The sequence below is a fragment of the Amblyomma mixtum genome, chromosome 5 (assembly GCF_055824585.1).
Source record: "Amblyomma mixtum isolate Tamu chromosome 5, ASM5582458v1, whole genome shotgun sequence".
Lineage (NCBI taxonomy): Eukaryota > Metazoa > Arthropoda > Arachnida > Ixodida > Ixodidae > Amblyomma > Amblyomma mixtum.
Genome location: NC_143016.1, coordinates 19933439 through 20076662, shown reverse-complemented (window position 1 = coordinate 20076662; position 143224 = coordinate 19933439). Strand labels below are relative to the sequence as shown.

The following is a 143224-nucleotide window of genomic DNA, read 5'->3' as shown; positions in this document are numbered from 1 at the left end:
CTCAAAGGTAAGAGCTAGCGCGACAACTCATCCCTGTAACGCATTTGCCGCAACCAGTAACTAGTTTACCTCCGAGAAATGGTCACTTTTTTCAAAGATATCTCACTGCATTACACACCTGATTTTTTTTTCTTCTCATAACAAAAACATCCTCGTTTGTAACCCCTGCGCCGGGCGTAATGAAAAAAGAAAAGAGCTAATGCATCTGCGCAGCTGAAATTCGCAGACAGTGATCGCGCGTGTCAGTGATCTGCATCGCAAGCTCGAAGAAAATATAAGCAGCCTCATGACGATCGACGCACTCCGAGTAAGAAATAAAGGAAGCTTGGCTTCATTCCGCGGCGGGCAATAGCGCCTTTCGCTCTCTAGAGCTGCCGCTTGCTCGATAACGCTCTCATCCCAAGCGGCATGCTTTTCAAATGCGTGGCAGTATAGTGAGGAAACTTACTTGTGATTCGTGTCCATCCTCGTCGTTACCGTGGCTTCAGGCGGGCTGTCACGTAAAACAGGCAATGCGAGCTCCGAATTTGGTTATGGTAGGTATGTGCAACTGATCACGCTTACGAAGTACTTTCCCCACAAAGTGTCTAGCCTCGTTGCCGTACCTTGCAAGCGACGTGGAAAGACGACGACCCGTAGCGTCTTTGTTCTTATCGGTCGCGTTACAATAAGTCGAACAATAAGCCTCCTTCGCCAACACGTGACAACCCCCTTAACAATTTGGCGCAGAAGTCTCGGGGTTCCACAGTAAAGTTTTGACGTGAGAATTCTCAGGCCTGCTTATTTTTTTTTTTTTTTAATGAAAACTGCCATCCAGGCTAAAGTGAACTGCTCGGCAAATTCGTCCGTGGCTGCCATTAAACCAGCGGGAAAACAAGAATCAGGTTGATGGGGAAAAACAAATTGCTCGCTTATCGCTATAAACTTCTTTTGACTTATTAGAGGGACGCATGATGGCCCAGTACTGCCGCAGGCCCTGTCACGATCCACTCGCTAAGACCTTCAACTTTTTTACGCGCAGAATTCTCGAACCTGTGCGCGCATGCATTTGCTTCGTGACTGCTGACCAATCGAGACAGCCGACGAGACGGTATCCAAGGTTCCAGAGCGCGTCAACATCGCATGATAAATGCTCTATGAGTATAACCCGGTATTCAGAGAAGGAACGTTGCGTTCTCGCAGACTTTTATATCCGAGAACATTAGTTTGCGCCGAAGTGTCCGGACGGGCTGCTCCTGACCGCACAGGAAACGCGCCAGGCATCGCAAAGTACCGTTGCGCAAGTCTTCAGCTGACGCAACTGTGGCTCACCCACGTTATCGTGGTTATAGCGGACGTTATAATAGCGAAGTGTGAATCTGCACGCTTATCTTCTCTACGGGTAAGCAGCAGTCTTGGAGGAAGCTGCGAAATGGGACACCACTGTGGCACCAGTGACGCAACGAGCATGCAAACTTTATATGCGGTTTGGAGGAAGTAACGGCTGAGCGGAAGGTATATGCACGCCGAGAAAAACAGCAGGAGGAGTGCCGAAAGCGTGATGCAGCACTGACGTCACAGGGGTTGCAGCGTTTGCAAAACATCTGCTAATTTCGAACCGCCATGCGCTTGCCTAATCTGTCTGCATCTCAAGCAGCGAAGCTGGTGAATCTGTGTGTATGCCAACCGCAAGACGACGGCGACGGCGGAATAGGCGGCATGCTGATGAAGCCCTGCTAAAAAAAATTAAAAAGATAACACTGCGGCGTCGCCGATCACAGCTCTGACAAAAATGTCTAAATCGCGGCGATATGCTGACTTCAAGTCTTCAGAATGCGCTGCAACCCCGAATAACTTTTATCCGTCTCCTCTCGACATAGCCATGCATTCGTATGCTGTGCCATAAATAGTCTTCTTCATTGCGCATGCGCAGTGCAGCTGGGCTCTGAAAGGATGGAACGGTATTCCAGTATCTCAGGCATGACTATCATGTGGGTATCTTATACTGGTCATACCAGTCTCAAAGTATAGAGGACTTATGTCAGAGCTGCAGTGCGGACAGCTTTCCGCAAGCTGTCTATCCCACCATATCAGCCATGGGTGACCCGAGGGGGCCTATGCCTCCCCTCGAGTCAATAAAGCAAATTACCTCGGAGCACTACCGAAAAAAAAAAAAATACTGACTGCGTGTCTGCATCGTTTACTTTGTAATGAATACTGGGTAAGTAGGGGAGTAATTACTCATTGGCATCCACCCAAGCGCAGCCATACGGCTACAAAGGAAAGCTATACAGCTTTCTCAGAAACTTCGTAGTTAAAGAAAAAATCGTCCTGGTCCGGGGTTCGAACCCGGAACCACCGCCACACCGGAGTAATGAGTAATTACTCCCTTATTACAAATCTACTCCACCTTGGGGGATTCCCCTAAACATTTGACCAACTGGGTAAGTAATTCGGCTGGTTTGGCTATAACACAACTCTTCCAACAAACAATGGCGGGGCTAGTTTGGATCTTCCGGACAAGCGCACCAAGAACGCTGAGATCGCAGCACTATAATAGCTCGAAACAACGAACACCACCTTATTTGGCATTGGTGGTCCGATTTACCACGGGAACTCTGAGGACTCCGGCGTACGCATGCTTCGCCTGTTGACGAATATGGATGATCCTGAACGCCACCAGGTCGGATGTTGTCTCTTGCGGTACGCGTTACTAAATCGGGTGCTACGAAATGAGAGTTAAAAGTCATGCACCTTTGGTTCCCGCAAGCCTTTGCCCAAGTTGCGTTTCAGGAATGAGGCGAAGTTGTTTGCGTGTCTGAGGAAACGCGTACCCGAATTGGAGACGCCCTGAGAGGTGCGCTGCTGCCGGCAGCTGAGAAAAACAGCTGCGACACAGCGGAAGGAAGAAGTAGGGAGCTCGAGAGCACGGCGACTCGGCTTTGCCGACAAACAAGCGAAACTGCAGACAAGAAAGGCAGCGATGCTGTAAGCGACTATCACATCGCCGTGAACCAGGTAGGAATGAAGCTGGAAGCATTGATCTGAAATTCAGTGACACTGGTGACGCCAGCGTCTGTAGCGTCCATCGCTCACGTTCTAAAGCACACGCGAAACCAAGCAGCCAATGAAGGCGACGAATTCTGGCATCAAGACTGCGTCCGTCCTGCGTCACTCCCGCACGGAGACCTCGCTCAGCGAAATCTCGCGGTACAATTCGCAGACATTCGGAAAAATATGAAATGAGCTCTGTCGAATAGCCTGAGAATGTCGCCGAGCATTTGTGTGAAGAAAGGCAGAGATGCAGGAAGGCCGCATGCAACCCGACCGCAGCGCGGCGAGGTGTTAGCAAGAAAGATCGTTCTTGTACACTGTACTGAGACACACTTCCGCCGATAATTCAGCGCTGTTCCGGAGACTTGGAGAGCAGCTCCGCAAACGCGAAACAATTTCTTCACATTTGTTGTGCGCAGCTCGAGCAAAGACACAGGCGTGCACCATCGACGAGCGATTCGAGGAAAAGTCGAAGCGCCAAGCTTCCGCAGCTTTCCGTCTGAGAGAGCGGGTTTCCGGGAGCACTCGCGCGGCGCCCGGTTACGCAAAGATAGTGACTGGAGAGAGAGAGAGATTGAAATCGAGCGCAACAACCGCTGTCCGTTTTTCTGAGCACTGCTTGAATGCAAGACGCCGCCGCCGCGCTGAGCGAAGCCCTCTTGTCGGGGCTAAACTGAGCACCGCGATATCGTCACCATAACCTAACCCCATCACTGCCATAACTTCACCATCGGAGCAAGGGAAAACGCGTGCTGCCCTCTGGATGACGCATCCCTGATGCGCACGCGCCGTGACGATTTGTTCAACTAGCCCGTTACGGCCTCAGCACCGACGTTGTCTGAAAGGTTGCATCTTGCCCATTGTGATTCCAATAACGACACGGCACAGCTCTCCAGCACGCAGAACCGAAAATGCGAAGCTCTTGCTACTCGAAAGTATTGAGGATTAAAGAACTAATGCGTTGATTTCTTTGTGTCACTGTGTGTTTTAAAAGCTTTATTGTTGTTCTGTTACCTGTTGTTGCTTTTCTTCTCTGTTTATCGGTGCTTTGGTGTCGTTCTCCTGTAACTGTGTTGTTAAGTGTTGTGCCTGCGCTCACTGTTAAAGATGCTGCCGTCGTCGCTGCTGTTATTGTCCAGAATGATTTAAACAGAACCGCTCGCGAGCAGCGTCAGCTTCCTTGACTTCGAGGAACGTCGTCTTAGCGCGCTCGGGCCTCGCGTCACCGGCCGTCGCTTCCTCCGGTTCCGCCGAACCAGCGGAGCACGCGTACACGACGCAGTCAGTCACAGCGCGGCGCAGAGACCAACTTGGACGAGCTGCGAACAGCGGACATTTCCCGGCCGAGGAAAGCGGCCCTGCCAGACCACCACGCACTAAGGAAATCCTCTTGCCATGCGCGACACAGCAGGTCGCGGTAGATTGCGTTCCCGGTTTGCTGCTAAGATTTGGCACCTGCCGCACTGTTCGCGACAGACGCACCGCTTCGTACACATCATGCACGGATTGATGACAATACATACTCTTTGAGAGCATGTATTGTTTTTTGTACATGCACTGCGCTTAACAGCAGAGTAAAATAACGGATTGATTGAAAGTCTTTTTTTTTTTTTTTAAAGAAGGCACAAGGTCAGTTTAAGGGGAAATGGGAAAAGAACCTTAGTCACACTTGAGGTCCGAGTCGGTGTATTGTCTATTTTGCTATTGCTGGACGAGATCAGAAGGGCTTTAGTAGGCACCCTTACACCGCCCTGATCAGGCCACTTTGGCTCCCATATGCAGCAAATGGGAGCTGTGTGTCGGTATCAGTGAGCAGCGCGGTGCGGCAATCTATAACCTGGAGTGACTGTAAGGCCATTCTCCCGGTTTCAAATGCAGCACATTGCCAGAGTAAATGGGTAATGTTCGCACGGCAATGGAGCCCGCAGTGTTGAGCACGTTACTGCGGTGACGTCGGGCCGTTGCCATATCGCCAGAGTATACCGGGTGTATGCGGAGTCAGCAAGTAAACGAATAAGAAGGAAAACAGGGTTTCATGGCATCTGTCACAGCTATACGCGGGCGAAGCTCCATTCACCGCACCGTACCGGCGTTGCCGAGAGGAGCTTGAAAACCTCAGGGACAAAAAAAAAAAACACAACTCTTAGTTTAGAAATTTTTAATAGACTGTTTCCGCGGGCCGAAAGCGTCCGCCTTTGGCCACTTCAGCAGCGAGTGTTTCCGTAGGCATGCGACGGCGCTAAGGTAGGGAGGGGGCGCAAACGCGTGACGCTGAGTGCGTCTGTCGGCCCACCGCTGCGAAGCGCCAGGAATCCGAAGAAGGGTAGGAACGTGACGACTTCCTCCAGGCTTTTCCGCACGCTGCGGTGCCAGCCAGCGTCCCTCTCCCTCCACCCTTTTCTGCGCCGTTGTCCGTCCCTGTTTCTCCTCTCGCGCTCCGCGCCGTGCGCGAAACAATGGGGCGAGAAGCGGGAAGTGGCCAGCCTGATACATGCGCGGCGTAAGCCTGTGTCCTTGCCGGAGAGTGGTGTTTCCTCAATAAACGCGCACGCCGGTTGCATGCCGAACAGACGGGGCTCCTCTCGCAGCTCGGCGATCCCTTCAAAGACGATACGACGGATGACAAATGTGTGAAGAGTTCCCCGGGCCATACACGGGTTACGGTTGTTCCCGGGATCGTCGAAGATCAGTGCGGTCGGCAACCATGACAAAACACACCTTTAGGGATACACGCGAGGAACGCTAAGTGCAACTGCAGCAAAAGTGCATTCCGAGCGATCACTCAAAGAAGTCGAACTATTTTACAGAGGCAGAATTCTTATTCTTGTTTTACTACTTCTTCCTCTACTTCGTACCTCGCCATGGATAGCCTGTCCCCCTACCTACAGGGCTATGGGTGAAAGGTTATAGTGCTAGACTTGGAAAGCGTTAAATAAATAGCAATCACTAGGGTGATCAAGGGATGAGGGGTTTGCTTGGCGTTTCAGAACCCTTACTTGTTCCCTGTGCACAATGAGCCCTGCAGCAAATGGTATGCCCACAACGCCATCGTCATCATCAGTGACGGCGGAGGACCCAAATACTATAGCTTAGAGCATAGCAAGAAAATAGCTCGGAATGGCAAAAAAGTGAGGATAGGTTCAAAGTTTTAAAAAAGTACGGACTAAATTATATGTCCAATTTAATTTACCAGCCAAGGTGGTAATCACCATTGCACCAATTCAAAGGGTATGCTGATAAGATCTATCAATCTATCTGGTCAGGTTTTTCATAAAAATTCAAACATAAATGGGAGTTTTTGTTCTGCACCAACCGTATAAAGTACAGTATCTGATCTCTCTCCGAATCATTCACCCGAGCCACAGAGAACTGCTTGTCGATGAGAGAGAAAGGCAGCAATCGACCTAGACTCAAATGAACAGGCACTCTGTACACGTGGTTTGAGCTAATCAAAGGCACCACATCTTACATTATCTGAGCTTTGCTTCATTTGATTACCGGGTATTTAATCGAGCATTTAAAGTTCACATAAAGGGAACACGAGCCGGTTAAATTTAACGCCGAAAATGTTTCCAGCTTGCTCCTGAAAAGTTTTCAAGCACGCAGTCGACATAAATCTATATGCATAAGAGCGATACGGTTTCTTTTCTAGCCATTACTTCACACGAATCCGCATTTCAAGAGCTGTAATCAAGCAGCTAGAACTTCACCTGTTTAATAATAAAGAGGGAACCACTCGTTTTCAAGACAGGAACCATCCCAGCGTGCAAAAGTGAATTCTACGATGTAACCAAAACAAGGACGGAAGCATAGCAACATCGAAGTTACCGACTGTGAAATGCGTGTCGGCAGACGGACGTCGGTCGATAGGTATGAGGTCGGGTTACGCAACTTTTGGGCATTGCCGAGTGTGCAGCAGTAGGCTAGGACACGCTGACCCACGTCGGTTTCTCTGCTTTTCCAGAAGAGAAATTCACTCTTGTGAATATACCAGGAGTACACGCCTAGCGTTGTGTCTTTGGCAAAGCAGTCGTCACACCTGAAGGTCTCTACGTCTGGGGAACTGATCACGGAGCCGGAGCAAATTTTAAGATCCATGTGTCTGAGCGTACGCAGTGCATACAGATTTTTTTTTTTTTTTTTTCAATTTGAAGCGTGTGAGGTTGGTTGTGTTTCTCTTGTTGTTCGGATAGACGCTTCCATTTGATGCAGAGACAAGGAGTGTTTAGTGTCTGCCAGGTTGTGCGTGAGGACATCTTTTAATGCGTGAGATATCTGAGGGGTCCTAGGAATAATGAAGAGCAAATGTTTTTCGAATCATGCCCGAATATGACAGTATATGGCACATGCATGCCGATGCGAGTCTATTCCAACTGCATGCATCGGATTTTACGACAACCAATAGGGAACCGAGAATGATTCGATGTGGTCGGTTGTTTCACGAGGGACTCTATTTTCTTGAAGCACACCACTTGGCTTACGGCAAATAAAATTCTGAATAAACGAATACAGAAACGATTCCCTGTTAAGTCAATACGCACGCGGTGTGTTAGAATCGGACGATTTCAGCTGATGTGAAGCAGACTTCGCAAGAAGACGAGACATCCACTACGATTGCATCTTAATTGCTATCCTGCGGATATTTCGCTCCTTGACGCGCTGCTTGCGATCGGATTAGCGTGGAAGCAGGTTACAACCAATGTATAAGGATTCCTGGCAGAATGCATCGTGGCACGAAATTCGTAGTCGAGAGGCGAAACAGCTTGGAAAGTTTTTTATGCATGAAGTCACTTTTGTAGCGCTGCAGACACAAACACAAGACGCGTGTGTGTGTCGGCTGGTCGTTACGTCCTGCAATCCGTCTGCTCTGCAAAGGTGTATTTGAAACTCATAACGCGGCACGTGCAGCTAGCTGTATCGTCCATGTTTTCCTCGTCCGTACAGGTCACGTGGCATGAGTCAGCAATCGCCAACGCCGCAAAAAAACGACGCTCGAAGACCCTCGGAGAGAAAAGCCACGAATGTGGAAGCACCGGTCGCTTTCGCAGAAGCACTCCATCTATCGCATATGCATGTATGCACGACTGCAACTAACCAGCAACGCCGCGCCGAGGAACGCGCGACGGCGTACCGCAAGACAGCGCCGCCGCGGACCCAAAGTGTCACACGTGAACGACCGCGCGAAACTGTGCGCGCGAGATTTTAACCGCCCTGAGTAGTTAAACGAGGGTAATTTCTTTTATTGTTCTTCTCTGGCGCGAGTTTCGCCTCGGCTCGTTTGAGTGACGCTAACGTTAACGCAGTAACACACCTTTCCTTTAGACAGGAAAGGACTTCCGCGTCGAGGCAATCCATATGCTGCCTTCGATTTAATGACGCATCGGCATTCCGAAACGCCAATTGCTAATACAGTAGTCGCGAGTGTCCTTTCTTTAGGAAAACGAATTCGGCCATCGATCTTCGTTGTAGCGTTCAAAGGTCAGAGTTGCATAGCTACTCGCTGTTGACATCTCTTAATTGGTTGAAGTATTGACTATCGCGGCTGGCTATCAACGCCCAAGTGAGCTGACAGAACTCGAAACTAACTTGCTCAATGACAACCACGAGGCTGTGCTACTTGGATTTCGCGAATCTTCGAAGAAAATAACAGAACGAGATGGGTTACCATACTCTCCAATGCTGAACAAAACAAAGAGAGGTCGCATAACAGCTTGGTCTTGCTCATCGGCAATTAATCCGCGCGAAACTTTAGGCCTGCCACGTGATCGCAAACCTAGGTGCACGTGCAAAAATGACCAACAAGGTTCGATCGGTATGCATGTCTTGAAGCTATGTCGTCGAAAAGAGCGCGCAAAATCATTCGTTTGACCGAAGAAGTGCGCGAACCGCCACTCACCTAGCATGAGGAACGGTGCAGCCATGTTGATGCCGATGAACTCGAGGCCCAGGTAGATGACCATACCGAAGCCGGCTATGACCGACACGGCGGCCGATACGCAGCCCAGGATTCCAAGCCAGGGCTTGCTGCGCACTGCGTCGCGCATCAGGCACGTGGTCACTGTGAATATGAGCATAATCACCACCGTGATGCTGAAGAACGGAGTGACTGTGGTCGTGTTCTTCTCCAGCTCGTCGGCCAGCGAACGTGACGTGAACCACGCCAGGCGGATGTGCTCGAACTCCAGCGATTCCATGAGTTCCAGGAAGGCGTACTCCCAGGCCTGCGAGCGCATGTTCGCCTTGCGCGAAGACGTGTCCAGGTAGTAGAACATGGCCATGGCTTGCGCCGACTTGATAAAGCCGTCCGCGTCGCGATCGATACCGCCCATCAGGGCACCGGTGAAGTAGATCTTCTGGCGCGCAAGGTCAATGCGCAGCGGGTACTCCAGCTTGAAGGTGCCGTTCTCGATCTGGTCGATGTACGGGTAGAAGTCCAGCAGCTCGTTCGGGTAGCAGAAGCGGCCGTCGCGGGCGCAGATCTGCTCGAACGTCCACACATCGTCGTCCCAGAGGACGGTCATGTTCTTGATGATCTGGTCCAGGAGCATGATCTCGTCCCAGACTCGCCGAGTCAGCAGGTTGCCGCCGTCGCGCGTTACCACTATGAGGCGACCGAACTTTTCGGGCTTCGTCTGGCGGCCGATGTCGAAGTTGAACGACGTGTTCTGCGGAAACAGCTCCTCGACGATGCGCCGCTCGTCGTGCGAGCGCCCGTTGACGGGGCTGAACAGGTACTCCGGATCGTCCACGTACACCATGCGCTGCATGCCCGTGGCCAGGCAGGCGGCCACCAGCAGGGGCACGATGACGAAGTAGCCCGGGTAGCGGGCTATGAACTCCCCCACCACCTGGAACAGCCACGAGACGGCCCGGTCCACGCAGTCCATCCGCATCTTGGCCGCTTCACTGTGCCGTCACACGCGCAACACCCAACCACCACCAACACACCGCACCGCACGACGCCGTCCGACGACGCACTGGGGGCCACTCGGGACTTGACTGAGGAAAAGCGGGACGTACTACGCTACGTCGCCGCTGCCACCGCTGCCGATCGCTCGCCTGTTGCGCTCTGCGGCCGTCGCGAAGGAGGAGGCCCCCCACCTCAGCGAGGAAGAGTGGCGGGGGGGAGAGGAGAGTTGAAAAACTTCCTTCGCCTTCCTCGGGGAGGAAGGAGGGCGGTCCCCTTTTCTCTTCGTTTCTTCCGCCGGCAGCCAGCAGCCAGGTGGCAAGGTCGGCGCCGCGCCGATTGGGTGTGCACAACGCAAGCACCGCCGCGGTCCTCCGCCCGGGTGCGTCACACCGGTCTCGCGCCAACGTGACGCTATCTGGACGCGTTGCTTCTTGTTGGATGACGCTCGCATGGTGCTGGGGGTGAGAAGCTGGAAAGTACGCTGGGTAGAGAAGTTACGTCACATTGTTGACCTTTCCGCTGCTGCTGCGTCTGGAACCGTTCTTCGTAAGGGTGGATGTTTGCGGAGCGACGCGAGAAATGTCCGAACTCATCCGGCCTTGCGATGCGGCCATCGTCGCTTCCTTGCCAGTAAGCGTGGGTCTTCGTCAGTGCAGCCTGGCTGGTGAGCTCGTCCAGCCTATGCCGAGGTCTCGTGTTCGACCCCTGAGATGCTGCGAATGAGCGGCGGGAAATGTGGCACCGCATGTTGAGAGACTGCGATCGCGACTGGCCGTCGTTCGTGCTCAGCCCCTGCTACGACTGGCAATCAATGCTGCGCAGAGTGCCGAGTAGTCCTTCGCTCGAGGCGCCTTTGTAGTTTGTGGCCAGTGCGTCGATGACCGCTGTTGCGGCACCAGACACCGCCATGTTCGGCGACATTCGTGCCGCGCGCGGCCGACGCTGTGTCATCGCGGGACGCGCGATCAATTCCATTTTGGCTTTGATCGCGGTGTTGCGTGATTTGCTTGAGAGGCGCTTGCGTCTAATATTTACATGCACGTCACGACTAGAGGAAAAAAAACGCTCGCAGTAATCCAATGTAAATAAGTGAGCAAAAGAAACTGGTGCAGAAGAACTTAAGCAGGAGTTGAGAAGACAGAACTTTTAGTGTGGGTTCACTAGTCTCACGATGTTTACTTCTTTTCATTCGTGTTTAGCTTTAGGTAGAGTTTCTGAAGTACTTTTTTTTTTTACTGCATGCACTGTTCACATGTACATGTAAGTAGGAGGATAACTCATCGATGTTATCGAGGCGAGCTTGCTGAAGAGAAAATTGAAGAAGAACGGGAAGCAGTTGGCGAAAAGCAAGAAGGCATTGATAGAGTGTTATTATTATTCTTGCTGTTTTTATTATTACCTATATAATTTTTATTTCATTTTATTTTATATTTTGACGTTTTGAGCGCCTCTCAGTCGCCGCCTGTGTCTTGGCCAATCCGTCGCAGTGGTTACGCGCCATTATCTTTTTGAGGACAACAACAAGTACAGGGGCTCCTGTGTACAGCTTCTGCAGGAATGCTTTTCAGCAGCAATTTAGCCCGACGTTTATCATGTGCACCCGCAAACTTTTAATCTACACACTTCCACCGAAATGACACAAGCAATTAGGAGGCGCGCATGTGTTTGTGTTATGTGGGGGCTGTACTTGAGCTCTTGAGCGCAGCTGTTGAAGCCGGCATACATGGTAAACATGCGACGAAACATTTTTTTACCTGAGCAATTTCCAAATTTCCCGGGTTCCTTTTTTGTCAAATTCTCTGTTTCATTGCTCAAAACTGCAGAAATGGCAAGAAGAATTATTTTACGCGCAATTCTTAAAAGGCATCTTCTGAGGATCGGTATCGATTGCTAGGGACCTCAACAGTACCATTAAGTATGCCGAGCACAGAAACGCATCATCCGAAACTTCCCGCCTTGTAGAATCTTTCTAGCGACGTGACGTCGTTTTAGGCTGCCTACGAAGTTCAAAATGAATCACTGGTGACGCATTTCTCCGGGGACAATTTCCACAACTGCAGAGCAGTGCAGCGGAGATAAAAAGATTCGACTCGTTTTCTTTCTCTCTTCGCAGTGGCGCCTATCGTTCATCGAAGATTCACGCACCGATGCCGGGCCATTTTGTTTTGCCCCCAAGGGCGGCTCGTTTTAGAAAACCCAAGTCTTTGGTAAATGAAACTGGATCATGTGCAATAGTGGTGATTGGAGAAGCCATACACACACACACCATCGCCTCGAATGTCGTATGCATCTCTATAGTTCCTGCTCATTTTTGTAGCTCTAGCTGAGCCTGCAACTTTGTTCTTCACTTCTTCCATCACTTTCTCATCGGTCTTAATAAGTGTTCCCTTACTCACTGAGAAAGAGAGTAGGAAGCATGCAAGTCAAAAGCTCCCCGTCACATCATTCACTAAACCCTTTGTGGAGTTCTGTTCAATACCGTTTCATAACCGAGGTGGAAGGGAAAGGGAACAATCCCCTCATTTTCTGTGCTGACACTTAGGCTGCGCAAAAACCGCGTAATCACATAGTTTGGGACTCCATTTTTTACCTTGCGCTTATAGCTTATGCCGTATCGGCCAGCATCGATACTTACTTAATTCTAACTCCAATTTCTACATGCGTGCTTCATTCTTGTCCTAACTGTCGTTATTCATGGACCCCTTTTCTTTGTTTTTCTTTTTTCTCACTTCGTTCTCAGCAGCAATCTGTGGCTCAGCCCTGTGATGTTTTCACTGCCGCCAGCAGCCATTTACATCAGTTCTCTCACTCAAGTTTACTTCACAGCGCTTTTCGTCGCCGTGTTTTTCAGTTGAATGCAACATACCCTTTGGCGAAAAATAAATACTGTTTTCTTTGAAAATAAAATTAAGGAAGCAAAAGTGGCGGCGAAAAAACTGTCGAAACGGAAGTCACATTCGTCAACAAGCGTGCAATACCGGTAATAACAGTGTGCGCAACTTTACCTCTTACCAGTGTTTGTCCAACTCGCGCTTCCATATGACGCATTTTCACCGCCATCAGTGTATACTGTCGAAGTATACAATGATGATAGCGTCGTTTCCGCACGCGGCACTGACACCAATGACGCGCGCCACAAACCGGCAGTGGTAAGATGCATTTCCCTCCCAGCGTTGTATACTAACGGATTAGAGGGGAAATACCTTCTCTGGCTGCTGCGTGCATAGATATCTCGCGATGCATCGATCGGGTTTGTTTACTCGTGACCTTCGGAGGGGGGAAATACCGGCACCGTTGCAAAAGCCACTGAACGAAACACCTGAAACGCGCCTTTCTCCTGCTTCGCGGTGTCAGGAAATGGAACAGGGTTGTCCCCAACTGTACGTGTTACTTGCTTGAAAAGCGCTCCAATAAACAGCGCAGAAAAAGGAGGACAGGGTTTAGAGGAACGCTCGCATACGAAAGGACTTGTGTGAGCACGTTTCTTCAAGCTCTCTTCTGTCTGGTGCGTGATTCATGGGGGTTTAATGTCCCAAAGCGACTCAGTTTATGAGGAACGCCGTAGTGAAGAGCTCCGAAAATTTCGACTACCTAGGGTTCTTTAACGTGCACTGATATCGCACAGTACACGGGCCTCTAGAATTTCTCCTCCATCGAAATGCGATCGCCGCGGCCGGGATCGAACCCGCGTCTTTCGGGTCAGCAGCCGAGCACCACAAGCAATCAGCCACCGTGGCAGCGCTAAATTTCTACTTTGTTTTTCGGAATGAATTCGGCACAGTTAATCGCAACGACGACAATGACGGCGGCGACGATATTGGTGATTATGACAAGCAAAGCAATCGTGATTACTGATAATTAAAAACACTATAAGGTGCCAGTTATTATTGCCAATGTTAACAATGTCAGTCAAACCAAACCAAGCAAATGCAGAGAACACCGCGACAGGTCAAGTGGTTTCACGTGATGGTAGAAACCACAAACCAACTTATTACGAAATGACGAAAATAAACCGATGCTATGAGCCTGCGCGCTCAAAACCATGCAATCCTTGCTGTCATTAACGAAGAAAACATAAAACTAAAGTCACGTGGCCAGAAACCCGCGTCTCACCCACTTTGGTTGTCTTCATCTCTTTCGCGCCGCAGAACCAGATACTTGCTGAAGTCATCAAATTCACGCGCAGCACATTTGTGTCGATGTGTCCATGTCGAGTCACTCGTCTGGTTCGGTTCCCGACACTCATGGAAGACGGCCGTACCAGCCCGTCTCGACTTTCACTCGAATTTGTTGCGTACTTCGAACAAGACTCTCCTTGCTAGGGTGCCTTGATGCATCGAGGCACCCTACTGTCGGCCGTGTGCAAGGGTCACCCCCCGGTTGTAACGACTTGCGGGACAACGGGAAGAAAGGGAGGAAAAAGTCGGAGGGGGAGGTTGAGAAAATAGTCTGCGGTGTCGGAGAAGGGGTTGTAAAGAGGAAAGTAAGGATTCAGGGAAGAAAAAAGAAAAAAACGCGTGTTTGTCATTCTTCACCCGCGACAGGGTGCACAGTGCGGGTGCACCACACCAGGCCGGTCCGTACCGAGAGGCGGGGACCGTAGGGTCATTGCTCGGTCAGCAAACCAGCTATCGCTCAATCTCTCTCTTTTTTCTCTCCTTTTCTGTTCCTCCGGTATGTCGCGTGAGCCCCCCCCCCCCCCCCCATGGCGACGTAGGAAAGAGTTCTTGCTTTTCGTACGCACTGTCCCAGCTCTGCTCCTGCCTTGGCAGCAAAAATGAAAACACGGTTTTGCCGGCCGCCATGACTTCTCGACGACCCCAGGAGCATGCTGAAGGGCAAGAATTAAGTGTCCGATGCGGCGTCATTTGACAATTGATTCATGCGCAGGAGCTCTCCGAACAAACTTCACGCGTAGCAATAGCGCACAGTCGAAAATGGAACGTCCATACCGTAAGCAGTAAGTTTTTGTTATTAAGCGCTCTTGCGTTGTTTTATTTTTTTTTTTTGCGCAAATTGTCTGTACGCACTAGCATAACATTTACTGCGCATAACTCCTCTGCGAGGATCTAGAAGAAATTCTGGTGACCGTCACGTGATCGTATTTCGCTTTTCACAGCTGGTTTCAGCCCTCCGTGTTCTTGACAGGTTTAGGCGACACGAGCAGAGCCCTTAGCGTTGTAAAAAATAAAAGGGCCTTACCCATACCGAAGATATACGCAGAACGCTAGCGAGAAGTAACATGACTTTATGCGCAAGACTTAAAGGGCAACTGAAGAGTTTTTAGAATTCGATGATTTTAGCCGAGCCGAATGCTTGAAACTTGCAGGTAAATCATGCCAAATCTTTTTGCCCTAAGATTTGAAATGGGGATGTAATCGCCGATTAAAGGGACATCGGTGTTCAGGCTTCTCTGCAGTGCACAGCGACAGGCAGAGGCCCCAGTGGTGACGTCACCTACGGCGGCGCTGTTTCCAGCGAAGAAGCGGTTGTTTCAAATATTAGAAAGAATGCCGTCGAAGGTGAAGCTCATGAAGCATTATTTGGCGGCATCGGAAGACGCATGGCAACATGTAGACGAAGGCAGTGGACATCTGAAATGTAGACAGTTATGACGTCGCGACGAGTTTCCCTGCACTTCTCCAACGCAGTGAGGAGAAGCCTGAAAATCGTCGTGGTTTTAATCGGTGATTGCGTCGCCATTTTAAATGCTAGTGCATAACTACTTTGCACGCATCACCAAGAAGCTTCATAGATTCGAATTCTCGAGTAGCCTCGAATTGCCAGAAAACCATTTCACCCTCCCTTTTCCGCTAAGGGCCTAACACAAAGGAAAGTTGTTCATTCTAAACCATCGAGCTGGCATGGCGGAGTGGCTAGCGTGCTCATCTCGCAATCCGGAGACCCTGGTTCGATTCCCCAACTCGACCAATTTCCTACTCGGTTTTAGTTATCTTTCTGGTCTGACTAGACAGGTTAATTAGGCTAATTAGTTAATTAACTAAACTCAATCCCACTTACTTGAAACATCACTATAACATCCCTTTAACTTGTTTCATGTGTACTATAGTCGGATACAACTTGAGAACGAGGTGGCGTTTCCCCTTCAGAGGACCCCCCTCCAGCCAGTGGCGTCGGCCAATTCTCATAACACTGCTAAGGTGACAATGCAGGGAGCGGTGCCACAATGGAGAGAGGGGTCTATCCCCGACTATGAACGGAGGGGACTATCGCCTTTTATCTACCACTCCCTGCATTGTCACACTAGCAGGGTCACAAGAATCGGCTGACGCCATTTTCTTGAAGGGGGGTCCTCTGACGGAAAAGCCGCTTCGTTCTTAAGTTTATCCGACTATAGCCAAAGTACAATTGGCCCCGTTTGAAATTCGCGCACTGTGACGTCACGACCATTTCGGCCAACTGAAAAGCGTGACATTTCTGTCGACAACTCCTGCTTACAACGATGAGGCATTAATACGCCTTAATACTGACACCCACCGACATCACAGACTGGATAGAATATATTCCCCACCCGAAACTAGCAAGAGAAGAACCAGTCACCCTCCGAAATATCCAAATCAACAGCCATGTCCACAGCACCTTCCTAGACAGAAACTCGCCCACCCCCTGCAGCTATGAATGCGCCTTCTGCAAACTACCAAACATCCTACCACATATGGCGTAGGGATGCATGGGATCGCATGGCACCACCAGCACCAAAGACCTAACCGAAGAGCAGTGGGAGGCCGAGCTGTCAAGCCCCAGCCTGGATGACCACCGTAGTCGGGTCGACCAGACTCGGGAGATGACGGCTTCCTGGACAAAGGAGGCTGCCCAGCTAGCTCAAAGACTTGCAGACTTGCAGAGTTCAGTGCAGCATCGTCCGTGTCTGTGCGTTCCATCATTGTCGTTGTTCCTTCTGTGCTGCAGTATGGACAATATACGATGAACGTGTACACGCTTTCTATGTGCCGAATGTGTTGAACGACTTACCAAATGACGTTCTCTCTCTAAGCAGCCGGAAACACGTGAAGTCTGTTATCTTAGATTTGTATGCTTGATTAAAAAAAAAATATTTCTCTCATTTCTCTCTCCCTTCTGACTTGACCCATGCTGCCGGGCACTGCCTTACAAGCCCCCTGTTGGCTAGGGCAGGCCCTATATGTACAGTCTTTGTCAAAAGTAACCAGGCTGCACGGGTTGCTTCTCATTCGTATAGTAGAGCCCTTATGCTTTCCTTAAAGATCAAAAAGTTATTTGACAGTGAGGACAGGGGTTCTCCTCACCGCACAGAGATTTAGAGCTCGAGGGCTGACATAATATCTTTAATATACAACTAGGAAGCAGACCGTGCAGCCTAGTTACTTTTGACAAAGACGGTACCATGACATTGCATCAATAAAGTATTTATTATTATTATTATTATTATTATTATTATTATTATTATTATTATTATTATTATTATTATTATTATTATTATTATTATTATTATTATTATTATTATTGCTATTATTATTAATTTGTCAACAAGCTCAGCAATCGACTTTACTAGACTTCTCGCCTGCTCTAAATAAAAGTTAATTTCTCTCTTCGACGTAGTATTAGTTTTCTCCCTACCGAAATCGAGACCATTCCAGTTATTTCTGGGAAAAATAATGATTTATTTATTTATTTATTTATTTATTTATTTATTTATTTATTTATTTATTGAAATGCTGTTCTTGTTGTAGTTTGTTTTTGTTTGTTTTTTCAAACTCATTTTGTTCATACCAAAGAGAGTTTTGACTTCCTTTGTCGCTACTTTATATGGGCCTAAGGAACGATTACTTTGGAGCTTTGAAGTTTTGGAGCCAGCTTAGGGAGTATTTTTGTACCGCTTTGGGCCTCTTACAGGGGTCCTTAATACTGTGCTTCTTTTATCGGAGGTATTCTGTGGTTTTGAACTTTTGTTTCAGTGCCTCATCCGGTACATTTGCTCCTGTTTAACATTTTGACAGTAACAACATGAGCAACACTGCGCAAAAAAATTACTTTATCATGTCGTGCACGCAAACAAGAAGACACAAAAGAAGCCAAATTTAATTTCACGGAACAAATTATCTGTAAAACGCAAACTAAACCCCCCACTACGCGCAAGTAGGCGAACATTGCTTCCTGGGCTTTAAACTAAATATTTTTGCATTCTCGCATTCAGTGGATTATCTTGGGACGGACACTAGAAAATAGTTTTCCTTCGAAGGGAAGAAAACATGCGTGGAGTGTTAGATTATACTTCAACGTTATCCTGTATCTAACATTTCCATTGCGCAAAATGATTAAAAGATAACGAAGCGTTGCTTGAAGTGTGCATGAACAATTCACAAAAATGCAAATTAAAATAAAGAACAAAGGTATCTCAAGAACAAAGGAATATAAGGGGTGACGTTGGCACGCAGACTTTCAGTTCCTTGAGCCATGTACTGGAGCATCAGCAATCAAATTTTGAATACCAATGAAATTCTCAGCCGAGACGCAGGCTGGGCACTGATAATTCTATATGCTAAACATCCAGCGCTAAGAAAGCTCAGTAAGTCATATGTGGGGGCCGTCGCGGGCTCTACCAAACGCACAGCGTAGTGCCGTGTTTGGCTCGATCTCTGTCCCTCTGCTGACGATTTTGTCCACATAGCGTTCGTTGTAACGTCTCCCGTATTTTACAATTCCTAGAAAGCCACTGAATTTTTAAACTTTGCGCGTCGATAGTGTGTGAATTAAGCAAACTACAGTTAACTCCACATTCTTTAGAACAAATGAAGAACGGAAAGAAATTTGAAGAAATAAATAATTAAACAAAGATGTTTGCAGTGTTTGACAATATGAAAATATATTTTTGCTCGTTCTTCTTAATATTACCAAAGCAAACGGGCTCCAGCTTTTTCAACGAAGGACATACCATTCACTCTTCTCTGCTGGCCTTGCAAGAGCCCATGCAGATTGAGTGGATGACTCCTCTCAAGAACCAGCCCTTGTCGCCCGTTATCGGCCGGCACTTTCTGCCTGCACACGTGGAACACGGCGTCTGCCTGTCTCCTAGGGATCGTCACTGTGGCCGGACACTCACATACGGTGCCCTTCAGCTGTGTCCTTCCGTCTCCATGAGAGGAAAATTCCGCTGACCCGTAGGTGGCCGGAAAGGTACCTCTGTGGTCCCCCATGTGAGGGGAACCACCCCAACATCCCCGGTCGTAAAGACAAGGGGGGCAGGGGAAGAAGCGACGGGGACAGCACCCAGTCAGGCTCAGTTATGCGTCCCCTGTTGTTCATGAAGACATAAGCAGTAAAAGTGCGGCACCGCACCAGGCGTTTGCAATGTGTGAGACGCCTCAAGACCCCCAGCAGTGTCTGGGAGATAACAAACCCCGCGCATCTGTCATTTGTAAATAAGCTCTCTCCTGATGGGGCCACAAGGGCAGGTGACGCATTCTTTTTGCGTGGTTTCGGCGTGTAAGCAGAACTAGGGCGACCGCTGACCTCAGCGTCCACGCGCGTCAGCCCTGGTATTTTTCTGGGCGCTGCTTCTAAACCAGTAATCAGCGCAGCGGTTTTTCGACTCGAGCTAGGCCATTTGGTTTTTCATACGGAGACGGCGGAGAGCCGTGCCGAATATAATGTGTCGTGAAGGTACCGATTCGGCCAGACACACAGTTTATCGCATGCAGAAAAGGCTACTGAACAAGACACGCACGGATTTCATTGTTGTTACCACCCCGAGAAAACCCGTGACCACGCCAAGATGAGTTTTATATAACCAAGATATAAGTTTTATATCTAGCCAACTTTTCCATGAGGCCATGAGCATGGGCGACTTAGAGCGTCAGCCCAGTTCTGAATTCCTGCAGGTAACTATTTGATTAAAGAACCGTTGTGACGAGTGCCTTATAGCCGAGGTACGGCTAGTAGCTCTCGAGTCGTGCACGTCCGTGTTTAAATGTTTGTTCTAATGTGGCCACAGGGGACATCTACAGCTGGCCGGCACCTCACATAAGAGGAATTTGTAATGTGTCGAATGGTTGGCTAGTGCAACAGGGCTTGTTCGAAGGTATTGCACTGCGATTGAACAGGCGACCATATAAGTATACACAGGGAAGAAAACACGGAGTCTGCGGTCCCACTCTCCTTCATTGGCGCAGAAAGCCATCATAAGGTTGCGGTTACTACGTTTGGAATCTATTAAGCGTCTATGTGCACCTGCAATCGTACAGCCAGTTGCCAAAGGAAACTGGGACAGAAAGAGAGAAAGTTTCTGTTGGGTCTGAAGATGGCAAATCTGAGTGCATGTACCACCTCCTGCCATCCCTTCTGCTTTCCCCTTCTGCTTTTAATCCCTTTACCTCTTCTTCCTACGAACCGGTATTCGAAGTCGTGAACTGTTCCTTCGTTTCATTTGTTCACCGGCTGCAATGGCTTAGTGTCTTCAGCGTTTGGCTGCTGATTCCCAGGTCGCGGACAAGATCCGGCCTCGGAGGCCAAATTTCGACTGAGACGTAATGTAAAAAGCACCGGTGTTCAATGCGATTTTAGCCGCCGCGGTGGCTCAGTGGCTATAGTGCTCGGCTGCTGGCCCGAAAGACGCGGGTTCGATCCCGGCCGCGGCGGCTGGAATTTCTTTGGAGGAGAAATTCTAGAGGCCCGTGTACTGTGCGATGTCAGTGCACGTTAAAGAACCCCAGGTGGTCGAAATTTCCGGAGCCCTCCACTACGGCGTCTCTCATAGCCTTAGTCGCTTTGGGACGTTAAACCCCATAAACCAAACCAAACCAATGCGATTTTAGCGCACGTGCGACTTCCAGACGGTCGTCAATAACACTGAGCCCTCTACTACAGCGTCCTTCACAGCAAACCTGCTGTTTCGGGACTTCAAGTCTCACATACCATACCTTAGCTTTTCCTTTCGTTGGCTGTCAAGATCTTTTCCAAATGTCATGACCTCGTTGGCTGCGGCAGACGACTACTTCTCCTCACGAATAAACATGACTCACGTTCTGGCTGTTGCATGCACGGCAGTGCGCATATAACGGCGCTTGTACTTTCTGCAACTGTTTTAATAAACTGAGAAACCGGCTTTTACTCTCCAGATGTGAAAGGCTGGCATAGTCCCACGCGCAGGATTGCAGTCGGACACTGCAACACATGGCGGTAAATCATACCGTGCAAGGTGAGTCATGGCACACCAGGTTCAAAGAAGGCGGCGGACGGCTGAAGAAATCTAGCAGCGATAGCCACAAAAGTTTTCTTGCATTACAGCGGCTCGTGATTAGTCAGGTCGTTTCTCGTTAGCGTCCACGATTGCGCAAGTCTGGAGCAACGGTCAAGTCATGTAATTCTCAGGTGAGAGAAGTCATCAGATTTTGGTTTTCGGTTCGCATACTCGTGAACCTAAGTACGTTGCGGGATTGGCTGGCTCTGGTCCTTGTCAGTCGCGATACCCAACAACCAGATTGGTTAATCGCGATAACTGGCCATTCACGATCTCGTAACTGGCCTCGTAACCGGCCATTAAATCTTGTAACTGGCCATTCACGAGGCCAGTCACGAAGCAGGAGTGCGCTGAATCTGTCTTCAAGATCACGCTTGCTGCATATGCTGTCGGACGTGCTCTCCCTCATGTTATGAGCAAGGTACGGCTTCTGTTTGCGCAGTGGTGTACGGAAGTATGGCGTGAGTGGGCACGCAACCAACAAGCACGAGTGAGATCTCGCAAGGCTCCACTGGAAGGTAAGCATGCAAGGCCACTCGCGATCACGCCACGACGCGTGTAGTTCCCTGACTCGCCACAGCCGCGCCGCCTGTCATTTGGTTCGCTCTCCACGCCTCTTCTGCGGGGCTCCTTGCGCGGCCGTGCTCTTTGTGACGCCTATGTCTGAGCATAAGCAGGGGACAGATGCTGTGGCGCACACGGCATATGCGACTCACGCCATATACCGGCCTCCATTTTTGCAGCAGACAGTTTTTCCCAGACTCCCGCATAGTTGTGAGATTCAGGTTTGTTACACCCCTGTTCTACGAAACCTGCGTCACGAGAAGCAGCAGCGACTTGCGCTAGCCCAGCAAGGACAGCGAACTGCGCATTGTCCGGCCGCTGTAGCTCACAATCCCGCCCGGAGAACAAAGGAGAGGCGGTGGCGGTATACTGCCACTTATGTATTATAAGCGCGTCGAGTCAGCCGCTTCGTAATACGAGGTTTCGCCGGCTCCGGTAAACGGTGTGAGTCACGAGACGGCCTGGTTGCTTAATTACTGCTTTGTTAAATAGAAGAGAAAGAAAGAAACTAAGGGAAAATGCATTCTAAACAAGCAACCTTTGCAAGTGCTGCAAGGAGTCATGACGCTCCCGTCGTATATGATATCTCTCGCTTTGGGAAGACCCTCATTGCAAGCAGCACTCGCGTCAAAATGGGGCTCAGCGACTAATCCAAAAGTGTCGTGTGCTTCGTCCAGTATATTTCGCTTCTTACACCTAGGACATAATTTGGTGATTCTACACCAAGTACGTGCACTGCGCCTCTCTGCTTTCAACCCGGCAGTGTGTTGTTTTCGCATCCTACGTTTGTTACCGGCGCATTATAAGCATTCATGGGTTCCAAAGCGCGGCAAGACGGAGACGAAAGGAAAAGAACGCACACGACAAGCGCTGCCCTCCTTCAATGCATTATAAGCATTGCCACAGTGAGATCCTCAATTCGTGAGACCTCAAGGCGTCTCTATTACGAGCCCAAGAGTTGTGCTTGCACATCTGCTGAGGTCCCTTTCTTTTTATTTATTGAGACTTGCGCCACAGCCATAACAAAAAGGATGCTTCTATTATGACAAGGCGAAATTTGGGCAAAACGTGGCTGGTATTTAGACACCGTCGAGCAAAAAAAAAAATCAAGGGATGGGGAGAGGGGGTGGGGAGGTATTTGATGTGTTAAAAGCGGCTTTAGGCCTTTCGTGATAGAACGCGACCACATTTTGCCTGCTGTGGTTGCATATTTTTACTTTGTAATATGGTTTTAGTATGACTTATTCATACTTCCTTTATGTAAAGAAGCACTCTGCGTGCTAAAATTTCAACAGACGCGTTATCGATGGGGAGGTGGGAGTCCCTCATATTGTGGACCAGCGCAAAACGGACAACGGACCAAGGAAAGAGAAGACGACACGGGCGCTGTCTAGCAAATGAAATTTTATTGAGAAACCACGTGAAATATATAAGGTACGAAACAAAAACAACAAACAAAAATCAGAACCATATCGAAGATTACCCAGCGGATGTACGACAGTTATCGAGGAAGGCTATCTCGTTTCTCTGCAACGCCACGGATGGTTTCGCAACACACGTACGTGTCAGTGTTCTTAGTCCTTGTTACTCTTGTTGCCCACTGCTGTTCACAAAGTTGTTTGTGCCTACGTTTAAGGTTCTGCGCCTGTAAGATACGCAGTCCTGATGGCCAAGGCAACTAAAGAACCGACTTTACGCACAATAAGCTTTGTGAATACGTTTTTTTTTTTTCGGGGCAATTCGAACGTGTAGCCACGCAACCGGTAATAAGATTTTGTTTTTATCTCAACCAGTGCCTTTCCCTTGAACGTTGACCTTTTGCTTGCTTTCAAATGCCACGAAATATCACAGCGCAGGCTTCCTGTGTTGCACCGCATTCGAAGGCCATGCTCAGGGTTATTTCTCTGAGATTGCTGACAAAGCGTCTTGCTTTCGGAAGTGTAATGTTAATGCCATAAGAATATATTTTCTCTTATACCATAAGAACTGAGGCGAAATGGCCTATCCCAGGACCGTCCCGCGTCATTGCACACGATGATAACGACATTAGCGCTGCTTAATTACGGTCACCGACTTGTAGCACTTGTGATTACACATACCCATCAAAGCGAGGAGTGCGAAAACCCGCAGGCAGTTTTAACTGTCAGAAAATAATGCGCTTTAATTTCATCTTTCTCTTTATACTTCCATGTTGCAACAGTTGGTTGCAACAGTTGCAACAGTGGCACTTCTAAGCCGTCCTGCGTGATTTGAATTATGCCGCGAACTGTTTCGCGCTCTCTTTGCTTGCTCTGAGTTATTCCTGACCGAGATGTAAAGAACTGCTCTCCTCTGTGGCGCTTCTGATGTTGACTGGCCTGCAGGTCCTTCAGCTGCCGTTGAAGATTTATGACGATAGCCAAATACACACGGGGGTATTTAAAAAAAGTACCAACATACAGCCAACGATTATCCCTCACATTAGAAGGAGAAACGAGAATTATTTTTTTTTTCTCTAAGCAGTCTTGCTGAAGACGCATAATTCTTTAAGGACCCTTCAACTTCGATACAGAGGTAAAAATAAACTTGATTTTTGAGTGGGGACAAAGTGTTTCCTTTAATATCACTCGCACGTGTACATGGCTCGTCTACGTGGTCCTACAATGACCATAAGCTCGAAAGCAGTAAAATTCAGAACATGCTTCGTTATCTGTTAAATACCTTGCGCTGGGGGCCGCTTCGAGTGACCTTGAAATATAAACCGCGGAGCTTTCAGTAGGAAACTCACGTTTTCAAGAGCATGTGAGGCGATTCTCGCGATATCCTGGAACGCTTGTCGTCGGTAGGACGTCTACCTCATGTCTCTTTGCTGGGTCATTACTTTTACTTTCATTACCTCGCACGATCCTCACTCCTTCACCCATTTTCCTTAACGTGCGCATAGTAGAAGGTCAAATCTGATCTGCTTGACCTACCTCCAGTTTTTCTCTCAATACATACCCCTCAATTATGCATCTGTCTTAGCACTTTTTTATGCTTGTTTCTTTGTATACTTTGCGTATACACGTTGCCCTTTTCTGATGTTTCACAAATATGCTTCCTTGCAGGGTGTCTAACCGGAACCTGAATTGAAATCGCAACTGGAACCGAACACGTATTTTCGGTCGCAGGGGGAAACGAACTGAACCCATATTTGTTCCCATCTTGGAACTTAACCCGGATCAGAAAGAATTGGAGGAACCGTTCCGAACCACTCATGGGCGCGGTTCAGCCCCACATGCGATGCAACACGACATGCATTGTTTTATTGCTTTAGCAGTGTAGTCCTAGTTCGCCGAAAATTCCTGAAGTTCCCTAGTTCGCCGAAGAGTTATGAGAAAAGGATATGAAAGTGAAAGATAGCGGGGAGGGGAGGAAAAGGCGACCGCCGATTTCCACTGGTCGGGTCAGGCCGGAGGTGCCTTCTACAGGAAGCTGATGCCGAAGTGGTGTGTTGCCTCCGCCGAGGGGCCTTAAGTCCAAACGCTCGGCATCGGCTCAACCACCTTATCCCTTTTTCCCGGACACGGCTGAGCCATGCACGGTTTCGGGTCCCTCAGCGGCGAGGTCCTGCGGATGCTCGGGAAACCGTGGTGTCGCAACTCACCATCATCTGCATGCTGCAGATGCCCCTGCGGGGCAGGTTTGTAGTGTTCCTACGGTTTATGTGTCATGCATGCTTACCATATTTACCCGATTCTAACGCGCCCTCGACTGTAACAAGCGCCCGTTTTCAAGCTAAATAAGTGCAATGACTTCGATTGTAACGCGCTCCAGATTTTCATGCTTGGACAAAGAATTTTCAAGCATTAGCTTTTCTTTCTCGTTCCTTCGCGCCCTCGTCGGTGTACGCAGTGCATACCTAGGCAGCGCGCCAAGATGCTGCTCTTCCTTGTCTTCCTCCCTTCCCTCACGGCGCGGTTGAGGTGTCCAACAAGAAGTGAGACAGCTACTCGCCATTTTCTGTCGTGAAAACCACATTTTTTTAAAACATCGTGCCGCGTTGATCTTTCGACGGGAGTTCCGGTGGCGCTGCCGTGCTCGGAGAACGTGGCACAGCACCAGGAAGCTTTGGTAGAGGTAAGGTAGAGCAGCCGAGCAGGGCAGCCTCCCAGCTCTCTTGGGTAGGTGAGGGGAAAAGAGGTAAGTGGGGTTACAGGGCATGCCCATACCATGCGGTACACGTTCGAGAACGCGCACCCACAATGCGGGAACTCCCCGTTAAAAGCCGGTTTGAAATATTGCAGTACTGCTGGGCACAATAATGCCGCGTTGGTATGTAAGCGAAGAAGCCAACGCTCCTCGCTTTTGGTTAGCCATTTAGAAGTGAGATGAAAGCGGCTATGCTGGGTTTGATATAATTGAACAATGTCTTTGCAAGCGCCGGGTTAGGTTCTGATACCTCAGGCAACGAGTGTCGAGACGATGCCCGGTGGCTGAACGCGCGGGCTGAGGCGTCTGCACGCAGCCTCGTTTCCCTCTAGTCCCGCATGTGCTGGGGTCCAGATGACGACACGTGTGTCCGGACCTGTACTCGCATCTACGTAAAATTTTGGCGGCGTGTCGAGAGATGTGTCCTTGTTTTAAATTTTAGCAGGCTCCCCGGGAGTCGGTGATGATAACCCGGGAGTCATGGTTCTGGAGCGGCGAGCGGCGAGCGGTAGGGCGGCCTCCTCCGCGTGTGTAAATATTGGGGCACGCAAAAGAGATTCCCTGAACGTACGTGTTTTGATGAATTACTATGGCCGTATACCATCCCCCATGGTGTTGGCCAGCAACATCCGTGTAGAAGACACCGTAGCGAGAGCCGTATTTCGCGAGTCTCATTTGTCATGTTATTCGACAGAGTTTGGACCTGTAGCGCGTGGCGCCAGTCCTCTGGAACCTTGGTTCTTTCCTCTGCTTGTGTTTTGTAGGCAATGTGCAGGCAGTCTAGGAGGCGATTGCAGGCCGTCGATTTGTTCAACCGCAAGTGTTGGTTGCTTAAGTGCGCCTCGCGTAGCTCCGCAGAGGTGCTGGTCACCCCTAGATCGATAAACCATTGACAGGATGTCGTTATGGGGAAGTCGATGGCGCACTTATAGATTTTGCGAAGGGTCACCTCTAGAGAGTTCTCGTCACATTTCCGTAAGTGGAGATAGGGTGCCGAATAGAATATCCGGCTGGGTACGAATGCATTGGCCAGCATCAGGGCGCCTTTGCATCGTAACTGTTACTGCACCAATTTGTGCTTAGTAAAACTCCGCACGCAAAGTCATCTTCTTTTTAACCAGGCGTCGTAGTGAATTCGGCACGCCGCCTTCGCAGCCGACGTTTCCACGTTAGCTCAAGTGCAGGTCGGCGTCTTGCTATAGCGTAACATTTCAGATGCTCGCAAGGCCTCTCGGTATTAAAGACTGCGGTAGGCTAGGAAGGCGATGTCAATAATATTGGCATATCTATGCTCAAGAAGGACAAAGCTGCCATTATTGTGATGCCGACGACAGTAGGGTGTTGTTGACATAGTTTCGTAATCGTACTAACGCACTTGTCATTTTCAGGCGTTTTTTTTTTTTTCAAAAAAAAAATATGCTCCTTAGAATCGAATAAATACAAGTACTTTTAGTTCCACTCAGAGTTGCCACTTGAGTTGGGAGCCTACAGTACAAGTGCTCCAGTTGAAAGCTCTAATTGAGCAACCAAATGGAATGCCCCATTTATTGCAATTGGTTCCTTACACACAATTTGAAAATTTCTAATTGGAAAGCGGAATTGGAAGCCAACAGTTTTTCTTGGTGGGCTAATGGAACCAATTCCAATTGGTTCCATTACGCAAATAGAAGTTTTCCCACTTGTATAGCCCAATTGGACCCAATTCGCAGTGTCCGCTTCATAGGTGTTGCGGCGAAATCTAAAATGGCTGCCTGGAAGAGGTTAACACTGTTTGTTCCGTGTAAGCCATACACAGTTTTGGCGTCGTACGTGAGCTGAGCTTAGTAAACAACAATATGACATTGTCATCCACTAACCCATTGCCCTTAAGAGATATTATGAGACACATTGTATTAGGCGAGGCCGCGATTCAATGTTTAATTGAAGGCATGCAGGCATTGGAGATACGTATACTTACTCTGTATTTGTGCTTGACGTGTTTTGCTGTAACGCACTGCGTAGTTGTAATTAGGGAGAAAGACACGTTCTCCCCGCTTAGCCGCGGCAGAGTTTTTCTACCTCTGGAAAATTCGAATAAGCGTCAAAGACTGCAAGATGCATGGATCCAGCATAATAGAAGAGATCTACACCGACTCGGTACCAGGGGTGATCAGGCGGAGGTCTTAGCAGGAAAGGGTCGTTCGGCTGTTTGTATGCATATGTTTTACAAACCGCACATTTGCGTACAATGTCTGCAATGTCAGAGTTCAAACCGGGCCAGAAGACTAAACGCCTTGCCCTAGCTTTGCAATTATTTAGACACAGATGGCCCTAGTGAATGCGTCTGAACGTTTCTGGTCGCATCTTCTTTGGAATAACTACTTTGCTGCCCTTCAGCAGAATTCCGTCAATCAATGAAAGCTCCGAGGCAAATGGTTTGAGTGTTCCTTCGACATCTTTGTTTGAGGACAGGCTTTCTGCTGTTGCACGCAGCTCAGGGTCGTCATAGGTCTCCTGCGCCAAAAGCCGTTTCGTTCTTTCGCTTACCAAGGACGACATAAAGCAAATGCATGAACTTGAATGTCACCGAAATCGCTAGTGTCTCCCCGCTCTGCCAGTGTGGCCCTTGACAGCATGTCAGCAAGCATCAAGTATTTTCCTGGCACAAACTGTAGAACATACACTCGTATATTAATAATAGACGAAGAAAAAAAAAACGTTGAAGCATTGGGGGCAGGTTGCCAATGTATTTCGACGCAATGGAGATCAATGGTTTGTGGTCGGTATCTATTACGATTTTCCTGCAGTACACAAACAGGTGGAACTTCTGACAGCCGTATGCAATTCCCATCGCCTCTTTCTCGATCTGCGAGTAGCGTTTTTCAACTTCGGTCATTGCTCGTGACGCGTAGGCGACCGGAGGCCAGCCACTGGTGTGTCGCTGAAGCAGAGCAGCACGTAGGCCATCTTTAGAAGCGTCTGACGTTATCTTCGTTTCTTTCGCGGGGTCGAATATAGCGAGCAGCGGGGCAGTGCGCTTCGCAGATTGTATCCCATTCTTGTTCGTGCTTTTCTATCGAGTTAAACACGGTGTCCTTCCATATCAGGCTTCGAAGAATCTTTGTTTTCTCAGCTAGTGTTGGCAAATATTTGCCGAAATAGTTGATCACGCACAGCATGCACTGAACGGCAAGTTTCATCGTTTGGTACGGGCATTTTGCTTCCATAGTCTACCAATGCTGGGTTTGGACGAATTCCTGCTTGACTAAGCACATCGCCCTAGAAAGCTATTTCCTGTACTCCGAAGTTGCACTTGGCCAAGTTAAATGTTACCCCTGCTCGTTGTGCTGCACACAGAGCGGCTTTAAGGCGATCGTCATGCCCCTGCTTAGAAGATCCCCACACGAGAATGTCACCAATGCACACCCTTACTCCGGGTAAAGGGTCAAAAATCTCGCTAAGCGTTTTCCGGAAGACTTCGGGTGCGGATGCGATTCCAAATGGAAGTCTAAGGAAGCGGTAGCGACCAAAAGGCGTGGCGAACGTGCATAGCTTTGAACTGGCCTCGTCGAGTGGAATTTGGTGAAACCCCGCGTTAGCGTCGAGGCGACTGAAGAATTTTGCGCCGGACAGCCCCGCCTCAATATTTTCGCGTTGTGGCATCTGGTAGCCCTCGCGTTTCAAGCAAGCGTTCACGTTTCTTGGATCCATGCACACCCTGAGGCTACCGTCTTCTTTCCTCACAATAACAAGATCACTTACCCAATCAGTGGGCTCGTCCACTTTGCAGATGTTGTTCGCCTTTTCCATGCGCAGGAGCATAGTCCTTTCAATGTTTTGAAGGACTATGGCAGGAGTTTTCCGCAATTGTTCCCGTAACGCCAAAGGGACACGACGCGCTGCGTGGATCACCAGAACTGCACCGTCCCGAAGCACCATCCGAAACTCTAGCTCGCTTCGCGCAACCAGTGCCTTCGAAGAGATGGCGAAATTCCTGTACTGCTGGGGCAACCTTGTCTGTGGCCACGGAATCGACAGCACGGGACAGTAGTGCTAGGGATTCAGCCAGTCCCAGACCTAAGAGGGGCTGGCTCCACTTCACAACGAAGAAGTCTGCTAGGCACCGACGATCGTGAGTTGTCACTCCGTAGTGCATGATTGCATTTCCGCTATAGGACCGCAAGACGGAACTACTTGGCCTCAGGCGTGGCTTCCTTCGGAATATGTTGTACACGAACAGTGGTAATAGATTGCTTGGGAGCCAGTGTCCACTTTGAACGCAACCTGACGTTCTCCAACTTGGGCCCTAACAATCCAGTCCGTTTTCTGGATTCCGCATACGGTGACGTCCAAGATTTCGAAATCCTCATTTTCATGTTGCACTTCGCCAACGTCATGCTTTCTGCAGCAAACCGCGAAATTATTTCTGCCTGCACATCGCGGCAGATTTTGCCAAAGGCGGGGCATTTCCTCGGCTCGTGCCTTCTGTTACACTTGGAGCACTGGAACACATTTTTCAGCCCTTGGCTGCGACCTGGATAGCTTTTTTCGGTAGCGTCCACTTTTGCTTCTTTACTTTGCCATGCTTCATTTTGTTTGCTCGCCACTTCGGCGGCCTTTCAGATTTGTTCTGCCTTTTGGAGCGTCAAATCCTTCTCTCTCAGCATTTTTCCCCTTAGTTTACTGCTCCAGGTACCAAACACGATTTGGTCGCGAATCATCGAATCGGAAAGCAGACCGAAGTTACAGTATCTTGCTTGCTTGCGCACGTCTCGTATGAAGTGCTCCACCTGTCCAGTTTCATCTTGCGTCCTTGTTCTGAAGACGTATCTTTCGTAGACTTCGTTTTGCTGCTCTCCACAGTACTTTTCAATTTTTTTTGTCACACTCTTGTAGTCTTGCCTGTTTTCGCCTTCAGCGAATGTAAAGTTACTGAAGACTTCCAGTGTGTCGTCCCCGGCAGTAGTCAGGAGCCTGGCGGTTTTAGCAGCTTCTGTCAGCGGCGCCGCTGACTGTGCTGCTTGTACTACGTACAGTTCGAACTTCTGCTTGAAAAGCTCCCAGTTCTTCTGAACATTTCCCGTTAGACGAAGATGTTCCGGTGGCTTCAGTAGTTCCATGATTGCCGGGACGAACGAAGCGTCGTAGCTGCTTCACCGTGGGTACCGCTTCTGACATCATGTATCAGCCCCAGACAGGCTGATAAGAGGCAGACAGTCGCTAACGAATCCGGGATTGGCAATGCTGCCGCTCGGTATATTATCAGCGCTTATATGGGCCGTTGTCGTGATGCGCCACGGCCGGCATGACCCAGCACGGTACTCTGCGAGTGTCAGCTGAGTTAGACAGCAGATTTTGACCAGTGTGACGCTGGCAGCATTTAGCAGGTAAATGAGGTTGTATTGCGTCGCATTGCGGAACTAGAAATTCTTCATGCCTTTACGTGAATGGGTAAATGTAAATATTACTTGTATATGCATGAAACTTCAATTATCAGCCGCCGCGGTGGCTCAGTGGTTATGGCGCTCGGCTGCTCACCCGAAAGACGCGGGTTCGATCCCAGGCGCGTTTCCATGGAGGCGAAACGCAAAAGGCGCCCGCGTGCTATGCGATGTCAGCGCACGTTAAAGATCCCCTGGAGGTGGTCGAAATTATTCCGGAGCCTTTCTTCCCTCACTCCCTCCTTTATCCCTTTTCTTACGGCGCGGTTCAGGTGTCCACCGAAATGTGAGGCAGATACTGCGCCATTTCTTTTCCTCAAAACTGATTTTCATTTTCATTTTAAATCTAGAGGCCCGTGCACTGAGCGATTTCAGTGCACGTTGAAGAACCCCAGATGGTCGATATTTCTGGAGCCCTTCACTACGGCGTCCCTCATAGCTAAAGTCGCTTTGGGACGTTAAACACCGATAAACCGAGACCTCAGTTATATGTCGCTAGTAAACGCGTCAGAATTTGACCACCGAAGCGTGGTTACAATTATTATCGCTATCCGCGTCTTTACGCCTGGTTGCGTATCGTCAAGGAAGGCGGGTCAGCTTGTCACTCTCTTTTCCGTTGAAAAGTACCCCGAACGCTTCGAAACGTGGGTAAGCCATCCCACGGGCTCCCAACAAGAAATCAGCTGACTAGATCTTCACTTGGACGTTTATGTATATGGTCCGGCACTTCACGTACGTGTGATCAATGGCGCAACTCTCAGTAATTCTCTCTGATCGATCCACAAGCGGCGCTGTTTCAACAATATTATGGAAATGCTCCGTCGTACGTACCTCTCTGAGATAAAGCACCCTAGAAAAGGCAGTCGAGAACATTTACATATGCTGTCGCCCTATGAAGCTCGACCGTTGCGAAATGAGTGCCTCTTCCCATGATGGTCTTATAGATCACACATGATGAAGGGAGTTTTTCAGACCGCTATGTCTTGCGTCTGAATATTTCGTTGTACCTGATGTCCAAAGATGTGAATTTCGACGCTGTGTGTGATCACATCGCAGCCTTCACTGTGAGTGCGTTAGAGGACAAGAATCTAGCTGTCAAGATGTCAAGCAGCCGCGCGATTGAAGCGACGGTTTTTGTGCAAGCGACCCAGTTGAGTGAAAACCTTCGATCGATCGACTTTACGAATGCCAAAATGATTGAGGTCCTTCGAGAGGTAGGCTCCCTTGTCCCATGCAAAGGCTTTGGGGAAAAGGGGGGTGTTCGAAGCAAACTGGAAGCGTCCAGAGAAAACCCGTGAAAAGTTTCAGTGTGCCCTGTGCTGGTAGCCCAGACACAACGGAACAGCGTGCTCACGGTGTAGGTACCGTCTTTGTCAAAAGTAACCAGGCTGCATGTTTTTCTTATAACTTGTATAGTGGAGCCCTTGTCGCTTTCCTAAAGATCGACAGGTGTTGGAAGGTAAGAAGGCCCCCAGTCCTCACGTTTAACGACCAATTCAGGTTCAGAGAAGCTGTAAGGGCTCCACTGTACGAGCTAGAAGCAAACCATGCAGCCTGGTTACTTTTGACAAAGACTGTACCTATGTAAGCTACTAATTAATCAGGTGTCATACGAAAGAAAAGCTTTGAAAACACGAGCTGTTACACTTTCCTACAAGCCCAATCTACAGACAGCAGAAGTGAAGCGAAACAGGCGATGCAAGTTTAAAAGTTTGAAACAAAAGATCAAAATCGAATCATCAATGCTTGATGACGCAATCAAGGCCCTATCGTTGAAGCATCAACAGCAGATCAGAGCATGTTTTTCTGCTTCAAAAAGCTTGGTCATCACATGAAAATCGCGAGATTCCTCCCTATAACGATCTAGGTGCGATAATCGATCGCTCTCGCGAGCTAAAGCTGTAGAGGGTTGGGAAGGTTTTAACTATGTTTGCTGTTTTGACACTTTCTTCTCCTCTTTGAACATAGTGTTCGAGCTCATCTACTTTTTTAGTGAGTTTCTCTACCATCTTTTTCATCTGCGATAGCTTCTGACTCCTTACTGTTTTGGGAGACCTTATCGACCAAGCTCACCTCGTTTGGCTTGTTGAGTTCATTACTCGGCCCTGATGACGATCTTCGCCAGGAGCTCGAAAGGGTCGGGAGCTGGAATCGCCCCGGGGATCGAGGCGAGGGAAGGAGCCGGGGCGGCTGCGATTGGCCACCCAGGCGAAGGTTCTTGTTGCAGTTTTCGCTCCCACTCGTGTTTCTTCTGGGTGTACGGAGTTCGGTAGATCCAAAGACGCTTTTTGTTTCCCAGTGCATGTCTCTTTCGACAAAGAGGATCGCACGCGTGTCTATCCGCCGGCTTCTCCACGCCGCCGCCGCGGCACATGACCTCATCCGGGTCCGGGCACACATCAGAGCGGTGCTCAAAACGTGCGCATGTGCGCTGCACACCTCAAACTAATTTTTGTAGAGCAGGCACTTGAGGAGCCCGCCTAATAAATCCAAAACGGCATCTTCTCATTCACGAAGAGTGTCAGCACCGAGGTCGATCTCTTCACCATTCTTCTGACCCCTCTGATTTTGTGGCTCCTCGAACAACCCAAGTTTTCCCAGAATATGTACTATCGGGGTCATAAGTGGTATACCCCACGCGGTGGAATCCGGAGCAACAGAAAACTGTGTTGCAACGCCATCTACAGGCGATATTGACACAGCCAAATGCATGTCGCTTCTCTCGTTTCAATGTTTCGTGATTTAGCTCGCCAAAATGCCGCAGTTTTCCGTTGCTCCGGCTCCCGCCGCGTGGAGTATACAACTTTTGTCCCCGATAATACTTCCGTGTGTTCCACCAGAATCCCATGAATAACCCCTTTGTCACTGCCCTCCGGGGCTGTGAGGTAGGCGGTGACTTCGTGTTTTTGTCTGATCAACCTGAAGTATTTTTACCTTCGGGTGCCTATGCATCTCTCTTCAATCATCGCGCCCACCAAAATGATGTTTTGCTTGGGATTAAGTTCAATAATTTCTACACTATCCTCCTTAAGTTCACGCCGCAGCGGCTGTCACAATCCCACATAACTTCATGTCTCCGCCTAAAGAGAGAGCTTTTAATCCTCCTCTCGGCCGGATGATCACTTCATATAGGCCAGGAGGTAGGCGTGGCTGCTGTGACGCCATAGGCCGGCACGCCCTGCGATAGGCCGGTTGGCAACGCGTGACCTGGCTTTGCGCTCCGCCCAAAGGGTCCAGCAGTGATCGCTGTACGGGCAGAATACACGGAGGTCGGCATTTGAGAGTGTGGAGTTGGCCGATAAGATCAGCGAAACGTACTTCACGCGCCTCTGTTTGCGTTGTTGTTGTAAACTATATATAGAAGTGTCTGAGCGGACGCAGGAATCATGTGTCGGAATTGAGCGTTTTGTAGCGTGACAAACTAGTGCTAGCTATGCCGGACTTTGTATCCATACACCTGACAATGCGAACTGGGGGATTTTGCACTGTTTTTGAAACGTAAACACTGTGACAGGCTTAACCTCACGCAGCCTTTCACCTGGATGGCATGCTAGACCATGCATACACTGTTGCATCACCAATATCTCAGCATTAATATTTCGGCACTAGTTAGTAATGTTAAGATCGGCGAACACAGACCTGGGAGGAATTCCTGGCAGACATGAGTCATCATGAAGCATACATGCGGCGAGGACTGGCGACGGCGGCAGCAGCGGCGGAAGCAGAGACGACGGCGGCGGCGTCAAGTGGCCGAGTCTGCCCTCGGGTCGCCGGACGGAGTGATGCTGCGAAAGGTCAAGCTGTTGCTGTTAATTGAAAGAAGGCTGTGTCCTCGACAGAGGCCCCACTTTTCGGACATCAGGCGGAGGAGTACAAGGCCGTTCATTCACCTGCTGGGAGACTGCGGGAAATTCTTTTTCCCACGGAGGACCCGAACTTGCCGCAGTGGTCTTTTCATCGACCGAACTGCGAGTGAGCATCAGCACGGCCCCCTGCCGCGGGTGGTACCACCAGTGTCCACAGCTGCCTACCTGATTGGACATCGTTCTCCGAACATTACTCCCCATTGAGGGATCTGGGGATTACGAAGGGTTTTTAACGGGATGCTGCTTTGTTACCGACACTCCGATCTCAACTGTAAATATGTAAAAATAAACCTGCTGTACAGTTTCCTTCATAACGGAGTTCTACACCGTCCTTCGGAGTCGGGCCCTGCGGTGCTGAACGAGTCAGTGAACTCAAGGGCCCCTCCGTCTCCAACAGTAATAAGCGTTGTGCTTTCTTCGGATTCTAATACATCGCGTTTGCTATGAACTGAATATGAACTCGCGCGTGAATATAAACTCTTCATGCATCTTTCCGAAATATAAACGAATACACAAACAGCAGTCAAAGTGCAGAAGTCGTAAAGAAGAAGCGGTAACACAGGTTACTGAGAGCCGATTTTATGGGAGGGACTAATTTGAGCTCACGGACAGTTGCAGCCTGAAGAAAGCTGGCGTATTTTACTATGGTGAACTTCACTGCCCTTCACATTACACAAAAGCTACCGCACAATCCAGAATGTGTTTATTCGCACAGTGAACCTCTGAATAAAGTCGTCCGCGATGTCACTGAGATTTATTTTGCGGGCGAGCTCTTCGTGCCCACGGAGAAGTTATGCTTCCTCCTGACCCCATCGCTCACTCTACCGGGAGGGCTAACTCCGTTCTAACCAAACTCCGCTAACTCCGCTCCAACCCTAAAGCAAATATGGTTGGCCTCATAGGCGCCGACTGCTGGGGTGGCTGGAAGGCTCAAGAACCCCCCCCCCCCCCCCCCCCCCTTCCGCAGAACGGAGTTAGCATGCTTACGATACTGCGGGGGTATAATAACATTCAATCGACGATAGTTTATCAATCCTGACTGAACCATGGCTAATCTGTGGCTAATTTACGAAAAATGAAAGTTTCTTGACCTTTATTCTATCTTGCAACAGTGCATATAAACATATATTGCTTCTTTACAGCAACATTTAGGTGCCAGCACACGTGCTGTTGGAGACAAAAGAAAGAAGAAGTGGCAGTTCCAAGCTCCAGTGGCGGCCAGCAGCGCTCAGGAATACGGCAGAGCTCCAGCGGCTAGCTGCGCTATCGCCGCCGTCGCCGGCGTCCGCTGCATGGAAACGCAACCGAAACTGCCGCTGTCGTCATCACGTTTTTGGGCGGTTCTCAGAAAGCGTCTGGCAACGCTGGACGGCAGATGGAGATGTAAAATGGCTGCCGAAGTGCTAATTAAGAAGGGGAAAAGAGGAGCGGCTGCGTATTTTCAATCGGAATGTGCAAGAACAAGCAACCCAAGGCAGCTGAACGAATTATTGGACATTATTCTCGACCCTCGAAAGCCCATCGACATATGGGACACCATAGATTGGTGCAAATGGCTCATGGCTGGAGGCAAGACTCCGGACGAGTTCTCCCAGACAGGTAAGCAGCCCGTCCTTTTTCTGTCGGACGCATTTCGAAGTGTCACATCCTAAATCGCGTCGCCTTGGCAGCTGCGATCGCTGACCAGTGCAGACAAGGGGTGCTCTGTTTCGAGTCATCGTCGCCGTCGTCGTACAGCGCTGGTTCTTGTTTCAACTTTTGTCATCTCTAGTGGGACGCTGCGCACTCACCTTGACGCGTAGGCGCTTTTGTGCGTGTTGAAGGCTGCACAGTGCTTTTTTGCACTTGTATCCGTTGCACTACGACAACAGCGTCGTGCTTCCTTAAAAAAAAAAATTACCCGATGTGTCCTGGTAACCAGGTGGAGAGAACGGTTTCTTTCTCGGAGTCCACTGTGTTAACGCCTAGGAGTGACGAGTTGACTGGCGAGTTGAAAGTTGCTGCAACACTCGAATTGGCTGCGTGCGCGTTACAAAAAGTGTTTCGCTTTTCCTATCTGTTAGCACATCCGGCATTTCGATGAATTAACTTGGCCCTGAATTTTAGTGCGCGACGCGAAAATGACAGGTGGAACGCCTCCAGCTGCCTCGCTTAGCTTGGACGCAGTGTTCGTCATCCCGGAACGTGTTCCTTGTCTCGACGTCGTGCGGCTTTCCCAAGCATGGAGCGCTTGCTTCTGTTGGGAAACATATGTGCTTGCGGTTTTATCTTGTTCTAACCACCTCGACACTGTTGACGCACGCGACCGTGCAGTTGTTTTGACTGGCGAGGTGTGGTACGGCCAAGGATTTGGCGACGCGTCTTCGCTGGTGACGGTTGCGCAACCTCCTGTTTGCGGTGCCAGCCATGTAGCACACCGAACTTGGCACGCTCATTTAACTTTTTCTTGACCAGTGAACGCGATAGCGCTGCGGATAGGTTATTGGCCATGCGAATGGCAGGCGGGGTCAACGTTATTAACTTCCTGCAGGAAGGTTGCTGTCACTCGCGAGTCACCATAGACCGTGATTTGCGGCGAAGTTTGGAGGCAGGGTCGGATAGGAACCAAGTGCTTGTGTACAATTCGATACTTTGTGATTAGTGAAACATGCACGGATTGAAATTGCGCATCGTATCGTCCTATATCTGTCTATTGTATGTGTTGATAGTGCCAACATCTCTGCTGGAAAAGTTTGGGAGGGGAAGGGTAACCGAAGTGGTTAGGCTTTTGTTGTCAGCATCATACACTGTGCACACATTGTTTCAGTCCCGACAATTAACGTATTTCTGTACTGCTTTCATATCCATCTGCGCTGTTTTAAAATTGTGTGACCTTTCATGGGCACACAGTCATCTATGTTGTGCTTCTGGGAATTCTTACAATTGAAAAAAAAAAAGAAAGAAAGATGCGGAGTTACTTTGAGTTCCATTTCAGTCTTTGATAACCTTTTCATCAATTTTATCACCAACTGTAGAGAGGTTTGTCTTTTTTTATAGTAGTCTATCTGGCTGAATGTACAGCATAAGTTTGCTTTTCTGCTTTTTTTTTTAGTGGGTTTGTATATCTTTTGTTTGGTCTATTAAAATGGCTAGCCATAACTGGCAAGGGGTGCAAAACATGTATTGTGTGCATGGAGTAAATATGCTCTTGAGGAACATAGCCCATGTGGCATATGGAGGTAATGGAGGGAACTCCTGCCTTGTCTTAGGATGGTTGCTTTTCACCATAGGCTAAGGCACTTCTTTCAAACGTAAGAAAATTCACGCCTGCCATATTATATAGTTCTGAAGATAATGAATTAACAGACTGGGCACAGAAGAGGGCTAGAGGCCTAAGCAAAAGAGGAAAAGAGCGATGAATTGTCTGTGTTTAGCTATAGAATACAGTCCAGAGGAAGAAAGCAAATATACACACATTGATGATCTGGGTGCACTGATGGCTACATCAGCTATTTTTGGCTGAGGATGCAGCTGGGGAAGAAAGTGAATACTGAACAATTCTCTTTTCTTTAAATTGAGTTATAATTCATTCTTTCAGGAAAGGTTTATGGACGGACAGTTTAACTGGCACCTTTAACTGGACAGTTCACCTGGCTCCTGTAGTTGCAGTACTAGGTGGTCTGGCAGGCCTGTAGCCAATTTTCATTCCGCAGGTTTAATACAGCAAGAGCTGTATCTGCGACTTTCCTCGACCGAGTGTCACCTCGGATGTCCATTACGAAATTACGAACATGGAATTTTCTGGTCCACAGTCAGGTGCATTGTCTGTCGTGCCACAGGCTCGGACGCACACTTCCATGCACAGTCACACCTGGCTGTGTAATGGGGAAAACTCTGAGATGGCAGTAATGCCCATCTGCGCTCTGGATACTTTGCGCTCATTTACAGTATAGCTCGAGACAAAGGCGCCCTCACTGTACCGAAGTCACAGAATGTGGGAGTCTGCAAAGGGGTTGCAGTGTTATAAGGAAGGTTGTGGCATCACTCTTACGGTGGGTGGAGGTGTGAACCATACCGTGGAGGGAGGTATTAAGGAAAGGGTGAAAGGGGTAGAGATAAAAAAGGACAAAAAGGACACAGGTAAAAAAAGTCCTTGCATTAAAGACAAATAAAAGGCAGTGACTATGGTGCTTCAGATTTTTTTTAACCTATTGTGATGAGCTTGCTATTTTCAGTGTTGTCTGTATAAGTCCATTGTTCAAGCCTGTTTTCTGTACACCTTGCTGACTGTCATTGTGCTTCCTTTCGTATAGTAAAGTCACTAGTCGTGAGCAGGCTTTTTGGTTGGTTTTATGTTGATCAACATCCCAAAGCAACTTGGGTTATGAGGAACACCGTAGTGGATTTCTTTAATGTGCACTGATATCACACAGTACATGGCCCTCTAGTGTTTCACCTCCATCGAAATGCGACCGCCCCTTCTGGGATCGAACCTGCTCTTTCGAGTTCGACGAAAGCATTTGTTGGGCGAGTTGGTGTTTTCGATGATCCATAACTACAGCGCAAACGACAGGACAGAGTTTGGTGTCCCTTCTTGATCTCTGTTCTGTCGTTTGCGCTGTAGTTATGGATCTTTCGAGTTAGCAGCCTAGTACCATAACCTGTTCATTGCAATGTGAAGTCTCAGTGAAAAGAATATAGATTTTACTAATGATTTTCTACTTGCACACCTTTTGAGTACATAGACATTTAGGATAATTAACCTGGAACTGTAAGCGGCCACCACAACCACCGGCAGAAATTTCTGGTGTGTTCCAATAAGGAAAGGTGTCCGGCAGGGAGACACGATCTCGCCTATGCTATTCACTCCCTGTTTGCAGGGGGTATTCCGGCTCCTGAAATGGGAACAGTTGGGGGTAAGAGTTAATGGATGGTTGGTGTATGGGGTTTAACGTCCCAATGCGACTAAGGCTATGAGAGACGCCGAAGTGGAGGGCTCCGGAAATTTCGACCACCTGGGGTTCTTTAACGTGCACTGACATCGCACAGTACACGGGCCTCTAGAATTTCTCCTCCAAAGAAATTCAACCGCCGCGGCCGGGATCGAACCCACATCTTTCGGGTCAGCAGCCGAGCACCATAACCACTGAGCCACCACGGCGGCAAGAGTTAATGGAGAATACCTAAGTAATCTGCGATTCGCTGATGACATTGCCTTGCTAAGTCACTCAGGACATGAACTGCAAAACATGATCAATGAATTAGACAGGCAGAGCAGAACGGTGGGGCTAAAAATTAACATGCAGAAAACCAAAGTAATATTCAACAGTCTAGTCTAGCAAGAGAACAGCAGTTCTCAATTGATGGCGCAGTGCTGGAAGTAGTAAGAGAATATGTCTATTTAGGGCAGGTAGTGACAGCTGATCCGGATCATGAGAGGGAAATAACTAGAAGAATAAGGATGGGGTGGAGCGCATATGGCAGGTGCTCTCAGATCGTGAATGGCAGTTTACCAATAACCCTCGAGAGAGAAGTATGCAGCAGCTGTATCTTACGGTACTCACCTATGGGGCGGAAACACGGAGGCTAACAAAGAGGGTTCTGCTTAAGTTGAAGGTGCAGTGAAGAGGAATCTGAACTCGTCTTTCTGCTGCGGGAACTCAATCTACACATTCTGAGCATTCTTAGAAACTATGATTTATTGCCCTGTGTGGTCGATTTCCCTAATTAAATCGAAGTGACGTTCGGCTCCCGCCTTTTTTTTTTTTTTCAATTCTCCCCGTATGGTGGGTGGAGTCGACCAACGCGTGCCTTTCACCCAGTCCCTTGGTGGCTTGCCGCTCTGCCATCGGCGGAGTAATACGTAGTAATCCATAAGAGCAAATAGTCCGTGCATATTTTTATTTCTGCGGGCTTATTTTGCGGCTATATTATCTGCGAATGAAACTATTTATTTACAGAAACCTAAAAAACAAAATAAAGCAAAAGCAAAGCCTCCATGGAGCTGGCTAAAGGCAGTCCACGCATTGGTCGACTCCGCCCACTGTACGGGGAGAATTAAAAAAATAAAGGCAGGAACTGTACTTTAATTCGATTTAATTAGGGAAATCGGCCACACAGGGCAATAAGTCTCGGTTTCTAAGAATGCTCGGAACGTGTAGATCGATTTCCCGTGGCAAAAAGACGAGTTCAGATTCCTCTTCACTGCACCTTTAAGGACAACGCAGCGAGCTATGGAAAGAAAAATGATAGGTGTAACGTTAAGAGATCGGAAGTTAGCGGAGTGGATGAGAGAACAAACATGGGTGTTGACATCCTAGTTGAAATCAAGAGAAAGAAGTGGGCTTGGGCAGGGCATGTAATGCAAAGGCAAGACAACCACTGGTTCTTAAGGGTAACGGATTGGATTCCAAGAGAAGGCAAGCGTAGCAGGGGGCGGCAGAAAGTTAGATGGGCGGATGAGATTAAGAAATATGCGGAAATGCGGTGGCCGCAACTGGCGAAGGACAGGGTTAATTGGAGAGACATGGGAGAGGTTTTTGCCCTGTAAGAACTGCTAAATATATTCGTTAAGTTGTTTCAAATAACATAGTTTTTCTTTTGTTTCTTTTTTTGAAAATGTTAAGCTGCCAAACAGCCTGTAAAAAAAGAAACGCGGACCAGGGAAAACCTATAAGATGCTTTTTGCATGTTGGTCGAATGTCTTAGGCTTGGTTGTTTTAAACTTGCATGTTTGTTTGGTTGCCTCGTTATTCGCCAGTCTTATATTGCCTCTTCCAAATGTTTGTACAGGCTTTGTGTGGCCTTTCTACAGATATGTCTTGTGTGAAAAGTGGTGTGTTGACTGGAGGTACGTAAACATCGTCCAGTAGATTGCAAGTGCATATTGAAGTTGTCTCGGTGACGTCTGTCAAGTGTGATGTTGCTTTATCTCGGAGGGAGAGATAGCTGCAAAGGAGGGATAGTAGCAGCTGACATCTGCTTAGCTTCCCTAGTATCGTTGTCTCTGACAGTTTTGCTGTCCATGGGGTTTCCCGGGTAATCAGATTGCAATAAAAACTGGTGATAGCATAAAATCTCTCAGGTTAAGTCTTCGGGCTAGTAATACAGTGTATAAATTCTCTCTTCTGCTCTGACCAGAGCTTATATTAAGCAATCTCTGTCATAGTTGTTTCATTGGTGATAATATCATCTTTCAGTTCTGATGTACTTTAGCAGAGCAGTTTATTGTGCCTGCATTTTTGCTCTAGGGAATTCACCAGATTAGTGCAGGAAATGAATGACCACAAAAATAGTGGTGGGAGATGGGGAAGGGGGTGAGAAAGAAGATAAATTCTCTTTTAGGTGAAGCTTTGAATACATGTGCTTGTAATAGTAGTCACAGTGTTGGGAATATAGTTGGTTGAGTGTATTTTGCGCAGCGAAAGAAAGAGAAGGTCACCCTGTGAGGTCTCGCTGACTGTTAGTTGGGCCAGTGCTGTCAATGCCACACAGGTTATCTTGTTAGTCTGGGTTCTTTGCTTTTGCTTCCTCTTTCGGAGATAAGGTTTGTTTGGTCAGTGGCATGGTGTCAGCCCTTTGTTGTTCTGATTACAATGTTTACATGCGTGCACACACATACCAGTTTACAGTCATTGGTCTTTTGTTACTTCTTTTCATTGCTATCTCACACTACATCCTGTAGAAACATGGATTGCTTCATCTGTGCCCTTGTAGTTTTTTTGTCATGAATAGCAATCGACTCGTCACTTTTCAAGCTTGTGCAGTGAGCTATGGGGCCATGATGGATAGCCTGCTAGAACACTTTTTGACTTGTCAGCTCTGATGTTGTGTATGCAGTGCAGGTTAATCTTATACGACCAAATTATGGGCAAACTTGTGTACTTTGTGGTACAGCTTTTCAGTAGAAAGCATGCATTTTTCACTTAATGGAAAGTGCTTCAGTCTCTAGTGATCCATAAGTACTTTGGGAAGCCGTTGTTTCAAGCTAGGACCTGTGCCACTGAAGGGTACGCTCATGTTTCAGTTCTAAACAGCCCTCATGTGAAAAATTTATGATCGTGTGATTTTAGCATACCTTTGAAGTGTATTGACTACATGCAAATGCAGCTTATACAGCTTATACAAAAGGTTTTCAGAAGTAGCAGGTGGACTTGCTTTTCCTTTTCTCTTTTTGTTGGAGCCTTGAGTGCTGAGTATCCCCCAACGCTGAATTGTGTTTGGAGAACTGCTTTGCAGACTCACTAGGGTTAATGGTAATAAATTGGGATGGGCCTCAGATATATGGAAGAACCTACACAGGCACAGTCATGCCCTTCTGCTGTGCTTCTCTTTGGTTCTCTCTTGAATGCTGCGCTTGTTAATCATTGGCTGTAGCTGTTACGCACAGTGCTGTGTACATAACGTGCCTGACTTGATGTCACCAACAGCAGGCCTTACTCTGTCCAGAGCTTAAGATTGAAAACTAAACATTTTGACAGATTTGCCCGTCTGGTTGAGTTTGAAGACACTAGCTGCTGCTCCCACTCACCCCTGAAGAAGGAGCCAAGCCCGCTCTAAAACATTGTGCTTTAATATTAAATTTTTTGGTTAGAGATGCGTCAAAGTTTATTATAAGCGCTTATGATACATGTCACAGTGCCAGCCACACGTAACCATCTTATGTACAAGAGAACAAAATTTTAAAATAAAAACGTGCAATGTATGCATGGAATTAGAAACAGTTGTACGCACTTCCTTGGTTAAACCAGTGCCCAGAAACATGGACCTGAAGAACCACGAAGGAAGACGGGTGGCGAGATCATTGGAGTTGGACAGGTTCCTAAAGAAGAAACAGATGGTTCTGTATGTTGACGCGTCCAAGTACAGAACGAAGGAAAATGCTAGGGCGGTAGCAGTAGTGAACGCCAATGGGAAGATAATTACTGGTGCATCAGCGCGCACAAGGACAACACAAGCAGCGGGAGAGATCGCCATAGCTCTAGCCCTGACTGAAGCCAATCGGCAGGGACTGAGTTACTGGATAGCGACGGATTCCCAGGCTGCAGCGAGGGCATACAGAGATGGAAGGATCGGCCGAAAAGCCGCGAGTATCCTCTTCGAACAAAAACAACACAGACATGGATCAAACAACACAAACATTCAACACACCATCATTTGGGTCCCTGACACTGGGGTTTAGGGAAATCTCATGGCAGACACCGTTGTCCGAGGGCTCACGAACCGGAGGGCGGGTTTGCCGTTCGAACCCTTCAGCACGCCAGAATCTTACGGGGAGGCAATGAAGGCGTTGTTGGGAGTGCGCAAGAAGTATTTGGCTCCGGCGGATATCCTCTACAGAGAGCAGGCCACCACGCTCAGACGACTACAAACAGACACCTACCCAAGCAGAGCCATATATCAAAATGTGGCCGAACAGATACGCGAAAGAGTGCGAGTGGTGTGGGGGCTACGCCACAACGTACCACGCCACCTTGGGCTGTGAAAAAAGCCCTTTATTACCAAAGATAAATAGCCCTAGTCTAGAGCAGTGGGAGGCCCTCCTGGCTGACTCTGACCCGAGCACACAGCTTATGCTGGTGACGAGGGTCAAGGCAGCGGCAGAGGCCAACGGGATCTTGGAATAGGGAAGACCGACCATTTAAGCTCCACATCTATCTATCCCCAACCCCATACTCCCTAACTCTTCCTTTTGTAACAATAAATGTTTTTACTGCTACTACTGTACGAAAACAGTAAGTTGTCCACTAGTGGAAGCTTGAGGCAGGTGCAGTGCTCCTGCATTATAAATCTGGCAGTGCCGAAGTTTCTTTCACTTAACTGCTTGAACTGGTGGCTGGAATGGCCATTGTTTTGTTGGAGAGGAGAACATGTTTGCAGTGTATGGCGTACTTCTACAAGACTGTCAGTCAAAACTGTGTAAGCTAGATATTGATTCAGCAGTCAAATACTCAGTCAGCTCGTCTTGCTTGGCAGTCTTGTGGTTTTGCTGTGAGCATTGCTCTACTCAATATTTAAGTCTTGGCATGGCTCTTTTGCGAGGGGCTGTTCTTGTACATTGCATGTTAATGGTTATGGAGATGTTGTGATGAAATCCCTTGTGCGCTCGTGCCTTATTCAAAGGTGTCAAAAGTGGGTGTGCAGAAATGTGGTGGTCTTGTGCTCCATGTTCGGGTTACTTTCTTCTTTAGAAAATGTTATGCATGCCAACGGAATTTCTTTTGTTATGAACTGCTACGACTAGGACACCTTAAGTGCTGGAAAACCTCTCTGGTGGAGCTATCAGCATACACCACAGGGGCCAGCAGAGCAGGGAAGAAAGCAGCCATTGCCCCGAGCACGTTGTATTGTGTGCTGCGAAAAGGGAGAAAGAAGAACAACAGCATAATGATGTCACTACTGGACAGAGCTCCCCGTGTGCTGGTGGAAGAGTGCAGCTCCCAGCATGTTAGAAATGAGAAGAGAGGAGGAAAAATATCATGTGCAGTATGGCAGCTTACGGGTCTTCAGAACTCCTCTGGGAAAGTGCAATCCTGTGTCGAAATGAGTTTGCCGATGCAGAACCCACTGGAAAAATGGGGAGATCCATGGGGAGGCACCCTTTCTGCAAACTCAAGACATTTTTCACTGTCTTCAAGAAGTATTGAACTGTCACTTACATGGTGTGGCAAGAGCAGTTTTTAATAGCATTTTTGCTGATAGCACTTATTGATTAAAAGAGTTAGTCACTCATTTGCTCTAACTGTACCCTTCAAAACTCCCTCAAAGAGCACTAGTCCATTTACTACGAAGCATTAAACTCTTACTTACAATGCTATTTAACTTGCTATCAGCTAAGGATCTGATGTCACAGCTGATGAGAAAAGAACACCTGTAATATGTCTGACCTTAGTGTACCAGGTAAACTGATGTGTGATCAGTAAGCTTTGGACTCATATGGGAGTGTGCAAGAAACCATGGATGCTACTACAGATTTGGTTAAAGAGCTGAGCAATTTCAGACAAAAACAGACATGCCTCTTGAAGCAGCACGATTGCGGGCATTCTTTTTTGGTAATAAGGAGAATGGAAGTTTTGTTAATTACTTTAGACAAACTTGAGCACATTTATTTGAAATCTGCATGAATATGAGATTGCACCCATATGTTGTAATCCTGATTCTGTTTACGTTTAGTGCTTGAAACCGGGTCAGGAACTTTGTTGTCTAATAATATTATGCTAGATGGCTGTTAGCATTTTGGTTGGTTATCATTCTTGTAGTTGCCTGTAATGGCAGAAGTCTCACAGTCAGGCCTAGCACAGGTTTCCCTCAGACAGATAACCATGGTGCTTTCATCTGTGTTTGTGTTGTCTGGTCCTTGATCACAGTGCGACGGTACGACAATGCAACCACATGTGGCCTGGTATGGACAGCAAACTTTGTGGCGTACCGGTGCCGGACGTGCGGCATCTCGCCTTGCATGTCCCTGTGTGCCGAGTGCTTCCAGCAGGGCAACCACCAGGGTCATGACTTCAACATGTTCCGCAGCCAAGCAGGTGGCGCTTGTGACTGCGGGGATGCCAGTGTTATGCGTGAGGATGGGTGAGTGTCACGTGCCAAGCGAGGGGTCTGATGTTGGCCAACAAAGAGGCGTTGCAGAAACTGTGCCATACTTTGTGCGTCTTATCAAGGCAGTTTAAAAACCGCATCAGCATTGGTCTGCGTGCATTACGTAGCACCATAGCGCCAATAACACCTGCCATGCAGGAAAGCTAACCTCTGGAGATGTGGTGAGGGTAAGCCTGCTTCTTGAGTCGACCGGAGTTGTCCGAAGTTCGATGACCTGCGGGGAAGCTAACGCCTGGAGGTGTGTTTAATAAAAGCCAGTTTCTTGAGTTGCCGGGTGCCGCCCGATGTTCGATCTATTGGATCTGATTGCTAATTTTTGTACGATATAGTCATATGTTTTCCTATGCATTCACTTTGTAGCTTTACAGTGCTCAGAAATTATTCAATACAAAGGATAATTTGATCCAACAGAGTTTGATAAAATATTCTTCAACTTTAAACTTGAATGTATTTTTCAGAGTTCCGACTACAATGGCCTTTACAGCTAAGGCTGCTGGTGAATGTGGTATTAATTATTTTTCAGGGGGATGCATAGGATTAGAGGGGAGACACTTGTAAAGGCGCTTCAGTGCATGTTAATCAATTTTTGCACTGTGGTGATATTTAATGAGTCTTAGTGTATCCATCTGGGCTGCATAATCTGCCTGTGTTTGAGCAGTTGAGTGTCCTACGTATGGACAAAAATGGGCCATATTTTGCTAATGTAGTTTTTTTCTTTTCCATTAACATAAGAATGCATGGAAAATGAAATGGAAAAATGCTGTTATTCTCTCTGTGCTGGACAGACGCAGATCATTTAATTAAAAGGTAGGCTATTGCATTGCACTAGGCAGAGGAACAAATAAAACTGCGGCAAATTGTTGGTTTTCACACATGCTTTATGTTCGCACTATGCATTGATGTTTCAATTGGGGCTTAGTTGTTAAAACAAGTTTTCACTGTTGCATAATGTGTGAAAGCTTTATTAGTAGACACAGATGTGGTCATGAATTCTTTATGAATCTTCAGATGTGGAATGTCGATCAAGAAGTGGGGTGAAATCTTTAGAAACATGCCGTGGTGATGAGTGATGTTAGCAATCCTGGAGTGTCACTTGTATCACTGAACAGCAGGGAAGTGAACGGCTACTTATTCAAGTGGGAAAGATGGCGCTTACTACTCTGCTTAGCTCTATAGATTTTTATAATGCAGGCAAATTACATAGGGTCAGCGTGTGTCCCGTCGTCTTGCTTGCGGGAGCGACGATTCCTTCCGCTTTCTCTCCCGTTTCACGAGGTTATTAAGCAGTCCTCCTTAAGAAGCACAGGTCACGCAGCCGCCGAGGACGAGGTGACATTTTTGCACAAAACTGGTGCCCCCGACACACACACAGGGTGATTTAGAATCGTAGAGGCTCCCTGCCTTTGTCTGAATCAACTCTTTGATGGGAGTCTTATTACCTCACAGTATTGCATGAGGGCAAGAATCGAATAGATTCAGAATAACAGGTAGGACATCATTATACGGTTATAAAAATTGGAGCATGAATGAGGCTTGTAAGAAAAATATGTAAAGGAAACTGCATGTCAAGCAAGAAAAAACACTGCATATGAAAGTTAAACACAGCGAAGAATGCAGGAGAATGTGGGTAGAACATAATTGGGCAATATTTTTGCCGAAAGTGCTACTGATTTGAGGTTTATGAATTTAGTCTCATGCATTTTGGTGAGTTTATTTCTTTTTCTGAGTGCGAGTTTCACTGTGGTCAGCCAGTTTACCTCCTGTGTTCCTGTGGTGTGAACAGGTTCTGCCATCGACACGGCCCCAGGGCCCAGGTGGGGAAGCCGCCTGCCCCTCCAGATTTGCTCTGTGTGGCCGAGTCCATGATGCCCCGTGTCATCCTGCGCCTCGTTCAACACCTGCGCGAGCACAGCGACGCCGCTGATGGGGGTGAGTGGTTGCATTTTTTTCGTTGTATCTTAAGTGCTGGGAAGATTGTAGGCTTCTGCTTCCTGTGTGGGAAGAGGCATCTGTTTGTCATGTGAGATGTGCACCCGAAAGAGAGTAGCTAGAACTCTCTCAGGCCGGGGTGAGTTCAAGAGCTAACCTGAGTAGCTGTAGCACTAATGCAGGCATCCGAAATACTTTGAGAGCGAATGAGTTTGTACCTTTCCCCTATTTCAGCTAATGTTTTAAGGCAAAACAATCATAATTCTGAACTTGGAACTAACTGTTACAGTAGAGTCTATCTTTAGCAAAGTCACTCGGACCAGCAAAAATCTTTACCATGTCACTGTCTTGATGTCAAAGCATTGATGTCATCGCAATTTGCTTGTGAAAGCAGGTGTTGGTGGGTTGACCCGCATTTTACTTTTTTTGATTTTTGTAGCTTATAAAAGTTTTGTTTTCAGTGAAGTCAGCTACTTTGTCATTAGAATGTAGTAATTATTGATACAGGCCAGCTTAATTTAAACTCAGCGTCATTTTAATGCTGTTACTAAAGACACTGTGGCCCACTTGAGCCTATTATCAGTGAGTTTGTGCCACAGCTTTGATGCAACTTTAGTATCCTTTTAACGTGACAGCGTTAAGGTCTGTGTTCGGCGGAAAAAGTGCTGTTATCATGCAGCTCATTGTGCAGAGACGTCGTATGCGGATCTGTGGAATGAAAGTGATTAAAATACATGACATGTAATGCAAATTAAAGGCCGCCACATGTCTAAAATGTTATAACTTTATAAAGTAAATGATTTGCGCTTAAAGATAAAGTTCAAGAATTTCAGTCGCGATTCGAACCTGCGATCCTTGGATTGCGAGTCAGACAAACTACCCCTAGGCCATGTTGGCACGCTTGTATGGCTTGGGTAGTCGTGTGGTTTGTCACATCAAGTGGAATCGTAAGACTGTATAGTAATGAGTATGTGTGTAATTGAAGAGGTTCTAATTGTGGAAGTAGCAATTAAGTGAGTAGCAAAGTGCATGTTGGCATTGCTTAACATGTCATAGTGGCACTGGCATGCAGCAGTCATCAGAAAACCCTCATGATCTGGCGTTTTTGTTTTTCTTTTATGCACACACTAGTAGTGGCATCTTTATTTGCGAAAAACTGATTTTCCTGGCTATTTGTGCACATAACTTGGTTTGTTATACATCATTTGCGAAGCTTTTGAAAGGAAATGCATGCTGACAGTGTGGTTTTTGCTGAGAGGCAAAGGAGGCCCTTCCACACGGTCTAGACCCTGTTTCCTTCTCTTGGTCCAGGAGCGATGGGCCAGAAAGCAGTGCAAGAGGCAGACGGATTCCTGACCATGCTGCATCAGCTGAGTGAGATGGGGGCCGTCATGCGGCAAGTCATGACCCACGCACTCACCAACCCTCTAAGCTACCGCACCCTTACCTGTGCTGCTGCCAGTGAGTGTGTGGCCACTTTGTTGGCCACTTCTCATGACCTGCTCTCTGCCTACCATGGCAGTGGGAATCTGTGTACCTCTGGCTCTGGGCAATAGTGCAAAACCTTATGGCAGTACAGTTTAACGCAAAAAATGCTCTGCAGAAAACCCAGTGTTGTCGTTGGTGTCGGCATTGGGAGCGAAAAATTCCCAGAGAGGCAACCTAGGTTGCCCACCTAGGTCACGCGACCTTGTGGCATCATCATCACAACCTGCCCTCCAGATTGTGAGCAAACAGACTACCATGGCAGGTGGCAGTTAAATTAATGATTAGTCGTGAGGGGTCACTTGGGAAGAGTCACCTGGGTTGCACAAGCCCCACTGGTTACAGCACCTGCCATTGCAGGGCCATTGCTTAACCGCTGCACCACTGTTCCAGGAGTGGTATGAGAACTCCCAGGGATCTATGAATGTAAAGTCGGGAATGACCAGTTCCACATATATGGGCGTTATTGACCCATTAACACTATTGCGTCATAACCTTAAGGCGGAGTTTAAGTGTCCCCTCCTGTTTTCTTGCCTAGTGCCCCGCCCCAGTGGCTCAGTGGTTATGGTGCTCGGCTGCTGACCCGAAAGACGCGGGTTCGATCCCGGCCGCGGCGGCTGAATTTCTTTGGAGGAGAAATTCTAGAGGCCCGTGTACTGTGCGATGTCAGTGCACGTTAAAGAACCCCAGGTGGTCGAGATTTCCGAACCCCTTCACTATGGCGTCTTTATATCCTTAGTCGCTTTAGGACGTTAAACCCCATGAACCAAACCAACCAAACCATCTTCTTTTAGTGAGTCACCTTGAAGTGGCCATGCAGTGGATTTTGGAACCTTGAAAGAAGCTGCTACAAACCCTGAGCTTTTAAAGTGCTGGCACTACGCCAGTTTGTGGTGCCATGCCTTTCACGCTTGAAAGTGTTGGTGGCACGAGCATTATAACACAGTGTCACTTGGCGCCTGTTCTCTTAGTTTATTGATCAGCCACCTGTTTAGACTCCCCTGAGACATTCCCTTCTTCCCGCTGCAGTGGATGTGGAGGACGAGGCAAAGGCGGCCTTTCTGCGGCACAACCTCGAGTGCTATGAGGAGGCCAAGCGGCGGCTGCAGAACTGGGAGTGCCCACCTGAGTACCAGGGTAAGCCTCATAGGTGTAGTATCCGTCATAGGTGTAGTATTCGTGCACTAGCCCGGCTGCTGCAGTCTAATTTCGATGGAGGTGAAATTCTAAAGGCCCGTGTACTGTGCAGTGTCAGGGCACGCTAAAGAACCTCAGGTGGTCGAAATTTCCCGAGCCCTTCACTACGGCGTCCCTCACAGCCTGAGTTGCTTTGGGACAGTAAAACCTCATAAACCCATAATCCCTATTTGTGCACTAGGACAGTGCTGTTGAGAAGTGCAGGAATTTTCAGGACAGAGGGGCAGTGTCGTAATGAAGCAATCAGAGCTTACATTTAGAACCATAGTGGACTGCCATCATTCCCAGCCCATGTGCGCAGATTGATGGTTTCACATGCAGGCTAGTGTATTGAAGACTGGAAAAAAAAATAGTCAAACAAGTGCTCATTTCTCTTTGTTCTTTTTTCTTGCATCTTTTGTATTTTTTATTCTGGGTCCATGGTACGCTCAAATGGGGCTCATTCATTTGTCAGCCTTTATGCTTACTTGGTAGCTACGTTGTGTTAATGGGTGGAAATAGGTGCTAAACTAAACCCAGTGGTAGTAAAAGGTCCATGGCCGAGTGCTGATTAATGTAGTGAATGCATATCAGGAAAAGTGCAATGGAAAGCTATTGTTTACTTTTGAGTACCTTTTTTGAAACTGAATATAGGTGTAAGTCAATTTTCGGTGTTTTTCTTTGCATTTTTTTATTTATTCCAAAAACTTCTCTGATTTGTTCAAAAAACATGGCTGCAAACAGCATAGACGTAGAATGAATACACATGCTCATACTTGATGAGGATGTTTAATTTTTCGGGGCAGTGGCAACTGCAGCCAAGTACCAGCCACAGACTCATAAGCTCATAAGTGAGCTGTTATTTGGACTGCAGTAAAACTTAGAGAAGCCAAGCTCTCTCTAGGTCATAATGAGCTAGACAGTTGTTGGTGGGGGCTTCAGGCTTTAGTACTTGTAACACTTGTGTAGCAAGAGTGGCTAGTTTGGGTAAATCTTACTGCATGGTTTTGGGCTGACTGCAGTGCACTAGAACTATTAGTTTGCAGAAATTCCAGCTAACTCATGTGCATTCCACTGTGGGTAAGCCACTATCATTTGGGCTAATAAAGACAGCAAAATCAGTGCTCTGGCCTTGTTAGTGTCTTTTATTCATGTGCATTTGATGATTGAGACATACATGATAACTGAAAGCTTGTGTGCAGCATGTGTTTCCTAGACTACAGAATGATGGGAAGCGCATTTTTTGCACTGCTGGTGGCAGCAAGCGATTTGAATGCCTTCCACTCTTGTTCCAGTGTCTGAGTACAAGATGTTCACAGAAGGTGAGCTGGTGAGACTGGCTGCGGTGTGGCTTTGTTGTGCTCTGGCACTGTAGTGTTGCATGGCAGCTGCCCTCCCTGCCTCTCACCAGCTGCTTCCTGTTAGCTCCCTCTCACCATGTTAAGTGGTTCTAAGCCTATGTATAGTACCTGCTAGCACCCATTCTGTAGTACTGGTCCGTTTTCAAAGTGCATGTTACGGATCCTAATAAGAACCATTGCAAGAAACATTTTAAGGTTGATTATTACTTGCAGACTTCAAGGCACTAAGAAAACCATATGTGGGCACTGGTATTGGCAGTTTTTTATTGACGCCGTCAGTGGTTTCCTTCCCTGACAAGGCCCATTACACTGTTATTGAGTTTTCTAGGCATGGACATGCGTGTGCACAGAAGTATGCATACGCACACGTGAGCACAGAACGGGTGTGGTATACCTTGATGCTTTGAATTGACAATCACACATGGAGTCTAGGTGGGGCCGACACCTCACAACTCTACGTTCTCAAGGCTGGTTTTTTTCTGGCAGTGTTTGTCAAATGCTGAAGGCAGTATGAAAGAAGTATGGAATAATGTATTGTATGTTTAACATCATTGTTTCATGATATTGCTTAGTCTTGTTGATGTGTGCATTCTTGGGAAGCTACTCTTCGATAGCTACCTTCTTTTGATGGTGGAGCTTGACTTTATCTTGTGTGTGTTGTTCTCTTTCACCATTTGATGACATGTTAATGTAATGGTAAGGGTAGTCTTTACTTTGCCTGATAGATGCATGAACAGTGGAACTCTACATCTCTACTGTAAAATCTCTGTAATTTATGCTCAAAGGTAACTGCAAATTTGTTTTCGAGTTCTGCAGAATTCAAATACAAGTTATCCTGGTTGGAGTGACTAGAAGATGCACTGCGTTGCGTGACCTGTTCAAATTACTGTGAACTGCCGCACATAAGTTGGCTCCGAATATAGGTAAATGTCCAACTCGCAACCCTTGCTGGCCAAAAGCACTTCGAATGTAAGCGAATGCGTACATCCCCTCTCTGCCGTTGCACTCTTTATGTTGTTTCTCGCGGGATAGCATCGCTGTGCGCGCACAATGGTGCAGTTACAAGATGCACGCACAATGGTGCAGTACCAGCAGTCATAGGCAACAAAATGACAGCCCATCCTGCCTTCCATACTCGTCTGCGGCTCAACTTGGTAGGGATAAACGGACCTTCCAATGCAAACTGAACTTTCAGCAATCCTGTAGTTTCATATTCCAGCACCACGTGGCCACGCATGCTTTGAACGTTGCTAGAAGTTTGCTCTCGCGCACCTGCCACTCATGCAGTAAAGCGACTGCCAGTGTTAGCAAGCTGGGTAAATGGCATGAAATTCGTATTTTCTTTAGTGGAACTGATTTGCATACAAATGAATGATTTTCTTTGACACATGGAGCTCAAGACATCCTGGCAGGAACTGGCACCGGCCCTATCCTCCCTTCGTTGATTTGAAAGCTCGTTGATTTGAACTCCACGGGGTTGCCAACGTGGTTCGAATTAGCTGAAGTTCGAACTAACGAAAAGTGAACAGAATAAGTTTTACACTGTGATCGGAAAGCAATCAAGTAGTGAGATTACCCTATTTTATTCTTCTAAAGTATTCCATTTGGGCTTTTTTTTTCTGGGAAGGCAGTGACCAACAATATCTGTTCTAAAGTCTGGACTTATTGGACGGCCTTTTTTCAAAGCTGAAGAGGTGGGTGGTGTTCAGTGCATCCAAATTTGCTCAGCAGAGGGCTGCAACCGAGTCGTGAAGGGCGTGCAACTGCCGGTAAGCATGTCACAAGGCTGGAAAACTGAGCAGTGTGGGTCTGTCTTGTGAACGCAGCTTTTCAACCAAGACGATAGTGCAACTGCCACAACTCGCAAATTCATAGTTGCGAGGTCGGGTGGCTGGTAAGGTTGAAAGCGAAAGTTGCCAGCATGGCCGCACCTGATTTTCCAGCCTTCCAAGTCTGAGTTGCTAACTGCCAAGCCAATGAATGGGCTTTCTGGCAATATCCTGTTTCTATAATCGACTGGCATCGACTTCATGCATAGTTTAGGTCATCGCTTGAAGCGTTTTGGCACGGTAATTACTGCAGACAGAGACAGACAGCATTTTTAAATCATTGCATCGTGGCACACCGCGCAGAGAACATGGTGTTGCTGTCTATGATTTTCTTTACCTGCCCTCATGCTGCCAGGAATAGTTAATTTGCGTGGTCAGCCATGCATCAGCATAATAGCTGAAATGGAATGTTGGGTTATAGGCACTGTACACTGGGAAATGTAGTGGCAGCCATTATGTTTTCTTTGGGAACAGTTACTTTGATTTAGAAATGCTGTGGTGTAGAGTGCAGGAAGGAATGTTGAGGCTGCTCATGTGTGGCAGAAAGTCAAAGCGACTTTTGAGCTTCTGCTGTCGGTCAAGCTCTGTACCATTGAAAAGCTATGATGTACAGGGCCCTCAAATATGAAAGGGAACAATCTGTTGGAAAGACGAATTTTTTGGTGATTGAAATGCTCTACTAAGTTGAAAATGCCTTTTAGATAAAAGTGTGCTTGACACACATAATAATAGATTAGCCATTAATTAAATGCTCAAACATTGTTCCCCATCATATCGGAGGGACCTGTACGCTGCCTGTGGAAGTGAACTTGTTCTTACATTTCCAGAATAGCAGCTTAGCACTCAGAAGTGATAACTTAAAGCACACTTCTGTGAAAACTTGGAAAATAGAGTCGTCTTTGTTTATTTTATATTGGTCATTGGATTGAGCTTTTGCTGTTGGCAATCCTTTTTTTGAGAGGCTTAATGTGCTTGGGACATGAAGATTGAAGGGCTGTTTTCTAGGTAGCAGTTCTTACATGTTAGATTTAAGGGATGTCACTTCCTTGTAACTCTTCATAATGCTCTGTTATCGAATAAACTGCCTGTTTTGGGAATTGAAGGTTATGATGACAACGTGTGTGCAGTGTGAAACTGGGTTCATTATTTCGGCGGTGAGCCATTGTGGTGAAACTGCATCGCTTGCACTTTTTTGCAGCATGCCTTCTCTACCCTGTACTGTCGCACTTACGTTAAGATGTGTGTATGTTGTTCTCGCATCTGTCTGTGTTGGATCGAACTAATCTAGAATAATTGGCGACGATGTTGATATGCATCAAAAACAACCCAGCGGTTGCGCCTGCTACTTCTGTATGTATCTGCTAATTGCATAGCTGGTTTAGGACCTGGCAGACAAGCAGCCAGTGTTGTTTCAAAGAAACGTGGAATCTAGGTTCTGGCATGAGGTGTCTGCCATAGGCCGCATGCTAGGGATGCTGTCATAATTGTGTCATCGACGACTTCATCAGTAATGGCTTGTGTTGTTACATAGCACGAAAGCATGCCAAAGCGCCCGCAAGAAGGAGCTCTGCATGGTTGCTAGCACTAAAGTGGTGGTGCATGCAGGCAATACCTGCTGTTTTTAAGCTGCATTTTTTAGTGCACGAGTAAGTGGAGCTGCAGCCGGTGCTCTATACAGAGCTATTTGTCCTCTACAATGAATGCAAACGTAGCTGCACGTTGGTGCCTGTTTGTTGGGATAGCTTACACACCTGCCAGCAGCAGCTCGACTGGCATAAAACTTCTAAAGTGATGCATGTGTGCAGTTAGCGCTGCAAACTAACTTAAAATAAGCAGGAGCATGCAGGAAAATCAAGATCAGTGAGCTTTATGTATCAACCTTGAGGAGACCACTTTATTTTCATTATGCATCTTTGGAAGGCTGCCTGCATTCACAGTTTCTTATAGACCTGGATGTCATAAATATGTAATTAGTCATGCAGGCAGCAGCCCTTTCTGGAACTTTTAATGCAGGAAGGAATTTAGTGCCCACATTTTATGCTCCCTTTGGCCACAAAATTTATCCGCCTGATTTGTCTGTCTGCCCATTCATGGCCATCCTCTAGGGCATAAGTGCACAAGGTGCTGTTTGAACGAGGTACAAAAATTGTTTCCTGTTTCTTGTAAGTGCTAGTTAACAGTAATGTCAATTCGAGTTGTACAATCTACGCAGGGTTTTAAATTATCACCTACAGTAGCAAAGTTGCGAAGGAAGATATGCAAGGCATCACAAAGGGGATCGTTGTACTGAAAAGGCTAGGCAGCGACAATGTATACCTTCAAAGTCTGCCTTGAGGGTGCCAGATGATGCCATGTGCCTGCGAACTGGGCTACGCCTGCCACACCGAGACCAGTCAGAATTGCCATGAGGGCACCAGGTGGCACCACATGCCAGCGAGCTGGGTGCAGCACTCCTGGTGCATCTGAAACAACCAGCGCATGAGCACCAGCGCTGCACGATACGGTAGCAGTATGCACTATGCTAAAAGTCTCTATTATGCTATTATGCTTGTGTCAAAGTTAGTGTCATTTCTTGCATTGTCTACTTCATCGTTTGCATCATGGCATCATTCCATGGCCAGTCCGCCCCCGTTCCGTGACTCTCTTGGAATGTGCTATCCACACAGGATAGACTCATTGCAAACATGTGCTCATTCTCTACACTCCCGCTAATCAGTCGATGCTTGAGATGGAGGGATCATTTCGACTTGCCTCAGAAAAGTTCATGCACAAACTGGTTTGCCGTGACCTAAGAACACGGGTCACCACACATGCATTCCTGCATTGGGGTAGCCTAGGCATAGCACGGATTGCACTGCTACTTTTAAGTTTGAAGCATTGCATGATAAACTCATAGCGTGGACTCTCTGATTAAGCCTTGTCGTCCTCGTTTCAGCCTTTTGGCTGTTGTCTGATTTACATTCCACTGATTACAATGTCGCCCTCTGCTGAGGTCCTGATTGCGGAGATGTCGCTGCCGTTGCACAAGGGCTGCATGGTGCCTCTATCTAGGGGGAGCGGGCTTTTGACTATGGGTTTGAATTTGGGAGCTTATGATGAAAATTTTTTTGTGATGCACTGTTTGGCTAATGACTCTAGCAAGGATAGGTGGAAGCCAGTCTGAAATAACTTAGAGTAACTATGGCTTTGTCCGGAGATTCTTTCCAACTGCTTGGAAGTCACTGTGTTGTCTGTAAATTCGCAAAGAGCTAGTCTCCTTGTTTATCAGCTTCGCATATGTTCAGGATAGACATGAACCTGAATCAATGCTTCTTTGCTTCTGTCTTGAGCCATTTATGTTTGAGTGACCTCATACATTTCAAATGACAGCATTTGCTGTGACATTGAATGGCCTCGCCTTTGCGCGACTCTCGGCTGAATGTCGAAAAAGTCTGTGTAAGGTATTTCTTCTGGCAGTAAATGCACAGGAAGCTGACTGTCTCTAAGGGGTCCCTAGCTTAGGGACTTTTTGAGTCGCACATTTTTACCTAGTACTGGTGTCAGTGGACATAGTTAAGTAGCACTGTCACTACTAGACAAGTTTACAGTGGAATCCATTGTATATTTTTCGTATCATCTATGGTTAATGTTCTGATGGGGAGCCCTTTCCAAATATGGCGACATACTTGTTTCCTGAGCAGCTTGCTAATACAAGATTGTTGTCGCAAAGCAACATATCTATGAAAAATTGGTTTGTGGGGTGTCATCAGCAGTTGCATAGAAACCCTACTTAGTTAAAGCAGGGGCTCTCAATATTTTTAGCCCCGGGGAATTCCAGCAGCTTTCAAAAGGTGCTGAGGAACCCAGCGTGTCCTGGCTTCCGTCCCGACCGGTCCGGCATGCTGACACATGGCAGTCCAAGAAATGCCAAGATTTAATAATGACTGGCTGTACATTGAAACAGTCTGTAGTGAACAATTACTATGTGATTAGTCCCTAATAAAGTAGGTAAAGAGACAGTGGGGGTTGTAGCATGCATGAGTTCAGGTGCTCAGGGAACCCCAAAAAGCACTTCAGAACCCCGGGGTACCACGGAACCCATTTTGAGAACCTCTAAACTAAAAAGTTCTTTAGACATTTGCGGTATAAATTGTTACACTTTTAGGCAGTGACACGGTACTTCCTCTTGCATTGATTTTCCTCCACTGTGTTTCTGTGCAGAGGTTAGCTCGCTGCTGCCTGATCTGACGCACAACAGCTTCCTGGAGGAGCTGGTCTTCTGGATGGTCTACTTCGAGTTTCCCCAAAAGCTGGTCTGCTTCCTGCTTAACATGCTGCCTGACATAAATTACAAGGTACGCCTGGTCTGCCTATCAGTCTTTACTTTGTGACTGCGGGAGTGGGGTACATCCAGCAGCTCAGTGTGTTTTGCAATTTGCACATGGCAAGTGTTAGGCAAAAAATGCTAATAGGGTAGCTCCAACGAAGTCGAAAAATCGTTGACATACCTTTTTGCTCAAGCTGCCCCTATGAAGTTCCTGTTTCTTGAATAACAAAGGTTAAGGTGCAGAAATTTGCTTGATAGTATTTGTAGTAGCCTTCATGTTGCATGGCTTAATGATTATAAAATTCAGTTTTGTAGTGGTCTGTGTGGTATACATACAAGTGCAAATCAAATTGTGCGAGGTAAATTTTAGCTTTTGGTCTTTGGAGAATAATGTGAAAACGTATTTCTTTGCACTACTTTCTCTTTCAAAGGCCTGATGTTAAAACTCGCTAGGTTAGGGCCAGACCAGTTGTGTTATTGCCTTGTGTGTTTCCAAGGCTGTGTGTGTCTGCTATGAGAGTAGAGAAGTAGACTGGCTATGGGGTTTCTATAACCCTTGGCTTTGGTGGCCTTGTGGCAAGTTGGAGCAGCAGTTTTGGAATAGGGCTGGTTGTGTGTTAACAAATTTGCCACACACAGCATCATTCAAGTATAAAAGGAAAGCTCTTAATTACAAACTTTGTGAATCCAATTTGTTTATAGTTTCCTTGATGTTATAAAATGGAGCAGTAAATAGCAAGAGTGAGCACATTACGTTAGTCACTTACTTGTGACTTGAACAACAAAAAAAATGCTTCCAGGCTTTTAGCTTTTTCAAGAGATGCATTAGCACTAACAATAGTCGTGCTGTACACTTGTCCCTTCTCCCTTGAATAGGCCCACTTTCAGCAAGACAGCTAAAATTTCATGACCAAGGATAGCAAATTTTCGAAGGTCCACATTCCTTGGCCCACCTGAATTCCAGGTTGACTTGAGTAGCACATCTCACTGACAGCACACTGTGTGAAGGCTTATGGAAATGAGATTTACCCTTATTCCCTGTGTAAAACTTCCTGTTGGAGTGTCCGGTGTTGTTTGACTCTCTCCGTCTCATTTGCAGGAGGCATTTACGCAGACATTTGTGCAGCACTACAGTCGCATCAGCCACATGCTGACAGAGTCCAATGACTCGGAGACCCTCTCCAACCGGGTGGTGCATGTGAGCGTGCAGCTGTTCTCGAACGAGGCGCTGTCACTGCGCATGACGCGCCGTGCCCACCTGCTGCACATCATGGTGATCAGCCTGCGGGCCATGATGTCCCTCATCGTGCAGCAGAGCACTCTGCACGAGGGCACTAACCGCAACTTCCACTATGTCGTCAACTGTGGCCACCGCATTGCCAAGGACCACTGCTACTGGCCCCTGGTCAGTGACCTCAACAACATCCTTACTCACCGGCCGGTCGCCATGGAGTTCCTGAACGATGCCCGCCTCCTGGACATGTGGTTCTCCCTCCTCACCATGTTCCAAGGCAAGTTCTTTGGGCAAGATGCACTTGGGCAGCTGAGTAAGGAATACATGGGATCGATTTCAAGCTCTTGCATAGCTGGATTTCATGAAAGAAGCTGCAGAATATCACCCGTCTTTACTATACAAACTTAGCACAGCTTAGTGCACCTATGTTTCCTGTAGCTGCTCTGCGCTACGGTGGAGCTGCACCCCGTCAAAACTGCTGAACAAAAGTGCGGCCCTTACGCGAGTACCGTAAAAACCCGCGTATAATACGAACCCGAATATAATACGGGGCTAAGATTTAGAGACGCGAAATGGGAAAAAAAGTTTCACCCGCGTATAATACGAGTAACACAAGCTCATAGAAGACATTTATTCAAATCGCATCCCGCACTTCACTTCAATTACTTTGTTCTTCAGTAGCGCTTTCTTCGAACATTTCTTTGTCCGACAAATCATCCCAAATGTACTCATCTTCCGTGCCATCGAGGGCGTTCGAGATGCTGCACTTCTTAAGCCCGCTTCAGCCGCCCGGTTGGCGTCACTGCAGGCTCACCTGAGTGCATCCACTCTGCGTAGCACCGCCTGACTGCGTCCTTGAACGGTTTGTTTACACAACCATCAAACGGCCGCGAAAGCTTTGTCGCATTCCGCTGCACACGAAAAGGGCTTCTTTCTGTTGTGGCCATCCACGAATGCTTCCTTCGACGACACCAAACTGCCTCCCGGCCGCACCGTTGCCGATGTTCTCCGCAGCCAAAATCGCTTGAAAGTAGCCGAGTACTGTTTTCGAGACCGTGACATCGTGCTCTCTAAAACAATATCCACTTCACGAAGCGTGCCTTACATGCTAGCACGTGTGTTGTCAACAGGCGCACGGCACACCGCGACCCCCCGGCGCACCCAACGGATCAACAAAGAAACGACGTCGTGACGTCATTTGTCGAGAGTAACGAAGCCAAGCCGTAGCCACGCGCCAATAGCGAAGCGAAGCCATAGCCACGCCGCAAAAACGAAACCAAAACATCGAGCAACTTCGAAAATTTTTATTCGGATCCGCAAATAGTACGAGGTGGAAATTTAGGACGCTAATTATGGGAAAAAAACCTCGTATTATACGCGGGTTTTTACGGTATATATGCACTTTTCTTGTAAAATTTTCTTAAAGTAGCTGCCCATGCCTCTGCTAGTCTTGTACCGAGCTTAACAGTTATATGTTTTGTTTCCTTCAGTGGGTATATGTATGACTTATAAATGGACTAGGTTTGTATGTCTAGGTATGCTCTCTGACCTGGGAATTTTTATAATTTGGGTCATCCCGAAATTCGTATCAACCATGATCATATCATTGAGAGAGTACTGTATTTGACTTTTGATAGGGTGTATGGAACTCAGGCTTGTTGCATTTTTTTTTTCCGCCGGTGTCGGCATGAAAAAGTACAGGTTGAGAAAAATAAGAAAGTAACAGTTCCTTGTTTATACAGAGGTATCTCGACTGGTGTCTTTGAGTATGAATTCGAAGTCTATAGGAGACTTTTATCATCTTTCATCACTTTCTGTAGGCTGCTGTGGTGTGTGGTATTGCTCTCCTTAGGGCAGTGGAGAAGGATGTCTCTAAAAGTGTGGTGCATTGTAATGCTACTTGTGATACTCATGGTCCAGGAAGATAGCAAAATAGCCTGGTGTGCAGATTTAATTTCAGTTGAGTGATGAGTCGCTGTGACCAACTTGTCACAAGAAGCATTTGCTTGTTTGCTTGCTGCGGACTGCTTGGCATAATGCCATTTGAGTGCATTACTTGGCCAGAGTGCCCAAAGGGCTGGTGTGCTGCTAGTCGGGATAGGCCAAGAGGTGGGACAGGTGGGTAGGGGGAGGATGCCTCCCTTGTCTTGCTCTACAAACCTGCACACGTTGTGGACGTTGTGCTTCCTGGTAATGTTACGTTTGCTGTCATGTCTCAGTTTTCTGATTCTGCGTGACTCTGCTGCAGGCATGAATGTCAACCAGCGGGAGCTGGCACAGCACGTGGAGTTTGAGCCCAACACGTACTACGCAGCCTTCTCAGCTGAGCTGGAAGCATCGGCCACACCCCTCTGGGCTCTGATTTCACACCTCAAGGATGAGGTAGGCACTTTCTCCACCTGTGTTTCTTGTACTTGTAGTTGTGCACTGCATGTTCACTCGTTACAGGGACATTCTTCTAGTTTATCATAAACAGCATGACAACAAGGACGCGGCACATTTACTCTATGGTACCGTATTTTCCGGTGTATAAGACACACCCTTGTATAAGACGCACACGTCATATATGCAGGCCGTCATTGAAAAAGTTTGTATATAAGACGCACCTGTGTATAAGACGCACCCCAATTTACCCAGTTAAGCTACTGAGGCATAATTAAACATGCTTGCGCACCCATCGCGAAATGCACCGTACCTGTGAGAACTTCTTAAGCAACGCTAATTGATCGAAAAAGGCAACACTCACGCCATACCCGCCCACGTTTTAGCAAAAAAGAGAAAAAAAACGAATGAACTCTCCTTATGTCCATAACAACATTTTATTTTTACTTAAAACCTTCGAAGTCTTAATCTTAAGATGCTCTATCAAAAAGTTTGCCCATTTCTGGAGGCAACGCAGCTAAAACGTTTTCTTCGTGCTACGTACATGGAGCAAACAAAGTTTCAAAGGGTGAATAAAAAAAAACGCTGGCTTGTCTTGGCTTGTCTTCACAATGGCGAGAAGCGCGACTGTCGCCGTCTTTTGGCAGTTCACATTACTTTTGCTTTTGGCCTCCGAAACGGCGGCATGTTTGTGAACCCGGAAGTCGTCATCCCCGCCGTTTTATGATAAAGTTCACCTAAAAATGATGCGCACGGCGGTCCCGGTATTGGATTATTAACCGTGTTACAACCACGTCATTGGTAGTGATATTTTTTCTGTGAAAAAGACTGAACATGAACCTGAGTAATTTCTGAACTCGCAAAAAAAACCGAAAAATTAGCGTATAAGACGCACCCTTGTATAGGACGCACCAGCAAGATTTTTGAAAAAAAGCCGCATCTTATACACCGGAAAATACGGTACATTGTTGTAATTTGCTTGAAGCAGAAAAAAAAAAGCTGGCTCTTGACTTGCCTCTTGTTATTTTTTATTTGATTTATTTTTAAACAAGTGTAACCAGTTTTTAATAATGTCTAATCATTCCCTTCATTTTTCTGAAAGTAGGGAGGGTGGTGACAGTGCTTCTACTACAAACACTGCCATTGGTTGGGAGCAGTTTACTGCCTGTTTCATCTAGCAGAGGATGTTGATGCTACTCCTGCTTCTCTTGCAGGAAACGCTGCCCTTGTCGAAGAAAGTTCTCGAGCACTGTCTGATGGCACTGGAGGATTTCTTTGACAGCATCGGCTTCTCACACTTTGACACAGTGAGTTTGAGGGGCAGGGGGCTCATGTGAGCACCACTTTCACATTGCCACGTATTGCGCCCTCAGCTTGGACAGGCCATAGTTTTTAAGGCACACTGAAGACAGCGGCATCCAGTTTTATTGTTAGTATAAATTAATGCCGTGGTCTGGCTATGTTAGTGTTGGTTCGACATCAAAAGACGCAGTCATTGCTGAGAATATTGGGTTTTAAAACAGCTTTTTTTTCTTTCCGCCACTTAATTCAAACTAGTGCTGCTGATACAGTTAAACCTGGACGTAATGAACCTTCATGTAGCCAATTACTCTATATTACGGAGTTTCTCTTTTCTCCAATGCCACCCCCATAGAAACGTGTGTATTTGTGAACTCCATTTAACGAAGGTGATATAACAGTCATCTTTGATATAATGGGCTCTCCACGCTGTCTATCCATTTACTATTGCTGCGTTACTTGAATTGGCCAAATCATGTGAATGTTTCATTACGATAAAATACAAATTACCACGAGAGAAGAGCCTATGATTGCAATGAGTGAACATATTTGGCACGACGCATCGTGCTCCAGCGTGATTGGTTCCTCTCCATGACAAACAGTGCAGCCTCCGCAGCTTCGACTCTTCTAGTTTCACTGGTGTGACGAGTGGCACATCACACCAAGTCCCACTTGGTGTCACATGGCACGTGGTTAAGCAATGCGCCACTGCCTCTAGATGGCAAGTGGTGCCACTTGTGCAGCCAGTGATATCCAGGTTTCTCTTCCCGAGCAACCTCCCCCGACTAATCATTAATTGAAGGAGACCACTGCGCCTGTTGACAAATTTGATTTTAAAGTCGATGTCAGATGTTTGAAGCTCTACTACACGTTAATAAATTTTCCTAGTATCCTACATTGTAGGATGGGTTGAAAGTCGGTGTTGAAAAAAATATTTCCACCAATAAAAGGGTGATTCTGAATTCTGTAGTGAAATAAACTATTTATGTAAAAATATTCAAATTTTTATCCGGTTTCTGAAGTTTCAACCTGCATGTTAAGTTGGAGATGTAGGAAGGAGTGGTAAAGGAAAAAAGTCAATTATTGAGGCATGCCTTTTGTACATTATCCATGCCCTGCCAAAAGAGGGAGGCGCTCATTTCTCTTTCTTTCTGCCCAGCCGCACCCCCACCAGGTGTCATTTCACCTGCCACTGCATCGCTACTACGCGGTGTTCCTCTGCCAAGCAGTGACCAGGCAGGGGGCCACTCTGGTGGAGCTCCTGCCCGACAAGGACACCCTGAGGGCCCTCATGGCCCACCCACTTCAGGCCATGGTATGGCTTTGGAACCTTTCACACTCTCGTTGGTCTCCTCTCTCCATCATTTTCCCGGGAAAGTCAGTTGGGGCTATGTGCCAAGTGCACCTTCACCTGACGCCCCTCCTGTTATTTTATGCTCGCTTTCCTGCCATGCAATTCCTGCTGTAGAAAGCTTTTGTATTTTAAGTCTCTGCAGTCGTAGATGCTGCTGGCTTTGTTGTGGGGCTCTGGTGATCCAATTAATATACCTGCTTCGAGAAAAAAGTTCATTAGAGAGAGAAGTCTGTTTACTTGATCCTCGTAAGGAGGGTAACTTATTTGGCTGTTTCAGCACTCCAATCTTTATGTTTTGTATATATTTTTGTGAATTGATTCTGTTCTTAGTGCACAAAAAAAAATGTTTGTACTGAAAGTAACCCCTGATGTGCACATACAGTTGCCAACCAATTTTTCGGACTCTGTGGGACCCGAGAAATGGTCAGAATAATCAGACAATTGAAAAAATTTGTGAACTTAAAAGAAATCACTTTTTCTGCGAAAATCCGGCTTTAAAAATCGGGAACCTCGCCATTTTCCTCATTTTGTATGCAAGTGATAATATTAGATTATATCCAGTCCAGAGTCATGCTTTTGTCATGTCGGCACCACCTCACATCACCGATACCAGACTGCGATGCAGCTGCAGGCTGTGGCCAAATGCACTGCAATGCATGTGTTGCACGAAGCAAGAACAGCCTGTTTTCACGAGCAACGACGGTCGCAAAAACAGAGAGGGAGCCTACGAGCATGCTTTTCCAGCATAGTATCGTAGCATCGCTCTCGGTCTTCGCGACCATCGTTGCCCCATGAAGCACTGCTCTTGCATCACGTGGCATGGGGTATGCATTGCAGCATACCCCGCTTAACCCTAACGGCATAATGGCTTGACCCGCGAGCACGTTACAGAGTCTAGAACTGGTGGGTATTGCTGATATGAGGTGTTTCAGGCGTGACAAAAGCTTGACTGTGACTCAAGTGCAATCAAATATAATAACTTGCAAATGGATCATAACAATTGGCAAAATCCACAACTTTTGAGGCCAGTTTTTAGCAGCAAAGTGATTTTTTTTTAAGTTCATGGATTTTTCGGACTGATTATTTAGACCATTTTCCGTGCTCCACCGAGTCCGAAAAGGTGGTCAGTTTCTGTATGTTGTGGCTTGACTATTGGTGGCACGTTGCTGAGGGTAGTGTGAAGAGGCACAAAAAAAAAAAAACCAAGCAATCAGTTGCGATGCATTTTAAATTTAATTCAGTCTTATACATTGGCATTGCCACAAAAAAGTTCGAATTATCAAGCATGTCTGAAAAATCTTGGGTTTCGGTCGGTGACTCTATTCATTGAAACTGGATCCTTCGTAACAAGGTTTTACTTTATGTGCATGAATTGCTGCCGCAGTGAGTTGAACAAAAGGTAATCACTACACTATTACATTACTTTTCAATAGCAGGCGCATTGTTGTATTGACACATTTAGGGTGTAGCGTTACTGGTAGTGTGATTTAACTCACAGTGAAAAAAACATTGCTACTTTCCTTGTGCATGTGCTGTTCCGAGTACCGTTGAGTCACTGCATTGCAGGTGAGCTAGATCGATGTTGATGTGTCACTGCAGCGGTGGCCCCTAGTGATTTGAGCATCTGCTTCGCATGCAGGAGATGTAGGTTTCGATCCCCTGTGCTGTCCGGTAGTTACTGATGATAAAATGGGTACAAGCTTTCCCCTGGCCTCGTGCTCGGCCTCTGCAGTGCGAAAGGCTTGAAACTGGCTCTCTGACCCCACCTTGTGTGGACCAAAACACCTTGTGCCATGGTGCTTTCTGATCAAAGCTGCCCCTGTGGCATTAAAAATTTGTCATCATCAATTTTGATGTTTGTGTGTCTATGCAGGTGGCATTCCACGAGATCCTGTGTGGCCTTTGGGCACGCAATGGACTGCAGATCAAGGGACAGGCCATGACATACATCCAGTGCCACTTCTGCAACTCCATGGTGGATGCAGATCTGTTCCTGCTTCAGCTGTGTGCTACCAACCTTGAACCCGACTGGTTCATTCGCACAGTCTTTGAGAGGTGTGTGCGCGCATGTGTGCTTCTTCTGCGCAGTCTCCACATATGTTCTTCGGAATGGTGAAGTCTGTGTGTTCTGCATTCCCGAGTGGTAGTCTGTGCATGTGGGCAACTGCAATTCAAGAACCAGAGCTGTTCATTCATTGCTTTTTTGGAGAGAAAGAAAAAGAAGGCCCCTATAGCACTCAGATGAAAGAAATCCTAACGCTTGCTACCATGTAATTCTATCACAGTGGAACCCCAATTATGCTCCCCTGTTAATGCAATTACCCGCATTTACGACAGATTAGCGCAGGCCTGCCAAACCTTCCAGATATAATGCATTAAAAGTCTCGATGCAGTTGTACACACTCCGTCTCATGCGACAACTTTTGAGAAGTGTCTGGAATGAAACAGGCTGGTGGAGCACTTCAATGGTAGACGACGTGTTGACTCAAGGTATTAAAAATTGGAATTAAAACAGAGCTGTGTATAATGGTGTGATCTGGCACGCTACTGCCTGCAATGGCAATTTTGCCAATGGCTTGGACCATGTTTGGGCTCTGTGTGTGTGTGACCTGCGACTGTCGGTGCAAGCCAGCTCTCACCTGGCCCGCTTTTTCACTCGCTTCACAGATGAAACTCTTATGGAAATCAATTGTATGCTCATTTCAACCTGAAGTTGTGTTGTCTGTAACTTGAAGCAAGATTAGGCCTTTTTTGGCTTCAGTGCAAAGCTCATTAGGCCCAGCAGGCAGCACTCTCCCTCAGCACTCTGAGGAAGCACTCTGCTGGTGTGTGTGCACGCGTCATCTCGCTTTTGCGCTGCAGGAGTACTTTTTTCGTTATGGTGCGAATGCCAAGTACCTGGCACTACTGCATAAATGGCGGAGTCTAAATGGAGCGATCCATGCTCGTACCGTGTGCCACGAAACATCTTCAGAGGTTTCAGAGCAGCCGTATTTCTGGCGCATCATCCATAGCGTAGATTTCGAGGTACATGGGGGCCTTACGCAGTGACTGGAGCACATGTGCTCATCGTTAATGCTAAAATGCCTCCTGGAAGTATGTTCTTAGTACAAATTTTTGAATACTTGAATACTTGCACGCTGATAAATGGCTGAATTTCTTTGGAGGAGAAATTTGAGGCCTGTGTACTGTGCGATGTGAGTGCACGTTAAAGAACCCCAGGTGGTCGAAATTTCCGGAGCCCTCCACTAGGGCGTCTCTCATAGCCTTAGTCGCTTTGGGACGTTAATCCCCATAAACCAACCAACCAATTTTTGACTATCACCTAGATGGGAGCTTCACTTTTGTAGCATGTCAGCCCTGTAGTTGCCAGATGCAAAGGATGAAGCTGCTCACATGTTGTTGTCACTTTTCTTTTGGTGTCCACCAGGTTCCACGTGTGGGAGTGGCTGTCACTGTCGCCCAAACAAGGAAACTCGTATCTGGAGCCAGACAAGGTGTTGCCCATGGTGGAGGCTGCTCTGACCTTTCTCGCTATGCTGTTTGGCATCCGTACCAACTTGGGTGTGCATTCCTTCTTTTTTTCTTCTTTTTGCGTTGAGTGAGCTGCTGACAAAAAGAATTTTTTAACAGCCAAGAATAAAACACAGTTCCTTGTTCACATCCATTAGCACTAGACGAGGTTGAATCAGCTCCATCAGCTGTGCAGTGATGCCATTCGTACCACAATGTGGCTGTGGTGGCTTCGGTACACGGAGGAAAACGAAAGTTTGTTGCGACTGTCTAAACTCTAAACTATGGAGCCGCCGTGTTGCAGAGAGGCTGAGTCAAGTGACAGCTATGGCTATAGCAATGGGCACATTTGTGCTGCTTGAACCCTGACTTTTTTGGACGTTGGCACCTGCGAACAGGTTGGCAGTGGGGCAGGGGGGTATGCTGGCTCCCCCAGGGAAGGGAGGAGAAAGTGCTTTCTTTCTAGGCGTGTCAGCAGCTGCAGGTATGCTCGTTGCATGCTGTACCGTGTCGCCGCTATGTCTCTCTTGACATGTTGCCGTGATCAGTGCGTTGGCGTAGTTTATGGCTGCTTTATAAGGGTCTGCTTTATGAGGACATGATAGCAGGTGCGCTTTAATCAGGAGGTTCGTTTTAAGCCTAGTACTGGCACAGAAGCAGAAATGGCAAAGTGACAGTGGTCCTAGCCTAATCTAGGCAGTCTCAACAGCGAAATTTTTGTGTGGATCGTGCAGATATTGTGGAGAGGTTCATCTGGAGAGGGCTTCATTGCAGAGGGGTTCACAGGGTAGCACAGGTGATTCCAAAGGCATTGCATGCAGTTCATAGAAGTCCTGCTGCTTGAATTCAAACTCTTCCTGCAAGCATTAAATATTGCCTTTTTGCATAGACGTGTAAATACAAAGCTTTCAACAGGTAATTTGGAAGCAGGCAGGCTCACTCAGGCTCAGTGAAAGTGGACGGGAGTAGTTGTACTGCCTTCCCAAGTGAGTGGAAATGTATTGCTGCAGGCATGAGCGAGGCGGAAGTGACACGGCAGGAGATGGTGAGCCTTCTTTGCATGGGGGACCGGACTCACTCCCAGCTGATGGACCTGCTGCCCGAGAAGTGCGGCACCAGCGCCCACAGCCGGGACTTCGAGGCCTTCCTTGAAGACGTGCGTTCTAGTTTTCAGTCTGTTGCATCCCTTTACTTTTTTTGCATCTCAGCGGCCCTGCCCAGCTCCCGTGTGACATGTTCCTGGTTCTCTAGCTCTATGCTTTTCTCTAGTGATTGCTGGTGCATGCCTGAGGAGGTGACAGGCCTTTTTTGGGATTCTTTGAAATCTGGCTAGACACACCTGCCTGTGGCCTCATGTTCATTGGAGTGAAGAACCTGGGGCCCGCTATAGTTATTTGTCTTTAGTTATTTATAAATAATGCCATCTAAACGGGGGTAGTTAGAACAGCCGTGCATGTGCTGGCACTTGTGCCTACTTTCTCTGTGCATGCTACTTTCTCTCAGTGATGTTAGTGCATGTTAAAGAACCCCATATGGTTGAAAATAATCCAGAGCCCTCTGCTATGCATTCCTCACAGTTCATGTGCAGCTTTGGGGTCATAAACCCCCACAAGACAAACCAAACAAATTCTCTAACATAAGAAACAGCGTAAGAGTGGTAGGTTGCTTTCCGCAGACTTGGTGTGAGAAAGATCTGCTTAAGCTGGTTTGCATGTACTGCTTGGTGAAAGTGAAGTTTTGCAGCAAACCACAAGTTACAGCTATACTGCACAGTAGTACTTGTGGAGTGGAGGTCGCTTGCAAAGCAAGCAAGAACAAAAATTAAAGAAAAGTTTCGGGTGACGTTTGACTCTGCCCAAGGTAAGTGCAGCGGATGCCGTGTGCACACATCCCTTTCTGCACATAACCTCCGGCAGACAAAAAAGTCTGTAGGCATAGGGTGCAACTACTCTTGGACATGGGGCTCAAATGGATTGTAATTGGGTGCTGAATTTTTTGATTCCATGGTATTGTACCATATGCCTTCGTGCCTGCCTGAGGTGATTGCAGTGTAGACGTTGGACATGGCCAGATTTCTGCGCTGTATGCACGTGGCGTGCAGCAAAGTGGAAGTCTTGGTGCATTTGCCTATGAAATTGGTAATGATAAGAGTGAGCAACAAGGAGCACGATCAGAAAGAAAGAAAAAAAACAAAACAAAGGGTGATGATCATTTGATTTCAGAATTTATGTTGTGCTGCTTATCAAAGCAGGATACTCTGGGATTGCTCAGAGCCTTTGTGAGAGCAAAGAGGAAAAGAAGGGGAGAGAGAGAGAGAGAGGAAGTAGAAAAAGTGGAAAACAAAAATAACTTGACCCATGCCTTTTCCGAGTGGGATTAGCAACTATTTCTGAGCGGTAGTGTCATTTGTGCTCTTGCTGTTAGAGCGAGCGTCCATTGGCATAATGTGCTGAGTCAGGGTGCCATTGTTGTAGTGCATTATGAGATGGTGGTGCTGAATCCATTTTGACAGCGAGCAGATATCATAAGTGCAGCTGCTTTTATTACAATGACAGCAGAGAATGAGAACCAGAGAGACAGGGAATGGAATAGTGATATGAATAGAATTGATGAATAGAATCGATAAAACAGACAAAGGCTCCTGGGAACGACTTTGTATTTCAGATTTTAGTGAAACCATGACTTGTGCAACCTTATCCTGACCAGCAATAACTTGATGTTTCTTGCTCAAGTGCCTGTGTGTTCTGTGGATGGGAGTACTTGTATATCTTCGTATAACTGGCTCATTGGCGACTGTTTGCTTTTTCCTGTCTGGATCCAGGTGGCACTGTATAAGCAGCCCAACTTTGAAGCTGGCGGCAACCTTCTGCAGGGCATGTATGTGCCCCGGAGTTCAGTGTGGGAGCGCGAGTACGACCCTGTGCATGTCCAGCTGCGCGCTGTGCACCGGAAAGACTACCAAGCTTCCATGGACCGATACACGCTTTTGTGAGTGCCTGTGTGATGCACATCTTCGTAGCGTATGTGCTTCCATGGGATGCTGCCCATTCTTTTTTTTTCTTTTTACCGTCATATTAGAGCAACCATATTCAAGCCTTGTGAGCGAGGTTTAAGGTCTCCCTCCAGTTAAAAGGAGGCTCCCTTTTTCTTTCACATGTTTGGCATATTGTGTGTGCTTAACGCGGTGGCCTTGGTATTGCCTTTCAGCATGCGGCAGTCTGGCCGACTGAAGGGGAGCGCAACTCCCTGGCCCCCATTCCGGATGCCACGCAACGTGCACCCCGAGCTGTTGGACCCTCGTCAGCTGCTTCAGTGCAAGACCATGCAGGCTGCTCTGTTTGTCATTCTCTACAAGGTCGGTTGGCAGTTGGGCCTTCCTCTTCATGAGCCCTTTTTCCTCTCAAATACCTTCAGCATAGTATTCCTGCTACTGGCAGTCATTGCTACTATCACAAAATGAAGTGCTTTTGTCAGCTTTTTGGAGCCGGTAGGTCCTATTCAGTGTCTCACACGTTTTTATATGACTATACACACCAAAATTTTGCTTACGCGTTTTCTTATTTCAAACGATGCGTAATACACTAATACTCATGGATCACCCCGTGATATTCGCCTATGACCGCTAAATAATTTGCAATTGAATTTCTTCCTGGTGCTATTTCGGTTTCGGCTTCAGCAGAATGATGGCTGTGATGTGTAGTTGATCTTTGGGTCACGTGAGGCAGGAAAAAAATGGCGATATAACTGCTGATGCATTTTTTGTTGTCGTTCCGTGGGGCTTTTTTTATTCCATACCTGAATAAATTTTGCTGAGGGCAAGACAAGCCCGCTTTTTCAAGTTATTCTTTCTTAAGGGTCTTGAAAAAAAAATTTTTAGTAATGAAGTCACAGTTATAAAATTTTCAGGCCATATGCATTTTTGTGCGCTGATTCTAGATATGTCATTTAATTTTATGTAAAACAATTCCTTGAGCACTTCTGGAATTTGTATGCAAGCATTTTGGAAAAAGTTTTGCAGAAAATATGCTGCAGGAAACTTGCTGAAATGCATGCCATTGGGTTCTCTTGACACCAAGGAATGCAATAAGGGTAAAATTATCATCCTGGCTATCATAGAACTTGAGTTATAGGACTTTGAAGTTGTCGCTTCAGAAATGAGAAAAAAAGTGTACAATTTCTGAAGTGCCAGCTTCAGTACCCTATAACTCAAGTTCTATGATAGCCAGGATGATAATATTACCCTTATTGCATTCCTTGGTGTCAAGAGAACCCAATGGCATGCATTTCAGCGAGTTGCCTGCAGCAAATTTTCTTCAAAACTTTTCCCAAAATACTTTCATAAAAATTGCACAAGTGCTCAAGGAATTGTTTTACACGAAATTAAATGACATATCTAATATCAGCACACAAAAATACATGTGGCCTGAAAATTTCATTACTATATCTTGATTAATAAAATTTTCTTTTTAAGACCAGGGTCCCCCCTTAAATTTGTCATAGGCAATTAAAATTTTCCTACTGAAGGTCTAATTAGTGACACTAAATTCAGTGCTGTGCTAAACTTTTCCAGCAAGAAAATTTAGAAAAAGGGCTCTGTCTTGCCCTGGGGCACCTATCCAGGGATGACCATAATGAATTTCACAGTGCCAACGCTATTTTCAAATTCTCCAGGCCTGGAATAAGTGACCTATGTGAACCACTTTGATATACTCCTGTAACTTGGGAACCAGTGCCCACAGCTCCATGAAACTTGTTAGTTCTTCAAATGGTTGTGCTGTGAGCCTACCCTTAAAAATTTCATTCAGATATCTCAAGAAACAAAAATGTTGGTGTTCAAGGGTAGCCTCCCCCCTTAAGCTTTGTAGTTAGTTAAAACTACTTATCAAATTCAATTATAAATTATTTAGCGGTCGCAGGTAAATATCACATGGTAATCCATGTATTCTAATGTTTAACGCATGATTTGAAAGAGAAAATTGCTACTAAAATTAGGCGTCTGTAGCCCTCTTCAATTAGTTTCTTATTGCTTCTAAGCAACTTCAAATATTCGGTCAAATAGTAAACCGTTCGATTTTCAATTTGATCTTAATGTTTGGTATTCCAAATCTCGAAGTATCCGTCTCAAGCGAATAATGTTCCTGTGATGATTGCTTCGTGTGGTTACGGTTCAGCGCACCTCCTTTGGGATGGCATTGCGGCGCGCACGCTGCCTAGCCCCTCTTCCAGGGACACCATCTAGGCGAAAGTGCCTTGTGCCTGCACGTATGCTAGAACCGGTCTGCACATGCACGTGGCAGCATGCGTGAACATAGACAAGCACAGCTCCCATATCTGTACCTGCAAGGTGCAGCATGCATGTGCAGGCACAGACATGTGTATGTGCAGCATGCTGCCCCCCAGCAAGCAGACCAGAAGGTGCATAGGTGTCGGAGGTACAGCCGGCCAAATCTTTAGCCGACGTGCGCGATGGCCACTTTTTCTGCGCTCCCGTGCTTTGTGACGAAGCAAACTTGCGGAAAGCTTAATATTTAGCACGGGCTTAGTTATCCTGTGCTTAGGTTTGATATTTTCGCAAATTTGCTCCGTCACAAGCTGCAGGAAAATGCAGCCGTCACGCACGCCAGCTACAGATTTGGCCGGCTGTACCTGCTCATTTACTTGAAGCTCACGCAGTTTTTCAGCTGGCACGTCAGCACAACATGATTTTTCATAGTACACAGATCTGACACCCAAATGTTGGTGTCACATGTGCGTCGTGTCCAGCAGATGGAAAGACCTTTGGTACACTTGCTCATGGAGCTGGTAAAGGTTGCACTATGAAAAGAGTGAGAAGAGAGATATTAAAAAAGAACTAAAAAATGACTTCAGCTGGGAACTTTCGGGAATGAGAGGACACGAAAAAAAAAATGCTGTAATTGAGGTCGCTGTAGAAGAGAGAAAAAAAGCTCCAGTTTCATTAAAGTGCCTTTTCGAATAGAGATTACACTTAGCGGTATGCTAGACTTGTGACATTCTTTTTTTTTTTTTTTAACCAGGCCCTGAGGGACCCGGAAGTTCCAGAGCAGGTGGTGGCTCTGACTGTCTACCTCCTGGAGATGGCTCTCCAGTTTCATCCGCACTCTGTCTCTCCAAAGGTGAGCACTCTACTCTCTAGGCCTGCACAGGAAAGGGCTTCTGCTTTGCACGTTTCTGCTGTTGGTGCTCAAGCATGCAGCCTTCATTTAGTTACATTTAGGCCACTACTTGTGCACCATTTAGCTATCACTTAGACCATTTTAAGTAAAAAAGAAAAAATAAAGAAAGAAAATTTAAATAAAATTTTGTGAAACCAGGCTCTGGGGATGAAACTCCCCACTGGTCCGAATACCCTATGCTTTGATTGACTTATGAAGACTAGTCAAGTATGTACATATTACAGCCGCCCATTTTCTCGTGAATGCATGGAGCAGACTTGTGATGGTGCTGGTCACTTTTCAGTGCATCTGATTATGTAATCTTGCTTTTGGCCAGGACGAGCTTTCATCAGTGCCCGAGGTGACAGACCTGTGTCTGTCGGAATGGTTCCCAGAGACATGCGTAGTGCAGAACATGTTGCGCACGATCAAGACGGTGCTACTCCCAGCGGGCACTGCGCTGGTTCCGTCGGGCGTCGAGGACATGGAAGTGGACCAGGAGCCCAGTGATTTGCTTGAGGAAGGCGAGGATGGCTTCACTTTTCTCTTCCCACCCACCGGCGGCAGCTTTCCTGAGCTCACTGCTGGCACTGGGCCGGCTGAAGGCAGCGGTAAGCATTGCCGTTGATGCTACGTACTACCCTTACAACTGTTGCATAGCAACAGCTTGCGCATAGTTGGGTTCCCTACAGCCAGACAATCTAATTACAAAAGTGAGCTTCTTATACAATCAAACCTTGTTGATTCGTTAAAATTTTAGAAATTTAAAAACCTTGTCAAAAGCACACGTAAAAGTAGTACAATTTAGTCAGTAAAGAGGTTACTAGAGATCAAGGAGAGGCATTCTCAGAATTTTTGGCATCATTTTGAAGGCACTGGTGGAGACTTTAAGGGGGGACACTGGTCTTGAAAAGAAAATTTTATTAATTTAGTCATAGTTATGAAATTTTCAGGGCACATGTATTTTTGTGCGCTGATTCTAGATATGTCATTTAATTTCATGTAAAACAATTCCATGAGCACTTATGCAATTTTTATGCAAGTATTTTGCGGAGAGTTTTCAAGAAAATTTGCTGCAGGAAACTTGCTGAAATGTATGCCATTGGGTTCTCTTGACACCAAGGAATACAATAAGGGTAAAATTATCATCCTGGCTCTCATAGAACTTGAGTAATAGGGTACTGAAGCTGCCACTTCACACACAGGAATACACACTTTTCTTCTCATTTCTGAAGCGACAACTTCAAAACTCTATAACCGAAGTTCTTTGATAGGCAGGAAGACAATTTCACCCTTATTGCATTCCTTGGTGTCAAGAGAACCCAATGGCATACATTTCAGCGAGTTTCCCGCAGCAAATTTTCTTCAAAACTCTCCGCAAAATACTAGCATAAAAATTGCATAAGTGCTCAAGGAATTGCTTTACATGAAATTAAATGATATATTCGGAATCAGCGCACAAAAATACATTTTCCCTGAAGATTTCGTAACTGTGACTTCATTAATAAAAATTTTTTTTCAAGACCAGTGTCCCCCCTTAAATGTCATGATGAGAGAGCACCGGATGCCAGTTAGGTTGGCTTCCTCACACAGTGGTTCCGGCACAAAGTGACATCACCTCAGTTGGGATGACTTTCCACCCTTGCGGTCACTAAAAGAAATTGTGAGAAGAACAAATGGTGCTGAAAATGCCTAGCAGAGCCATTATTGCTACTTGTTATGTGCCAAAAGCATTTGCAATATCTGACGCAAATTATTTTTTACTTTTTAATTCGCCTAGAACCAAAAAAGCAGCTATATTTGCACCAGCTTAGCATCTTGTAATGTCTTGTAGCTGGCATTTGGTCCTCGGTGCCTGTGAATGCAAATATTCTTTGATAGAGGACCCATTGCAGTTGCTCTGTTGGTTTGAAATTTGGCTGCTGTGCCCAGTTTTGGAACTTAAAGGTGCACTGAAGAGGATTCTGAACATGTCTTTTTGCCGCGGGAACTCGATTCACACGTTCCTAGCATTCTTAGAAACAGTGACTTATTGCCCTGTGTGGCCGATTTCCCCAATTAAAACGAATTAACGTCCGGTTCTCGCCTTTTTTTTTAATTCCGCCTCGTACGGTGGGCGGAGTCGACCAACGCGTGGAGCGCCTTTCACCCAGTCCCGTGGAGGCTTTGCTTTCGCTTTATTTTGTTTTTTAGGTTTCCATGAATAAATAGTTTCATTCGCAGATAATATAGCCGCAAAATAAGCCCGAAGAAATAAAAATACGCGCGGACTATTTGCTACTACAGACTACAGTGAAAGCTCGTTAATTCAAAACTCGATAATTCGAATTTTCGGATAATTCGAACAACACTACTTGGTCCGGCCAAGCTCCATAGAGATCTGTGTATAAAAAAGCCCATTAATTCGAAAGCGAGTCGGTTCCGTTACGGATAATTCGAACTACGCGCCACCGCCTGGGCGGCTTGGCACACAGCATGTGGCCAAAAAAAAAAAGCACCTCCTCCGCATAGTTAGAGGCTGCGTACGTCCTAAACGGGGACAGAAGATGGAACTAGATAAAACCTTGGAAGAGTGGGTAAAGCTTAAATGGCGCCATCACTGGCGCGGTGGCCGGCGGCACCGGAGGGAAGAGGTTGGCGACCGCGCTGGCGGCTGCCTACTCTCTTTTCCGCGCAACCTCCGCAACTGGCAACTAAATGCTCGTTAATTCTAGCCCTGTTAATTCGAAAATACGGATAAGCACTGTCAGCGCGGTCCCAGCCAACGCCCATGAAGGCTATGACTTCGGACGGGCGCCATAGAGAAAGATATTGGTAAAGAGCGGACACTCCCATAGGGCCCAGCGGCCCATTTGACTGCAGCGCACCAAGCGGGTGGAGTCTCATAACATCCGGTTTCGGTTTCAACGCGCGCAGTTTGAATGGCTGCATGCGCTGCGCCTCGCTGCCAGGGACGACTTCCGGTTCCGGTTTCAGGGGCGCGCGGTTTGAATGTTAGCATACGCCGCGCCCCGCTGCGCCGTTGGCAGCGTATAATTAAATAGATTTCGAGTGCTGTTGACCAGCCATGAACGCAGCTGCATCACAGCCTTTGCCAAATATTAGCACTCCACAAAAGACACCAGGTTTTGAGTGAAATGAGAACATTTATTTTGTGCAACATAAACAAAGCCGTGGGATGCGGAAGATGGTTCCTGACCTCCTGCTCAAGGTGATCCTGTTGCGGCACCACGGCACACAGCAGGTGTTGCCGACGGGTGGCATCACCTGAAAAATTCGCAAGTATGGTCATTCTCAGTCACCTTATATTGTAACTCTGTAAACAGTGAAAAGGTGTGAAAGCGGCGAGAGAACGAAATTACGAGCGGAGTAAACATGTTTTTGCGAAACTCGCGTGCTGAACGTCGTTGCGCAAAGTACAATACACATACCGTACTACACGGCAGATACCAATCAGCTTTTTGCAAGCATTTCTACATTCCCCGACGTTATTGTCTACCTTCTAATACCTAGGTGGTCAGCAGAGTACGCGGTTTGTTCGAGAATATTTCGTACAAAGACGGCCACAACACGGACTACGAACCAGAAGTACACAATGTGTTAGGAGCACTGAGAAATACACGGGTGCAACGTATGTTTTAAGAAGCATAGAAAATTAAACTATCGGCGCAACAGTTCTCGGTTTTCAAGCTCTTTAGAGTTTAGAAAGCCCGACGCGTTGCCTTTTTTTGCCGGTTTTCAAAAGCGCATCCCTGTGTTGTCAATGCACGGGCGAAATGTGCGTTTCCACGAGCGCAGATAACGGACTCTTTCGCACGTACTACATACATACATACGTACTACAAGAGTAAGGTTTGAGCTTTTCGTGCGTCATCTTTTTTTTCCACCAGTCTTGAAAACTACGGTCCCGTACTTGCTGCGCGGGAACGGTCGTCTTCGCCGTTCGCCCACTTTCAAAAAAGTACTTACATTTTAACCTTACACTGACAAATGTCACCCATAAGAAGTTACATATTGTCGGGGGCCATACAAAAACGTGACGTCCCGAGAAAGCGCGAAACCAAGCAAAACTAACCGCTAGGCACAGCGCGTCGGGCCACAGGCCGTGGGCAGGTTTTTTTTGTTGTTGTTTCTACGCACCGACCGGCGAGGCTGCATCATGCAGCATCATTCCTCCCGCCGCTCCCGCCACGGCGTAGCATGACACAGCGTGCGCGCACCCTTCACAACTGCGCCGGCGTACTAAGCTAGAGTGCTCGAAATGCAGCGTAATTTTGCATAAAGTGCTTGAAATGTAGCGTACTTTTGCAAAAACAAAACATTCCTTCCTTGACGCTGTCACAAACTGCAAGAATGCCGTGAACAACAGCCGGCTGGCCACAGAGCGAGCGCGCCGCTTCACGAACTGCAGACAGGCAACGGCGGCCGGCGCGGCCGCCTAAATTGCATGCAATACAGCGTACTTCCACAAATAAACATTTCTCACCTTGCCGCCGTCATAAACAGGAGGAGTTCTGCGTCGAAGGGCAAGAGAGACGAAAAAAATTGCGGTCTGCCCGCACGAACAAATACGCCGCACGCTTTCACGCGCACAAAACAGCCCCCACGACGCGCCGTTGTCTGCCACTCCGATGGGTCTGAGCCGCCGCGCCGGCTACCCGCCCGCGCGCGCGCGCGCGTTTAGAGACTGGTGGCGCCATCCTGGAGTTGGAAGATTATCTAGTGGAGGAGGAGGATTGCGCGTCATTTCCTGGGGCCAGATTTCGCCGAGTGTCCGCTCTTTACCAATATCTTTCTCTATGCGGGCGCTACAAATTACGTGCGAAAAACTTTTTTTTTCTTTGCGAGTGTGGTTCATGCTTCCACCCATCGGTCGGTCGCCAATGGAAGCACGCGCTCAGCCGCGAAGAAGACGCCGGCACAAGCGCTGGCACTCTGCCAAAGTTCGCTTCCCCCTTGATGGAGCTAACGTCAAAAGTGATGTTATCGCTGCGCAGCATCTTGGCGCGCCGCCAAGAAATGCGTTGGAGAAGGGAAGGGGGGGGGGGGCATGACGGTCTGAAAACGAGGCTTGCACAACCGAACAAGCGCTGGCACTCTGCCAAAGTTCGCTTCCCACTTTGCTGGAGCTAACGTCAAAAGTGATGTTATCGCTGCGCAGCATCTTGGCGCGCTGCCAAGAAATGCCTTGTGGGCCGTGACGGTGCCAAACGGAGGGAAGCGTTAACGACTGACGCTTTTTTTTTTCAGATTCTTAGGCAAAAATCGGGGGTGGGTGGGTTCATTATGTGAGTGGGTTCGTTAGGCGAGTAAATACCCTTTATACACCATAATGCAAATGGTTCTTGTCGGTTTTTTCGCGGCCATTCGATAATTCGAACATCGGATAATTCGAATGATTTTCCCGGTCCCGTGAAGTTCGAATTAACGAGCTTTTACTGTACTACGTATTACTCCGCCGATGGCAGAGCGGCAAGCCGCCACGGGACTGGGTGAAAGGCGCTCCACGTGTTGGTCGACTCCGCCCACCGTACGAGGCAGAATTAAAAAAAAAAGGCGGGAGCCTGAAGTTAATTCGATTTAATTGGGGAAATCGGCCACACAGGGCAGTAAATCGCAGTTTCTAAGAATGCTCGGAACGTGTAGATCGAGTTCCCGCGGCAAAAAGACAAGTTCAGATTCCTCTTCAGTGCACCTTTAAGCCTACCCACAACGATTGCATCGTATGAATGTAAAATATAAGGCTCGCCTTGTGTTGTGCGATGTCAGTGCTCATTAAAGAACCTCTGGTGGTCACGATTTATTGATAGCCCTCTACGTTGATAGCCCTGTTCAGTAGCTGCTTCATTTATTCCTTTAGTTTGTGCATTTGTAGAGTGCCTCCGTGTGTTTGCAGGAAACGGTGGCGCACCCCAGCTGCCACCATCGGGCCAGCAACTGGCTCTTCCTCCCTCGGCACCAGCACCAGATGCAGGTGCGCTGGTTCCTGTGAACCCTGAGGCTGGCACCATTGTGCCAGCTTTCTTCAGCCCACCACCACCCTTCTACCTACCCCTGGCTGGCCCTTCGCACCCTTCGACACCAGCTCTGCCAGCACCCAGTAGTACTAGCACTGCCCTAGTGCCCAGTGGCAGCACCAGTACGGCCGTGGTGGCGGTGGCCGGTGAGAACATACACTACTGCTTGCTGGTCCCTTATGGGGAGACGTGGGGCAAGAAACGGCGATTTTCATTTTAAAAAATCAGTTTTGTGTTCTTGACTGAGTAACATTGATCCTTCCTCTTTCATTTATAACAAAATCAGAGCCGGAAATAATTGGGATATCATTAAAAAAACTAGGTTAAAGCACTCAAAGTGGCTAGCAAAAGTGTAGATCTGACCCATGCTGCTGTGCACAAGCCCAGTGGCGTGAAACACCGCAATTTGACACATCACACGCTTGAAAATGGGTCAGCTTTGTCACTTCGCAAACTCCGGGGAACTAATAATAAAGATAGCATTTTTCACTGCCAATACCAAGAGCTTCCACTGGGCCTTTAAACCACTTGGCACAATTTTGGCCTTGCAATTGGCTATTAGAGCGCAAAGTGGTCTTAGCTAGCCTGCTCTTTATGCGACACTCAGCCCTCTGTACGTGTTCTACAAGCTTTCATGCATCTTTGTGCTCCTTGCTTTGATGGATGCAGAAAAGAAACAAGATTTTCGATTTCAAAAGGACCGGTAGAAGCACAGATTCAGGGAACTGACTGCAAAGTCAGACGCCATGCAACAGAGTCGTCCGCGGCAGCTAAGCCTAACCTCGGCAGAGGCGATGCTTGTGACAGTTGTGTAGCAGGCCGGACGCTCAAGGTTCATTGACAGCGTAGATAAATTCGTCAGTGCATCGGAGAAAAGGCTAAAAATCTTCGAGAATGAAGGTAGGGATGGTGAGGAGTCGGTGAGCACCTTCGTCTGTGGGACAGGGGCGGTGAACATAATGGTGGGTGGCATGGCATGTCCGGAGTGCAGACAGAGGATGCTGCTCAGGAGGGCTCTGAGGGAGCCACATGTCATGCGGGCAGATACTGAAGCTGTGTGCTGTTTTAAAGGGACAGTGAGGAGAGCTCTATTAATATTTTTTTAAAAGCAAAATCCGATAGTTCGGCTTGTCATGGCTTTGTTGCCACTTGGCCGGCAGTGAAAGATGCATTTATTGCTAAGAAATTTGGATTCGAAGTTGGAAAGTTTTTTCCGCCGCTCTGGTTCAAACTTGGGATTCTCTTATGACGACACAGGACTAAGAGACGTGAAACATGACGTGCACATGACGTAACGCAGACTCCGAGATTTCTGGCTGCCAGCAGTGCGGCCTAGCAGCAGCCGAAAAGAAAGCTACCGCCGGCCGCACGTTGAAGGCTATCGCGGCTATTGCGGCCGTCGCTATTTACGTTTGCACCGGCGTTTTGCCAGCGTTACGATGGATCCCGTTCTCGAAGTCGTCAACGAAGTTCTTGCAAATAGACACCTTTAGCATACCGTGTACCTTGTTACCGTTAGCGGAATACCGGGAGCCCGCCTACTGCCCGTGAGCAGGCGCTTATTGGTCCCGATGCTGCAAGCGCGCACGTAGTTGCCGGCTACGTGGCACTATCTGGCGGTGTCAAGGAGATTTGCGCATGCATTGGCTGCGCCTCAGTGATTCGTGGCTTCTCGTGTTCTAGTGTTGCTTGGTTCTAGTAGCACTGTTTTGTCCTATGACGTCATCACGCTTGTACTTGCGAGTTTGGCCTGTGGCGGCGATACCTGTATTTTGGTTCTTGCTCTTTTCTATGTTACAAGAGCTTTGTTGTCAGTATGAGTGGCGTTTTTGTAATCAGGAGCTGGTATTTTGTCAATACAAGCCAACTTTAGTGTCCCTTTAAGATGGCCTAACCTGCATTTTGTGCAGTTTTCATGCAGCTAGTGCTGCTACAACAACAGTAAACAACTTTTATAAATTTCACTCGTGTTTTTCTGCACTTTTTATTTTGGACCAAACATGAATTTTGTGCACAACATATTATGTACTCATCGAGTCAAGAACAAATTTGGCATACATAATCTTTAAGGTGTGTAGAAAAAAGCATGAGATATAAGTGTCTGAAAATGGTACATGCCAAGAGAATCACGTTATATTGCTCATTGGCAAGTTGAGTGTTAGGGATAAGAAAAATATTGCAGTGCTCTGTCATGCTTACTGCTATGTCCAGCAGCTGCACGAGCTTGCATAGTTTTTCAAAACTATGCTTGCATAGATTTGAAAAGAGGGGATTAAGCTCTCTAAGCAGTTCAACTTTCATTCACCTAGCATTAATATTTAAAAAAAGTTTTCGAGGAGTGTCCCCTCTTGATGATCGGAATCTTTTCATTAAGAAAACTTGCCAGAGTTGTGCGGTTGTGTTGCTGTAAAAACTAATGCCACCAGGAATGACAGCTAAAAATTTCCTGCTTCAATCTTTGCCAGCTTTGGCGGCCTGAAGGAGAAAAGCTTAAAGTTTGCCGGAGTTTAGTTCAACGCAGATGTCATCTGTTACTGCTGCTGGACTTATCATCATTCAGGAGAGTTCATCTAGTCTTACGGTACAGTCCCTGACACAGAATTTGGCATCTTCAGCATCCTTAGCAAATTTGCTACATCCTTTCCCGCAGGGACGTGAAGCTTTGCTGTACAGTGACGCTGCGTCTTTTAATCAGCCCCAGAAGGCCCTGGTGTTGCTGTTTTGTTGCTGTGCCACTGAGTGATGATGTTGCTTGTATTGCAGACCAGCCTGAAGATGCTGCTGCTGCTGCTGCTGCTGGTGCCCTTGTGCCATCCACGACAGGCGTGCACCCCACAACGTCTGGAGCAGCATCGGGCTCTGCGCCGAGCAATTCACTGGTCCACCGTGGTGCTGGTAGGTCTCCTGGTGGCATGGCCAGCCCCAGTGGGGCCCTTGTCCCACTGCGGATGTCAGCGGGACCACGGACGCGCTGGCCCTCCCCGGCCTCCTCTTCTGGAGGGGGTGGTGCAGCCGGAAGCAATTCGGTGGGCGCTCTGGTGCCACTGGGGCGGGGCCTGGCCCAGCTGAGCCGGCGGCTCCGGTACCATGCCCTCCGAAACAGGGGCAATGGTGCAGGAGGAAACAGCGGCAGCAGCCAGCCTCAGCTGCCGTGTAGCAAACCTTGCCATGAGCTGGAGAGCAGCACTGTTCTCAAGGTGGGGAAGCCCAGTACGCCCACTGTCTTTTTTAGTTTGCAGGCAGCATAATCTTGGCTCCGTGGAGCAAATTTAAATTATGGGCGCCAAATTTTTTTGCTTGCTTTTTCTTAAAGGACAACTGACCAGGGTCAGGACAGTTTAGAAAAACAATCCCACTGCATAGATGAGGCATCGAAGATAACCTCTGCAAAATACCAGAGCCATGCGCGCCCCAAGAAGCTGTAAAAATTCAAATCAATGCCCGCTTGTTCTTTCCTTCCACAAGCAAACATCCTCGTCTTCTACTCTGGCTCGTTTGACATCATACAGAAAGCTTTCACTGAAGGCATTCCATTGGTGCGTTGTTCTGACTGACGGGCGAAGGGTGGGCGTAGCTGGGGCATTGCGTCGTCTGCTCGTTGAGCGCCTTCCGTTTTGGCACATGCCTACAAGCCCGCATGAAGGCAAAAAAAAAAATCTGAGGAGGGAGCGTTCGGTGACAGCGTTGAACCGTAGTCATAAAAAGTAAAAAATATTAGATGGTTGGTTGGTTTATGGGGTTTAACGTCCCAAAGCGACTAAGGCTATGAGAGACACCGTAGTGGAGGGCTCCGGAAATTTCGACCACCTGGGGTTCTTTAACGTGCACTGACATCGCACAGTACACGGGCCTCTAGAATTTCTCCTCCAAAGAAATTCCAGCCGCCGCGGCCGGGATCGAACCCGTGTCTTTTGGGTCAGCAGAAAAATATTAGAACGGAGAGAGTCGGTTCCCCCCCACCGTGATCAAGGCACAAGATAGCCCTCTGCATGCGCTCTTCTTCTTCAGTTTTTTTTTCCTTCATGCAAGCCCCCCAAAACAAGGTTTTAGTTAGTTGTGCCAGTTCATGTATGCTTCAGCGTGTTCTGTGCGTATGCCGTGTCGTGCGTAGTAGACCCTTTCCCTCGCGCGCACACTCGTCCGCTCTGCACGCACACCGCTTATCGTTCCTGCATCTTGTCTACACCTTGGTGCCGTTAAACGTCATGAGCTTAGGAGCAGAGAAAAGACACAAACACACAGAACACATAAACACACACGGAGAAAAGCAAACTGGCGGTTGCCGGGTCCGCGCTTCGCCATGTGTTTCGAACAAAACCGACTCCCACCCCTCCGGTCGTGAAAAGATAGGGAGGCCTGAAAAAAAAAAGGTAATGAAAAGATGGCTCGCTAACTTGGGTTGACAGACAGATGTGTGAAAGTATGCGCTCGCTAACAAGTTTAGGTGGTAGAGTCGATTGCGCCTCTCTATCATTCAGTGTGCGGAGAAAATGCAACGACGCTGTTTTTGTCGTTGGATGCGCACGCAGCGACTGGAGTCGAACCACGATCCGGCACAGATTTCCAGGAGATTATGAGTTGGGTCGTGTCTGGCTCCAACGCATCAGCCTTCCTGACACAATGGTAAAGAATGTGGTGGTTTGCGGAAGACACTTCGTTCGGACGACTACGTCCACGACCCAAGCAACTGGGGAGAGAAAGGACAAAGAAAAAAAACGTGATGAAACACGCCCCCCCCCCCACTCCTCTGAATAGACCGGGGAGCAAAAACCAAGAAAAGAATTCTATTCAAGGCAGGGCCATGACGTAGACATGTGACGCACTCCACCAGACACCACGCCTCCGGCTAACATCGGAGGAGGAAGGGTGTTTTCCTTTGCGGAGCCTACTCGACGCGGCGCGAGAGAGAAAAATCTCAGGGAGCGAACGGAAGGAGAGGAGCCTCACTACCAGAGAGGTGTAGGATAGGATAACTTTATTTGGCTCTAGCACAAGGTTTTTTTATGTGGTCAGATGAGTCCATCCGCAACGGTCGGTTACCCCTATTCCGGGGCTCCGCTGGATGCTGCCGTCAGCTGAGCTCGCCGTATCAAACCGTTCTGGTCATCGCGGCAGTCGATGGAGAGCAGACCCTCCCATTGCTCCACACTTGGGTTTTGTATAACTGGGACGATGTCGACTTTTTGACATGCCCATGTGATGTGATACAGTGTAGGTTTTTCATGGCACCACGGACAATTGTGTGCGTAAAGTGTGGGGTGAATTTTACTTAGTGTGTTTAGGTTTGGATATGACCCCGTTTGAAGTGGTCTCCATGTGACAGCCTCTTCTTTGTTTAAAGATTTGTGCGGTGGTGGGTACCGCATCCTGCTGCCTTTGTAGTTGTTGAGTATGGCCGAGTATTCCTGAGGTACTGGCAGGGATTCCTCAAGGTCGTTGACGTTGGATGCTCGGTAGTTAGTATATCCTCGAGCTATCCTGTCTGCCTCTTGGTTTTCTGCCACCCCCGTGTGCCCCGGTACCCAGATGATCTTATGTTTGATCGGCTTGTGTGGTTTTGCATGTGTTTGTTGCGTCTTGCAGTCTACAGAGCGGAGTATGCGGAGCGCTCTGTGACCGACTCTGCCGCAAAGATAGTTGCGGCAGGCTGCTTGTGAATCAGTAAGAATTGTCAGTGACCGCCCAGTCCGATAGCCCTCCGCTGCCGCTAGAGCGACGGCCGCTTCTTCAGCCTCAGCTATCGTGCAGTCTTGCAGGGAGGCGCTGGTAATCTCGTGTAATTCCGAGTTGACTACAGTTGCCACTGCGTTGTTGGTGCCTTGTCCCCTAGTCATGGCATACGTGGCAGCGTCGACATACACTGTTGTATCCTGGGATGTGTGTGTTTTCTGTAAGCGGTCGGCCCTTGCCTCTCTTCGGTCTTTGTGGAGGTTCGGGTCCATGTTTCTTGGTATTGGTGCCACCCTGAGCGTGCTGCGGTACTCATCGGGGATCGTTTTAGTTCTCAATATTTCTCGAATTTGTTCGGTGTAGCCCAGTTTCTTTAAAAGAACTCTGCCTGTGGGGGTCTGCTGTAGTCTGCGCATTTGGTAAAATATTTTCGACCAGAGGGTAGTCAGTTGCCCTGTAAGAGGAGACGTGAGTTTGAAATGGTATAAAAAAAGTGAAAATATTGATTTTTCAAATGATGGAACCGAATTATATTTGGTAATTAGGGATCTGAACAGAATTGAAAATTTTCATATAATATGTCTCAATAAGAACATAAATAGCATAACTCTGCATGGCAGGTCTTTGGCTACAGCTCCATTTCAATTGAAACCAGAAATGGTTGATGGAAAGTGTTAAGCTAATTAGGCTTCAGTTATTTTTCCATATATGAGAACTAATTGAGATGTACCAAAACTAGTTATATTTTGAAAACAGGAGGAAAGAATACATGTGCACACCTGATATCATTAAAACGTCTCTCATGAAAAAAAAAATAATTTATTTCAAGACCCTTAGGGGGGATGCGGGTTTCGGGAGTGAAATGTATTTTGTGGTGCAGAGTGATGAAGTTTGGCACACATATTTGGGAGTGCACTCAGTGATTAAATATAAATGTTCTCTCATATAAGTTCAGTAGTTTTGACATAAATTTTTATGTGCTTCATTTCTGTACCGAACTCGCAGAAAGCCTGGTGTGACTACAGAACATGGAGGCTAAAGTCACTATTAACTTTTAGCAGGAGGAATGGTTCATGGAGTGACATTCTCCAAATATTTTTAATGATGTGATATTTTTAACGCACACTACACTGGCAAAATGAATGCGAAAGTGGTGCACTTCTTGAACTGGTGCAGCAAGTGAAGCCAAATCGAGGAGACCTACAGTGAAGGATTACGTTTCTCTGGAAGGGGCATTGTAGGAAAAAAATGTAAAATGATGGAACCTTGATACGTTGATAGCCCTAGGACCCGCGTGGCTACAGTCTAGCTGCAATTGAGAGAATTAATGCCAGGCAAGGTGCAGTGAAAAACAGCTGTTTTCTAGGAAGCACAATGACTTGAGGGCTACTTTTCCTTGAGTGGTAGTCATAGTCTGTGTGGTGACATGATGAATTATAAGAAGTCTTATGTTGTACTTGACTTGAGCTGATGACTTGAATTCGAGGCTTAGGCTTATACCCCTGTCAAGCGGGCAAGTTAAGTGCACTTAGGGGAGCGCGCTTCAGCATCCCGAATGACACTTTGGGCTACGCGGTGCTAAACGGGAAAGCAAAGTGCACTCATAGTAAAAAAAAAATAGCGACAGAAAATGAGCGGAATTTCTGAACAGGACGATGGAAAAGAAAAAAAGACTCATAATATTTGCTTGCTTAACGTGATAGCGCAAATAAAACGAGGTTCAACAGTTTTTAAGGATGAAAAAATGAAAATAGAAGAAAAGCCAAGACCAGCCATGACTATCCAGAATTTTGACAACAAACAAGATGGCGGCGGGCGGCAATGTTGCATCTTATCACGTTTACTTGTTTTGTTGCTTCGCTTGTAGTTATAACCAAGGAACTTTTTTTCTGAAAACAGTGTTATAACACGTAAAATAAAGTTGTAAGTACTTTTTATGCACTATACATTTTGTACATTGGAACCGCTGGCGTCGAGGCTACGCACTCGACCAGCAAAGTGTGGTCCGTGAACGCACTCTCAGCAGAGTGCACTCTTCTGCGAGTGAAACTCCACTTGCGTCGTTTAGATGCGGCAAAGTGTACTTACAGCGAAGTACGCTCTCCTTAAGTGCACTTAACTTGCCCGCTTGACAGGGGTATTACCTCACTGAAACATGACATGCTCAGAGAGTTTGTAGTTCATGCGCCTGCCCTACCAAGGTGCTGTGCTACCAAGCAGTACAAGTGCAGCATGGCTTGCCCACAGCACTTTTCTGCTGTGAAAGTGTGCTTGTTCTGCCAGGGGAGATTGTCTTGGGGAGTCTTTTTTTTTTTGCTGTGGCATTGACACTGCATCTGAAGGTGCAGCTGCAAGTAAGTGCACTTTGGATCTGCTTGAGGAGAGCATAGCACCATTAAGTGACACTGCCTCACCTCATCTCAATTTTGTGCGCACATCACCTGCCTTGCTTTGCCTCTGGCAGAGGCAAAGAGAGATGCAAGCTCCGTGGCCTGAAAGGTTCTTGCCTCCGCATTGCAGTCATTATGCAATCACCGTGTGCAGGCACTTCCTCCGCTGGAGCCTCCGTCAGTCACCGAGGTGAACGAGAGCCTGGTGTCCCTGCTGCTCAAGCTGCACTCCAAGCTGTCTGGCCAACCAGACTCGTACCGTCTGCCAGACCGAGACCAGGCTGGGCCCACGCCCGAGCAGCAGGAGCAGAATCGGGTGGGGGACGGCCCGCACTTTGTGGGCCTGCTGCTGGACAAGCTGGTGCGGTTGACGCGCACTGCCGAGCGGGAGTCGCCGGTCGAGGAACAGCGGTGTCAGATCTGGCCGCCCCAGCCTAGTGATGGCGAGGGCAGCTCGTCAGCCCCGAGCACGTCAGCTGCAGCGCGAGAAGCCAGCGATCGTGAGGAGAGGTACGCGCTCAGCTTGCAGCCTGTTGCAACTTGCTTGTCTGCCTCACTGGTGCCGTGATGTTTGTCGGCTGTTATTGCTGTTTTGAACCCCTCCCCTTTTTGGGCTAGAGTTTTGCTTGAATTATTTGAAATTGAATAGGCTTAAAAAAGTTCCTGTGCAAAAAAATTATGATGCTTTCTTGCTTGGTCTTGGAAGTAGGGTTGTGTAGTGGAGCCTCCAATTTCTTTGGGAGCTATGCATGCCCTCAACCACGGCTTCATTGCAGGCGACGCCGAGCCAAGGAGAGGCAGATGAAGCTCATGGCTGAGTTTGCCAACCGACAAAAGTCTTTCCTCAAGAAAGCAATGGAAATTGGTGAGCGACGCTATTAATGCTGGTTGGTAGCTGATATATAGTTCTGTGCACCTGCGGTTGCTGTCTTGCCTTCCATGGCCAGGATACAGGAAACATTAAGGTTTTTGACACTTCTACAGGGCTGCCTGAAATTAAAAATTTTTTTTTGTGTGTGGTATTCCTTCTCAAGCTGCGCTTTGGTTATCGTGGGCAATTAAACCTGGACGTAATAACTTCCATATAGCAAATTCCTCGATATTACAAAGCTTCTCAATTCCCCAATGCCTTCCCCATTGCGGCCCACGTATTTGAGAACTCCATGTAATTAAGGTGTTGTGGCAGTTGACCTATGTATAACAAACTCACTGCGCCAACTATCTGTTAGCTAGTACTGAGTTACTTGAAATTTGGCTCAACTGTGCAAAAGTTTCAGGGAGATAAAGTACGAACTGGCATGAGACGAACACTTTTTTTCCATGCAACCCACTTAGAAATAGAGAAGCAGGACATCACTGAACCATCATCCGAGCCTGAGCCAGTGGTGTCTGTGGCCAAGGAGTATGAGTGCGTCATCTGCAGCCAAACGTCTCCATCCACGGTGGCACGGCCAGTCGGCATGGTGGTGCTTCTACAAGCCACCAGTGGTGAGTGGCTCCTTTCATACAGCAAGTTCATAGAAAGAATGGCAAGGCTCTAAGGGCATCCGCAGAACTTTTTTCAGCGGGGGTGCTTGGAGAAATTAGTGCTAGGCTTGGAGAACATATATAGGATTTTATTAATGAACAAAGAATTAAACTGAATAAGCAAAATGCAAAAAACTACTATCACCTAAGCATGCTAATCAAGCTGTGTAGTTGTTTTCTACTACTAGTGCATAAAATATATCAATTTCTGGTGGTGGTGGGGGGGGGGGGGGGCGGGGGGGAGGCAGCCGGCCTTTCTTGCCCCTCCCCCTCTGGATGCCCGTGCAAGGCTGGGTATTGGAAACCCCTTCTTAATATGCAAATGAGAACAGTGATGAATTTCAACATATTGGAGCAGTTATGGTTATATTTGCTCATTGCAAGACAGGTGCTATCCTGTTATTTCGAGGCTTGAAACTGCAGTCTGATGATTATGGGTATAGGATGGCAGTAGTATCTTCTCTTGGTGTTATTTGCTGGCTGCTTTGAGTACCGTATTTACCCAATTCCAACGCGCCCCCGATTCCAACGCGCACCCAATTTACGGCACCAAAAAAAAAAAAATTTAAAGCCCCGATTCTAACGCGCGCCCGATATGCGCCCGATATGCGCCCGAATGAAAAAAAAAAAACTACGAGCCCCGCTTCTAACGTGCATGTGACTTCCACGAATGAAAATAATTTGCAACCGTTTTAATATTTTAAGGAGAGATGCGGGTGAAAAAACCGCTATTTTTTCGATAAAGTCGATTTTGTATTTTCTTGCGTTTTGTATTCCCCCAAGCCTCTTCTTTTATATATAAAAAAATCAAAGCCGATAATCAAGGGGAAGGTAGTAAAAAATGCAATTAAAGCACCCGCGGTGGCTCGCGAAAGTGCGAATTTGACCGAATTTCGTGAACGCGGCATTTCGCTCCACGGCGTCGCCCGCTCTTGAATTTTCGCGGGGAAGTAGGCCTACCCATCTTCTACCAGAAGCCACTTCGGCAGCGGCGCAATCTTGATAAAAATACGAAAAAAAAAAGATCGTTTCCCGCCCGAGTCGAGCGTCGCGACTGGCCCTTCAAATCACGTGGTGCGATCGGAGCCCTTCCATTGGCTACGAGAATCCCACCGCACGGACGGACGCAGACGCTCTTTCTTCGTTCTGCCGCCACCGAGACGTGAACCAACGCTTCTGCCCGGGTTTTTCTCCTTTCTCCGCTATGGATGTGACTGAGAAACGAGATTTTCGTTCACGCAAGTTCCTGACAAAGCATCAGTATAGAGGAAGACGCCCCAAGCGCAAGCGGAGAGCTCCGGTGACGGGAGGTTCGTCTGCTGCTACGCGTAACTGCGGCAACGGAGATGCACCATTTGGATCCTTCAAGCTTCTTGCGGAGCATCCATGACTTCGTCAGTGCATCTCAGCGAAAGATAGAGATCTTCGACGACCAAGACAAGCGCAAAAACGAGCGCGGAAGCGCTGTTATCTGTGAGATCGGCATGATGCACGACCTCGTCAGCGACGCGGCGTGCCCCGCCTGCGGACGATGTTATCTCTCTCTCAGAGAATTGGCCGCAAAACGGAAAGGACTCTCATCGTTTTTGGAGACGCGTTTCTGACAACCGTTGTTTCATCAACACATTTTTCGTGCCGCGTATCTCGATCGTGCAACGGCAGTGATGAGGCGTCCGCCCGCGGCAGTGCACGGGATACCGTCGCCGTGAACGTGGTCGCTGAGCACGCGACACGCGACCAATGACAAGCGCCACACCAGTTGAAAATGGCTCTTGCGACGCAAAAAACGACGAGCAAACGTGCTCCCATGTTTGCCAGCAGTTAGCGAGCTCCCACATCGTATAATGGCGATGACAATGGGCAGCTATGGGGACGTTTCGGTTTGCACTCGAATCCAACGCGCATGCGATTTTGAGACGTATTTTTCCCGAAAAAAGGTGCGCGTTAGAATTGGGTAAATACGGTAGTTCTACCAGTGCTGCTGCATCACAATGATGGTTTTACTCCAGCATTGTGTTTTACGAAGTCGACGCAGCTTCATTGAGTTTGACAAAGCTTCAGTGCACTCTGCTTTTTTTCATGTAAGGACCTTGCGTGTTAGAAAAAAAACATGATTTTGAAAGTGCTTATTGAGCTGTTCAGTCTTTTTTGTGTGCCAGAAGTATTTTAAATGTTTGCATTGAGATTATTTGAAAAAATTACTATTCGCTTAGCAGCGAAAAAGCACAGTTAGCACAGCCCTACCTGATAAGCATTACTGATCCTGCATCATGCAGTTGTTTCACAGATATTAGCTTGGGCAGATTTATAGATGACTTTTAGAGGGGGTGGTTGGTTGCTGTTTTCACCGTGCACACTTTGAACATTGGAAATGGGGGGCTAATACAGTTTACTCGTGGTAAATTTCTCGCCTGAAAGTGGGAAGTGAGCCCCTCCCTTAAATTTGCCTTGGGTACCCCCCCCCCCCCCCCCCTCCCCCCCCCCCTTGCAGTGCTGGGACATGCACGGGAAGACGAAGAGGCTGAGCGCAAGCTGCCTTGCACGGATGAAGAGCGCCTGCCGCTGCTCCGGGATGCCAGTCGGTCGGCGTACATGAAGCAGCGCCTCGAGACTTTCACCTTGCACTTTGACGATGTAAGTTTGCTCGGTTGTCATTTGACTGAGGTAGCCCATGAAAGCAGTACCTGGGGTACAAGAAACAAGCGCTGCCTGTGCATAAATGTAAACCTAATTTATTTAACCCAAAATATGATGCATTGCTTCGCACTGTTGAAAGTGCAGTTTACACGGCGATCCAAGTAAGATTTGCTTAACACAACAATTTGGCTAGCTGGTTTCCATTCACTTTTACACTGGGTGCTCTGCTGACAAAAGATGACATAAAGGAGAGACAGGGGCATAGATGAATCGCGTTAATAAGACCGAAACTAGAATACGCATGTTCTATTTGGGATCCTAATGAAATATCTCTTAACACTTTAGAGTCCGTTCAGAACCGCGCCACCCGCTTTATTGTTTCAAATTACTCATGAACAGCTATGACAGAAGCCAACAGCCACAGAAACCAAGGGGCACAGGAGATGTTTTTTTTAATTTATTTATTTATTTAATTTGTGCTGTTGATCAACTTAGAATATTACTGAATATGTTATCGCTTCATGCTAATTGATTAGAAAAGCAGAAGAAAAAACAACCACATGCCGCCGGTGGGATCCGAACCCACGACCTCCGAATTACGCGTCCGGTGCTCTACCTCTGAGCTACGGCGACGGCTGTCAAATCTTCTGCTTTCGGGGGTATTTATGTTTACAAGTAACCTAACCTTGAGAGTGTTCATCAGCGCCACCCACGTTCATAAGCGGCGGACGTAGAACGTCCTGAGTTACCGCAGGTGTGACATAGAACGTCATCGAACGAAGAGGGTGGAAGCTGCGTGAGAACCCTCTTATGCTTCCTATGGCGTCAAGGCTGCCAGAACCGAGGCCCTCGCTAAGCAATTAAGCAAATTCGGAGGTCGTGGGTTCGGATCCCACCGGCGGCATGTGGTTGTTTTTTCTTCTGCTTTTCTAATCAATTAGCATGAAGTGATAACATGAACAGCTAGCGTATCTGCACTAAAGTCAACCCTTGGTTCTCTTTCTTTGCGCGGTAAATATTTTTGCTTATCTCTTTTCCAACGGATTTATTATACTAACCCTATTCTCAAAAATCAGTTACTGCTTCCTTCATCTTATGTATCCTCGTGCACTGATCATAGTTTTAAGGTAAGAATCCCGCACTGCAGAACCACCCTTTGCTTGAATTCATATATTCCTCGAACTGCGGATGACTGGAACCACCTCACTGCCTTTATCGCTGCAAGCACCGATGTCGAACATTTCAAGAAAATTACTTCTGATTTTGTATGCCCCTCCTCTCTGTAATGCCTCTGAGCCTTGAGAGTATTGAAAACAAATAAATAAATATCACCCAATTAGGCCAAGAAAATTGCTGGCAGCTATGCATTTGAAAGACATATCTGTCTGTGCATGGTATTAGAGCATCTGAAGGCAGCGTAGCAATAAAATATCTGAAAATGCTTTCTTTTTTACCAGTATCTCACGAACAGTTCTCACTGTACATTTTATTGTGATCCTGTTCACCATGTGAAGGTTAATTTTTAAGGCTTGTCAAAATGCTTTGTTTGGTGCTCGGTGTGAATCACCTGTACAGGTGCATCCCAATCTGCATTATCTGTCACTGAGTGGCGAACAACGTGTGCCTTGCCCATGGTGGCTTTTTATTACTAAAGACTGGCCTCTGTAAGTTGAGCCATGATGGCTGCTGCTGGCAGAGCTTCATTGGTAGTGTACTGACCTCTGTCTTGCCCTTCTGCTAAGTCCTTTACGGATATGCTGGACACTGGCGCATGATGGCGCTCTGTTTTCTGTCTGTTCCAGTCACCTCTGTCGCAGGCAATGAACACTGGCTGGGAGGGTGGGGTGCACGTGCAGACTTGTGGCCACTACCTGCACCTGGACTGTCACAAGTCATACATGCTCTCTCAGAGGGTGAGTCTGCTCCTGCATTTGGGAAACTTCTCCCGGGGCCTATCATGTGATGTGTGATGTATGTCTCTGATCAGGGGTCCTCAGTCTTCCTGGCCTCAGGAAACCCCAACGTCTTTATTTCGAGTTGGCTTGTATGCGAATATTCGAAACTTTGAATAGCTTGCTATTACTGTACAGTTGACACTGCACTTTAATTATTCCAACTATTTGAACTTCCTAAACATTCCGAAAGTGTTAATTTCCTGTCCATCTGAACTCATGGCGAAACATCACGACATTTCCAAACAGCAGTATGTTGAACTTGCCACGTGAGTTAGCTTGCTCTGTCCTCATAGAATCGATTGGCAGGACGTGGCAAAAGCCCGTGCACGATAATAGTACTACGCGTTTCTGCTGCGCACCCGCGAGTCGCAATATGAGGTGCAGCCACCATGCAGCACGTTATTGCGTTGTGCCATGATGCGATAAAAAAATAGCTGTAGACTTGACTGGTAGCGATATTCTCTGGTTTAGGTCACTATGATTAAAGACACAGCATGCGTATGGTGGAGGATTTGCGGAGGATACCGAAATTGGTGAAATTCAGCCCGTATGCACTGCTGCAGTTGTTCTGCAGCGAGCGCTTGGATCATTCTCAATTTTCGTCCATGATAATCAAGAAAGTGTGTCTCTTAGAGCACAGAGAACAAGACGAAAGCGCACAACAAAAACATTGTCCTCGAAATCAGCCCGCACAGTCGCACAGCACACAGCACAGTCCGTGTGCTGAGGTACTTAATAGCATGGTTTCATTTTCGCACCTCCGATTTGTGACAGCATCTGTGCCAAGCAGGTTGGTCTGCGCCCATCATGAGGCTTGCAGTATGGAGAAACCGACTTGCAAGGGCCAAGCAGGCTGCGTGTCACCTCAAACTCTACGTTTGGGGCAGCGTCCCACAACCAGCTCTTTGTTGTTGGGTGTCGTGAAGGAGCATGGAAAGGAATGGTCTTGCTTGCATTGCCACTAAAGTTGCCAAAGACACGGGTTCGATCCCGGCTGCGGTGTTCGAAATTTCTGGAGCTTTTCAGTACGCCATCCCTCATAGCCCGAGTCGTTTTGGGATGTTAAACTCCCATAAAGCATAAACCATCTTTTGTTTTCAGCTACAGTTAAACCTTGATCTAACTGACATCAGTGTAATGAAATCCTCAACATAACGAACTACTATTCACAAATTTGTCCTGGTCTGTGCACAGTTGAGGGTGAGAGAGACTGAGGATGCCGAGTGCCTCAGACAGACATGGGTGGGCACGTATCCCCAGAGTTATCATTATCTTTAGCACTTGGCAGCACCAGTGCACTGCTGGTGCTTGGAAGGGGGGGAAGTATGAAGGATGTCACTGTCTTTTCCTCCTCTGTTCCGTGCAGAGCCAGCAGAGCCAGCGGCTGCAGACGGTGGCGGTTGAGCGGGGCGAGTACTGGTGCCCGCTCTGCCGGCAGCTGGGCAACTCTGTGCTGCCACTGCACCCCGACGAGGGCAAGGGTGCCCTGGTGCGCCGTGGCGCCACACCCGATGCCCAGCTGGTGGAGGACCTCACCGCTATGTTGGCGCACAAGTTCAGCCCTGAGGCCAGTGGAAGCAAGCCTAGTCTCTCTAATGAGTGTAGCTAGTAGTTTCTGTGGAAGACTGTGATTTGGATGCTTCGTATTCCCCTGAGCCTTCGACCAGGAACACTAGAAAGATCCAACGATGCTTTGTTTGTGCTTTGTGGGATTTCATGTCGGAACTTCTCCAAGGAAGGAGCCGAGTTAGTTCAGAAATGCTGGGTTCTGGGAAACCAAATTTTGACTGGAGACAGGGCCTATTTTCTTATACAGTGAAAACATCGCTAATTCGACCCATATTAATTTGGAAATCCGGATAATTCGAACAGCTGGTTTGGAGCCATTTCCTTTGCTTGCATCTGCGTGGTTCCGTTCTTCCACCAGTGCACCAAAACTGCACGCTTGTCTCGTGTCGCTTGCTGTTTTGCGGGGAAGCCTCCTCACACACCTTTTATGATGGGTGTGATACAGTAGCAGTGGAGCTCCACCACGTCGCACCGTGTGGAAGCTCCCGACAGTATGCACGCTATAAAGCATTGATAGAAACGTGAAAAACAAGTCATTGCCGCACTGTTCTCATATCAAAATCGGTTACTCTGCCCAGTTTTTCACCAAGTAAATTTACCGTGATGCAACTTTGACAGTTTTTTTTGGGGGGGGGGAGGGGGGGGGAGGGGAGGGAAGGGGGAAGGGAAGGGGGGTCATTTGATAATTGAAACTTTCAGATAATTTGAACATTTTTCCCAATCCCTTGAAGTTCGAGCTAACGATCTTTTGCTGTATTCTATCTCCGCGGCCTGAATGCATTATTAACTGTGCTGCAGGAGTCGTCAGTGAGGGAAGTTGGATCCTTCATGGATGACCTGATCAACGCCACATTCAGCCAGTACCGTACCATCTCGCACATGTCCTACTCGCACAACATGGTGCTATTCGTCTGCTCCATTGCCAGGTGAGGCAAGCATGCTTTGATTCAGCAGTGACTGTTGCCAGAATTGGCAGGGGTCACTGTACGTGGACGCTGCTAAGGTGGGGTGAAAATGATTTTCAAAAGTTGCTTGTACAGCTGTTGTAATAAAGATTGTGGCTGTAAAATTTGCAAGGAATTCTAAAGACAGACGCAGCTTGCACTACAGCTCAAAACTAGACTGAAATTTTGAGTAGGGCATTTTACTTTCATTTTTAAATTTTTTATCTACTATTGTACTTTTTCTTAAAATCTGCTACCTGCAGAGTTAAAATTTTGTACGAGAGTAGCAACCAATTTATTAATAAACTTTTAACAAAATTGTGTGCTTCAAATAAGGACTAGATTTATTTTTTTTTTCCTTGTAGATGCAGTACAATAGCCAACCGTCAATGTTTTTTTTTTTAATACAAATTAAGCTGCTGATTCTACTACCTGTTACGTAGCAGGCATTGATTAACATCTGTAAAAAAATTTGTTTGCTTATGCTTTATAGTTCCTGAGAAAAAGGTAAGCAAATCTCCAGAAATGTTTTGGGAAAGAAAAACCTAGAAAGTCTCTGAAATCCGTTTTATTCATCAAACCTTCCCTTGATATAAGAGCTACAGGAGGAACCCAAGTGGCTGAAAAATTTACTATGAACAAGGAGAAATTGCAAGCCAAAACCAATACAAAAACTTCAAAAGCAATGAACTTTTTCAAGTATCCGAAACGAAGAGACCATGTTGATGCTTGGCAACTTTTCCGTTTGGCATGGCGAAGACAAGGAACCAAAAAATAATCTTTTTTGAAATCGTGAATACCCAAGTGTAATAAATTTTCCGAAAGATAAATTCTCTGTTAGATGGTCGCGAAATCTCAAAACTGAATTTTTTGAGAAAACAGTTTTGCCGCACCTTAAGTGTGACTTACCTGCAGAAGTTGACTTACTCTGCGAGCGCAAACAAAGCTTCAAAGCTGATACCTGATGGTATCCACATTAGGGCATGAATTATGCATGACGTTTCATTTTTATCATGGGATTGATCATGGTAGTGCTGGCACATGCACATGCACTGGCAAAGGCTTTGTTTTCCAGAACGCAGGCCAATCATATTACATCGCATGATGGCAGTGATAGGCAGTTGCACCACAGGATGCAATTTGAAAATGTGTTCACATGATAATAAGCCTAATTAAAGGCATAGTTATCAGAACCAGCTCTGTAAAGGAGCACAACTTAGTGCGTGGAGTTGGCTGTCCTTCAAAATGCTGAGGTCAGCCAATACTCTGCTGAATCTGAGTTGCTCTAAGCACTTATGGCTCATTTGAGGGCCGAACCAGAGAGCGGAGTTATCACACTTACATGTGTTGATCCATGCTAAGGGTTCTGCTCTGTTTGATTTGCCTTTTTTTTTTTTTCATTTTCATTTATTTACCTTAAAGGCCCCTTTCGGGGTATTACATAAGGGGTGGGTTAATCAAAAATTGGTACATTTTTCACGATGACATATGAAGTTCAATGTTGGCGTTGAAGAGTGACGGGCAGGTGATAGCAGCAGCGGAGTGGGAGAGGCCGTTCCAGTCTGACGCGGCTCGTGGAAAGAAGGAGGTGGAAAAGGTGCCTGTGCCCTGTTTGAGGGTGTAAGCATGTAATGTGGGTTGTGTATGCACACCTGTTGATCGTGCTTCTTCTGACACCTTGTTCATTGTTGCCACAGGACAAATCTGGAAGCAGAGATAGTGCTAAGGAAGGGAAACCTCTGTCTACCACAGCAGCAGGTCGTCAAGAAGCAATCCTGTTTCTGTAAGTCACACCCGGTGCTCTGTTTTTCTCTCATAGCTCCCACCATTCATGCATGCAGTGAGTGAATGAGCCTTGCTCCAGAGTCGTTCTCCATTGTTTCCTGCCCAGACCACCCCCAAGCAACAATGAACTCAGCCAAATGAGCAGTGTGTCTGCCTCGTGTTATACAGTCAGGCCCACTTATAACAATACTGGTTATAACAATATATTGTATACAGTCGAACCCGGATATATCGAACCCGCATATTTCGAATTATTGGCTATATCGAACACACAGATTACCCCCTTGAAAATACTATGTAAAAGTATAGGACAGTTGCGTTGTATATCGAATTCCATTTTCGCCGGACATTGGATATATCGAACGCCGCGCCGCGCCGCGCCCCTGGAAGGTGCGCTTTCCCCAAAGACATTCCTGTCCGGTCCTCAGCTGCCTCAGCGGAGAACATTTCCGCAGTCAGCAGGCGCAGGGCCCTTTTTTTTTTTTGTTCCCCGTTTTTGCGCCCCACCGGCGCGAGCTTTTCCGCTCCTCCTCTCCTCCTGTACCGCCGGCGTGTGCTCCGTCAAGGTCATTGGAGATCAGCGAAGAGAGAGCGCCGCATGGAGACGCGCGGCGACCACGCTTCTTGGGGAAAGAGAGAGAGAGAAAACGGTTGCTCGTGGGCACATCGTGGGTCTGGGGAAAAGAGAGAGCTCAGAAAAAAAAAAAAAAACGAAGCCCAGAGCGCCGATCTTTCTCCCTGCTCTTTGTTTTCCCTCTGTCGTTCCTTCACAGCCGGGTTGACTGCCGCTCGCATAGGCTTCGCTCTTATCGCTCCATCTGCGCCTCGCGTGTTTTTTTTTTGTGTGTGTGCCTGTGTTTCAACGCGCGACGTGAAGCAGGCCCCAGTAGCCAACTGTTTTGGCAAGTGGCCGGAGATGAATGTCCGGAAGATTTAGATGACGATGAGTGCTTGGACGACGCGTTTCGCGACTTGTCCAATTTTCTCGGCGCCGTTCCGTCCGAAGTGACTGTTGAGGACTTTAACGCTGACAGCGAAGTTCAAGCGGTAGCTGGCGTTCAAGACGCCGACTCCAGCGATGACGAGGGCAACTGTGTTGTCGAAGAAACGCGTCCGTGCGCAGCCACTGAACTGGCGTCAGCGTTAGCCTGATTCGGCGCTGTTGCGGCGAAATGGAAGGCACTGTGCTCTCGCACCTGGACAGTCTCGAGAAGATCGAGGCCAGTGTTTTGAACTTCGTTTCCCAGGGGAAAAAGCAGCCCAAAATTAGTGATTTTTTTTTTTCCGCGAAATAAAGCGCTTTCACATTGCGCGCCCATACTATGTGATTCGCGGCTGTTCCAAACGGTAAGCCACAATTTGTTATGATCGGGAGTGCAGTTTTAGCCTATATCTGTATATCGAATTTTCGCTATATCGAACTATTTTCCGATCCCCTTCGAATTCGATATATCCGGGTTCGACTGTATAACAATGGGCAGTCACGGCACCATCAGCTTTACCACGTGTTCTATGGTAAAATAAACTGCTTATAGCAATGCTGTCAAGGCACATTATTGGTTATAACAATTAAATCTAATAATTGAGTGTCAACCATTACAGAAAAAAAAAAAAGAAGGAAATGCTACAACCTCACCAGCAAAACCATGCTTACAACACAAAAGTGCGCATGTGTGGGGCCAACCAATGGACAGCTGGCGCAGCAACGCCACGAAAGCAAAAGAGCCCGTGAATGCGTTCCCCTGAGCAAAAGGCCCATGCAGAGAAGAAAGTGCGAAGCATGGTAGGGAGCCCAGGTGGAGCAGTCTATTAATTATTAACGTTTCTGAGAGGTGCGCCGCTCACAGAAAAAAATCCGCAGACGCATTTTTTTTTTGTTTTTGCACTCTGAGGTACAGCTGGCACCAGCAGCACGTACGTTGTCCCATCTTCCCCTGTTCTTCGCTAACTTTCCCACTGTCCCCGCTTCACAAATTTCTCGTGTCCCAGGGGCAGGAGTCATAGCGTCAGGCGAGCTGCTGCATTGCTGCATTGGCTACGCGTGCCATGCGTACTCCCAATCAGTCGGTGTAGTGCACGTGCGTGCAGCCAGCGCGGTTTTTCTCTTGTCAGCTGACACCTCACCCTTAGTTCTGCATGCTTCTTGAATTTCCTGCAAGAATCACTTCCAGAAAGCCGGCTTGATTCCTGTGATGTGGAGGTGTGCGAAGCTCCCGCTGGTGCAGTGATGGCGGTGCTTTGGTCATCGGTGAACGGTGACATTTTCCGGTCCCTTGAAGTTCGAATTAACAAGCTTTTACAGGCATTAGAACAATCAAACCCCTCCGGCTATTTACTGTGAGTAAATGCTCTGAAGTTTGTCATCTTTTCTTTTTTCAGCACAGCCCTGCTATAACAATTATTGGTTATAACAATGGTATTTCCATGGCACTTGAATATTGTTATAAGTGGGCTTGACTGTATGTCCTACCAGTGTAAGGTTTGTGTGGAGTGACTGACCAGCTGTCATGGTTCATTGACTTATGGTTCATTGACTGTGGTGCAGTGAGGATTAAATGGAGCTAAGCAGCAAGCTAAGCAGGAGTAGAGCCTTTGCTGACTTGAGGGACTTGTGTGTTTTTGCAAGTACTTGAAAGCTTTGCAGTCGCATTGAGCAGATTTTCACATGCACAGTTGCTCTGAATGAGTTGCAAGGTATAGCTTTAATCAGAGTTCATTTTATGTGGTGGCCTGGTGGGCTTGCAACCGGCGATTCAAAATGAAAGCCTAAGAACGAAGGATCTTACCAGTGTTGAAACCAGTATAGTTTGTACCAGCAGTGGTATCTTTGGCCTTGGCTTATACCACTTTTAAGAACCACAAAGCTTGTCAGGCTGCCAGCATCATTACGCATGTCTAAGGCCTCTAATTTTCTGCGGCGGAAGATTTCAAATTCCGCGAAGTATGAAAAAAGAATCTGCAATATTCCATGGGAAGCCTCCTCCGTGTTGAAATGCATGTGGTCCTTCGCCCAGAAACAGCCGCGCGCTTCGCCTCGATGGCTGCAAGCTTGGCGAGAAGTTGGCTTTTCCTCAGAGCTCATGAGCCTAGTGAGCGAGCTCACTGTGGGTATTTTGATGAACATTGAAAAAAAAATTGCGCTATATTCGTGTAGTTCTGTTCCTGATATAACGTGGAGTACTTTCTGAAGCAGGTCATTCAAGAAAAATAAATACGCACATTATATTTGTGCGAATGCGGGGATATTGTTTTCGACAGGCACCAATATTGTAACTTGACCCACAGGACGTGCACGTGCCTTGTGTAGAGAATTCTTTTAGCTCTGTTTGATTCATGAGAAGGCCGGGGTCCTTTGAACATTTAACCTCTTAAAAATTCGTGATGTTCATGATGAGGACGTCGAATTCGAGTTTTATTCTTCAAGTGAAGGAGATAGTGACGAGACTCTAAACAACAGCAAGTCTGATGACGAAGAAAGCCTCGATGAGGATCTGGTGTCGGAGGTGCAAGAAAACCTTGTGCAGTGTGCTGCGTTTTTAACATTACGACATCATTTGTTGTCTCCAGTAGTTTGGAGGGAATCAATGGATAAATATTACATTTTGTGTACTGCTGTTCAAAACCAATCCTTTCTTTCTGAAGTTCCAAGAATGGAGGAGACAATAAGTAATGGCTGATAAAAGATTATTCTCTGCCATAAAGTGTTTTCACAAATATTTTTGCGTTTTAAACATGTTACTAAAACATTTCATGTCCTCATAAAAAAATCAGTCATTTTGGTACTTTTTTTTAAGGGGGGACATGGGTCTTAGAGCATTTTTTTTTATATTTACAGACCAAATACAATGAAACTGCGCAGACTTATTCAGTTGCTTCTGCTGATTTCAAATATGCAATTTGTTTAGTTCTAGACCAATTAGTTCCTGAGATATTAATATATATCATGTCATTGTCTGCTGAAACAATAGAAAAGAAATGGGCCACCAGAAATTTAATTTTAATGTGTGGGTAGATACTACAATGTGTGAAGAATGCAACGCTGGAAGCAGTTTTCAGTTTTTTGTCCGTGTAGACAAATGGGCTTAGTTTTCAAGTGAGTTGACCAGACATACAGTGCCAGAAAACATGACACACATGAAACTAACTATTAAGCCCATTTGTCCACACGGACAAAAAACTGAAAACTGCTTCCAGCGTTGCATTCCTCACACATTGTAGTATCTACCCACACATTAAAATTAAATTTCTGGTGGCCCATTTCTTTTCTATTGTTTCAGCAGACAATGGCATGATATATATAATATCTAAGGAACTAATTGGCCTAGAAATAAGCAAATTACATATTTGAAATCAGCAGAAAAAACTGAATAAGTATGTTTAGTTTCATTGCATTTGGTCTGTAAATAAAAAAAATGATCTAAGACCCATGGTCCCCCCTTAATGAGCCTTTAGGGGTTAAACAGTCTGAACCAATTATAAATGGCAATTATGCCTTTGCACAGTATAGTTTACTTTGAGTCTCGTTAAACTGTGTTCTAGCGAGTTATTTGCAGCTATATTTACCAAACTTGTTTTTACAAAAGTGGCTGCTAACGTAAACGTTCATTACCTTTATATATAGGGATAAGTTGGGTTCACTTGCTTGGCTCAGGTGAAGTGGTTCTGATTTTACGTGGGCATCAGGTGTTCTCTGTTTCTGAAGCATGGGAGTGGAGTGCTTCATTAACTTTCCCATGTCTATTGGTAAAGAGTATTTGCAGAACCAGTCAGATCCAGGCTTTTCTTCATCAAGTGGCGCTGCCTCACTCTACTCCATGTGTCTATGCAGTGCCACTGTTCCGGGTCCTGGCCATACAGGCAGATCGATTGATGCAGAACCGGAAGGATCTCTTCTGGTTGCAGCTTACTGGTGCAGTGTTTGGTGAAAGCCTTGCCAAGTGCGTTGTTTTCCACGCTTTGTTCACTTACTTCCCTCTTCTTCTTCCAAGTGGTACCTGAGCCATAATTGTGTTGATTTTAAGGTTGTTAATATGTCTAGGGCATTACAAGAGATGAGTAAACATGGCCAAGTTGCCAACATTCATTGCCTGTGGCCTCAAGTTTTGTTGTCGTGCAAATGGTGCAACATGGGCAAAATTAAAGGGGCTGTAACCTGCAGTATGAAGCTAGTTTAAAGTGGTAGGTTATCTTTCAAGGATGTCACGTAAAGAGATTTTGCCATAAACAGAGCTTCCTTGCCAGGTAGAATAGTGCGGGCATCAAAGCCTTGTGTTAATCATCATGCACCCTTGTGCTCTCTGGGTGATGATGATTTTTGGACAAGCAAGCTGATTGTTTGAAACTTGTGAATTGTTTGTGAAAAGTTGCAATGCAGTAGACTCCTGTTAAGACAAATCCTCAGATAAGATAAACAATGTGAAGCCATTTGATTGGTTTCGTATAGGATTGAGCTTAAGACGAACTGTTTTGTATGTGCTACAGTTAAGGCGAACTTTCACAGTGACTGTGAACTGTGGCGACACCGTGCAGTGGCACTCACGGGGTATCGGCGCAGCACTGTTGTGTGTGGAAAGCGTGCGTGCATGCGTGCATGTAAAGTGCTACCACAGTGGCTCAGTTTTTATGACACTCGGCTGCTAACCCGAAAGACACTGGTTCATTCTGGGCCACGGCGGTCAAATTTCGATGGAGGTGAAATTCTAGAGGCCTGTGTACTGTGCGATGTTAGTGCACGTTAAAGAACCCCAGGTGGTCGAAATTTCTGGAGTCGTTCACTACGGTGTTCCTGATAGCCTGAGTCACTTAGGGACGTTAAACTGCCCTAAACCATGAACTATGCTTGAAATTGGTGTTATTGTTATCATTAACTTTCATGTCCATTTTGAAAAATCTACTCGTGCATTGTTTTAACAGTTGTAGCTTTTCGACAGGCTAAAGAAACGAAAAGACTTTCTTTTAATGATGTCTATGCCTTCAGATTTTTTTCTCAGAATTGGAGGTTTCTCTCCCTGTCATGACCCTCAGTAAGGGTTAACAGTATGAATAAATAAATAGAGGCACGTGGTTTTAGACAAGGGCACTGTGTTTTTGGAAGAGTGAAATACCAAGCTGTCTATTGTTACAAGTGTTGACGGTAGAGTTCGGTCACATTCAACTTTGCCATTTAAGTTGCGGGCTTTTGTGTACAGTTTTTGGGTCTGTGGAGCCTAATGTTTTGCTCACTTTATTGTGGGTTTCTGTTGCAGCCTGTTCCCTTATGAGCGGAAGGTACCACTGCTGACGTGTGAACCTGCGGCCATGCTCCTGGAGCTGGTGCTGTCTTTGCCCCTAGACCTGGAGAAAGGTAGTGCCTTTGACATCCTCATCCCTTGCAGGAATACTGCCAGAGCCCTGCCTTGCTACTGTCACTGCTGCGCATTCTTTATTTATGTTAGCAGGACTAGTGCAGAACCTGCTCTGAGCATGCGTGCAGACTGTACAGAATACCATATATAGACGCGCATAAGGGCTGTAGTTGTGGCTTTCGTGTGCTGCTGCCGAGCGTCTCAATTTAGCTTAATGGGCAAGCATCTTAATAGCTACACGGCTGGAAGTTCGCTCTCGAACAAGGCAAGCGTGCGGCAGGCAGGAAATTCGACTTGGCTGAGAAGTACACTGAGGAATGCAAGCTGCAAAAAGTGCGCTTTTCGAGGCAAGCCGTGCAGGTTTCCCGAAATGCAAGAAGAGCTTCTCTGCTATGTGATGGAAGTGCGGCACAACAGCGCGCTGACAAAGGATATGCTGCGCGACTTCTTGTGGGGTGAGCATGTACCAGAGCACAGCACCAGCTCAGAGTCTGAACACTCCGCAAGTGATGATTGAACGTAGAATAAATGCCACTCATTCTCTGATTGGTGTGTTTTTACTTAATTTTTGTTTTTTTCGAAAATCGGATGTATGGGCCACACCCCGAAAACTGGCCATCGAATCTGGCAAAAAAAGTTCAGCCCTTACACGCGTTTGTGCAGTATTTAACAGGTGGAGTTCTGGTTCTGTGACAGAATGTTTCGATCAGATTTGCCTTGTGGAGACTGCTAGCAGGGCAGAAGTTTGGGCTCGTTGGGGGATATTCATGGTGAGAAATGACGCAAACTAGACAGAACAGGTGAAAGACAGCACAGTGCTTGTGGTGTCTTCTTTTTCCTGTGTTCCGTCTATTTGCACTGTTCACCATGAATATTCCTCATAAGCTGTCGTTGCAGTCTTTTCTTGAAATGTATAATAAGAGCATGATTGGTGGCAGACCAAGGGATGATACCAAGGAACGACATGGACAAGGTTAAGCCCGTGATAGCGCGACCAGCTCCAACTCTGATCATACCTAGTGGTAAGGTCAGATGTTTGCATAATAAACAAGCCATTCAAAGACCTTGTGCGTGAGGAGTATGCTTCATAGTGATAGTTCAACAGCGCAAACACACACAGACCAAGAAGGAGACAAGACACACACAGCACTGAACTAGCCCAATCTGCAGTTCTTCTACGGAGTATGCTTGTGTAAAAGGATTATGACTAAGGCTTACGAGCAGTAGCAGAGGGCTATAGCCGGCTCGAAATTTAAAGCAAGTGCCAATCCCCAAAGTTATAGGGAAAGCCAATTAATTCGACCCCTATTAATTAAAAAATCTGGATAACTGGAAATCCTGGCTCAGCCCCAGCCAACGTTTATGTAAGTCTGTGGCGTCAGGTGCTTACTGATTCAGACGCTATGGCTCTCGCACCGGTTAATTCGAACAGGCTCCCTCGACAGGAGGCCACATCTAGGTAGGTATGGAAAGGGACAGAGGTAGGTATGGCAAGAGACAGCCTAACCCGGCTGAGCATCTTTCAAACACTGATTGGTGCTTCACTGGTGTTTTCTCGCTGCTTTGGTGGTGTTTCCTTCGCTTCCGTTCGCATCGATCGTTCCGTTCTTCTAGTGCACTAAAATTGTGCATTGGTCATGTGCGATTCGCTGTTATAAAGTTATAATTTTCTACTGTATGCCTTGTAAACAGGGCTTTAGACCTTATTAGGCCATATCGGTGCTTTTTGACTGTGCTCTTCACTCGGCTGCATTGAAATGATATGGTGACATAATTTTTCTTTATTTCTTTCCAGCATACTACTCATTTGTCGTCCGGGCGCTGTATGCACTTGCCTACGTCCAGGCCCTGGTGCAGATCAGCTACAACATGGGACACATGGCACGTTCCCAGTTTAAGCAGAAGAGCCTCAGCTCACCGGTGGGTGCCTCAGTTCAACTGGCAACATGCGTTGGAGGTGTTGTTCGGCGAGCGTTGGGGAGCAAATGCAGAAATACCAAACTAAAGTTTGCTGAAAGTGGGGCGATATCATTTATTCCTGTCATTGGCTCAGTGCCGAAGAAAAAAAGTAACTTTGTGTTTGTTTTACTTCTAGTAAGGGTAGCATGCTTCTCTGGAATTTGCCAGGCGTTGTGGCTCTCTCGGTCATTAGGACGCAAGGAATGTCCTAAACGACCTGTAATGGCTCTCCGTCTGCCTGGGCAGCTGTTTGTGGAAGGGAGGAGGTAGCAGTGAAAAGGACAGGTGCACGGAATGGGCGAAGTGTGAGCATTCTGCACTGTTTTCGCAGTGGATGTTTAAATCACACACAATTCTTGTCTGTTGGAACCTAGAAATACCATTTTTAATCTTCAGACAACAAGGCAAACTCAGGTCGCAGAAACATACCTCAGAGCTAACCCATGCAACTACTTCTCTTACAGCACTGCCTGCGGGGTGTGTGCCATGGCATAGTTTTGCTTTCACGTCTTCGGTTGTTCGCGCTTGCATTGCTGCGGTAATGGATCTGCAATAACATTAGGTTCCGCTTTGAACCCGTTGCCATTCCAGGTGTGCTAATTATAAGCTGTCAAAATGCCTGCATGGGATGAACCACTATCGTGAAGCGACATTCGTGACGTAATCTGTGGGAACGCTGCCACAGTTGCAGCATAGCAGCAGAGTTTGTATTGCATGGGTTTCTAAGGGAGCTTTGACAGGGCTCACTCACGAAAATGTAATGTAGCACCCAGGAATGTAACAGCAGGGTTCTGCTGTAGCTACTCTTTTCAATAAGCGGTCTTCTTTGATTCTTGCCTCACTTTTTTTTTATTTTTTAATGCAATAGAATTTAGGTTATCTTGCAAAAACCTTTGGGTTTCTCCTTAGCGAAATTCCTTGATTGGTCAAGGGGGTGCTGATTGTGCCATCAGCACTGTTAAATTTGAAAATCTGAGGACTAGAATGTTCAAGTACCTTCCATGATTTTGGGGGGCTGAGCCAATTTCAAATGCTATCGCATTTTCTTCTTTAAAAATGTGGTTAAGAAAGCTCCTAAAGTTTATCTTTCACATTCCCTTTTCCCCCAGTGCAGGGCAGCCAGCCACAATAATCTTTCTGGCCTGCCTTTCCTCTCCCTCTTTGAATATTTTCTGAGTGGTACAAGCCCTCCACTACGGCGTCGCTCATAGCCTTTAGTCGCTTTGGGACTTTAAACCCCATAAACCAACCAACCAACCAACCATTAATTTTTATTTGTCATCGTATTTGCAGCACAATGGGCACAACTGGTCAAAGGAGCGCTTTGTTAGAAGCATCCGCAGCAGATTCTGGTGAACACAGACTCCCAGTATATACCATTGATGGGTTGCGTATGAGGTAGTTGAGTTTAACAGCAGACTTGTAGCTGCCGGGTTAGAGTGTGGTGTCTTAACACTTCGCACGTGGAGTTCGTACCTTCCTGGCTCTGCTGTGATGCTATTTTGCCCTGCAATGGCATTTACTCTTGGTTTATTTTGTGGTACTAATAGTACCTGTTTAATTCCATGGCACATGAACTGTTAACCTGAAATGTGCATTGCTGTGATAAGTATACATAGTTTTGGGACAGTATATGCCCCCTGGATCAGTCTTATTTTCGGATGTAGCACCGGTCCAGTGGATGTGAGAATCAAATGTGACATCATTAACCAAGAATTTTAACAGTGAGAACAATTATCAGTGCATTTTAAGAAAAAAAAATGGTTAGAGGGCAGGGTTGCTCAGAAGGGCCACATTTCGTGTGTATCCCACTGAAGCTCATTGTGCAGTATCTCATACCATTGTAACGTCTGAATAATGAAGAAAGCTCTTTTCATTAAATTTCAAAATTGTGCACTCTGATCCAAATTGGTTCAGCTTCAGGCGGCACTGGTAGCTTGCAGAAGCTGCTTGCTCTGCTCATGAATGTGCTCTGTACTGAGAAGGTGCATGAAATTTGCTTGTGTGACGTAGGCTGAAGTGTGTGTCTTCAGTCATCCCTGTGCCATGCCTGTTCCTTGTTGCAGAACTCTTTAGAGTCTGTGGACTCCGTGCTTGGCGTTCTGGTGGAGTTCCTGGAGCAGGGCGTGCTCTATATGGATGATGAGGATATGGACTCCCATACGGTGAGCTTGCTTCAACCAGCACATTATTTGGAGCGGGATGTTGTCAGATGGGAGGCATCTCTGGGCGTAAGGGTGGTGGAAGTGTGAAAACTGGCTATTTGCACTATGCATGAGTCATCACCAGTGAATATAATAAAAACAAAGAAAAAGGAAGTGAAGTGTATTGTGCTAGTGCAAGCTTCAAAGTCCACTTCTCTGTTGCAGTCAGTATGCTGTGCAGGCTTGTGAAAGGAGTGTGGCCATTTTCTGCATTGGCGGCGGTCTGTACTAGCTTCTCGGGGATGTAAACCTTCAAGGGTGTCATTGGCCAAACACTTGCTTGTGCGTTACAAGGAGCACTTGAAATTGCTGTGAACTGAGCGCAGGGCAGTTGGTAACACACCTATGCCACATGCATAACTGAAGGGTGTTGTCAATGTTGCCCACAAATGTCAGTTGTTTGGTGCTTATTCTCTACTGCTGAGGCAGAGTGGAAAGCCTTTCACGTTTGGAAAATATTGTTAAGCTTGAGGATAGTTCAATCACTTCATGGCCCAGAGCAGAGAGCAAGCAAAGCTCACAGACTTCTTTTCTAGGCCTGTGTGAATAGTAGTTTTTTGGTTTGAAGTGAATTCAGAGCGAATAGTGGTTGTTTTCGAATAATTTTGGAGTGAATTTATTTCGAATGCTTCTGACGAACACAAAAGGTTCCCAATAGGCATTTTCAAAATCGTTTATTTTTCTGACACACATGGCCATTATGAGAAAAAAAAGAAGGTGCACTGAAGCTTTGTGGCACTTATTGAAGGGCATTGACTTTCTGCAGATATGGCCATCAGAAATTGGGGGACTTGAACTACATGCAGAGCCGACGTGTTTATGGGGTGTGGGACCGATTAGTGGGACCTCCGAATGCTGGTCTTAAATGCGATCGCTTCGTTTCGCAGCTGTTGCTTGTAAGCGCGGCGACTTCATGGACAGCTGCTCGGCATACTCGCCACATGCTTGCACCCTAGAGCCACCCCATGTCAGGCATGGGGCATAGGTAGTGCGGACGCAGACACCCGGCAGGTACAGATCTGGCTGCTGCGCTCGCGTATGCTGCCGCGCACATGCACAGACTGGCTCTGGCATACGCAAGGTGCGCAGGCACAGGGTTCATATGCATAGGAAGTGTCCACGGAATTGAGGAATCAAAACCACATGATGCGAGCATTCCAGGAACACTTATTCACTTGAGATGAATGCTTTGAGGTTTCAAACACCAAACGTTTGCGTCGAATCAAATATCAAATACTTTACGATTCGATCAGATATTCGAAATTATCAAATATTCGCACAGGTCTGTTCTTTTCTCATCAAATAAAGTGCAGTGTGTTCATACTTTGTGGGCTTTGGAGCCACCAGTTCACATGCGGGGGTGTCTAATTTTTACTATATCAAACTAGTATGTTGCAGTCCCATTTGAGTTCATTACATTCATGATCAACTGCACACGAAAAAAGTGAACATTGCCTGAAAAAATAATTAATGACCAAAGGGGGTGACTGAACATGTTAAGACTTGGTAGGAGAGCCCATGCAGTGCATCAGGGCAGGTGTGGAAATAGTTGGAAAGGAGAGAAAAGCTTCCAGGAGAGCTTGTACATGTTTCATATCAAGGGTGGCTCTGTAGACCCAGGGTCCCTCTGCAGGCATCCCCGAGTTCCTTAAGAACCATTGGCCAGGGGTCTTTGCGCGAGGCTGTCTGCGAGAAGCTCATGTTCAGCGGCGTACGTATATTGTGTGATGGTGGGACGGCCCTTCTCTCCCAGAGGAGCCAAGAGTGGACGGGCCCCCAGCTGGAGCAGCGAGTGGCGGCCATGTGTGGCCCCTTTCTGCGCCTGGCTTCCCTGCTGCAGGCGCATCTCTTCGAAGAGAAGCTGCCAACAGTCTCGGTGAGTGGACACTGCCGCAGATGGGTGGGGCCATGCCTGGATGATTAACAGGGAACGTTGTTTAAAGGACCTGTTGATATACATCGTGTGGGTAGAAATTTATATTTGAGTTGAAATGAATCGCGATAAGAAGTACTTGAAGCTGGGCTTGTTGGTGCATATTCGTGAAAGACATGAGGCAGGAGAGTGCAGCGCTCATCCTGTTCCCTTACTCGTCCGTGTTGCCGTCTTGCGCTCCCATGTCTTTCATGAATCGCGATAGTTAGCCAAAGTGTTACCATTTGTTTGATTCCAGCATTATTTGTACACCCCTCCACCTCTTACATTTCCCTAGCTATGCAGTACCAGCTACTCAGCAGGCACTTAAGACACAGTAGAACCTTACCATTGTCACCCTCGTTAATTGAGAAATCCACATGCTTTGAACTGCCAGTGTGGTCCTGGCCAATGCTGATTTCATTCTGTAGTGGTAGTCGGGCATTAATTCAAATGCTGCTGGGGCTCACACCAGTTAAATGGGGTCCATGTTGAGGTATGACTGTAGTACAGCAGGTGATGTAGATATCTCCCCTCAAACCTGAATTACGTGCTGCATTGTTTTCATGCACCACTGACATGCGTGCCATGGCCTGCATAATGACATTTGGGGGGCCCTTGCTAGGCCAGAAAGTAGTCCGGCTGCATAGTTTTAGAAGTTCACTGTCACCTGGGGTTCTTTAACATGCACTGACATCACACAGCACACCGGCCTCTAGAATTTCGCCTCCATCGAAATTAGACCACTGTGGCAGGGTTCGAACCCGCGTCTTTTGGGTCAGGAGCCGGGCGCCAGTACTAAAGAATTAGGGCATGAGAAGAAACGCTGAGAGGCAAAAGCAGCATACCTGTGTTGCAAGTCACACGTTTATCTTCTCCATATTTCTCAGCCAGACATGGCTGAGGGATGACTTTCAACTGCATCTTTTTCTCAGTCTCATAAAATTGTTGATAGTGCTTATAATGGATGCAGTCAAAGCCCACCTGGAAACAGATTGGTGAAACAAACATGAAAAATTCACTGTAAAAAAATTATGCAGTTCTAAATTCAATGAAATTTCAGTGACTGTTACCTTCACATACATAGAGGCTGTATACAGGCTGCTCCCTCCAAAATGTGTTCATGCAGCAATGTATGGCTTTCGGGTAGTCTAACTTGAGGATTCTGTGTCTTGTTTCCTTTCTTTTTTTTTTTTGGTCTTCACTCCCCAGGCAAGCTCTAATCTGCATGACAAAGCTTTGTTTGTTTTGCTTTATTCACCCTGTTAACACTTCTCATGACAGGACCCTGCAGATGAGATCAGCGCTCTCAGTCAGTTCCTGGGCCTCGCCCGTGAAGGCCAGCTCCACAAGTCAGCAGCAGCGTGCATCTCATGGGTCACCGAGAACCCCCGCCTTCTTCTTCGCAGCTGGTGCCACGAGTTCAACCAGTTTGTCAGCCTGGCTCAAGTTGCTGCAAGGGTAAGTTGCATGGGAAATATTTTGTGCAACTGGCATTAAAAGGAAGGACGGCTGAGATAGATGCTGTGAATAAAGGCTTTAGTTGGCTGGCTGTCTTGTCTTTCCAGCTTTTTCTTTTGCTGTGTATTGTTTCGTGCTTTGCACTTTTCGAGGTGAGCTACCAATTCACCTGCAGTCATCTCATTTCAGCTTTATTTCACTAATTGTGTTCAAAGACTTTAGAAAAAATGGTTCCCTGAAACAACCCCAACCGCAGTGGCGGCTAAGTTTTGATGGAGGCTGTGTGCTGTGTGATGTCAGTGTACGTTAGAGAACCGTAGGTGGCCTTAATTTTTTTGGAGCCCTCCACCATGGCATCCCTCATAGCCTATGTTTTACATCGGACATTGAACTGCATGGTTTACAGTGTACAAACTTTTTGTTCTTGTTTTCTTTTTGCCAGATGCTTTTTTTTTTTGGAATGGTTGGCATTTACCCAAGCATGCCGAACTTGCCTCTTAAATCTAAAAGGAGATGTTTAGAAACCTTCCTTTCAAGGCAATGCTCGGATCTGACTTCTCCAGAGTGAAAACTAGTCGCCTGCTGCCATCAGAGCTGTGCATCTTGCTGCTGTATAGTACGCAAGAGTAAACAGCTGAAAGCAAAGAATGATATGAAAGGGGCGCCAGGAAAAAGGCAGGTTAATATGATGCGTGAACAGCTTGTTGCTGAGCTGCTAGTGTCTTCTTTCCTCTAATCTTTTTTTTTTTTTGCATAAGATGTAGTAGTGCTGAGTAGGAGCACAGCACAGATGCTAGCAGGGACTGGGATGTATTCATCCTACCCTGTGACAGAATTTAAGCTCCGATTCCTTGCTCAAAAACTGTGCAAGAAGTGCACGTGTGCGTCTTCTTCTCTCTTGTGCAGAGCCTAGTCTCGGTGCGGTGGAACTGGGCCCAGCCACGGCTCCTGTCGTTGCCTGGCCGGTATGACGAGCTGTTCCAGTACTACCACAGCCGGGCATGCAGCGGCTGCCACAGTGTGCCCAAGGACCCATCGGTGTGCCTCATCTGTGGCACGCTGGTCTGCCTGCGCGAGAGCTGCTGCCGCCAGCAGGCGCACTTCGAGGCTGTGCATGTGAGTTTGTCCTGCCTTTCCTGGCCTGTTTTTACCAGTCAGTGTAGTACAGGTTGCACCGTGACTTGTTTTTTAATGGGACTCTGAAGGGGAATAATAAGTCAGGCTAGACTGATGGGGTAGGCTCACCTCGTAGCAAGTGTCATCTTTACCGAAAACGATACTTTTATAAGCCAGAATGTTGCATAAAAACGAGGTACCCATGGCGCCTCGCCACTGGATGATTTGCGCTGTGGCGATGAGTAACATATTCATGAATGAACACTGTTTTGCCATCTCGATGACAGATTGTCATCAAAATACGAGCAGCGGGGCGAGCATAGCTGACAGGGCAATGGGTCCTGTAGTTAAAATAGCACAAAACAGATTACAGAAAAGGTTTAGTCGCAAACATGAGTGCTGATGCTTTTGCCTCACATACTTGTGTTCGTTATATCAAAGTTTGACTTAGTTAAACTGCGAATGAGTGCAGCAGCAGCAGGAGCTTCAGGAATGCAGCAGCGGCGTCAGGCATAACGAGACTAAGTATCTTTGTGTGCCATTAAATTGCTCTAAGCTACCCAGCGCAAGATGCTCTTTGGTACATGTAGTCATTGAGTAGAAGGAAAGTTGGAGTAAATGAGAGTGGAAAAAAGAACCTCTATGTATACCACGTGTTTCAGAGAAGCTGATCACTAATTTTTAAAAATAGGCTTTCTGATATATGAAGACAGCTTCTGCAGCAGAATAATAATAGCAGTGCCGGCGGATGTTAGAAAACGGGTGAATATATTTAACTTGTTAGCCAATTAACTAATTTCCGATAAATAACTTTTTAAATATTAAAGGGACACTGAGGAGAAATTGAAGTTGGCTTGTATCGACAGAATACCAGCTCCTGATTACAAAAACGCCACTCATACTGACAACAAAGCTCTTGTAACGTAGAAAAGAGCAAGAACCAAAATACAGGTATCGCCGCCACAGGCCAAACTCGCAAGTACAAGCGTCATGACGTCATATAACAAAACAGTGTTGCTAGAACCAATGGTTCTAGCAACGCTAGGACACGAGAAGCACAAATCACTGAGGCGCAGCCAATGCATGCGCAAATCTCCTTGACGTCGCCAGATGGCGCCACGTGCCGGGCAGCTACGCGCTCGCCTGAAGCATCGGGACCAATCAGCGCCTGCTCGCCGGCGTTAGGCGGGCTCCCGGTATTCCGCTAGCGGTATCAAGGTACACGGTATGCTAAAGGTGTCTATTTGCGAGAACTTCGTTGACGACTTCGAGAACGAGATCCATCGTAACGCTCGCAAAACGCCGGTGCAAACGTAAGCGAAGCGACTGTAGCGACGGCCGCAATAGCCGATAGATGCCTTCAACGTGCGGCCGGCGGTAGCTTTCTTTTCGGCTGCTGCTAGGCCGCACTGCTGGCCGCCAGAAATCACGGAGTCTGCATCACGTCATGTCACGTCATGTTTCACGTCACTTAGTCCTCTGTCGTCATAGCCGAATCCCAAGTTTGAATCACAGCGGCGGGAAAAACCTTTTCAACTTCGAATCCAAATTTCTTAGAAATAAATGCATTTTTCGCTGCCGGCCAAGTGGCAACAAAGCCATGACATGCCGAACTATCGGATTTTGCTATAAAAAATATATTAATAGTGCTCTCCTCAGTGTCCCTTTAAAGTTACACACCCAGTTGCAGTTAGATATTTAGATTTTTAGAATTTTGAAAGGGCGATTACCCTCAGCGCAGTGACTCCTCAAAATTCGGCTATTTCGGCCAGTTACGAGCACTGCAGTGATTGCTTTGCCTGCATGCTTTTCGTAAGTGCATGTATTTTAGCACGATGTATTTTAGCTTTTCTTGTTACCTGAACAAGAAGCTAATCACAAGATGTATAAGTGAAAGAATTTTATGCCTTTGGCTTGTTTCATATAGTGAAGCATTAAAAAGTCGATTTGGTTTACCGTTGTGATTGGTCAGCTGAGGAGTACAGGATGCTGCGGGCCATGGCCCATTGTTTTGGTGCTGCTTTTAAAACTGCTGTTTCTTAAGTTGTATCCTACTACAGAACCATGCTGTTGGCACATGGGGTCCACAGGCTGGTCGGCTGGACTCACTGTTTGTCTGTGTGAGAGAGAGAGATAGATGATTTTGTATCGTCTTGATAGAAAATAAGGCGCATGACCTGCATTGTCCTCTTGCCTTACCATCCAGCACTCCATCAACTGCGGTGCGGGCACAGCCATCTACTTGGCGGTAAACTCATCGACGGTGATTGTGATACGAGGCAAGCGGGCTTGTCTTTGGGGCTCTGTCTACCTTGACAGTTTCGGAGAAGAGGACAGGGACCTCAAGTGAGTGCATGAATATCTTCTTCAAAGAAGCGGTCGCAGTGGAATGAATATTTTTTGTGCTTCGAGAGCTTCCTTACAGGTGAAAGTGTTGTGCAGTAGACTGTCATTAATTCAAACTTCAAAGGATCAGAGATTTTTGTTTGAACTATCGAAAGTTTGAGTTATCAGAACTGCGCCTTAACATAATCCAAGACTAAATGTGGTTTGCTTTACAGATATACCTGTGCGTAAAAATAGTCAGATGCTCGCTAATTAGGACACAGCTAGCTTGCACTGGTTCGTCTGGGAGGAATCCCAGCTGAGGCCCATGTTAAGGTGGGACCAAAAAAGCGTGCACTCTTCAGATAGAGCTCCTGAAGCCTGAATTACAATGTGCAGCATTGCCTGCAATCTTCTGACGTGTGTGCAGTAACAGTTATGGCCACTGTCAGAGGGCTCTGTTGGCAAAAAGTGGTTTGGTAGCATATTGTTGCTTCGTTTTTTGTTTTTTTTGCTTTGCACCAGCCCACCACAGTCTGTGCGCAGTAAAGCATTTGGCACAACTGCATAAAGTTATTGCTGCTGCACAGTTTTCATCTCGGAAGCAAACGAACATCACCCAGGTTTTTGGCAGTTTTTATAGGGCTATTCAGTTACTCGAACGTTTTTTCTGGTCCCTTGGAAGTCTGAATTAACAAGGTTTTACTGCGTGCTGTATCAGCAAATCGAAATGCTAAAAGCTGCTCCTCTGTGGACTGGTCTGACAACTTCCAGTTTTTGAACAGATGATAATTGCTGCAGCTTCAGTGGTGGTTACCCTGCAGCTGGGTACACCCGACTTCTCATGTTTATACTTGCGGCAAGCTTGAAGAATGTGAGCCACACTCCAGTCCTTTCTTAGTCTAAATTTAATTTCACCACCAAGTGCAGCTGAAAACTCTTAAAAAGCTTGAACATGGTAAAGGTGCCCATGGCTCTAAAGAAAATGGAATTTTAGTACTGTAGCACTGGTGGCCATCTTGCCAACTTCCAAATAAGTTGAGTGATGGCACAGCCAGAACTGTTCATGGCTGGTGCTAATGGCATGAGGTTCTCTTCGTCTTCGAAGTGTTATGTTAGGTAAAGTGATTTTTGGAATGATGAATGGTGATGACTGCACTATCTCTGCATGACTCGCCATTCCTACTGCTCTATTTCTTGGCTGCTTCGTTTGTAGCTTGCCCTGCTGCTGCCGCCAAATTCCGCAGTTGTCGTGGTCCTCATCCCTTTACTGCCGGCAGCTGCGGCTTCCACTTTTGTACCATTCATAGCGTTGTGGGAAAGTGCTTGGAGCAGTTGAAATTCTGGGCATTGCATGCAATGCACTTCAACCAAATAATTTTTCAAGCTCATATTATGCCGATGTTCATATGAGCAGTGGTCTTATCTACATTATAATATACTATAGTGCCTTATTTCATTTTCTGTGTGCTGTCTCAAGAACCTCAACCATTTCCAGTTTAATGCACTAGTTCTCATATTTGATTGTCATTGGCTGGAATTTCTGGATAGAGAGGTCCTCTAGCCTTCTCAGGTGCTATTTCTTGTTTCCATAGAAAAGAAATATTTTTTCGACTTAATGGCATATTCATATTTCAAGAAAGACAATTTGTTAGTTTTCCAGCGCAGAATACCAGCAGGTGTTATTTTGCAGGGGTGTGCAATATATCATACAAAGTGTGACAGCGGTTGCAAATAGTGGCATAGAAGTGCCAGGATTTGTCAGGTAAACATCTGAGGGATCGTCAAACAGCGTTCAGTTTTTAAAACACTTATGGATGCCGAAATTAAAAAAAAAAAGATTTTTATTGCTGGTGGCAAAATCTGTCTGCACAAATGGCACATGACGTGGTACACAACGCACTGTTTTGTGAAATATTAGGCTCTGGGATAAAGCTGAGAGTTTAATTGTGTACAAGGCGCCTGAAAGGGGTAATAAGTACCGGTGAAAGAATCTTTGTGTCCAAATAAAAATTTATTATATTGCTTCATGGTAGTGACAAACCTGCCACTGTTGGTGTAGACTGTTCTGATGTTTTGCGTGTGCCTGTATCTCCAGGCGTGGGAAGCCCCTCTACCTGAGCGTGGAGCGGTACCAGTTGCTCCAGCAGCAGTGGACAACTCACGCTTTCGATCACACCTCAAGACGCTGGGTGTGGCACAAGGACAACCTCTGATCCGCAGCACGGCTCTCCCTCTGCCCCTACCATGGCCAGCCAAGATGCTGCTGGCCACACTGTTGTTCCCTTAGGCTTGTCTCACCAATGCCTGGCGCTGCGGTTGCAGTCGTCGCCACTTCTGTCCACCTTTTCCTCTCTCTTTCTCTCCGCTCTATACATATGTACAGGCGAAGTTCTCCTGCTGCTACTGCAGAGAATGGCGCGTAGGATTTTCTTCTTTCTTACTTTTTCTTTTGCGAGATGCAGATGTGAGGTAGCACTGCAGCCAGGCCGGAAGATGCGGTAACAATATAGTAGGAAATTGCAAAGAAAAAATTGCTGCTTGTTTGCATTAAAAAGAAGAGAGTTGAACTGTCTTGTCTTTTACTGTCACCTATGGTGTCACAGCATTCCGACGCTGACAAACGTGATGCCTTTTCGTTATACATTTGCTTATGTGATGGTATTAAAGGCCTCATCGGGGAAAAAAAAGTCTCGTCGGTCATAAATTCACCCATTGGCTGTAGAGCAATCATATCACAAGACCAGTAGTGATGTCAGCACACCTGACATGTCATCATACTGGACATGGCATCACCGAGCCGGAAGTGGCATCACTAATGGAAAAGGTATCGGCAAGTCTGATGCATTGGCAATACATAAGGTAATCAGGTGTCCTTATAATTTTTTCATTGTAGAATTTTTCGTTGTGGGATGAAGAGTACTGGCATAGCAGCCATGTTGCTACAGTGTGGCATGTTGATGACCCTAGCTTAGATCATGAAAGCACCAAGGAAAGCAGTGTTGTGCTGCGGTGAGGTTGAAGTAGAGAGAACCATGCATTTATTCAACTAGAATTTTACACACTCTGCTGGAATGCTGTTTGCCATGATCGGAGGTTTCTTAACAGCCTGAGTTGGTAGGGAACCACAATAGTTCAGGCACCATCTGGGAATCCATATGGCATGCAGTGGTATATACACGATTTTTTTTTTTTAAGCGAAAGCACTACTTAACCAGCAATCCTATAAAAGCTGATGCTTGTCTGGAGCCTCTCAGATACCTGAAGAAATAAATATTATTGAGACTGGGTTTCAAACCCATGGTGGCGCGAACATATGGCTTCGCTGGCCAGTACACTATCTGCACAGCCGATCACGCCTCATATTAGTGTTGTTGTCCTTGAGAAGATAATGGTGCATACCCGCTGCAGGGATTGGCCAAAAGATGGGCGGCGACTGACAGATTGCTCAAAACGTTAAAAGATAACAATATAATAAAATAAAGTGCAGATTTATTATTTAAACTAAAAAAATCAAACACTGTGAGATTGGTGACTGAAAAATTGGGGCCTCGTGTTAAACTGCAAGACACAGTTGTGCTGTGCATTGCACGTTGTTGTCTTCATCAATTTCCATTCATGCACAAATCTTGAGAGGAAAGGGAACGCCTATAACTGGCTCCTCGGGTCAGTGGACACCTCGGCAATGTTTTAGAGCACGCAAGTTTGGTGGCTAATGCTAGAGTTGCCCACATTGAACTCTGCGAAATAGCGCACATTAAGGCTCGATATGAAATAGCGTTTTGTGCATGTGCACTTTAAAGCTCATGATCCCATGTTCTAATTTTACACTGACACTACATTCCGCACCGTCGAAACGTTGCCTGTGCATTCGTCGCAGAATTGGTAGTCGGCACTGTTGAAGATAGACACCTCCTCAGCCAATCAGGAGAGCATGTTAAATGCGTTCTTCCGCGACTTCTCTGCATGTCATCTGCTTGCGGCGTACACAATTATGGTTAGAAAAATAGTATAAATCGATGCTGCCTGGGTACTAGTAGAAGCCTAGGCACGCTTGCATATGCTAAACGCAAGCATTTTTCTAGGATGTTATGCAATTTGTCGTATTAGTGCATTCAGTTCAGTGCAGATTCTTTCACCGTGGTTCCGTGTATGCAACGATAAGCTCAGCCTAGTGGCACCGTATGATTGTTAGAACAAACTGACACTCCTCTCCATTCAGCAGCCATCCAGCAGTGATGTCGGCTGCAACTGCTAAAATTATGCTCACTAGTGACATTGTTCTGCGGTATATCTTCTCCGAATGATACATGCCCCAGCCGAACTAGCTGCGTGCGGCCTTTGCACCTATGTGCTGACTCCTGAGCATCATGAATCTGGGCTTTGTAACACCATAATTCAGGAAAGAGCATACAAGACTCTCTGTACACTTGCAGAAAATCGGTGAGAGATATTAAACTTTCCAGACCGGACCTTCGCGACGCCCTTGGATACTCTAGCTTCAGCGAGGAAGCTTTACCAGTGGGCTAGGTTCCGCTTTATGTTGATCGGGTTGCCGTCCTGGATGATGGATGACACGAGAGGCGGGCGCAATGCGACGAGTACATAAGGGTTTGTTTACTTCAGCAGGACGAAAAAATTTGCAAATTGGTGAACACTGCGCACTTTGAACAGAGCGAAGAAACGGAGGCCAACGCTCAGTGTCTGCGCGTCGCAAAAAACAAAAAAAAAAACGACACACTAAGCATGCATTCATGCAGCTGGATAGTCCAGGCGTTGTGTAGACTGGTCATCTTCAATATTAACTCAATACTCCGCCCTATGCAGCACCGCTGCTTCGCCAGTGGCCGTTGGCAGTAAGGCGGGATATCGTTTATGGAGGCGCTAGACGAAAGAAACGGAGGTAAAGATTCAATGAGGGAAATGAAAAATAAGTAGATATTGCCTCGGACGAAAGCGGGAGAAACGGCGAACCTGTCTCGGCAGCTGTCCGTACTTGACATCGTCGGATCCGGCGAGCAGCGCCTGCATGGCAAACCTGGCCAGCTAGGACGAGTTTCTCTTAAGCGCGTTGTCTAGCACAGCACCTCGCTAGGTCTCCAGCACGCGTCTAACGCCAGTCGACGCCACTCGAGTCGCTCGCGACCCACTCGTTGGGTGCCTTGGCGCTGACAAACTGCAACTTCACCTTGGGGCCAATCATGGCATTGTCGTGCTCTCACTGCACGACCAGGCCCATCTTGTCACCCATAATATTTGAACGAAGTCACGTCCATGATGCTGTGCTTCTCTTTTTCCCATCTTGGGCACCTGATGGTAAATACCGCGGTTGATGAAAATCGCTTCCAAAGCTAGGTTTCGCGGGTAGTTGATGTCGTCTTCGTCGGGCCGTGCGCGGGCTCGGATGCGGCCGTTCACAGTCACCAGGTCGGATTCATAGACGTCACGCTTAGCAAAGAACATCGCACCATGTACACACGGCACGGCAATGTTCAAAGAGTAGTCCGAGCAGCCCGCACACATGAGGCAGGAGGCCGTGATGGCGTCTGCGGCGAAGACTTTGTAGCCCTACCCTTCCGTCTTGGTGAGTAGCAAGATGACGGGATGGTCGGCGATGGTGACTTTACGGAAGATGCTCATCGATGCTCTCAGTAGGCCACTCGCTCTTTCGGGTGAGTATGTTAATTCTAGGCTAATTAAATGCCGTGAACCGCGCCACTGGTAGACGTCTTGGCCGTCGCCTACGCCGGGCAGGGTTGGCCGTTATCTACATTATTCCTATGTGATTCAGGGGGGGAGGCGGGAGTCCATGGAGGCTGGTCCTAGACGCAGATGTTTTGCAAAAGTCTTAATCTGCTTGCCTGGTCGAATTCTTTCGCGTCAAAATACATTAGTCCTCCCCTTGGCGCCACCAAAATGTCACTGGCGAAAACTGAAGAGTGCAACATGGCAGTGCCGGAAGAACTAATTAAAAACATTTGTCTCGGCAGCGGTCATAATGCACACTTCGTCCACTTCCCCACCGCACGCTAAAACCATAGCTGTAAGTCAAATGTTTTCCTCAGTCATACACACAAACCCCTCCTGTACCCTATGCCACCACCCCAAAGCCACTCTCGACCATATCCTTTTCCTCTGCCCGGCGGATCCTCCCCCGCGGGGCCTGGAGCACCTTTCCACTTGGGAGGCTTGGGAGACCCTACTGCGTTCTGAGGACCCGGCCAAGAAAGCCATCGCCACAGCCTGGGCTGCCAGCATCAAGAGCCTCCGGGACATGAACGTTTGAGTGCAGTGGGGCCGTGCGGGGGCCCACGGACCTGTGTGTCCCAAACTCCCTGTTGCAAATAAAGTTTTCACCACTACCACCACCCACTTCACCACCGCATGCTAAAACCATAGCTGTAAGTCAAATGTTTTCCTCGGTCATATACAACTCATACGGCAATATTTCGCTTTTAAACCTCCACTCTTAGTGGCGGCTTTTGCCCTCTCTCCTCCCTCTTTAAGCCACGTGGACGGGGAAGTGCAGCTATAGTTGTATCTTACCCCTTCCCCGCTATCCTTAGCACCCTCTTTTATGCGCATCTAGATGAAATTCGGACTGCCAGCAGGTGAAACGGGAATTTTCAGTTCTCGCTTACAACAACGAGGGCGACTCAGACGGCGACTCCATTTACACCAATGAAAATTAGTCATGGAGCTGTCTTTGTAAAGGAGATGATTAGCCGGCCAGTGATCGCGAGTAAGTGAGAAAAACGTTTAATGCATAGAGTAAATCGCGGTTATTTGGGTGGGCCCTCATTCCAGTAGTCCATCAATTGGCTTTTGCCGCCGCTCTTGTCCGGTTCACCAGCCAACGCTGCAATGGTCTTGCGGGTGTGAGTTGGACAGCGCCGCCAGTTTTGCATAGCTGTACTTCGGTGCTTCGTAAAATTGACGTCTTATTGGAGAATTGTTTATCTGCTCTAGGCACTACACAGCAGTACTGATATGGCTCAGTTTATTGTTTTGCATGCTCTTACAGCATTTGTCAGCAATAGCTTTAACGTGTGGTTCTCATATTATAGGTGACACCAAGTGTTTGTATGGAATAAAGACGACGAACGCCGTACGAGACTCGTGCCACTTCGCGAGGCTTAGCTCGTGACTGCCGGTCGGTGCACCTTCGTAGAGCTGTCTAGCTGCCCGGTGCAACTAACGTAAAGAAACAGAAGAAGAAGAGAGGGTGGCACTGCAGCTTTGGAATCATGGACTCCGCGTCATCTAAGCCCGAGGAACTAAGGGAACGTCATGTCTGCTTCAAGTCTTCGGTGGCGGAGAGCAACGAGTCTTCGTCGGGAATGAAGGCAAGGTCATTGGACCAACTGTCTGGGCCGGCCCGCCGTGGCTGTTCGGAGACGGGTTCTTCGCCGGCCGACTCGTCCCTAGTCGTCTCTTCCATGGCCGCGCTCAATTCAGGGGATGCTGGCTCTCCTGGACTCTCGGAGTTCTTCCCCGAAGAGCCTGCAATGCCGCCCAATCCTTTCTTTGACCGGCGCGGCCACGTACGTTGCACCGTTATTTTCTGCGAGCTTCACTGCATTGTGGAGCTTTATTTTCATGGAAATCTTTCAACTTTAGACCGTCTTCATGTTCGAGAAGGAGAAGAAATGAAATCATTGCGAAAAAAAATATTATGGAGCCTATGAATAGTTTGCGTATACGTCGCACGAAGCAATGCTAGGAGCAGCAGCATAATCTGCAAATTACTCAGCTCTTTTAAATTCAGGTATTCTCCGCAATCCACTATTGGAGAGCAGTTCATATGCTCACCACGCTGAAGGCGGCACGCAAGGAAAGTTACGGTCGCGGTACGTGGCTTTACAGGGCCCTTGTCCTCGAGTTGCCAGGAGCTCATATAGGCTCCTGCAACGGGCACAGTCATACTCTGACCTGTAGCTCGGCTTTCCAAGGGGCTAAGCGCTTGAAAGGTGGTGCTCAGCCTCTCATGTCATCGCTTTTAACCACCGCGTTCTATGCCTGCTGGCGGCGAGTCCGAAGCGTGATAGGGTCGACGGGGTCGGCGCAACGGCCTTTTGATGCGAATCCAGGTGCAATGGATATAACATGGAAGGACATGTTTTATAGAGTAGCTTAGCACTCATTACGTTGGTATCCTGTCGTTGACACTTCTGAACACCGATGACAGTTTAGAGGATCTTGCATGGTGAGTTTATATCATGTGACGTCAATGCCGTCTGAGCGCAAAATATTTTTACCATCGGTTAGCGTAGAACAGATTTTGTCGTTCATGTGAGTGCACGTTAAAGAACCCGAGGTGGCTGAAATTTCCGGAGCCCTTCACTACGGCGTCCCTCATGGCCTGAGTCGCTTTGGGACGTTAGCCTCTTCCCAAAGCGACTCAAGAATCGCATATGGCCATAAATGGCACATTCTTGCCAGCCCCTTCCCAAAGCGACTCAGGAATCACATATGGCCATAAATGGCACATTCTTGAGAGCTCCCTCCTCCTGGTTCACATGTCCACTATTGGTTCAAGTTTACCTGGATAGCATTCTCTTTGTCTTTAGGCGTCGGACGGAAACGTGGCAGGGAAAAGGGGGGCACCGCCCTTCTCTAGACAAGAAATTGACCGGCATTTCTTTTGGAAAAAGTTCAATAAGTGCATTGTGCTAATAGCACAGGCCCGCTTAACTGCCGCTCCGAGTGGCGCAAAAACAAGCCCTGGCTTTCTGGCGAACACGTGATTAAAACGTACTACGCCAACGGGAATGGTGTTGGCGCTTACTAATGAAAAAGCACCTCCATAAAACTATTGCGTCAAAATCAAGTCCCGGATACTTGGACATTAATTTTAGTTGTGAGGCAAGTGTGTAATTTTGGAGGGTGCTGTTATGGAACTATCGAAGGTAATGGTCCATTCTTCCGATGCGTAGCAAAGTGTTTCTTTTAAAGTTTAATTAGTGCTTTCATTTGGGCGAGTTGTTTCTTTTCTTCAATGGTACGTACTTTCGCAGATGTGGATGGATGGAAAAACTTTATTTTCGTCAGAGAGCATGTGTGAACGATCCCGTGTTAGATGACCATCAACCCATGGCTGACGGCGACCTGGGTGGCCCACTCCACGGCCCTGGTCTGGACGACCGGGTCTGAGCTGGCCAACATGGCCTCCCACTGCTCGAGGGAAGGATCACGCATAATATCCGCCGGTGGCGGTGCTATGCTGCAGCTCCATAATATGTGGTCATAGGTTGCCAATTCCTGACACCATTTGCACTCCGGCTGAATGTCCGGGTAGATTTTTCTCAACACGTATGGGTTGAAGAAACATCTAGTCTGCAGTCGTCGCCAGACGCATTCCTGCGCCTTCACCAATTGCTTGTCCGGGGGTGGGTAAATCCTCCGCTCAAGTCTGAAATGGTTAGTAATGTCATGAAAGGATACCAGCCCATCTCTCGTGGACCTTCCCGGGACGTCCGGCTCACCTACTCGGCTGACGAAACCTCGAGCATTCATGTGAGCCGTCTCGTTCCCAGGGTTCCCAGAGTGTGCAGGTACCCAGACAATTTCCGCCTCCGTAGTCCCTCGCCCTGTGGCCCGATTCAGCAATCGCGCCGCTGTGACAGATATTATGCCCCTCGCCAAATTTCGGATGGCTGTTTTTGAATCGCTGAAGATCAGGTCAGCATTACTACTAGTTATAGCTAGTGCTATCGTCGCTTTCTCTGCAGTTTCTGGGGAGCGGGTTTTGACTGATCCAGAGGCGATCAAGCGTCCCCGCCCGTCCACCACCGTCATTGCAAATGCATCCTGGTCCTTATACTCTGCGGCATCTACATAGACTGCCCCGTTCTACTTCCCGTACTTAGCATGTAAAGCTTTGGCTCTTGCCTTCCTGCGGTCCTCGTGATGTATTGGATGCATGTTCTTGGGCAAAGGTTTTATGTACAAGCCCTTGTGCATTTCCCGCCTCATCTGAATTTTCGTGTCACCGGCTGTAACGTCAACTCTAATGCCGATCCTTTCCAATATGTCCCTTCCTGCTTTTGTTTTTGAAAGCCTACCGAGCTGCATCACTAAGTGCGCCTCCCGTAGTTCTCCTAGGGTGTTGTGCACCCCTAATCCCAGCAGCCTTTCGGTAGACGCATTGTGAGGCAACCCAAGGGCCGCTTTATACGCCTGCCTAATCATAGCCTCCACCTTTCCTTTTTCCGCCGCGTCCAACTTCAAATAAGGCGTCGCATACACTATTCTACTCAGCACAAACGCCTGCACTAGCTTACACAAGTCCTTTTCCTTAACACCTCTCTTACGATTGGCGATTCTCCTGATTAGCCGCACGGTAGCATTGACCGTATTTTTAAGCCTTTGCAAGGACTCGCTATTCTTCCTGTTAGTCTGCAGATACATACCCAGGATCCTGATCGTTTGGACCTCAGCGACCGGTACTCCCCCCACTTTCACCTCTAAAGGTGGTGGCGGCATATAGTGCCTCGCATGTATCCCTCTTGGTTTATCCCTCAGCACAAAAAGCTCGGACTTGGGCTGAGAGCACGAGAGTCCTGCTTCCCCTGCTAGCTCCTGCACAATATCCACCGCCTGCTGTAGAGTTTCTTCCAATTGTGCGTCACTGCCTCTTGTTACCCATAGAGTAATGTCATCCGCATAAAATGTATGTTTAAGTCCCGATATCCCTTGCAGCCTGGGTGGTATCTTGATCAAGGCGAGATTAAATAGGAAAGGCGATAATACCGACCCTTGCGGTGTCCCCCTGCCCCCCAATGGGAAGGGATCCGATTTCATTTCTCCGACTACAATCTCCACAGTCCTACCCTCCAGAAACGATCTGATGTACCGAAAGGTTCTACCCCCCGGTCCTATGTCCGATAGGCTCCTCAATATTGCCTCATGGGTAACATTGTCAAAGGCCTTAGTGAGGTCGAGCCCCAAGATAGCCTTGGTGCCCGTGCCGTACCCAGGATCAACCACGTCTTTTTTTAGCTGTATCATGACGTCCTGCGTTGATAAATTAGCCCTGAAGCCAATCATTGTTTCAGGTATCAACTCATTGTCCTCTACATAACCCTGAAGCCTGTTCAGGACTACATGCTCCATCAATTTGGCCACGCACGACGTTAGCGAGATGGGACGCAGATTCTCAATGCAGAGCTTCTTCCCTGCTTTAGGAATAAATGTAATCCTAGCATGCTTCCACTCTGGCGGAATCTCCCTGGCCGCCCAATATTTATTCATCAAATTCGTGAGTGCCCCCACTGCACTTGAAATCCAGGTTCCTCAGCATTTTATTAGTAACCCCGTCCGGACCCGCTGCTGACGTGGTACGAAGCTGGCCCATTGCAAACACCACCTCCGCCACCGTAAAGTCTGCATCTAATTCAAGGTTTTCCTCTCCCGAGTAATCCGGCAAGCAACCGCCCGCCTCGCTGTTTATGTAACGACTTCGGAGTGTATGTATAAATTCCCGAATCGTGCCTTGATACCGATGCACTAACCTAGCCATTTGCCCCTTCTGCGCAGATTTGGTTGCCGCCGGGTCTAAAAGGTGCCTCAACAACTGCCATGTTTTTTTTGCATCCGAATTGCCCATTCATCCGGTCACAAATCTGCCCCCACTGTTAGCACTGCAACTCCAATGTGTAGGTTTCCATTTCTCGTTCTAGCTTGGCCATCTTCCTACGGAGTACACCATTATGCCTTTGTTTCCTCCACCTCCGAAGGAGACTCGCATGAGCTTCCCACATGTGTAACAATCTAGAGTCAGCCGTAAAGCCCTCCTCCTCCGTCGGAACCTCTTCTGTGGTACTCTTCACGGCCTGCTTGAGTGTGTCAATCCAGGCTCCTAAGTCCTCGATTTCCCCGTTCACTGTGTCATTCCTGTATTTCCGAAATCGGTCCCAGTCCGTCACTCGAGTTCCTTTCACCGTGTCTTCGTGCTTAGCAGCACTAAATATCGTGGAAAGGATATAGTGATCACTTCCCAGTGGCTGTCCCGTGTTTACCCACTTTGCATCCCTGATACCATTCACAAATGTGAGGTCTGGAGAGGTGTCTATGCTCACGCTGTTGCCTATCCTCGTATGATCTAGCGGGTTGTTCAAGATCGTTCATCGCAGGTCCTGGGCAACCTGCCAAAGCTTATTTCCCTTCGGGCTGGCTCAGATGTAGCCCCACTCCGGATGAGGCGCATTGAAATCTCCCACCACTATGAGTTGAGACCGTTCCGCTAGCCGTTGCGTCTTTATGAGGAGGTCTGGCAAGCCCACCCTCTTATCTTTTGGAGAAGAGTATACATTAAGAACAAAGAGACTCTTATCGTCCTTTCTTTTGGGCAAAATCTCCAGCAGGACGTAGTCCTCCCTGCTGCTATCTATGATATGCTGAATCACTGTGGTGTTGCAATGGACTAGCACGGCCGTGAAGACGCTCGATACGCCCCCTCGATCAATCTTTGGTGGTGTAAATGTCTTAAATCCCGGTAATTTCACCGAGCCGCTAGCCTCCTGCAAAGCTATAATGTCCGGCTTACTATCCAGATTTTGTATCTGCAACTGCAGGTTCCCCCGCTTGCGACGGAAGCCCCTGCCGTTCCACTGTCAAACCTCAATTTGCTGGCGAGGGGCCATGGTGAAGTACTAGGTTCACTAACATCGGCTCTTGGCAGACTACGGGAGGCAATCTAACCTCTAGCATAGCATTTAGCTGTTTAAACATGTCCATTACCTGGGTCTGGAAACCCCGCAAGTCATTGGTGAAGGCGTCAAGACGCTCCTCAATGTTGCCTAGTCTAGCTTCGATCCTGTCGACCCGACCTTCCAACCTATCCTGTCTTTCTTCCAGTTTTCCTACTCTCTCCGCAAAGGGTAAGCATGTCCCTCCTAAGACTAGTGACTTTAAATACTGGCAGCGGCGTGTCCGCCGCCGAAGTTTCTGCTACTCTCTTTGCATGAGCTCCCTCATCTGCCGGCGGTGGCCTTTTGACCGTCCCCCGATTCTCCACTGTCTCCACTTCCATAGCTGTGTTATCGTTCACGCGAGAAGCGTTCGCCTGCGCCGCTTGCTGTGGGGCCTGGGCCAACGGCGTCTGTACGCTTTCTACTCTGCCGGTTTTAAGCGCGCGTTCCATCTCTGCTATCCTAGCTTCCATCTTTTTGATAGTTTCGGCTTGCTGCGGCACCTGCCTTTGTAGCTCCTTCTCTCGAGCAGTCTCATTTTGGGAGCCCGGGTTGGGCCAGCTCACCTTTTTCCTCGTGGCACTTGGACTTCTTCCATGACCGGAACCTTGCCCTCCTCCTTTGCCAGGCTCGGGTCCGGGCAGTGGCGGGAAGGAAGCTGACCGGTCCCTGCTCTTGCTATCGCCTCTCGCACTGCTAGATGACCGCTTCCTGGGCCTCGAACGCCGCTCCTCCTAGCCAGTTTGGCTCTTGTCCTCGTTGCTCTGCTGCAGACCCGTCGGCTGCTAACGGGCTAGGCGAAACTTGCAGTTCCGACTTCCCGTCCTGTGCGCCCCATGACACACGATGCAGTCCGGCGTGCAGGTCAGCGACTCTCCGTCCGGTGGTGGAGGATGTTCCTTCCCGCAGCGGCGACACAGATTAGTCTTCGGACGATAGCAAACGTCCGCCCGATGTCCCACTCGTCTGCAGTTATAGCAGGTCTCGACTAACTCTCTATACGGGATCATAGCGTACAGAAAGTTCCAATAAATAACTCGCCGGGGAACGCGCCTCCCCCCGAACGTGATCTGAATTGAATTGCCTTTGACTTGCCCAAAGGTCTGGCATCTAAAATTTCCAGGTCTTCGTTCCTCTTCAAGAATCCTGCGCGAACTTCGGCCAGTGGGCATCCGTTGTACGCATTGTAAATTACTCCGCGCACAGAGTTCTCCGGCGCCGCCACGTACGCCGAAACCTCAAGGTCACGACCGCCCAGCTTGAGCGTCTTGACATTCGCATATGCCCCACTGCGATTCATACACGGCGTGCTCACCGTCATCGTGTTGTTTGTCTCATTGACCCGCACCAGGTCTTCTTCCACCGCAGTCGTGTTCGTCAGCTCCGCTGCCGCTCTCAGGGCACATCCGAGCTCCCTCGGCGTCACTATGCTCAAGTCCCAATTCTTGGGCCGGCACACAACCTTGAAATCCTTGGCTGGCATCTTCAGAAACGGTCCCCGTTTCTTCCTCACCGGCGCTTTCCCCCACTTGACTTGGGCTGCTCCGTGCGTCTGGCGCCCGTCGCTGCCCGCCTGTTTCTCGGTAGGCCTACTCTCGGAGTGGTCCCCGTACAGTCTTCTTGAAGCGATCTTGCGCCTTCAAAACCCAGGCCCATTCTCCCGCCTCGAATTCTTCGGGCGTTATAGATTCTCCCTCAACGGAGTACTCCATCATCTTTAGCGCCTCGCAAAGGCCCACAATCACAAGGCACGGCCCTGGAGCCCGGCGTCGCAGGCGTCGGCTCGGCCTAGAGATTAGGCCTAATTTTGCCGCACCGTGGTCGAGTACAAATCGTGAAAAAAAACCCCTAAAAGGGGGAACACTTGCCAAAATATGGTGTCCACAGGTACAGGGCAACTTCCTGCAGACGATCCCACAGAAAAGCAAGACCAAGGCACAGCGCGTTCCACCGAAAAACGGTCTCAAGGCGGGAGCTCATGCGGAACACGTCCGCACAGCGTCCGCTCGGGTGTCAACCCCTCTACTGGCGCAGAGAATACGGGGGTAAAAGAAGTAACAAATAAGAAACGTTCCTAGCTACGGAGTTTGTCCATCGCTCGCATCGACCAGTTATTAAGACTGCCATAGAAACCCAAGGGGCAACGTTTTTGACGATAGCAAGAGCGTTAAAAGCAAAAAAAAAAAAATGCAAGCCTGCCGAGAGCAGATCTGCGAATATATTAATTGTCATAGTGAAATCTTCCGATATATGAAAAAATTGCGTTCATAAACAATTTTTGTTGTAAAATACGCTTGTTCAGAATTTCTGGCGATATAAGGCTGCGAATCTGTCCTTCGCTCTGTAAAGGAAGCATTCGCGGACCACGCGTCCATGGTCTTGTGACTGCTCAGTCTTTCATCCGCCTTGCAGGGAGGCTTCGGGGCTTATCCGGATCTGGCGCCCCTCGTGGCGTCTGTGTCGACGAGCGTCGAGGACTACGCCCACCTCGACAGCGACGGTGATGGAGACGTGGGCGGAGCTCTGTCCTGGCTGCGAAACTTCCTTATCGGCGTCCTGGTCGCCGCGCTGCTCGTGGCCGTCGCCTCCGCTGGCGGCGTCATGGACTGGACCGGCAGCGCGGCGGTCGAGCAGCGCAGCACTGGTGCCCGCAGCCGGACGCCCTCGGCACCCGACGAGATGGAGGTCGTCGAGGAGCGCCTCATGGTCGCCGCGCCACAGGTGCCGGCTGGCCCCGCGCTCGGTGACTACGCCGCCGCTTCCAGCAGCAAACAAGGAGGCAGCGGGATTCGGTCAGTATTTAGGGAGGTTAGGGAGAATCCCTTCGCTTGAATGAAAACAGCTTAGCCGCGTTGGGTGACCGTCACTGTCGCTCCTTCGCTACGGGGCTGGGGGTGAAAAGAGCCGAGGTTCGCAGATTGTTGCCAAAGAAACTGAGTATCTTTGCACGTACGCTGAAAATACGCTCGTCAAATAAAACAAAGAACGCACCTGTGCACGTCATGGTTTCTTTCTGCTTCTGGGCGAACTTGCACAGAACGCTTGTTGGAGCGATTTTTTTTTTGTTTCACCTTTGTACTAGCTGGAATACAACCATGGCTGGCATTCCGACTCCGTCGATCGCCGATGGATCTGCTAACGCTGGGATGGCGGTACCGGTCGCAAGTGGCGACCATGGCCATAAAGCGGCGCCACCGCCGAACTATCTGCCGATGCGTAAGATGGTAAGGCATTTGGCAGCGACTCCGCAAATGTTTCGACCAAAATGCTGCAACTCAAAGTGTCGGGTCCTGAAAAAATAGCGTTGAGTGTGAAGTGCTTTATAGCTAGTGCATTACCTTGAGGCTTACAACCCTATATAACTCAATCACGACATCTGAACTCCTTCCTCGAAGGGATCCAAACCCTCAAGTCAGCTCATTCTTGCACCTACCTGTCCCTGACAATTCTCCGTGGCTTCTATTCTATCAGCATCGCTTCTGTCTCGTTGCAAAAGCTAAAACGCAATAACTGACCCACATTTTGTGTGTGCATGAGACGATGCTAATGAATGTATCGTGTTAGCGAATGTATCAAAGAAGAAGGAAATGAATTGATATGCCATGATGATCCACATATTTCAGTCCGTGTGAATTCGTCGCCAGTCATCGCATCGAATTTCGGTGTGCATAACTGCTGGAGTTTGAGCTATAGATCGGCTTTCTTGAGTACTAAGTGGATGTCGTCCATAAGTCGCACAGTACCCCGCAGCTGACGTGGTTACGAGAGACTCTGACCCCTCCGCTTGGGGGCGCTACCGCAGTGGCGTCGCGAATGCGGCCACTATTTCTACACGTACTGCGAGAGCATCCGCCAAGAGTGGTACCACAAGCCGTCGGCACACGGCTGCGTGGCCACCACGAGTGACAGCGTGCACGTGTGCAACCGGGGCGCCAACCGGTTCGCCAACCTTGAGGCCTGCTTCGCCAGCTGCGTCCACGGAGACCGCAAGCCGGACCGGTGCTTCGAGAGCTCACTCTTCACTGGATGCGACAGGTGCGCAGGAGGAATTGCATGTGCTTTCTCAGTTTGACGACAGTATCTAATAAGGGAGAAAGTACTCATTAGCATCCACCCAAGCGCAGCCATACGACTATAAAGGACAGATATACAGCTTCCGCAGAAGCTTCGCAGTTGAAGAAAAGAAATTCGTCCCGGTCGAGGTTCGAACCCAGGACCACCGTTTCATCGGGGCAGTCGCTCTACCAACTGTTGGTAGAGTGGCTGTCCCGGTGAAGCCGGTGTGCAGGGTTCTAATCCCAGACCAGGACGACTTTTAGCTCGCAGCGTTAAGGCGCTCGTGTCGCAGAAAATCCGGTGCCGTCGACCGTGAGCGCAAAATCCAGGAAAAATGCCCAGAGAAGCAACATAGGAGGCAGGTGGGCCACTTAGGTTATATACGTTACCTTGGGGCGGCATCACAACGCACCCACCGGACTGTGAGAAAAGTGCGCATCATGGCTGGTGGCATGCAGCTAAATTAACGATTGGTCGCGAGGTGTTTCTCGGGAAGAGAAAGCTCCATGGGTCGCACAAGCCCCACCGGTGGCAGCACTTGCCATCGTAGGACAGCGTCGTATCACTCATTCTCTGCACCATTGCGCCAGGAGTGCTATGGGGACTCCAGGGAGAATATGAATGTTGGGTAGAGAATGACCAATTCTGCATATATGGACATTAACCCCCCCCCCCCCCTCCCCCGTTCTTTTTCTTCAACTGCGAAGCTTGTGTGAAAGCTCTCTAGCTGCTCCTTTGTAGCCGTATGGCTGCGCTTAGGTAGATTCTAATGCGTAATTACTCGACTAATTACTCATTAGCGCACACCTAAATATGCTCTACCTTGGGGGATGCCACTAAACAGTGGACCGGTACACCATTCTATAGCTTCCGCCCTACCCAGCGAGTGTATGCTGTTTCTTGAACCGATTACTTGTGCTTTATTTATCCACTAGTTGATAAACTGCCTCTGAAGGATCGAAAAAGGAAGTCTAGTTTATCAGTAGGAATACCGCACTTGAAACAAATCAAAGCCTTTTGGCCTTTAATGTTCAAAGTAGCGTCAAATCATCATTTACAAGGAGAGTTCAATAATTTCTCAGCCTATCACTGAAGCAAGAACTTCAAGATTGAGAACATTCTTTATTTCAAACCGGCCGAGCAAATGTTAACGCACTTCACTCGTCGCTTTTTAAGTGCTCAGACCGTGAATAAAAAAAAAAAAAAACGCGCTTATGTTGCCGTCATGTTTTTGCTGCTCTTCTACGTCGAATGTAATCCAGAGCCTAGCCCTGCTGAGGACCTGCTCCACCAGTTCGTTAAGGACAGAAAACTATGCATAAAAAGCTGGATGCGATAAAATCTTAGTTAAACGAGGTAGAGGCATCTGCGTCTACTATAAAGAAACTGGGCACCAAAACGACTGGTTCGGAAAGCGCCATTCAGGGCCTGGAAAGAAAACTTGTGGCCCTCACGGACAAAAGTCGTTATAGTATTCAAAATTCTCGAGATGTAGACGAAACCTCGCTTTTTATTTAATTCGTTAGTTAGCTAGTTCTAACGAATTATTCATTCGTTAGAACTAGAAGTGTCTGTGCAAGCGGAAGTGGCGACCGTCGTCACGCGTGACTAGGTGCAAGCCTTGTGACGTCATCGCAACCTGCCCATCGGATTGTGAGCAGACTGTCCACTGTGACTGGTTGGGTTCCAATCGTTCAGGACAGGAGTAGTGCAAAGCGAACGCATTGAATAGGTGATTGCTCTATAGAGGCCTTTCGGTGTATTATCGGCAATGCCCACAATATAACAAAATAAAACTGCTGTCTTATATGCATAGGGGCATTCACATGACGACGCGGGCACCGTACAACGCGAGAGCGTTAAATGCTCCGTTCACCAGAAAATCCGGTGTCGGCGTTGTATAGGCGTCGGCTTTGTGAGCAAATAATCACGGGCATGCATGCCTCTGGCAGGTGGATCCAGGGAGCGGCGTAGGGGGCAGGTGGGCCAAATAGGTCACGTGACCTTGCGGTGTCAGATCGGATAGGGAGCAAACTGCCACCGCGGCAGGTGGCAGATAAATTAATTATTGAAATTATCGAAAATTACCGTAATTATCGGAAAGACCAACCTGGGCCGCACAAGGCCCGCCCCTTGGAGCACTTGCCATTCCAGGGCAGTGGCGCATCGCTTAACCGCTGCACCATTGCACCAGGAGTGGCATGAAGACTCCCAGGGATCTATGAATGTAAAGTAGAGAATGACCTTCGGCATAATGGGCATTAACCCATTATGCTATCGCTCAAGCGCGAAGCTTCAGTGATGCAGGCCGGATCAGGTGCTGATAATCCCATCAGACACACGCGTGCGGACTTTCTTCGTCGTGCTCCATGGAAAACAAAATAGCGGTGGGAAAGCAACCCCCTTGCGTGTGCAGGACGGACGTGGTGGCGACATGGTGGTACTTCGATGGCCGCCGCTGCCAGCGCTGGAACTTTCCCCTTGGCAGCTGTCCCTCGGAGAAGAGCCGCGTGTTTCGCTCTCTGCACCGCTGCGTCCTCGAGTGCTCGCCGCAGAAGGACGGGCAGCCAAGAAACGCGACCGCCAGAATGGCTACTGATCGACGCTGCGAGGTTCCCGTGGCTACCACGTGCACTGCGAGGCAGCTCAGGTAATAACCAGTCGCAGAAGGAAACGTGATGGGGATTCCTTGCACTACCGACCGCTATAAATGGCGCAAGATTGCCGCCTTTTAAAAAGGTTCTTGCTCTTTGCTGCAGCGCTACCTTGAGATAACGATAACGTGCAGGACTGGCCTCCGATTGTCCTTGGCTCGCATTCAGCATGTATTCGACATCCGACAATTCTAGTTTCCTTTCACTAAACCTTCGACTAACCTTTCTTCAACGTAGTCGTTGACTCGACAGCCTTCGAGCTAACGTGACTCAAGTCAATGAAGCTCCCTGTTAAAGGGCCACTGACCAGGGTCCGGACATTTTTGAAAAACAAGCCCACTGCATAGATGAGGCATCGAAGATAACCTCTGCAAAATATTAGAGCCATGCGCGCCCCGAAAAGCTGCGAAAATTCAAATCAAAGCCCGTTCGTTCTTTCCTTCCTTCAAAAACGGGCCCGGCCCACTACTCTGCACCCCGCCGACGTCAAGGGGGGGCTACTTTCGCTAAAGGCACTCCATTGGTGCATCGTTCTGACTGACGGGAGAAGGTTGGGCGTAGCCTTGGCGTCGCGTCGTCTGCACAAGGCTTTCCGCAGCGCCTTCTGTTCTGGCTCATGCCTACAAACCCGCATGAAGGAACAAAAAAAAAAAAAACTGCGGAGGGAGCGTGCGGCGACAGCCTTGAACCCTAGCCATAAAAAGTAAAAAAATAGTAAAACTGAGGGAGTTGGTTCGCCCCCCCCCCCCCCCCCCCCGCCGTGATCACGTCACGAGACGCTCTGCGTGCGCGCTCCCTTCTCAGTTTCTTTTCTTCTATGCGAGCCCCCCAAAACAAGGTTTTAATTAGTAGTGCAGCAGAGCCTTTCCCTCGCTCGCCCACATGACCGCTCCGCACACACACCCCTTATCTTTCGTGCATCTTGCGTACGCCTTGACTCCAATGAATGACATATGCTTTGGAGCGGAGAAAAGACACAAACACACAGAACACAAACACGCATGGAGAAAAGCAAACGGGCGGTTGCCGGGTCCGCGCTTCGCCGTGTGTTTCGAACACAACCGACTTCCGCCCCTCCGCTCGTGAAACGGTGGGGAGGCCTAAAAGAAAATGAAAAGGTGGCTCGTTAACTCGGAATGACAAACAGATGTATGAAAGGATGCGCTCGCTAACAAGTCTAGGTGGTCGAGCCGATCGCGCCTCTCGATCGTTCAGTGTGCGGAGAAAATGCAAAAACCAAGAAAAGAATTCTATTGAAGGCGGGGCCATGACGTCGCCCTGTGACGCACTCCACAGACACCACGCCTCCGGCTTACACCGGAGAAGGAAGGGGTGATTTTGCCTTGCCGAGCCTACTCGACGAGGAGCGGGAGAGAAAAATTTCGAGGAGGGAATGGAAGGAGAGGAGGCTCGCTCAAAGTGAGGTAGAGAGTGTCTGCTGGCCGCGGGTGGGCTTAAGGGGAGAACTTTGTTACTTTGTCGTTACTTCTCACGAGATCGTGCGACCAGTGGCCCTCCGCGCACCTCACTCTCCGTCCCGCCCCCAACCCCGCTTTGTATACTCACAGGTCTCATCGGCGTGCCGCACGTGTAACGACTCCGCAAATGATTCTCCTTTGCCAGAAACTTTTCTTATTTTAACCGCTCACTATCCTGTAGGAAGGTGAGCGAAATTATAAGCTTTTTCTCCTAAAACAACGCATTATATCCTTTTCCTTAGACAGATGAGAATGAATATACGTTGCGCACTAGATGCATAACTCTGTGCTAGCGTCGTGCTGTCGAGCGTCGAAATAGCCGTCAACATCAGTGTTTCGCGGTCCTTCTTAATGCACGATAGTTAAATGCTGCGCTGTCCGGTCTGGGATTCATTGGAGTTTGGTCTTGGTAATGCTCTCGTCACTAGGCGAACTTCTTACGGGGTATAGGGATATTCTATTTGCTTCATTCACAACTGGAGCATGTCTTAAAGGAAAATAATAAATTAATTGATGGCGTTGGTTTGTGCCTCAAGGGCCCTTCTGTTACTTTTCACTCGATATGTGCTATAAGGGACGAAATTTTCCTCGAGGCACTAGGTGGAGTAGAGTTCTAAAGCGTCATTGTCTGCCGATGCATGACCCTGGACAAGTATATATTTTTCAGGTTAGTTTCGGCTGAAAAACTATGCGAGTAAGGCAGATATCACAGCTAAGTACCTTGGCCGCCATGCAGTCACGTGTTCTGGAGATCTTTGTCTGCGAGAGTGGTCCGCTTGGAGCCCAGTTTGTTTTTCTTGCGAAGGTGAAGTGCTGCACAACCCTAATTACTCTTATTTTGCGCAGGTGAATAGAAGCATGCCTCTATACCTGGCCGACAAAGCAGCGATGGAATGTTCACTGTCCTCACTTTTTCTAGAGCCACTGATGCTTATAGCTCTGCAGTCTGTCTTTGAAAGGTGCAGCCAGCTTCTGTCTTTAAACGTGCACTGAAGAGGAATCTGAACTCGTGCTTTTGCCGCGGGAACTCGATCTATACGTTCCCAGCATTCTTAGAAATTTCGATTTTTGCCCTGTGTGGCCGATTTTCCTAATTAAATCGAATTGACGTTCGGCTCCTTCCTTGATTTTTTAATTTCCCGCATACGGTGGGAGGAGTCGAGCAACGCATGGAGTGCCTTTCAGGCAGTCTCGTGGAGACTTTGCTTTCAGTTTTATTTTTTCTTTTAGGTTTCCGTGGATAAAAAGGTCTAGTCAGAGACTACATAGCTGCAAATTAGGCCCACGGAAATAAAAATACGCGTGGACTCTTTGCTTTCCCCGATCACTACGTATCACTCTGCCGATGGCAGAGCGGCAAGCCGCCACGGGACTACAGTGCTCTAGAACCTTGGTTTATGCACAGCCCGGTCAGCATAACCACTGCATTAACGCCGGACTTCGTTAACTGCGGACCAGTTAACTGCTGTTCCTACTGGCTCCTTCCTCGCAGGTATCCTTACTTCGCCGATATGCGTGCCGAAGGAAGCGGCCGCTGCGTTAGGGCGTCCGTCGCGAGCCTGCTGACCCGCCGATGCCTGGTCGGCTCAAACCGGTTCGCCTCGCACGCAACCTGCAACCGCTTCTGCGCAGAACCGGCGCCGGGAAAGTGAACGTTCTCCAACGTTCCGCGTCTGAATTTGAATGCTCTTTCAGTAAACGCCGCGTGTTGCCTGTGGGAGACACAAGCTCACGTGGTTGGTTTAACAAGACAGTCGTGGACTAGCGTTCATGAGCAGGAAAGCCTGGCCTGAAAGTTAACATGCTTATGGTGTCTTCGACTGGTCGCTCCCACGATCCGGTTCGGATTTGGCAACGTGAGAGCCGCTCTAGCTCCGAGCGCACAGCGAGACCGGTCAAGCCGAATGGTCAGCAAGTTTTCAGAGCGAAAGCGCAAGAAGGAGGGAAAGGACCTAACTTCCGGAATCGCCACACCGCAGTGGCGCTGCCGCTGCGGCTGGTGTCAACGACAGCAATCACACAGCTGGCTTCGCATCCGTCTCCGCGAAACGGCGGAAGTGGCTCTGTCACGTGAACACATCTCGGGGCCGCTCCGACTTTTTTCTCGGAGCGCCTCAGAGCGCTCTGAGCTGGAGGCGGGCGCTCTGAAAGAACCAGCCGAATGTAGTCAGAGCGCTTGATTTCGACCAGCCGAACGTGCGGCTGCATCTCAGAGCGCTCTAGAGCGATCTGAAACGACCAGTCGAAGACACCATTAGTTATCCGTCTTTGCTCTGCCGTTAACGGTTTCAGATTGCACTTTACATAGAATTCTTCAAAAATACATTTTCTGCGTCACTGTATCCTGACGGAACTGGGTGGATCTTGCAGGACAAATTTAAATAGAATGGGGCCTCGCTGTGAATTCCATCTACCAAAAAGAACTTAGCTGGCATCTTGCTGAAGAGCTGAAATATATTTCTAGTGAGATAACTCATTCCGATATCAGAGTTTTATATTATTTATTTATTTGTACTTCACAGGCCCCGTACAGCATTGGGTGAAGGTGGCATGTGTCAAAGAAAAGGAATATACAGAAATAGTAAACCATGATAACGGTACAACGGACGCTGGTACAAGGCAAATATACGAAAGGAACACAAAGTTGATACAAAACGGAGTTAATATAACATTAAACAGAAAAATAGAAAATAAAAACAGAGTCATCAAATGCCTCGAAACGAAAGCTAATGTAATATATGATTGTGCAGCTTCACATTCGCGCTCATAGTTTTTGTTGGGGCTGTTCGCAGCGCAGCGCCATGCCACGCCGCCAGTGCCACATGTGCTTTGCACTCACTTCCAAAACAAAGAAAACACTATCCACACACCACCGTAAAAGTCAGGCCAAAGTCTCTCGTTAAAAATTAGTGGGGTAGACAAAACAAGAATACGCCTTTAAACCCTGAAATTTAGTGTGGTTGGAATTCGCCTGTTGCTTTTTCTCACCTTACAATTAAGGGGTTAGTCCCTCACCTGACTAGCGGTTATAGTTCTATCTCTTGCGATAAATGCGCTTCGACTGCCTTATTGCAGTGCACTATTAGGCGTAGGTAGCTTTTCTTCACACTCTGAAAATACAAATGTCAGCCCTTACAAAAATGCTTCTTGAGACAGTGTTGAAGTTCTCATGAGCAGACTCAACACGCCATGTTGAATTTTTGTTGTGACCAGGATGGGCTAGTGTTGGTGAATTATTGAGGCCGAGTTGAAACTCATTGGAAAAGCGGCCACTGTGCTAGAGTTGAGCATTCTCAATGAAATTTCTGCTTTGCGTTCATGTTGAATGCATGTTGGAATTACGGGAGTGAATCAACACGCCATTCTGAATCTTGGCTGGGGTAAAAAAGCAAAAAAATCCTGGGAATACATTCGTATTGCGCCAGATGGACCGACTACCAATGCAATTTTCGGCGGTATTTTCATATTTATTGCTGCAATTTCTCGTTAACGTGAAGCAGTCATCCCCTGTGACGTAGTGCTCCACACATATGCACAAACACGTATGTAATAAATATATATACATACATACACCCTAGCCCTACACATCCATCAGATAAAGAGCATGGGACAGTACTGCACACGAAGCTATAGAAAGAACTGAGTGAGAGTTCATCTTGCTATCTAACCTCGGCTTCGCCCTTATATAGTCCTACTCAGGGGTGTCCGGACCTGCGCAGGTTGTGGCCTGCCGATCAGCAAAGTTATGTCAGTTATTACTATTAATAGTTATTTATTTTATGTGTAGTAGAAGTAATCAAGTTCATATGCAACGGTCTATTATTTGACGACCTTGATTCATTTATAAACAACTTAAATAAAGCATTAATTAAGCGCCCTTTTTTATGAGAGCACATACGAATCCTCCAAAGTAGGTATGCCTGAATGAGCATATTGCACTTTTTTCCATGCAAGGAAATGACTTTGAGTGGTTTATGAGAGTTTTAACGGGTGCTGCATGCGTTCTTAATATGTGTAATGTGATCAGATACTGTTTACACGATGCATGTCGAAACGATTTCATTTAGTTAGGCTTAGAAACGACTGCCTTGAGATGATTCAACTTAAATTCAACAGAAATTGCTCAACAGTAAATCTCTTGACTACGCTCAACAAAAATTCCTTGTAGAAGGTGTTGAGTAAGCTCAACATACATTGAGTTCATGTTGGTTTCCAGTTGATTCAACAGGAGCTCAACAAGGCGTCAACTGAAGCTCAAAAGTCAGTTTTGTAAGGGAGCGCCAACGGTGCGTGTGCCACTTTCGCTGTAGTGCAGGGATGACTAACACTGAGCGTTTCCGCACAAATAATTCTAACTTAAGTTGAGCCAAAACCGCGCTTACAAAACCAAACGGAACGCTCTGCGGCCTCTATACTATTTAAGTGGCTCAAGAAACGACAGATGTAGGTTATGCATGCGTCCTGTCGAAGTCAGATGATTAATAAAGGTTGTTGACCTCTCGGATGAACGAGAGGACGAATGGCCGGTGCAACCTGTTCAATAAGTGACAGACTTGGTGTTTTGTTGCCAACCTCCAGGAAGAATTAATTAGGCGGCCAAGTTGCGAGAAACACTTTGTACATGGTAGCGGGGATCCTGTCATGATTGATTTTGAGTAGCTTCTGTTCACGCCTGTACATTCAATCCACGAAAAATGCGAAATAAAAAATTTTCACTTGATTTAGTGTGGTTGGAATTCGCCTGTTGCTTCGCCTTAAAAATAAATAAGTGGTTAGTTCCGTGCCTGACTAGCGGTTGTAGGTCCCGCTAAGATAAATGCGCTTCGATTGCGTCATCGCAGCGCACTATAAGACGTAGATAGGCCAGCAAATTGTCAGCGCCGTGAACGCCGTGGCCCTGCGAGCCCACTCAGTGGACAGCCACACATCTGGGGCGTTGCCAAGCCCCACATACACTGCTTGTAATGTGTCGGCGGTGGGAGCCTAGCTTGGATAAGTTTAGAGGAGAAATACACTCCATCCGAACTTAGTGCAGCCAGTAGGTAAGGGGAGCTGAACCAAGAGTTGCTCTTCAAGTACGATTGAGGCGCATAAGCTTCTAACTTCCTGTGTAGCTTTCCTATGGAAGAATGATCCCCCATATGACTCCTGACAGGCCGGTACAGAAGTAAGATCAAATTCAGTCCTACCGTTTTCTTCTTTTGCGAGGACACCTACCACTTGAAGAGGAAAAAAAAATGTCCGTGTTTTCCGCCACATTGCATATGCTAACTAAGAAACGGAGTATTATAGTGGCGCCTGAAACTTAATGTTGCGGCGCCGTGGTAACACTGTTGAATTAGCAACTAACCCAAATGATGACGTCGTGAAACTTCACTAACGGTAAATTGTGTGAAACATCGGCTTCAAGATCTGAAGTGATAAGAAGGATCAACTGACATCAATGGCTTTTTATTTCATTTTAAGAATAGAGACAGTAGATGCAAACAATCAGTAGCTGATGTACGCATCATCTGTCCACATACGTAACAGTTTACTTATGGTTTACACTATTACACTTTGAAGAAAATCCCTTTCGTTGGCTTTTGCAACCACAAACTGTTTCCTCATAGAAATAGAAAATTATTTCATGGTTTTCCCTGGGAGCATTGAAACGTCAAACATTTCAGAAACGAGAGTGCTGCGTTCTTCTGAATCTTGCTC

The 143224-nt window shown here is 47.4% G+C and overlaps 4 protein-coding genes across 5 annotated transcripts in view; 2 read left to right on the top strand and 2 right to left on the bottom strand.

Moving 5' to 3' along the window:
- The window catches only part of Ptr (patched domain-containing protein), a 100002-nt gene extending 89881 nt beyond the window's left edge, over positions 1–10121 (bottom strand). Inside the window, exon 1 of the mRNA XM_089543558.1 lies at positions 8930–10121. Coding sequence (XP_089399684.1) covers positions 8930–9926 — 997 coding nt within the window. The 5' untranslated portion in view covers positions 9927–10121. The remainder of the gene's footprint in view (positions 1–8929) is intronic.
- Positions 10122–36476: 26355 nt separating this feature from the next.
- Ubr3 (Ubr3 ubiquitin ligase) lies at positions 36477–119211 on the top strand. Of its 2 annotated transcripts, XM_089543556.1 has the most exons (37): positions 36477–36798; positions 46545–46758; positions 48569–48714; positions 50026–50175; positions 51229–51336; positions 52671–52697; positions 58766–58899; positions 59971–60382; positions 62354–62487; positions 63702–63794; positions 64946–65101; positions 67014–67195; positions 68571–68704; positions 69664–69809; positions 71475–71641; positions 71861–72008; positions 74689–74787; positions 75164–75437; positions 80723–80989; positions 83607–84040; positions 89058–89413; positions 89680–89768; positions 90239–90391; positions 92922–93064; positions 94870–94980; positions 96389–96589; positions 97390–97517; positions 99233–99318; positions 104149–104257; positions 105566–105663; positions 107460–107584; positions 109690–109788; positions 111581–111703; positions 113024–113200; positions 114107–114316; positions 116523–116662; positions 118740–119211. In XM_089543556.1, the coding sequence occupies exons 1-37, from the start codon at positions 36492–36494 to the stop codon at positions 118855–118857; spliced, it is 6198 nt and encodes a 2065-aa protein (XP_089399682.1). In that variant the 5' UTR covers positions 36477–36491; the 3' UTR covers positions 118858–119211. The 2 variants fall into 2 exon arrangements, with proteins under 2 accessions (XP_089399682.1, XP_089399683.1); XM_089543557.1 differs by lacking the exon at positions 52671–52697.
- A 12474-nt stretch (positions 119212–131685) lies between these two features.
- LOC149341449 (uncharacterized) lies at positions 131686–142926 on the top strand. The gene is made up of 5 exons (XM_089543555.1): positions 131686–132125; positions 132416–132557; positions 133136–133368; positions 135806–136039; positions 139014–142926. The coding sequence occupies exons 1-5, from the start codon at positions 131935–131937 to the stop codon at positions 139171–139173; spliced, it is 960 nt and encodes a 319-aa protein (XP_089399681.1). The 5' UTR covers positions 131686–131934; the 3' UTR covers positions 139174–142926.
- A 149-nt stretch (positions 142927–143075) lies between these two features.
- The window catches only part of LOC149341448 (uncharacterized), a 13083-nt gene continuing 12934 nt past the window's right edge, over positions 143076–143224 (bottom strand). The window contains exon 5 of the mRNA XM_089541977.1: positions 143076–143224. This exon is cut by the window's right edge and continues 58 nt beyond it. Coding sequence (XP_089398103.1) covers positions 143149–143224 — 76 coding nt within the window. The 3' untranslated portion in view covers positions 143076–143148.

What these genes read in the sequence shown, in the direction of transcription:
- Ubr3 (XM_089543556.1), top strand. Translation starts at nt 36,492, where the DNA reads ATGGAAACGCAACCGAAACTGCCGCTGTCGTCATCACGTTTTTGGGCG. An exon ending in GTGCCCACCTGAGTACCAGG is followed by an intron (nt 51,337 to 52,670) that starts GTAAGCCTCATA and finishes CTCTTGTTCCAG; the next exon opens with TGTCTGAGTACAAGATGTTC. An exon ending in GCCCCTAGACCTGGAGAAAG is followed by an intron (nt 105,664 to 107,459) that starts GTAGTGCCTTTG and finishes ATTTCTTTCCAG; the next exon opens with CATACTACTCATTTGTCGTC.
- LOC149341449 (XM_089543555.1), top strand. Translation starts at nt 131,935, where the DNA reads ATGGACTGGACCGGCAGCGCGGCGGTCGAGCAGCGCAGCACTGGTGCC. An exon ending in CAAGGAGGCAGCGGGATTCG is followed by an intron (nt 132,126 to 132,415) that starts GTCAGTATTTAG and finishes CCTTTGTACTAG; the next exon opens with CTGGAATACAACCATGGCTG. An exon ending in TGCACTGCGAGGCAGCTCAG is followed by an intron (nt 136,040 to 139,013) that starts GTAATAACCAGT and finishes CCTTCCTCGCAG; the next exon opens with GTATCCTTACTTCGCCGATA.